The sequence below is a fragment of the Lynx rufus genome, unplaced genomic scaffold (genome assembly GCF_022079265.1).
Source record: "Lynx rufus isolate CCGP_SWC_20201006 ecotype Redwood Valley unplaced genomic scaffold, mLynRuf1.p SCAF_7, whole genome shotgun sequence".
NCBI lineage: Eukaryota > Metazoa > Chordata > Mammalia > Carnivora > Felidae > Lynx > Lynx rufus.
This window is the reverse complement of record NW_025814889.1, coordinates 100280915-100405582: the sequence shown is the minus strand read 5'-3', so window position 1 is coordinate 100405582 and position 124668 is coordinate 100280915. Positions and strand designations below refer to the sequence as shown.

The window sequence follows — 124668 nt, the reverse complement described above, 5'->3', positions numbered from 1 at the left end:
GGGAGAGGGGAAGGCCTCTTTGTTAAGCAGGCTGGGGAAGCTAATCAACCATAAATGAAGATAGGCTGAATTGAAGAACAGTTATGGAATAACTTCTAAATCTGTATGTAGTAGTTTTAGAACTTGCCCACAGATTCTTTGACATTCCCAACAAAACACGGAGACTAATTCCCCTCCCTCTGAATAAAGGCCAACCTAGTGACTCATTTTTAGCACAATATGATGGACAAGGCGAGGTTAGAAAAGGCAATGGTTTTTGCCTGCCTCTTTCCCTTTGGAAGTTTAATCTTGGAACTCAGCTGCCATGTTCTGAGGAAGTCCAAACCACATGGAGGTATTACAGCCATAGCCTCCACTGAGAGATCTCGACCATCAGCCAGTATTAACTGACATGAGTGAGCCTTCAGATTATTCCAGTCCCCGGTTTTTGAACATCCCAGCCCACACCAAGTGGAACAAGGTGAGCTATTCCTGTTGAGTCCTGAGCAAACTAGAGATCTGTGAACAAAAACACCATTTTAAGCCACTAAATTTTTGAGAGGTTGGTTAGGTAGCTACAGGTAACCCAAATGTAAATATTAAACCATTCCCCACACAGAACCAACATTTCCCATACCTACTAAGGTTCCCAAATTATATTGGAGATATTAGTAGATATCTGAAAGGAAATTACTCTAAACAAAGCTGCCAGGTGCCTACTAATTTGAGGTTTCTACCCAATAAACAACCTACTCAAAATTATTCTTAAATTGGGAGCCATAACAAACAGCTCCCCCCAAAATGTAAAATTAGCTACCAGTGGTTCTAGGAGTGGAAGAAGAAATTTGGCTTTGTTTAGGCTCTGTTCTGGGAGGAATCACTTTCATCATTTGGAATAAGTCAACAGGGTAGCCCAAAAGTAATCCAAATGTGTTATTAAAGTGCTGAATGGTAAATAAATACTTTTATTTTTAAAGTGACCCAACTGGGATATTTTCAGTCCCTTGTGGTGGTTTGGTATATTTGAGGAGGGCTGGGAACTCTAGTTCCCAAAAATCTTCAGGATCAGTTAAGTTTAGCAAGTGTTGCTGCTACCAATCTGTATCAATACACACACAGCTGTAGATTCACAGGACACACTAGCGTAATGAAGGCCTTGAGAGCATGTGGTTGAGAAGTCTGTTTTAACTCGAGAGCCTTTAGTTGCACATGGAACCATTAACATTAAAAGAAGCACTGGGAATCTGGTCCACTGGTTCTCAAACTTTTTTTTTTTTTTTTTTTTTTTTTTAAATCTCAGGACCCCTTTACATTCTTAAATTGTTGAGGAACCCAAGGAGCTATTGTTTATGATCAATTACATCTACCAATATTTTCTGTATCAGAAATTAAAACAAAATTTTTAAAAATGTGTTAACTCAGACTTCCACTTAAAGCAAAATGAAAATAACAGGCCAGATTTACCCTCTCACTTGAAACACCAAAACCACAAATTACATCGGAAAAAAAAAAAAAAGTTTTCAGGCCTTGGACAACAGGCAACAAAGAACAGTGATGGGGAAATGAGATCAGTCTTAGGCTTAGCAGTCTCACTAGTTTTGAGAGTTTCCAAGCTACAGCTGTAGTGCAAGGAGGGAAAACACAGGTGGGGTTGGGAGGCACCCCAAGTTGAGACTGAGTGGAGTCCAGAAGGGCCAACGCAGCTAGATTTCAAAGGACCTGAGAGAGCCGTACAGAAAAATAACTCCACAGACATGAAGAGGACAACCCACCCCCCACCTTGCAAGTCTTCAGCCGTGTGCTGATAGCGCCTGTGAGGTAACTGTCCAAGACCAGAGAAAAAAAGCAACTGAAAGACTTAGAACAAAGTCTGGTGCTCACATGGAGCTGGGAATAGTTCCTGTACATTGCCACCAGTGACACGGGGAAACACAATTCTTGGGGCTTTTGATGGAGTACATTGCTCTTGCTCATCTCAACAATGGGGAATAATTAATCCTAAATTGAACATTGCTCGGTCCTGCCTAACCAATCTTGCTAACAACAAAATCTGAAATAACTGAAGCTTCCAAATAACTGCATCCCAGAACAAAGCTCTGCAATTTTTGTAGGAATACAAAAATATCCAGTACTCAATTTATAGTGTCTGGCACCAAATCAAAAATTACTAGTCATCTTAAATAAAAATTTGAAAAGAAAAAAAAAATTACTAGTCATGCCAAGAAGTAGGAAAATACAACCTGTAACAATGAGGAAAAATCAAAACCAACCCAACCTGACATAGATGTGAAAATGAGCAGGTAAGGATATTAAAAGTTAATTATGGGGCACCTGGTTGGCTCAGTTGGTTGAGGGTGACTCTTGACTTTGGCTCAGATCATGATCTCACAGTTTGTGACACTGATCCCCGTGCTGGGCTCTATGCTGAGAGCAGAGCCTACTTGGGATTCTCTCTCCCTCTCTCTCTGTTCCTCCCCTGCTTACTCACTCTCACTTTTAAAAATATAAAAAAAATAAAAAGTTAATTATAAGTGTACTCCATCCATATCTTCAAAACAGTAGAGACAGAAGATATAAAAAATGGTCTAAATCAAACACTGTAGGTGAAAACTATGTCAGAGATGAAAAATCCCCTAAATGCCTAAACAGTATTGACAATAGACTAAACTAGACAGAAAAAGATTTAAGTGAACTTAAAGACCTGAAGACAATCCAAACTAAATACTGGGGAAAAAGAGAATTTAAAAAGTGAACTGACTGGGTCACCTGGGTGGCTCAGAGTTAAGTGTCCAACTCTTGATTTCAGCTCAGGTCATGATCTCAGATCATGATCTCAGCGTTGGGCTCCGCACTGGGCACGGAGTCTAAGATTCTCTCTCCCTCCCCTTCTGGCCTTCCCCGTGCTCTCTCAAAAATAAAAAATGAACTGATCGTGAGCTGTAGGACAATCTCAAGTTGCCTAATCAATGTGTACCTAGAGTTTCCTGAGGGTGGGGGAGGGAAAAGGAAAAATATTTGAAGACATAATAACTGAAAATTTCCAAATTTGATGAAAACTGTAAACCTACAGATGCAAGCCAGCAACAATGAGGCTTTCTGATGCTTTGAATGGAAACAGTCCCTCTTTTGGAGTACTAGAAACACTGCTATTAAAACGTATTGTTCAGGGGCGCCTAGGTGGCGCAGTCGGTTAAGCGTCCGACTTCAGCCAGGTCACGATCTCGCGGTCCGTGAGTTCGAGCCCCGCGTCGGGCTCTGGGCTGATGGCTCAGAGCCTGGAGCCTGTTTCCGATTCTGTGTCTCCCTCTCTCTCTGCCCCTCCCCCGTTCATGCTCTGCCTCTCTCTGTCCCAAAAATAAATAAACGTTGAAAAAAAAAAAATTTAAAACGTATTGTTCAATCGAAGTAAATGTCTGATGACAGATGTTCAGGTAAAATTTATCCAAGCAAAAAATTCATACTCCAAAGGCAAAAAGTTTTCTAAAAGGCACATCTGGTTTCCTGGAGTTTGTGACTTAGCTGACCCCGATAAAGGAACATTCTGAATATCCCACTTGGAATTACAGACTTTCCATTTTGTAAAGTCACAAAAAGATATTTAATAAGTAACTCTTAATACCAACAACTTTATGAAACTGAAGATTTACTTTTTGACAAGAAGCTAAGATTTCTTGTCCTGATAGATACCACTTGTTTCCAGTTATCTCTATAAACTCTTAGAATCTGGTATCCTTATCTTGGTACAACCTACCAATCTTGGGAAGGGCTGGGAGATCCATGTAAGTCAACAATGAAGGGGAGAAATATACCCGGAATGAAAATTAATGGCTTGTTGCAGAATTTGCTTTATTTTTATACTTGTTCAAAATATTGTTCCTTGAGCTCTACACAGCTCTGGAAGCATTACTTTAAACATCATAAAATAATTATGAAATGAGTATTAATTATTCCAGTCTGAAAACACTTAATACCACTGGGTTCTCAACCCATAAACAATCATGTGGACATGCACATGCAGGAAAAGGCACCTTCACAATTTCTCCTTTTTAAATTCCCCAAAAAAGAAGTTATGATGCATAGCTTTTCAAGTGACTGAGATCAATGTTTGGTAGGTTTCCTTTTCCAAAATTTTACCACAGTGTCTCTAGATAATACTTAGATTTAAAACTTGGAGATTCATACAGTCCTTGAGGATCCTAATTACTCTATGGAATCCAAAATTCTTAAAGAAAAGTTTCCTTTTACTTAAAAAGTATTAATTACATACATATACATAGACATGGGATTAGAGTTTTTTAAAATACTACCACCACCTTTTACTTTTGCTAATTTCTAGTCCTCCCACTTGAATCCTAGTGGTTCCAGATACAAATATACATAATAATCTTTTCAATATAATAGGTTACCACTACCCAGTGTCTCGTCAATTTCTTGAAGTGAACTGAACGAAATAACAAACAAACACACGCTTAAGAGTCAATATTTATTCTGATTAATATTTTACAAAATTTTAACAGATTTAATTTATGTAAGGAGAGCTAATTTATTAAACACTTTACAGGTTTTTCTTTCCACAGAGTAACACGGTAAGTAGCAAAATAATACTTGGCACAGTTATAAATAAAGAAAATATAAAATAAAAATATCCATAGCTTAAGTATAATGATACTGCTTTATGCCTATTAATATTTCAAATAAATTCCTGGGAACAAAAATGTGAAGGAAAAAAACTCCAAAGAAGTAATTCATGTTCCGGGCTGAGAAGTAAGTTCCTATTTGCTATAAGTATCCAATTAAGCTGATATGAACTATTCCCCAAAGGGTCTCCTTCATACACAACTTTAGAACTGGGTTAAGCTGGTTCCACACACACGACTTATAAAGTAAGTAAACGGACGGTACAGTACACTGCTGCATAGCTGGCTCCTGGCTATCTGACCACCTGACCATCTCTAAACTATAGATCTTACCGGCACTGCGAGATGGTTAGTACGAAAGCATTAACATTGCTAGTATTTTCCACGTACTTCTGTATCTAGAGTATCTTTTCTATTGAACTGAAAGACATCTCTTTTGCACTGAAAAGAATATTGTACCACAAAGAAAGAACATGGTAACAACACTCTTATCCAAACTCTTGAGAATACCACCATTATATTCGACTGTTAATAAAAATGTATCCAATAAAAATTGCAACCGAGTCTTCACGTGAAGTGGCTCAAAATACAAAAAATTAAAACAAATTCTAGCCTTTTATAAATAACTTTGAATTTAAAAATTATCTAAAATTTCCCCCAATTAGTAGTCAAAACTAGCAGAGACATTTGTAAAGTTAACCAATTTTTTACATTCTATGACAAAATGGCACAATGCTATTGCCACCCCACACCCATCTTTTCCCTTTTCAAAAATAAAGTACGTATGCCAATTTTCTAATATTAAAACACTCAAATACACTAAAGGTAATCTTTCTGATGTGTGACTTATGGTCAAAGAAACTACTATATAAAAATGGTACTTGGAAATACTGAACATCAACTATATACATTTTCACTGCTCCTCTTACTAAGGCAAGGGGCGGGTATACCACTAGATTGCTTTAATACCTGTAATCTGCATTTTACAGAGAATACTAATTTTACCAAGCTTCAGACATGCAGTGGAACTTGCAGGGTATAATGCCTATTAACAGCAATATTGAACATCACTAGAAGCTCATTAGGTTATCTCCCTTTTCTTTTTGGTTGGATAAAATGAAATGAGCAGCTTTGAATACACTAACACATACAGACACAAAGAGAAAACTATTTGATAAATTATTTATATACAGATACACAATCTTTACACTGGTCTAGGATCTGTCATCAGTCTGACCACCCTTTCCCCACCCTCCCCCAAGCCCATTCCCTCTCACAGGTTTCCCACAGGTTGCTCGAACCACAGTTTGCTACAGCACTTAAGAGGACTAAACCAAGTCTCACTCTGTAAACAATATTTATGGAAGCAGTGACTAATAGTTCACCGTGAGAGTATGGAAATGCTGCAACAAAAATTGATCAGTGCATCACATTTAACAAAGAAGATCTTTCTGAAATGGTTTCAGACAGCATTAACAAACCTCAAAACATTCAATATTGGGGAAATTGAAATAATCTTGAGGATTAAATTCTTTCTGATAGGTCATTTTTTAAAAACCAGAATATACCATTAGCTTTTCTTTTATTCACATGTGCTATATGTACAGAGATCATGCTCCATTTTTAGCTAAACTCCATTATTTTGTTTACAATTTATTTCGCAGCTCAGAATTCTAGAAGTATATCCATTTATCTCTATTACTGAGAATTTTGCATGAACTTATTTGTTCTGCTTTGAAATTACCTCAACTCTTAAAAATTGGACTGTTTGCACATCAAATTAAATTCTAATTTATGCTTTACTGGATAGTATGTGCTAGTATTCTATGAGGTGTATCATGCACTTAGTAGGGCTTTTAAGTTTGAACAAAATAACATGACTTACTATACTCATGCAAGTGCTTTATTAATCAGACCATAAAACCTCAGAGCAAGGTTACTACAAATTATTTCACTGAACTAGAAATATATCAGCATTGCAACAGCTGATGGCAATAAAATAGTGTTAGCACATATTCTTGTGAACATTATTTTCTCGTGCCCTTGAAGACACATTACAGTAGATCCCTAATAAAACCACATGATTTTGATCACAGTATTTACATGTACATTCTAAAATGTACATAATACTAGTCTGAATCAATTTGAGACCATTCTCCTGGAATTAAATGCAATAGTCATAGTAGAGTGCATCATAAAATTTAGCCATAAAACATAAATTTAGTTTTAGCTAGAATTGAACATTTCTGATCAGTATACCATGTCTATCAACAGAATAAGTTCAGAATAAGTTCACTCTTTCTTCGTGAAAAATGTTATGAGAACAAAACCAAAAAGTTGAGTATGTTGTGAATTCCCACATTACGAACCATTAAAATTCCTTTTTATGATCTTTATTCTTCCCAGAAGTGGCAGTGTGCTCTGTCCATGTTTACTTTTGTTAATAAAGTGTTGAAAAAAAGACTGTAAAATCCACTGTTAGCCCTACGTATAGCATGCTATTGTTCAAAAATGTGGATTCGAGTGTGAGAGAGACACGGACAGACACAATTTTCAGGCACCACTCAGCAATATGCTTCATAGGATAAAGATGTTGCTACACGAGCTGGTACCCAGATCCTGATATTTGGTCATATTCTATTGTATACTGCCTGGTCCAGTCCACGATAACAGGACGAAAGAGGCCACAGCATCGAAATTCAAAGAAGTCTATAATGTTCCTTACACATCCATGGCTAAAATATCCCCCCAACAAAAAGAAAAAGAAAAAGCCTATTAGTACAATAATTTGATATATGAGTTTAATTTAATTTTGGTGTTAAATATATATTTTTCTAAACTTAAAAACTCAGGTTACTTTCCAGAAAGAACCTGTTTGTTTATAACTCTACCAAATATATATGCATTAATGTTTCTTCATAGTTCTGCCAACACTGATTTTTCTTCTCTCTTTTGTTAATTTAATGGGTTACACAATTATATTTTAAAGTTATTCAAATCTGCATTTCTTTCATTCCTGTGTCCTATGTAATTTTTTTTTTATAAAACTCTTCCTTGATGGGCAGCTCTTTGGCAAGGAGACAAACTCTATCCAAAATTGAGAAAGTAAAAGGCAAAATGATTACAAACAGCATGAATCTGGCAATGTACCTAAAAGTAACAATTTAAGAAAAGAAATGTCAAGGGTAAGTTCAGGGAATTTTAGGACTTGAAGAATACCTCTGGAAAAGCAGTCACAGTTTTCCATTTTAGATAATAATCGTGCCTATGGGAGAATTCTCAAAACTACCCAACTCCCTTATTTTTGCTTTCATTTAACGGTTTGTATGCTTTCCAGAAGCATGCAATAATTAATAGCATCACAAAAAACTGAAGGCCAAGTAGCTTGAGTAAAAATCAAAAGTTTTAAATACTTCATATAATTAGGAAACTACTACTTTTCAGCATCAAACTAAATGTAAAATTAAATATATACATATATATTTGAACTATATATTGAACTATTTGAGCTATATATCTGAACTACTGAACAGCATAGTCTCTTCAATAAATGATGTTGGGAAAACTGGACAGCTACACACAAAAGAATGAAACAGGTCCATTATATTATGCCGCACACAAAAATTAATTCAAACTGGATTAAAGGCTTAAATGCAAGATATGAAACCACAGAATTGCTAGAAGAAAACATAGGTGGTCAGCTCCTTGACATGGATCTTGGCAATGAATTTTTTAATATAAACCAAAGCAAAGTAAACAAGTGAGACTACATCAAAGTAGAAAGCTTCTGTACAAGAAAAGAAACCCTCGACAAAATGAGAAGGCAACCTACTGAATGGGAAAAAGTATGTGCAGATCATATACAATAAGGGATTAATATCCAAAATATATAAAAAACTCCTACAACTCAAGAGCAAAGAGAACTCATACAACTCAAAAGAAAAAAACAATTCAATTAGAAAACGGGCAGAAGATCTGAACAGACATTTTTCCAAAAACACAGAGATGACGAACAGATACATGAAAAGATGCTCACTAATCTTCAAAGAAATGCAAATCAAAATCACAATGAGATAGCACTTCACATCTGCTAGGATGGCTAGTATCAAAAAGACAAGAACTAACAAGTTTGGTGAGTATGTGGAGAATAGGGATGTCTTATGCACTATTGGTGGGAAGGTTAAATTGTTGCAGCTACTAGGAAAACAGTAGAGTCCTCAAAAAAACTAAAGCTAGAACTACCATATGATCCAGCAATTCCAATTCTGAGTATTTGGGAAAAAAAAAAAAACAAAACACCTCAAAAAACAAAAAACAAGAAACTAACAAAAAAAACCCCACTAATTTGAAAAGATATATGTACCCTCAAGTTCACTGCAGCATTATTTACAACAGTCATGACATAGAAACAACGTAAGTGTTCACTGATGGATGAATGAAGAAAATGTGGTATGTGTATGTACATACAACACACACGCACGCGTGCAATATTATTCAGCCATAAAAAATAAGGAAATCTTGCCATTTGTGACAACATGAATGGACTTTGAGGGCTTCAGACTAAGTGAAATTAATTAGAAAGATAAAGACAGAAACCATATAATCTCACTTATATATGGAATCTAAACAAACAATACCAAGCTCACAAGGAATAGACTGGTGATTCTCAGAGGGCTGCAGGTGTGGTGTGGGCAAAATAAGTGAGAGGAGTCAAAAGGTACACACTTAGTTATAAAATTAATAAGTCATGGGGATATAATGCACAGCATTGTGACTACAGTTAGTAGTTCTATGTTCCATATTTGAAAGTTGCCAAGACACATCTTAAAAAGTTCTTATCACAAGAAAAAAAATTCTGTAACTATGTATGGTGACAAATGTTAGCTAGACTTACGGTGTTGGTCATTTTTCAAGATACACAAATATCATTATGTTGTACATTTGAAATGTTATATATTACACCTCAATTAAAAAAAGGAAATATAAAATAAAACTATGTCTATGGAAATTTTTCTGTCATTCAAAGGACAAATAAAATAATTCACACTGAAAAGCAGCTGCCCTAGAGTCTAGAAAATTTCCCTATATACAAATTTCAATTGATTATATTTTAAAAATCATATTTCAATTCTCTGGATACATTCATTTATCAGTGAAAACTTGTAAAAACTTATGGCAATGTTAAAGCTGAATGTTAATGTATAAAGATTTCTGTTTATACCAAATGTTAGTAGATCAATAGAGTTAGAATTGTGCAAATAAGAAAAAAAATGTTACAAATTCACATGCAGTTAATGTGATGAATTCTAAAGTTATGGTAAACTAACCAATGCTATATCTGGCAGAAATCTTAGAATTCAGTAGGATTTCTAAGGTATTTTACATATTGCTAACCAAAAGAAAAATTCCCTGTTTCATATCCTATTGACATACCTAAAAAAAATATTTCTCTTTGATGTATTCACTAGATATTTGCTAAGTTTGGTTAGTAAGGAATTTTATATGCCAAAATAAAATATTAAATTTATAAACATGTACGTACTTGAATGGGCTTTCAATAGATGTTGTTGTGACTTTAAAGTGCTTATATCTTCTGGCATTCATTCTTTCATTTGTAGTGATACCTAAACATGATATCTAGGACGTAAGAGAAAGCAAACCATTAACTCCCTCTGATGGAAAATAAGTTTTAATGTAAAAGAAGTTAATTCTCAAGGGGGAAAAAGTGGTGAAATTTGTTTCTGTTTTTCCATTAGGAGATTATCAAGCTTGTTTACATGGTATCACTTTGACTCTGGTGAAAAGTAGCCAGTTAAACAGGAAAAATGTTTAAAGCACAGGTTATTTGGCATTGGGCTTGGGGAGAGATGGACACTATGTACACAGACCACCTCTCCATGAGCCCCTTTAAAAAAGAGCTTTCAAAAAAATCCTTAATTTAAAAAAAGACTCTTGAATAAATACTGATATTTGTAGGTAATAAAACATTATGAATAAACACAAAACTAATGGCATCATCGATCTGAACTCATACCTATATCCAAATGGATATAGCTGAATCAGGAACAACAGAAACACATTTTGTCACAAGTAGTATTGAAAATTCATAATATAAAAAAATTCATACTATAAGGAGAGGAGGAGGGAGAGTGGGAGCTAGAAAGGAAAAGTAAAGAGTAAAGGAAGAGGAAGGAAACTAAGTGGAAAATTTTAATCCTTGAAAAGCTGGATTGGTTGGAAACAGAATGCATTATTATCTTTCAACAAGGAATGGAGTTTTAAGAGTTGTCAGCACACTAAAGAAGCAGCCATGTACTTGCACATACCTGGTACATCTGACACATGAGTAATACAGCCACCCACATGAAATGAAAAATACTGTTCAGAAACATCCAAAACATCCAAGGTGAACATGTAGCAATTTGAGTAATATATGTCCAAAATCCATCCTTGGTGTAAGTGGTCTCACAGTGGAGTCCCCAGTCTAAAATGAGAACAGAAGTTTCACATTTACTCAGTAATCATCCAACCACCTCACGAAGACAACTGCAAGAGGCACCACTTAGAAAACATGATCCAAAAGTCTAGATTTAACCAATAACTTTCGATACAAATTGTTTATACTTTTATACTTCTAAATAATCCCTTTCTACATCAGTGAAAAAATCAGAGCAAAGATAGAAATGGACAAAGCAGCAATCTTAAAAAACAAAAAAACTACTGTACTTAAATAGTATAGTTTTTATTTGATTGGCATTGCCTACATATAATGATTAACATCTTTATACAGAGATAAGGTGACATGCATATAAGTAAAAAAAATTTTTTGGGGGGGAACATATAATAAATACAATGAGATCACCTCCGTGAGAGGGGCTTTTTCCAAAACAAAAGTCTCCTCTTTGAGAGCTGCTGCCATAAAAACTACTGCTGCTTTAGGCCGTATTCTCTCTCTAGTGTGTTGGGCCAGAAGTTAGGTCAAGATCTTTTATCAAATATTTCTCTCCATTAATCTCTATTTGAGGAAGTAGCCTCCTTTTTCATCAGGGCAATAACAGACATTATTCTTAATATCTGTGGGAGAAGAGGACTAGGAAATCATCCTTCCAAGTCCTATTTTTAAGCCAGGCTATAATATATATTATGGTAAGTACCACCAAGCCCTGAAGCATAGCAACTAACATCTTCATTTAAACCCTTCTCAAACCATGTTCTCAATGTAAAAAACAAAACAAAACAAAAACATCATTTCCTCTATACCCATATGATCAGTGAATGGCAATTTATTCTTAAAAGAGTAACTTTTAATATTCTCCAGTAGGCAATAATTACACCTTACTTTTCAAAATATTTCAAGTTCTGTGTGAAGTTCACTATACTTTCCCAACTGTCTGGTAAGGAAGAGCAACTAGCACAGTCACAAAATCTGTAAGCTACTAGAGTAAGGCAAGCACGTGATGTGAAAAATGTTGATGTATTTTACCCAGAAGCTTTGCAAAGCCTATTAGGCTAACATGTTTTTCAGAATTAACTATAATTCTGTTGCTTATGCTATATGTTGAGTATGTTTATAGTTCTATATCTGTTTTTTCCTTATGCTTCAGTGCAGTAAGGTGTCCAAAGCCGTTAATTTTTAGTTAAAAGACTTATCACCATTATATTTTGCTAACATGGTAATACGCAAAAGTATACAATTGTCTTAAGAAGGTAAAAAGCTAATTGTACTCACAAGAAATACAACCATAAATCATCCAGCAGATCATAAAAAGCAAGAAGAATAGGTAGCCCATAAAGTATCTATGGTTGCCTGCACCTAAAGAACAACACAGAAGCAATTTTTTTCAGCTAAGAAAAAACAACTAGAAATACACCTTTTGGGGATGGGGATGGACAAATGCCATGAAAGGTGTGATACAATTTGGACAATAAACACATACATTACCTGCTTGATTAAATGCTCCTCAGGAAAATAAATGTTTTAATAAAAGTCTTAAAATAAGAATGCTTGTAACTACACGCAAAGATATAAGGACTGCAATGACATTCATTCTGAAGTCAAGAGTCCCAACGAGCCAAATGAATCTCAATTCTGAGTTTTAATGTATTTTGTTTTGTGAGGTTTAAAATAACTCTATTTTATCTTTATTTGTATAAACCTTATAATCCAACTTTTTAAAGGCTTCTTCTCAACGGTTATGCAATCTCTGTAATGTTTCCCTGCTGTCACCTCATAAAATCCTTAGGGTTATCTCTCAGACCACTTAGTTCACCTCCTTGGACCACACCATTCTTGAGTACTGAGGTATACAGAATTCCATCGGTCATCCCTCTCTGCTTCTGTACACAACATCCTTCCAGATATTTTTGTTGCCTTACTTTCTTCAGCTTAACTAAAACACAATACTATTCTGCCTCCTTATCGATTTCACTATTACCCAATAAAGAAAACAGGAAAGAGGCGGCACCAGAAAGAACTGATAGAGAAATATCAATCATTCCTAGACACTGGTTTTATAACTTTGTCACAGCTGAATTGCTGTTTTATCAACCAGAAGATAACTGGGAGGAATGGGGCGGTAGTAAGGTGTAGGAATGAAGTTTCTAACATCTAATTTAATACTGTAATTCATTAGTTACCTAGAATAACTTAAATGAACAACATACCTAGAAATCATTAATAAAACTTACCTACACAGTTACCCACCCATGGGCAATGATGATCGAATTTTGCTATACAGCGGTTGCATACACCACAGTGTTTGGACCTCACTGGTTTCCGTATCTGTTAACAAGCATGTTAAAAGATTATGAAAGGCATTATACCAAAGAAAGGAAAGCTGAACATTTATTTTCTCAAAATACAATTAAGAAGAAAACAAAACTCTATTTCCAAAGGAACAAAATAAAACAAAAACCACTATTGTTTTCTTCAATGGAATTTCAACTGCAACAACAAAGAAAAGACAGGATAGGGCTAGTGTGGAATATAAACTCCTAAGAATGGGGCAGAACCATAACTTTACAAAAGTAATTAAGAATCACAGACCTATTTGCTATTGTAATGAATGGTACTATATTTAATTCACATCCCTCACATTTCTGATTAAAAAAAATCACTCTCCAGGCTTCCAAATGAAAATTTATTGTGATTAATGGTCATGATACTGGTTCTTGTTTAATAAAAGGAAATCGTTCCTTAGTAAAAGGAAGGTCAAGTTCGAAGTGAATAAAAGAACCTCTTAAAATTCAAAGTCATTAGGGGTGCCTGGGTGGCTCAGTCAGTTGGGTGTCGAACTTCAGCTCAGGTCATGATCTCATGATCCATGAGTTCAAGCCCCGCATCCGGCTCTGTGCTGACAACTCAGAGCCTGGAGCCTGCTTCCAATTCTGTGTCCCTCTTTCTCTGCCCCTCTCCCACTCATGCTCTGTTTCTTTCTCTCAAAAATAAATAAATGTTTAAAATTTTTTTAAAAATAAAATTCAAAGTCATTAATAAAATGTCTTCCCAAAGTTAACAAATCTAGCAAAAAGCAATAAGTGTACATATCTTTCTCTTTCAGTGGCTCCTGAGATCTCGGAGATTAAGGTACAGCATCTTTTCTGCTGAACTGCATGACCCATCTGAGAAAGTACACCATGCTTAACAAGTTTAGGTAGTCCCTATTACTTGCAAAAACATAAAATACATTATTCAGCTCTTGACAAGTAATAAAAAAATTCATGTTTATGATGCCATACTATTTTAAGTATTGCGAAAAGTTTCTCTATATTACTCTGAATCAGTCAAGTGACTAAAAGAACTCATTAGTGACCTCCGTAGGGCTACCCAGACCTAATGCTGGATACGTGACAAGAGCTAGTTATCAACCCATGCCAGAAACAAAATCTATAATATCCTTTACTGGTGTTTCAAAAAAACCACTGCCATTTCTCTACTAGTTTGCAATAGGTTAGATACCATTCTGAGGTACTAGGAAAAAAGCATAGGTGGACTATGTGGTCCTTACATGTACTAAAGTGATCTGTGAACCCTTAAAAAAAAGCGCCACTTATTCTTTACCACAGATATGAAATTAAAGCTATTTAGGAGAAAGAAGAAGGATGTATTAAACAAACTCTACCCCCACCTCCAACCCTCAGCTACATTTCCCCTTTGGGCAATACTTGTCAATGAATTCTGAACAAACACTGACACAAGGTTCCTAAACATGATAGGCTCCTCAGTTCACTTACAGAGTAATTAATTCATTTTTAGGAAATTCTGATTTATATATGTCTTCTTAGGGACTTGTCTATTCATCAAAGTGAAGGACACCGATATTATGACAGCTACCTCTGTCAGTTTGAATTATCTATCCAGAAGTACACAGCTTACAATAACACAACATATAACAAAACATTTATACTATGATAATAAAATAGTCTTGTTCTTGCCATCAGATATTTATTTAACAATGAAATATACTGAGTGACTCTATAAAGAATCTGTTTGCCATATGGCAAACATATCAGTCAATTCATTCTTGGCTTTGTAGAACAAAATAGTATTTCCAAAGAACAGCGGAATATAAAAATGTTCTGAACATTAAGGTGCCAATTCTGTAAATTAACCATTGTAAAGCATAGGAACAAAAACCTTTTTATAAAAAGAATGATTGAAAGTGCAAGAGAATCTAGTCAGCACCCTAAAGTTGTTACCAAAAGTAAAGCAGTATACATTCTGAATACTGAAAATCATAACTGTTTGGTCAAAGAATGTTAGGTGAAACAACTTAAAGGATCTGTAGAGTTACAGCTCCATTCAAAGACCCACTCCATAATCCTGAATTATGTCAATTCTCTTGTTATTATTCACATGTTAAGACATTAGTTCAGTTGTAATGTATATCTTAAAAGTATAAAAGAGCATTTAGTTTCAGGTATGATTTAGGGATTATTTCTATTTTTACAAAGGAAAACACGGTTTAACCACTGTGGCAGTCTATAGATTTTTCACAAGAACTAATCATAAATATTAAGAAAATAATTAAAACACAAAACAGTATTATGCTATAGAAATCTGGGATGTCTATGAAAATAAACAATGTCAGTATTACTATACCTGATTCCACAAATAAATACTATTTAGTTTCATTTATATCTTTCTTTATGACCTGGTTTAAGATGACAACTTTTTTTTTTTTTTTTTTAATTTTTTTTTCTTCAGCGTTTATTTATTTTTGGGACAGAGAGAGACAGAGCATGAACGGGGGAGGGGCAGAGAGAGAGGGAGACACAGAACCGGAAACAGGCTCCAGGCTCTGAGCCATCAGCCCAGAGCCTGACGCGGGGCTCGAACTCACGGACCGCGAGATCGTGACCTGGCTGAAGTCGGACGCTTAACCGACTGCGCCACCCAGGCGCCCCAAGATGACAACTTTTAATATCAATGACAAAACAGTGCTCAAAGCTGCAAAAACACTCTACTACAAAGAGAGAACTACTGAAACGGAACCATTTTATAGGCCTTGTTGTCTTAAAAGTTATCTAACGGATTTTCCCACTGTGACCTTTAAATAGAATAAATTTTTTCTTAAAAATACCTGGGAAAACAATATTAGAGAATCATAGTAAACCTTGTTAGTACTTTATTGCTTAGTTTCTTTGTTGAGTTACATATTAAGAAAGAAAAAGAGATTAAGGATGAATATGAATGAATGGCACCTCGAATCAGAAGTATAGTCCAGGTCTACCACCAGGGTGAATAAGCAGATTGGGAGGAGACATCTTTTTACCATCTTTCTTCTTGTACTACGGTCTAAAAGGCACTTGTTGGGGAATGTGGAGGGCCTGAAATGTGCTCAGCAGAAGAAACTGTTCTCCTTGTTCCCCACCCCTTCTATGCTATGCCACTGCCATGGGAAGAGAAAGGAAAGAATAAAGAAAAAAAAAAATACTACCAAACAGGTACTGCAGAATATACTGAGGTCCAGACTTCCTGTCTCTGCAAGTTCAACTATTGTCTGTGAATTAAAAAATATATATATTTTATTCAAACTGAACAATGTTCACCAACTATATAGTGCCATCAATATGAATCACTAAACATGATGTTCATTTTTAATTAACCAATGTTTTCAGTTCAAAATAATAAAATCTTTCATTCATTTACTTCTGCTATTTCATTGTAATGTGAACACAGGAATTTCATTTCTTGGATATATGAAAACAACTCTAAACTTAGGGGGATACTCCCCTGAGAATACAACTAAGTTACCTACCCTAAGAACAGGACTATATAGGCTGTGATGACTAAGACATGAAAATAAACTTAAGTTCAATAAAGAACTGAAATCTTCAGAACTGGATTATGACTAAGAAAACCTAGCAAATCAATTAGCAGTAATGTCTAAAGAAAACTAAATATAAGGGTAGCAACCTCTCTGCAGCCTAGAGAAGGGGGGATTAGTCCCTAGGAACTTGCTAGTGCTCTAGTCTTTCATAGACAGAAATAATTCATTAGGATTTGTTTTGTTTTCAGAGACTGGATAAAATAGCCCTTAAGATAATTTAACTGCCTCCAGTCTAATTTTCTTATGTGACACCTTCAGACTGTCAATTTGGTTTCCTAAGTACCTGAGCTTTAGGTGAGAGGTGCTGTGGATTAGATATAGATATAGATATACACACACACACATATATACATGCATATATAATGTGTGTGTGTGGTGTATAAAAATATTATTAAAACAAAATATGTGCACTATCAACCACTTTTTTGGTCTTCCAGTTACACATTTAACAAACATTTACTGAATTCATTATTATTTGCTGAGGGTTTACAGAGATGTTTAAAATATTGTACTCATCCCTCAAAGCAATCACAATTCTTATAAAGGACAGAAACATGAAATTTAAAAATGTCATGGAAGTGTAAGGACAGGCATTCAGGAGTACCGAGGGTGAGCAATAATTACGCACAATCTCTGGTTTGAAACTTCTTTTTTATGTTCTAAAAGACAGTTTCTTTCTTTGTACTCTAATAACTGGTATAAATACTGATAATTTCACAAACACATGTGACTAGTTAGATTCTATCTTGCTACCTTTTTCTTTTGTTCTTCTGTAGCTTTAATAATCCCTGGATCTGATTTCCAAGATTTTCCAAAATTGTAGAAAAGTGCAACACTATTGGCAAGGAATGGAAGATGGATAAATAAAAAATTGAGATGTGACTAAAGTTAAGGAATCTAAAGCAATGATAAATGAATTACTATTATAGGTAAACTTATAATCTGTAAAATTTTACCATACATGCTCACATGCACGCACACACACACAAAACACCTACCAATAAAAAAAAATACAAGCTGATTTATCTATTATTACATCAAAATAAATATACTTTTAAGTTATGTTCATAACTGAATGGAAAAAGTAAAAATGTGATTTCTTTATAAACTTTAAGTCATGTAGGATTGGCTTATCTGACCCTTTAAAAAAGTCAGTGATGCATTAAAAATTCAGTGAATCATTATTTTTAAATGACCATTACTCCTTTTGATCAAAAATGAAGGGAATTCTCATCTTCAAAGTTATATTAATATATTGCTTTATCTCTTTGCATTAAAATCTTTATATATCTACTACTTAAGATATCACACCCATGCATTTAAAAGGCTGCTTTTAAATTCTTTCCATTGCTTTTTTGAACACAAATTGACCTTAATTTTAGAAAACTATTTAGAAACTTTCTTAAAACAGAAGTTTCCATGTTCACATTTTTCTACCTAATGAAAATGTAAGAAATGTACTAACCTTTATAAATATAAATGAGGAATCAAAAACTATTTTAAATAACACTAAGAAAAATAATGTTGCTAGAGCAACAATTTTCTGAGACACAAATATCTGAAATACTCAAATACCATTTTCAAGATTTTATGTTGGCACAAGTATCAACAACTAAGAATCTCGAGAATAAAGCTGGGTAAATGTATATGCAAAGAATACGAAGTCTGGTACTATTCAGGAGCAGGACCTTTATTCACTATAACAATTTCAAAAGGTGCTAAATGTAACTAAATAGCTCAGCTTCTTACAGCCTGGACTAAATTTGTGAGGGGGCTAAACAGCAGCTCAATAAATGTCTACAGTTTTGAAAGGGATATTCAAGAATTAAATATCAGATGAACTTAAACAATTTCTTTGCTTGGTCTTTAAAAGTGTGGAGATTAGATATCTTCAAATGGTAGTTTGAACTTAGCTTTAATAATAGGTCACACCAGTTAATTTTTAAACTTAAAAACAAAAATTTACAAACTCTCCACAAATGGCCTGGTTGTTCTTTGTAAAGGATAAAAACAACTTTTTTTTTTCCTGATTAAAAGAAAAAAAAAAACACACTAAAAAGTATAAAGGCAAAAATACCTCCACAATCCAGAGATAATTCCTTTTATATTCGGTATTCTGCATTTTTAATCAAAATTGAGACCATGGTGTTTTATGAACACTAGTAAAACAAATAACACTTATTAATTGACTATCTGCCATTTAATCTGCATGAAAACTACGATATATACTACAGTTATCCCCACGTTAACAGGTGACAAACCTGAGGCAGAGGTTAACTAAACAGTCCAAAGCTGCAGAGTAAATTAGAGGTGGAGGAAATATTAAAATCTGGGCTCTTTTTACCTGTGCTATTCTGCTTCTCCAAAGCACTCAGCAGAATATCCTAGGCCCTTAAATATTATGGAGACAATATCTTTGGGTATGAACATATTTAAGGCTTGATGTATATTCTTTATACTGTCAGATTATTTCCAGAAAGATATACCAATTTATAATCACGCTAACAATATATATTGCTTGACTACCACATTTTCATCAAAGAAAAAAGTTGTCAATTTTAGAAGTAAAAGAAGCTCTATTTGACTTAACTTGTACTTTTGCTTTTACATTTAGTCTTCTAATTAAAAAAAGAAGTACGTGTCGTCAATATTGTCATTTAAATGTTTATGGAATACTGTTTTACATTTAACTCTTTAATCCACTTGGATGTTACTTTGATGCCTGCTGTGAACTGCAGCTCTGATTTACCATAATACCCAACAAAATAAAATAAAAACAGCAAATCAAATTAATCAACTATCTACAAAATACCAGAGACAGCTTCAAAAAGGGGAAATGCCACACTATACCATAAAGTTCAACCTGAGGTCAAGAAAAGACAACAACTCTGGTGAGGCAAGCTGTTTGGGGTTGTTCTTAATTTGTATTAAGTGGTATGGAACATGTGGATAAGAATAAAAAGGCAGAATTCCCATTAGTCCCACCCTGGCCCTCTGCTATGGACTGAATCATGTCCCCCCCCCCCCCGCTCCCCCTACCCCCCAAGTTCATATGAAGCCCTAGCCTCTAATGCAACTGTTTCTGGAAATAGGGTCTCTAGGAGGTAATTAAACAAGTTACTAAGGGTGCGACCCTAATCTAATAGGACTGAAGCTATGTAAGATTTAAAAGGAAGAAAGAAACCTCACTCTCTCCCCCTGCTCTATGGGACATAGGGAGGAGGTGCCTACCTGTAAGACAGGAAGAGCATCCTCACCTGAATATAATCATGCTGGCATCCTGATACAGAAGTGTGAGGAAATTAATTTCTGTTGTTTAAGCTAGCCAGTCTATGTTACTTTGTAATGGCAAAGATCTAAACATCAAAAGAATTCACTTTTCTTTAAATTATTCTATAGCTTAAATAGAATTTCAATCAAAATTGCATTAGGCTTTTCACAGAACTTAAACAGCTAATCCTAAAAAATTTAATCAGAAGCACAAAGGGCCAAAAAACTAAAACATTCCTGAGAAACAAAAACGCTGGGAAACTTGGCCTAACAGATATCATGATTTAAGAAAAAAGCTTTAGTGGGGAGGTGGTGGGAGGGGGTGAAACAGGAGAAGGGGATCAAGAATACACTTACAATGGTGAGCACTGAGTAACGTATAGAATTGCTTAATCACGATTATTGTACACCTAAAACCGATATAACTGCGTGTATTGGAAGGAAGAAAGGGAAGAGAGGGAAGGAGGGAGGGGGGAATGAAGGAAGAAAAGGAGAGAAAGAGAGGAAAAAGGAAGGAAGGAAGGAAGGAAGGAAGGAAGGAAGGAAGGAAGGAAGGAAAGATATAGTAGTAAGATAATACAGTACTGGCACAAGAGATCAATAAACTGAACAGAGTAGAGAAAAACTGATAAATATCAAGGTTGATACTGCAACTGAGTGAGGAAAGGGTATGTTGGAGCAATGAGTTCCCGAATAAGCAGAAAGGAAGACACACACACGCTCCCCTCACATCATTCATTATACAGAGTAGTCAAATACATACGAATTAAGAAATAAATTAGAGATTATCTTTAATAACTTCAGAGATGGGGCGCCTGGGTGGCACAGTCGGTTAAGCGTCCGACTTCAGCCAGGTCACGATCTCGCGGTCCGGGAGTTCGAGCCCCGCGTCAGGCTCTGGGCTGATGGCTCAGAGCCTGGAGCCTGTTTCCGATTCTGTGTCTCCCTCTCTCTCTGCCCCTCCCCCGTTCATGCTCTGTCTCTCTCTGTCTTAAAAATAAATAAACGTTGGAAAAAAAAAAATTAAAAAAAAAAATAACTTCAGAGACACCTGCATGCACACGCGTGCGCGCGCGCGCACACACACACACACACACACACAAATGATATACAAGAATATTTATAGTAATATTGTCAGAATTCACCATTGGTGGTGATTGGATACCTGAAGACAGGCATTAAAAAGCTTAGACAATATTACAAGTAAACTAGAAAAGATACACACAAAAAAACTAAAGAAGTCCTCTAACAGTAAACTACAGGAAAAAATGCTTAAGAGAAAAATGCATAGGAGAGGATGGTGAAAACAAGAATTCTTCAATGTCTTCATTTTTATATATGTAGTCATCCCAGTTCCAGAAGAGCTTCGTATCTATCTTCAGTTTATGCTTAAAATCTGACTGAAAACTAATTTATTTTTAGACATAAAATTTCTAATAACCTATCATCAATATTTCACAAGTGGTGCCAACACAATAAACAACTGATTGTACTGGCTATGACTGAATTTCGGAGTTGTCTGATTTTAAGAGAAAAATGGTCAATGAACAACATTTTCAAATAAAAGGACAAGAAACAAAATAAAATCAGTCATGAATCTAACACAGAGATAACAACTGTTAACATTACATGTACTCACTTTTCAACTCTTATCCTTTACACATTTTAAAATTAGAATCACTCTGTAAATATAATTTAATATATTTTTTCACTTATTACATCCTAAGTATAAGCCCACATCAAGTCTTAGAAAAGCATTGTTAATGGCGATTTTATCCCATACTATACATAGCTAATTGATAAAAACTATTTCCCATTCAGGATGGATACTCAGGTTGTTTCCATTTTTTTTTCCTATTAGTACTATGATAAACAGCTTTGTAAATACATTTTTGATCTTGTCTCTTATGATTTACTTATGAATGTTTAAGGGTTTTTTGTTTGGAGAGAGAGAGAGAGAGAGACAGAGAGAGGGAGAGAGGGAGGGAAGGAGGGAGGGAGGGAGGGAGGGGGAAAGAGAGAGAGAAAGAGAGAGAGAGAGAGAGAGAGAGAGAGCATGAGCATGCACATGAAGTGGGGGGGGGGGGCGGGCCGGAGGAGGGGGACTGAGGGGGTGGAGAGAGAGAGAGAATCTCAAGCATGCTCCAAGCCTAGCACAGAGCCTGACAAGGGCCTTGATCTCAGGACCATGAGATCATAAACTGGGCCGAAATCAAGAGCTGAACACTCAACTGAGCCACCCAGGTACCCCAGTTAAGGATATGTTTAAAGCTCTTTCTACATGTTGCTTTCCAGCAAGGTTTAAAAACTTAAAATTATGTTCACATTTGAAGATACACTGTTATCACATCAAAAAGGTGGGTGCTATACTAGACTCTTGATAACCTATCCATATGACTTTGAGCAAGACATACAACTTCTCTGAACCTCAAGGGTTCCTTCCATCAGCTGGAAAACAGGATTAGGATTTGTGTGGTTTTTCTAATCTCAAAGAATTGCTCTGAGAACCAGGTCACATAATAGATCTGAAAGAACTATAAACCAAAAAGCGCTGAATAAATATAAGGTACATAGGAGATGATAATTACTATTTTTTTAATGTTTATTTTTGAGAGAGAGACAGAGTGTGAGTGGGGGAGGGGCAGAGAGAAACGGAGACACAGAATCTGAAGCAGGATCCAGGCTCTGAGCTGTCAGCATAGAGACCGACATGGGGCTCGAACTCACGATCCGTGAGATCATGATCTGAGCTGAAGTCTGATGCTTAATCGACTGAGCCACCCAGGCGACCCTGAGATGATAATTATTTAATGAATAATAGAAAACACTAAGAACTCACTTGTAAGAATAGTTTATATCAATATAAAATTCATTATCACCACAATAACACTTAAGTTGGGTATGAGAAACTAAAGTTTATACAGTTGATCCTCATGCCTACTTCCTATCAAATTTATTTGTAACCCTAAAATCAATATTCACGGTACTTTTTAGTCATCATGGGTATGTGCAAAGTAGCAAAAAATATGTATCTCCCTATGCACGTAATGCCAGCTGAGTTGAAAGGTCTATTCTGTGCCACACTTTTGCCTTTTTGTGTTTTTTGTTGGTGATTTTACTGTTTAAAATGGCCTCCTAGTGAAGTGCTGAGGTGTTATCTCACGTTCCTAAACACATGAGGGCTGTGATGTGCCTTACAGAGAAAATATCAGATATAAGCTTTGTTCAGGCATGGGTTATACTGCGGCTGGCTGTGAGTCCGATGTTAATCAATCAACGATAAGTCTTAAATTTGGTACTGAAACAGAACACATAAAACCAAGGTTATGTACTGACTGATGGACAAAAATGTGACTAGAGCCTGACATTTTCTTCTTCTCCAGGAGCAATAGGTTTAGTATTTGCTAATTCAGTGTTTGCAGCAACTTTATAGAACATAATTACCACAAATAATAAAAATTGACTGTAATTCTTATTTTCCACAACTAGTCTAATCAGTTTTAATTACATACGCAGTCATGAGTTGCATGAGGAAAGTGGTACAAGCAACAACAGAGAGGCTGAGGTCAAAAAGAGAGGCAGTCCCTGATAACAGCTGCTATTTTAACTCTATATCTTAATCATTATTTTATATCATGAACCTCATGACTCTTTCCTGTCTAACACCCCTTGTGCTTCCATTATAAATTATTCTGGGTTCTTTCTGTTTCCTTCCTATAGGTTTCTTGAGTTCCTATCTCTGGTCTCAGAAGTTTAATACTTAAAAACAAAAAAATATAGCTCTAATATCATATAAGGTCTAGAGATATGGTTCTTTTATAACATAGATAAGTACAAAACAATTTTTTATAATCAGAATTTAAAGTTATTTGTGATTTCATTCTACATTCCATGAGTAGCATATACACATATACAAACATCTGAATAAAAGAAACCATAAATGCACAGTTAAAACTGATGTAGACAGACACAATGATCCAAAAAGTCATGCAGAAGATAATAACACATACTTATTTACATTTGTTACATGTCAGGTATCCTAAGCTTTATTACATTCATGCTCAAGACTTCTGTGAGACAGTACTATGATCATCACTCCTGTGCAGACAAGTATGAAACTTGGTATTTTCATACTATAATTTTTATTTGAAAAAGATATGCAATTTGTTCAGTGCACCTAAAAAATGAACTATATGCCAATCTGTTCTAAAGACACAATTATTCAAATAGAACAAGTTAAATAGATTTGATTGTGCTGACCTTCCTCTCAAAATCTACCTCTCACATTCTCAACTCCCTAGCTTAGAAACTTGCATAGCTATTTATTGTCTCCAAAAAAGGAACAAAAAACTCAAATCAGACTACATAAAACTCTCTGGCATGAAGTTTTCAATATTTATAATTTACTAATTTTCCAGCTTTTCTCCACTTATATGCACAACAGATTAAGAGAACAGCAACAGTCTAAAATTATTCTGAAATGTCAATCTGACTTTTTTCGGGATGTAAAATTTACTGGCCAATTTAGGAAACAAAGTTAGAAAGTATGTCTGGAATACTAAAGTCATTTCAGAGGTCAGTGCTTTTTATAAATTTAAAATAGATGAGGTAATGAAAATAAGAAGATCTATTTTACTTATACTAAATGTTTCAATAACATAATTCTAATGGTTAATAAATCCTTAAATAATGTTTATGTCAAAGTTTAGTACAATGCAGAATGAGCTAGTGAAAACTGTCACATGGCAACATTTCAAAAGATACTTATGCTAAAAAAATATTTAAAAAGCACTCCACTTTCTGAAAGTAATCACATAACGCTGTAAAAACGTAAGACTGTGCCTCAGTCTCAAAATAAGCATTTTTTTTTCAGTATTTTGTTTTTGTTTAAAACACAGACAACAAAAAGAACACAATGTTATAACATGCACGACTGTGAAGTGAAACTAGATAGTAATTAAAATCGTTCAGAATAGCTATAAGTCACCAAAAACTGCATGTTACTTAAAATCTACTTTATATATTTTTATAGTAATGTTTTAAAAAATGATTTTAGTAGACATTTGTGAAACATGTGCCTTTATTTTAATAAAACAGACTGTCTTACTGATTGAGCTTTTTCTATGTAAAAATATCAAAAGGTGACCCTGTCCTTATTTCTTTGATACACACACATGCACACACACATTTACAATTTCAGATTATATTACTTTTGTAAAAGTATACTACATTGAAATAATTAGCAAATATTTGAAGATAACAGCACTGCGTGCTTTTTCATAAAGCAAAAGGAAATTAACTGTTATCCTCCACAACAAAATAAAAAGTTGTGATATTAAGAAAATATTTAGAGTACATAGTCTGGTACTAAAACACGAAAATCACAGTTTAGTAAAAAGGTTTTGAATAGGTGTTATAGAAGCAGACAAGTATGTGTTTCTATCCCAGCCTTACCAGAGACTAGCTGTGTAGCCTTGGGCAAGGATAACAGCTTAACCTATTTAAGCCTAAATTTTCTCATGTATAAAATGGAGATAACAATATTAACATATAGAATGTGTACTAAACGAGTACAAAGTATTTAAGAAAATACCCTTTAAACACTCAAATACTAAATAGTAGCTACTATTATTATTTCTGATATTGTTATTAAAAGCGGCTGTCAAAAGCAATCTATTAAATATGAAACATTTAAGAGCAATATTTACATTGGTTCACACGTTATTTTTCTAGAAATATTGTTCTACTGCAACAAATCATGGATAGTTCAGTCCCAAATGTTAAATTATTATAAAACACTTGTTTAAATAACAACATTTGCTTTAGATAAGACCTTTATAACCAAAGGATATCATTCCAAAACCAGAAGAACCATGTTACATACATCCAAAATTTGGTTGCCAAATATATTCCAAGAGGCAATGCACTATGCATTGAATGATCAAAAAAGGATCTGCAAAACACAAGTTTTATAAAATTTGAGCTCTAGATTTCCTTGTAAAAAGGAATTATTTATTTAAATGAAAATTACACATGTTCCACATAGTAAACTCTGGTTTAACCAAAATCCAGACATCCAGAATGCTTAAATACCAAGACCATTTTTCATGGTAATCAATAATAAATGAGTTTACAGCTGAATGAGTGAGCAAGATTCTGAGGATCCTAATTTACCAACAGAATTATATTCTATTCTAGATATTTTTCAGCCTCAGAATTTCAGTCTACTTCTATTCTCTTAAGTCAATAATTCACTTCAGTATAGTTAGTAACTCTATCATTTAGCATATTATTCATCAAAGACATATTATAATTTTGACAAATGAGTACAAAGCAATCCTCAAGTTTTTCTGTTTCATTATTTCTCCTTACCTACACACTCCTATTAAGCTTTTAGTACAGCTTTTCAAAAAGAATGAACTGGCCAATTTGATGGATTTGAAGGTCATTATTTACAGAATTTAGAATTTGGGAAAAGTATTAATGAATTTTATTAAACATAGGCAGGATCAACTATCCATGTAGGCTATGTGTGAAGTCTTCCTATTTATAGGACCCCTTGGAGCCCCCAGAAACACTAAAACGAGATTAATTACCTAGAATTAAGCCTATTCCTGAGAGTTAACATACTCTATGTGAATTATTTTCAGAACTTTTTTTCTTTTTTGTTGGAAATTCAGGTGAAAACAAAGTACTAAAGGAATGGAGATTAGGTAGGAAGTTCTAGATCATAGACAACTGCCTAGCTTTGCTGAATAGGCAATTTTAGAAAATGAGATCTAAGGAGAAAAAAAAGGGAAAGATCACAATGTTTTAAAGAAAAAAGAGGGAGGAGAAAATAAAAAGGCTGAGCGTACTTCATATGCTCAGACTGTACCTTACTACTAAAATCAAACCTCCTTCTTGCATATTGCTTATGACCAAAGAAAATATAACTCCTATGAAAAGGTAAGCTAAAGCTATAATTACCTAGAAATAAGCAATATGTATATCAGTTAGAGGTCAACAAACTCAATCTACTTCTACTGAAATGTTTTTAAATTGTATCTTAGACTTAAAAATTATATGTTAGAGTTTGTCATTGAATATACCTCTAGAATTTCAACATTTCAACATTAAAAATTTAAAAGATTTCAGATATAAATCTGCCAAAATTCTTTAACACTAAATTAAGATGAAATATATTACATAAAGGTAGTATTCTAAACATACAAAACATTAATTTTACAAAGCAGCGTCCAAATTATATCTTTTCATGTACAGATAAAAACATAGCTAAAAACAACACACTTACTTTGAAAGAAATTGTACTGTAGCCCAAACGCCACCATACATTAGCCCTTTAATGAGCCAAGAATCAATATTTAGGTCTGCTATAAACCCAACCAGCCAAATAACTAGGAAAGGAGTTCCTAGCATTACTTTCTGCCGAAATTCCTGCACAGAAAAAAAAAAAACCAAAACAATTAGTCAGAAAGTTTGCATGTTTCAGGTTATCTGAATGTGAATCACTGTTATCTTCATGGAAACATGCATCAGAAAGTGAAATTCATTCATTCAAATATGTTTACTATGCGCAGGCACTATTCAAGATGCTAGTCTCAGTCTTCTATAGACAATTTAAAAGCAGTTAAAATTGTGGAAAATGAGAGTATAAATTATAGGAGTGGGTCTAGATATCAGATAATAGAAGACAGCAGTATTTGCTGCTTGCCAATACGTGGATAAACTAGAAAACAGTTCTTGATGACACCACCCCATTAACAGGCCACTGATAACTAGAGATAAGACCAACTAGAATAACTTGATGTTCTAAGAGCTACAGCAGATAAAGAATCCTGCCGATGCTTAGCCTGAAGAAGATACTTTCAATGACCTAAAAATGAAAAACCTTAAAATGAAATAGAAAACAAAATCAGTCTACAGAGTCCCAGAGTCCATAGAAGGAAGAGTATGTGCCCCTGAACACAGATCAAAGCAGAGCACTTAATACTTTGGAGGTTTTGTACCATTTCATTTTTGTACTAGTCTAATTGCTACAAAGTCCCTACTTCTAAGTATAAAACCTATTTCCTTGTAACACATATCACAGTTGATAGGCAGCTATCAAGTCTCTGGAGTAACCATAAGTGACGAAACAATTTAAGATATTCCAGCTGTGATTTAATAAAGGTCAAAGTACAAACATTACTTTCCTCACTATTTACCTTTTTGAAAGCTAAGATATTACATTTTTTGTAGCACCCTATTTATACTGTTGGCCTCTAATGAAATAAATACTTTTTCATATAAATAAATGGCCATATCTTTCCCAATTTAGCCACTGTAATTCATTTTCTAAATAGTGTGTGCAATTTTAGCTTGAATAACAAACTTAACTTCAGAGTTTTAATTTTATGCTGTAGTAAAATAACCCTTCTGATTTGTTATTTCATCTCTAACACAGATGGATTTTATATGAGGACATTAGAGAAGGGGTGCCTGGGTGGCTTAGTCGGTTGAGCGTCTGACTCTTGATACCGGCTCAGGTCATGATCCCAAGGTCGTGGGATCTAGCCCTGTGTCAGACTCCATGCTGCATGTGGAGCCTGCTTAAGATTCTCTCTCTCCTTCTATCCCCTTCCCCATTCACACTTTCACTCTCTCTCAAAAAAAAAAAAAAAAAAAGACATTAGGGAATATTTATAACTAGGGAGGACAGGGTGTATGGTTAAGTGTGGGTGGGTGTTGGTGGCAGAGAAAGTAGATGTGTTATTTAAAGAAGTATTTTCTAAAATTATCTGTAACTTGCCTTGATTTAAGGTACTCATTCTCCCTCAGCAATAGCTACATTTTTTTCATTAAAAATAAAGATACAATTTACATACAGTAAAATTCACCCTCTCTTGGGTACTCTGAAGTTAGATTAATATACACAGTTATGTCAGCATGAAAATTAAGACACAGAATAGTTCTATCAAGTCCTGAAATACCTATGGCCCCCAGACCCAGCCCCTAACAAACACTAATCTGATTTCTACCCCTATAGTTTTTCCTTTGCAGGAATGTTGTATACATGGAATCATACTGATGCACTCTTTTAAGTCTGGCTTCCTTCACTTCAACAATTCATTTGACACTCCCCCATGTTGTTGTGTGTATCAGCAGTTTGTTCCTTATTAATGCTGAGTAGTATTCCATTATAGGATGTATTACAGTTTACTTATCCATCTCCAGCTCAAGGATAAAGGCTGTTTCCAAATTTGAGGACTATGAATAAAGCCATTATAAACATTTAAGTACAGATTTCTGCATGAATGTAAATTCATTTCACTTGGATAAATATCCATGTGTGGGGTTTCCAGAGTTGTCTTTTTCTTTTCCAAAATGTTACTTACCATGTTATTTATGATACTGTAAAGATATTAAAAAAAAAAAAGATGTAATGGTGATGTGCTGCTTTTGTAGATATGAAAAATCTATTTTCTCTTGAATTTTATTATGGAAACTTTCAAATATATAGTAAGTTTGAAAGAATTTTATGGTGAATACCTGTGTATCTACCCTCTACAGTCTGTAATTCAGTAAGCTATTTTTGTATTAAACTTAATTTTGAAACAACTATAGGTTCACATGCAGTTGTAATAAATAATACAGAGCCCAAGTACCCTTTACCCAGGTTCTCCCAAAGACTAACATTTTGCAAAATATAGTACAATATTTTGTACAATATCATAATCATGATGTTGACATTGATGCAGTTAAGATGCAGAATATTTCCATCACTACAAGGACTGCTCATGTTGTCCTTTTAGAGCAACTTCCCTCCTACTCTACCTTCACCTGTATATTAACCTCTGGCAACCACTAATCTATTCTACATTTCTATAATTTTGTCATTTCAAGAATTTTATATAATTGGAATGATATAGTATGTAACCTTATGGGATTGGCTTTTTTATTCAACATAATTGTCTAGACATTGATCCATGTTATTGCATATATCCTTAGTTCACTTCTTTTTATTATTAAAGAACATTCCATGGTATGAATGTATCACAGTTTAACCATTCATCCACTGAAGGACTCTGGGGTTGTTTCCAGTTTGGGGCTATTATGAATAGAACTGCGATAAACATTTATGTACAGGATTTTGTGTACATAACGGTACAGCTTCTGGGTTGTATGGTAAATGCATATTAAGTTTTTAAAAAAGAAACTCTCAAACTGTTCTCCAGAGTACTGTATTGTTTTACATTCCCACCAGCAATGTAGGAATCATGTGGAGTAATCTCTCTGTACCCTCACCAGCATTTGGTGTTGCTGCAACTTCTTTAGTTATTCTGATAGGTATATGATAGTAAGTCATTGTGGTTTTAATTTGCATTTCCCTAATGACTAATGATACTGAACATCTTTTCATGTGTTTATCTGCCATTTTTATATCTTCTTTGGTGAAATATCTTTTTGCCTTTAATCCACTTTCTAATTGGATTGATTTCTTCATTGTTGTGAAAATTCTTTATAGATTCTGCAAACTAGTCCTTTGTTGGATATATGGCTAGCAAATATTTTCTCCTAGTCTGTAGTCTGTCTTTTCATCCTAATTAACAGGGTCTTTCATAGGACAAAAGCTTTTCATTTTAATTAAGTCTAATTGATCAATTTTTACTTTCATGGATCATACTTCTCATGTGAAGTCTAACTCCTTGCATAGCCCTAAAGTTTTATAGGTTTGCATTTTACATTTAAGTCTGTGAACCATTTTGAGTTAACTTTTTTTTTGAAAAAAAAATTTTTTTAATCTTTGTTTTTGAGAGAGACAGAGCATGAGCAGGGGAGGGGCAGAGAAAAAGGGAGACACAGAATCTGAAGCAGGCTCCAGGCTCTGAGCTGTCAACACAGAGCCCAACGTGGGGCTCGAACTCATGGACCGTGAGATCATGACCTGAACCGAAGGCGGACGCTTAACTGAATGAGCCACCCAGGAGCCCCTTGAGTTAACTTTTTTATACAATGTGAAGTCTGAGTAGAGGTTTATTTTATTTTTTGTTTATACAGGTCCAAATGCTCTAGCATCATTTGTTGGAAAGGTTTTATTTTCTCCACTGAATTGTTTTTGCACTTCTATCAAGTCGATGGGCATATATATCTCTGTGGTTCTATTTCTGGGATCTCTATTCTCTTTCACTGATCTAGGAATTTGCTCCTCTAAGCATACCACACAGTCCTGATTACTATAGATATATAGCAGGTCTTAAAATTGCACGGAATGATTCTTTTTGTTCAAAATTGTCTTAGCTATCCTAGATCTATTGCCTTTCTGTATAGAATAATCTTGGCCATACAGAAAAAAAATCTTGCTGGAATTTTTTAATTACTTGAAATTTGTATAACAATTTGGGCACAACTGACATATTTACTATTTAAAAATTTACATATATTTTTTTTAAATAGGTTTCCCATCTAGCACAAAGCGCAACAACACAGGGCTTGAACTCATGACCCCTGAGATCAAGACCTGAGCTGAGGTCAAGAGTCAGACACTTAACCAACTCAGCTACCCAGACACCCCCCATTTTAAGAACACAGTATATCTCTCCATTTATTTAGATCACCTTTGATTTCTTTCATTGGCATTTAAAAAAACTTTCAGTATATAGTTATTTTACGTGTGTGGTTAGATTTACACTTAAGTACCCAATTGTTTTGTGCAATTCTAAGTAATACTGTATTAATGTTGGTGTCTGCATGTTTATTACAGTATATAGAATAAAATAGGGGGCACGTGGATGGCTCAGTTGGTTAAGCATCCGACTTCAGCTCAGGTCATGATCTCAGTCCATGAGTTCGAGCCCCGCGTTGGGCTCTGTACTGACAGCTCAGAGCCTAGAGCCTGCTTCGGATTCTGTGTCCCCCTCTCTCTGACCCTCCCTCGTTTATGCTCTGTCTTTCTCTCTCAAAAACAAATAAACATTAAAAAAGTTTTTAGAAATAAAATAGATATATCCTGTGACTCACTAAATTCATTTATTAGTTCTAGGGGTTTACTTTACAGATTCCTTGGGATTTTCTATACTGACAGTCATGTCAACCACAAATAGGGCAATTTTTTTTTCCTTTTTCTGAACTATATGCCTTTTAATTTCCTTTTCTTGCTTTATTTCACTAGCTAGAATTTCCAGCCCTAAGTTGAATAAAAACAGTAAGAGGGATATCCTTGCCTTGTCCTTGATCTTACTGGGAAATCAGTCTTTCACAATTAAGTATGATATTAGCTGAAGGTTTTAGAAATGTCCTTTATGAAGTTCAGGAAATTTTCCTCTATTTGTAGTTCTCTTGAGAGTGTTACCATAAACAGACATTGACTTTATCAAATGCTTTTTCTGCATGGATATAATTATGAGATTTTTCTTCTTTGTTAATATGGTATACTACACTGAATAATTTTGAATATTAAATGAGCCTTGCAGGGACACCTGGGTGCTTCAGTCAGTTAAGTGTCCGACTTTAGCTTAAATCATGATCTCGCGGTCCATGAGTTCAAGCCCCACGTTGGGCTCTGTGCTGACTGCTCAGAGCCTGGAGCCTGCTTTGGATTCTGTGTCTCCCTCCCTCTCTGCCCCTTCCCTGCTCTCACTCTGTCTCTCTCTCTCTCTCTCAAAAATAAATAAACATTGAAAAAATTGTTTTAAATAAATAAATGAGCCTTGCATTCCTATAATACACCCAATTTGGTCATGGTACATAAGTCCTCTTATGTAATGATGACTTCTATTTGTCAACATTTTATTAAAAATTTTTGAGTATACTGTTAAACCCTGAATAATGGAGGGGTTAGGGGTACCAAACCCCATGCAATAAAAAATCTGCATATAACATCTGACTCCCCCAAAACTTAACAACAGCCTTTTATTTTGACCAGAAGTCTTACCAAGTAACATAAACAGTTGGCTGAACATATTTTGTATGTTATATGTATTATATATACACTGTATTCTTACAGTAAAGTAGGGAAAAGGAAGTATCACTAAGAAAATCATTAGGGAAGAGAAAATACATTACAGTACTATATCAAAAAAAAAAAAAATCTAAGTGGACCTACACAGTTAAACCCATGTTGTTCAAGGGTCAACTGTATATTCATCAGGGATATTGGTTTATAGTTTTTTTTTTTTTTTTTTTTTTGTAGTGCCATTGTGTGATTTTGATATCAGGGTAACATATATCATTTCCATTCTGCCTATATAAACAATTTGCCAATATTGTTACATGTGAAGTGAGTTTCTTATAGACAGTACATAGTTGGGTCATGTTTTATAATACAGAAAGCCAATATGTGTCTTTTACTTGGTATATTAGAATATTTTAATGTAATGAGATTACTGATATGCTAGAGTTTAAGTCTATAATTTCATTTTTTGTTTTCTACTTCTTCTCTATGGTTTCTCTGTTTTCTTTTTCCTGCCTTCTTGTGGGTTACTGGAAAGCTTTTTAGAATTCTATTTTGATTCATCTATAGTGTTTTTCAGTTTATCTCTTTGTATAGCTTTTTTAGTAGTTACTCTAAGTATTATATAAACATAACTTATCCTAGTATATACTGGTGTCATCATTTTACCAGTTCAAGAGAAGTGTGGAAACTTTACTTGCCTTTATGCCTCTCTACCCACCCCTGATTACATTATAAATTGTCTCACATTGGGGCGCCTGGGTGGCTCAGTCGGTGAAGCGGCCGACTTCGGCTCAGGTCATGATCTCACGGTCCGTGAGTTCGAGCCCCGCGTCGGGCTCTGTGCTGACAGCTCGGAGTCTGGAGCCTGTTTCGGATTCTGTGTCTCCCTCTCTCTGACCCTCCCCCGTTCATGCTCTGTCTCTCTCTGTCTCAAAAATAAACGTTAAAAATAACTAACTAAATAAATAGTCTCACATATGTTCTTTACCCACATTTAGAGACACATCAAGCAGTATTATAATTTTTGCTCCATCATCAAACATAATTTAGAAGGTATAAGATGAGAAGTCCATGGTATTTACCCATAATTTGGCTTATCATGATCTTATGTTGCAAGATCTTTTATCATTTCCTTTTTTTTTTTCTAATTTTTTTTTCATTTCCTTTCTGTTTAAAGAACTTCTCTTAGCCATTCTTCCTGAAAGATATTTTTACTGGATACTGGATTCTGGGTTGACAGTTCTTTCCATTCAGCACATGAAAAATGTGTGCCAGTTTCTTCTGGCCTCTATGGTTTCTGATAAGAATTCCAGGGTCGTCTGAACTGTTTCACCTCTGCTGGTAAGGGGATTTCAAGAATTTTATTTTTTGGTCTTTTGTTTCCAGAATTTTGACTATGATGTGTTCAGGCAGGATTTCTTTGAGTTTATTCTGTTTAGGGTATGTTCCAGTTCTTATTCTGTAGGTCTGTCTTTTGAGAAATTTGGAGGTTTTATGGGCCATCATATCTTTTGAGTACTTTTTTAGTTCCACCCTCCTGCTCTTCTTCTTCTGGGACACCAAACATATCAATATCAGATACTCTGTTATAACCACAGGTTCCTTAGGCTCTGTTCATTTTTTTCAATTTATTCCCTTTTGTCATTCAGAATGTGTAATTTTTATTGTTCTATCTTCAAGGTCACAGATTCTTTCCTCTGTCCCCTCTATTCTGCTGTTGAGCCCATTCACTGAGTTTTGTACATTTGGTTATTGCAATTTTCAGTTTTAAAATTTCCATTTGGTTCTTCTGTATATTCTATTTCTATATTTCTATTTCTTTGCTGAGATTATTTTTCCTTTGTTTCAAGCATGTTCATAATTATTCACTGAAGTCTTTTTTAATGGCTGTTTTAAAATATTGTGTCAGATAATTCTAACATCTCTGTCATCATGTTGTTGGTACCTACTTGATTCTCTTTTTATCAGTTTCAGATCTTCTTGGTTATTGGTATGATGAATGATTTTCCTTTGAAACCTGGACATTTTGGATTTTGGGTATTATCAGACACTGGATCTTATTAAACCTTTTCTTTTAGATGGATTCCTCTGATGCAGCATGGCAGAAGGAGGGAGTGATGCACCTTCCCAATACTGCCAGGTGATGTGAATGAAGCTCAGATCTCAACCTGGACTCCACTGACACCCGAGAAGGGGGGGGGGGGGGCTCCTAATTACTGTTGGGCAAAGGTGGAACTTCCAACTCTCACTATACCTCTACTTATACCTCCCTGGCTAGGAGGGTTAGAAGTGCCTCATTATTGTTTCCTCTGTGGTCTTCCCTGATAGAGCAGGGGATGGGACCTCATTAACGACCAGTGGGGATGAAAGTGCCAAATCTTTATTTAGCCTTCTCTGACACCATCCCAGGAGATAAGATGGGACACCTCATTACAGCCTGGTAAGGGTGGAAGTCTGATGGCCTTTGCTGGTATGATTTGGGATGGAGCCACAGTTTTTTTGCAATATTTAGCTGTGGCAGAAATTTATTTTCTAAAAATCTCTATCTTGTTAAGCTGCCTCTTTTGTGGTTCTTTGGCTAAACAGGAGGATTTTGCTAGAGACTTTGTCTGTATTCATTTGTGATTCTAGGTTGTTGGCTTTGTCAGCTCCACTTTTGGGATATTGAGGAAAAAAAAAATGAAACAAAATAAAACAAAACACAGGAAACTAACCACTATGTCATTCTTCAGGTCCTGAGCTCCCTAACCACTCTGCCTTTTTCTCTCCATCTCCCAGAATCTTCCTACATTTAAATATTTTGTACATAATGTCCAGGTTTTGCAGTTATACTTAGTGGGGAGGTATGAGAAAAGAATATCTACTCCATCTTCCCAGATTTATTTTCATATATATCAATAAACAATATTAAAGAGGACAATATGTGAGATTACCATTGTTAACAAAAGGGATCATGGGTTTTTAAGTGTTGAGAAATAATAGAGATTTCCCTCTAACTTATTGTTAAGCATTTATTTAGCCATAAATCTGCCTAACTAAAACTTTCTAACCTTAAAAATCCAAGAACTCTTGGGGTACCTGGGTGGCTCAGTTGGTTAAATGGCCAACTTTGGCTCAGGTCATGATCTCACAGTCTGTGGGTTCAAGCCCTATGTCAGGCTCTGTGCTGACAGCTCAGAACCTGGAGCTGCTTTGGATTCTATGTCTCCCTCTCTCTCTCTCTCTCTGCCCCTTCCCCACTCATGCATGCACGCGCTCTTTCTCTCTCTCAAAAAAAATAAACATTAAAAAATATATAAAAAATCCAACAACTTTTAAAACAGTTTTCTGAAATCAAGGTTTTCTCTGCATCTATCTAATCTACTAGCAGTGTCCAAAAATATTTTTCCCCCTTTGGGATGACTTATTTTTAGAAAAATACTACTGGATCCTACATGCCACTGTTTCTTGTTTAAATACAGAACATACTGTACAGAACAGCAAATCAAGTCATGTTTATGACTTAAATATTTCTGATAGGAGGAAAAGACAACAATCTACATAATTACAAATACTTCGTTTCACAAAGCCCTCAACCATCATATATTTTTATTGAGTAATCTTTTTTAAAAATGTAGTGTATTTACAAATACTAATGCAAAAAAAAAAACCAACAAAAACAAAAACAGGAATATTCAATTTCTGAACTGATCCCAGTAATATACAAACATTAATAAAACTGTGCTAAACTGTTCTCTCTTTTTTGAAAGAAATTAGGGGCGCCTGGGTGGCTGAGAAGGTTAAGTGTCTCACTTCAGCTCAGGTTATGATCTTGCGATCGGTGGGTTCAAGCCCTGCATCATGCTCTGTGCTGACATCTCAGAGCCTGGAGCCTGCTCCAGATTCTGTGTCTCCCCTCTCTCTGCCCCTTCCCCGCTTGCACTCTGTCTCTCTCTCTCTTAAAAATAAATAAACATTGAAAAAAATTTACACAAAAATAAACTCAAAATGGATGAAAAACCTAAATGTAAGACAGGAAGCCATCAAAATCCTTGAGGAGAAAGCAGGCAAAAATCTCTCTGACGTTGGCCACAGTAACTTCTTACTCAACATATCTCCAGAAGCAAGGGAAACAAAAGCAAAAAGGAACTATTGGGAAGGACCTCATCAAAATAAAAAGCTTCTGCACTGGGAAGGAAACAATCAGCAAAACTAAAAGGCAACCGACAGAATGGGAGCAGATATATGCAAACAACATATCAGATAAAGGGTTAGTATCTAAAATCTACAAAAAACTTTTCAAACTCAACACCCCAAACAAATAACCAGTGAAGAAATGGGCAAAAGACATGAATAGACACTTCTCCAAAGAAGACATCCAGATGGCCAACTGACACACGAAAAAATGCTCAACATCACTCATCATCAGGGAAATACAAATCAAAACTACAATGAGATACCACCTCACACTTGTCAGAATGGCTAACATTAACAACTCAGGCAACGACAGATGTTGGTGAGGATGCAGAGAAAGAGGATCTCTTTTGCATTGCTGGTGGGAATGCAAACTGGTGCAGCCACTCTGGAAAACAGGATGGAGGTTCCTCAAAAAATTAAAAATAGAACTACTCTACAACCCAGCAATTGCACTACTGAGGTATTTATCTAAAGGATACAGGTGTGCTGTTTCGAAGGAGCACATGCACCCCAACGTTTATAACAGCTCTATCAACAATAGCCAAAGTATGGAAAGAGCCCAAATGTCCATCAATGGATGAATGGATAAAGATGTGGTATGTGTGTATGTATATGTGTATGTGTATGTGTATATGTATATGTATATGTATATGTATATTATATGTATATGTATATGTGTATGTGTATATATATATATATATATATATACGCACACATACACACACACACACACACACACACACACACACACAAATGGAGTATTACTTGGCAATCAAAAGAGAAGGAAATTTTGCCATTTACAACTACATGGATGGAACTAGAGGGTATTATGCTAAGCAAAATTAGAGAAAAACATATATATGACTTCACTCATATGAGGACTTTAAGATACAAAATAGATGAACATAAGGGAAGGGAAGCAAAAATAATATAAAAACGGAGGGGGGAACAAAACATATAAGAGACTCTTAAATATAGAGAAAAAACAAAGAGTTGCTGGAGGGGTTATGGGAGGGGGTATGGGCTATATGGGTAAGGAGCATTAAGGAATCTACTCCTGAAATCATTGTTGCACTATATGCTAACTTGGATGTAAATTAAAAAAATAAATTAAAAATAAATAAATAAGTAAATACATCTTTTTAATAAAATTAAAAAATAAAAGAAATCACATCCAAACACATAAACCTGGCATCTAGTTCATTATTGCTATAATAAGTAACTATATATTAATAAACATCTAGAATTTACAAAGTCATTTTCATCTGACAATGTATTTTTTAAAAATCCTTTATAATATTTACACTAAACAAATGAAAGCATAAAGATTATGGGACTTTCCAAAGTAATATAAGACTCTTTTGTTACAAGCTTAGTTATTATGAGACATCAGCCTTTGTTTGCTATGTTGAGAAAAACTGCTCTAAATCCTAGAGGACAGAGCAAAATCAAAGAAAATAAAAAAATAACCATTCTCTATATCATATCTAGTAGTAAAATGAAAGAGGTAATACAACATGCAAAAATTGCTCATTATTCTCAACTGTGGGGTTGAAAAAAGGCAAGTTTATAAACTATAAATCTAACTCTTCCCATGTCTAAGTAATGGACCAATGAATTTTCAATGCATTAAGGAAGTCTGAACTATAAATAAATGAGGCATGCTTTTACATTTCCCTTTGTCCAAAACTTGTCATTCTGTTGTGATAACACATAGATCAACATTAACTTTAAGTAAATAGTATTACCACCAGAACAGCCTAAAATAAAATGGTACTCAAGGCTTAATGCTATTCACCTTTGATGACTGACAAATTAGCCACACTGGTCAATGGCAAAATTAAAAACTATAAATGCTCAGGTAAGAAGGCATGCCTATGAATTTTACTTAAAAAGATTATATACTGAAAAACTTCAGTCATGAATTTACCTTATCAGCTTTGAGCTTTCTAAGGAAGGACGGATTGTCATATCCTTTTGCCTGTCTCGCCTCTTGCAAATGGTTGATCATCCACACGTTCTTTCTCTGCTTTGCCAAATCAAGTGCTGATTCACCCTGATAAGTAAAAGAAATTCATATTTAAAAAACTTTTAAAGCACTCCCATAAAAATAAACTGACTGAACAATTAGTTCACTAACACTGTTTTGACATCAGGCAAAGTCAAATACTAAAAGAATCTAAATCATTACATATTACTTATGCTCTCCCATTCAAGGTACAATCAGTAAGAGTATTTACTCATCTTATTCTATAAATTCTATTTTTGCTTGCATTTTGGCTTATATTAAAGTACATCAAAAAGTAGGTATTTCAGCACCTGCTGGATCAGAGGCTATCAAGTTTATCGGTTATTTCATATCTTTGTTTTATTAGTAATACTTATTACTACAAAACATCCTACTAGAATACTAAATTGCCAGAAACCTCTCAGTTTAATTTCAATAATGACAAAGGTCTGAAGAGAATAGGGAAGAAGAAGAAAAGTCAACTTCTATTTCTCCTACTGTTGTACTATCATCTTAAATTCATTCACACATCCAGAAATTTCCAAAGAGAATGACAACAGTAACAAAAAATAGTGAAACTCAAGTTATGGACCTGTAGCTTCTAATCTCAAGAAGAAGAATGCCAAAGAGTAGAAGTGAATGAAACTAGTATGTTTTAAAGGAAGAAAGAAGATATAAGCGCCCCCAATTCTAGATCTATGCTTCTTTTTGCCCTTGTTAATTTCAAATCTTCTTTCTCATTAGTGAGACACCTACATTTCTATTCTTGTTAATATTCTACACTATTTATCTACTTTAAATATAAAAGTAAAGTGAAAAATTGTGTCTGACAAAATTTTAAGAATGTATAGATGAATATTCAAAATTACTTAAAAAAGGAAAATACTGAAATTTTATTGTGAAAAACTAGATGAAAACAAAAGAATAAGGAGCCTTGGAGAGCTTTACTTATGAGGGATGATTATTTATCAAGTATAAAGTACACTCTATGAAACAAAAAAACACTAAAAAATAAAAAGCAAACAACAAAACAAACACAGCACTACCACCAGTAGCAACAACTGTAACAATACAACAATAACAACAAAATGCCCAACCAATCCTTTAATAACAGATCAATAGTATTTAATAAGGCACGGGCTTAAGCTAGGTGAGTCTTCCACAAATAGGAATATTTACTGTAAAATACCTCCTTACCTATTCAAAACTTCTATCACCTAAGTTGTAAGAACCAGCTAATTAATCCAAACTATAAAGATTACCTGAATAAAAGCAATCCCTTGGGTAACAATTCCCAGAGAATATCCTGCTGTTGCCTCGGTCCAGCTGAGCATCCCTTCCACTAGAGGGCCATGTGACACCTAAGGATTGCCTAGATAAAAAGATGGAGGGAGCTTTAAGAAATCTTTCAACTATTCCTCTAGTCTTCTGACTGCTTTTGTATAGTTTTTATTCAGCTGGTAAAATAAACAAGCAATTAATTTAAAGAATGATACTAAAACCAGGGTTCTAAGTCAAGTCTATATTTGATTACTCCATGTGTCAGCCCAAACAGTAAATGATAATAACAAGAGCAATAACAACAAGAGTCATGGAGTGTTTATAGACTATGTAACTGGTAATAAAAGAAGTATTTCAAAGGTTTTGGTGAGATAAACACTATGGAAGGTGGAGAGGAGAAAATCACTTTTTGCCTGAGGTTGAATTTCATTGTTAAAACTAGGAAAATTCTTGTTTGGAGACCATCTAGGGCAGTTACTTAAGAGGTAATAAAAACTATTTTTAGAAAAAAGTATCTTATCTCATGTCAAGAAACCATATAAGATTTTTTCCATATATTAACAAAGCTCAGTAATCTTATAGCCCACACAAGGTAAAAATTATGCTATTTGATAATTTTAGAAAGAAAAATGATAAATGCTTGGGCAGCACTTGGAGGTTAATTGTCCTCCCAAAACTCAACTCATCTAAATTTATCTGTATAACCAAAACATGTGGGAGAGGGTAAAATATTATTTTTTAAAAATTCAAAAATGAGATGCTGTAATAAAAAGGGATTACTGCATAGGTCACTTTAAAAAAATCCTTAGTATCCCAAATCATTTTTCCCTTCCTTATTGTTATCATTTAACAAGGCTGGATTTATTCCATGTAACTATTATGTGGGGTCACGGTTCTTAAATTCTTTTGAGTCATATTTCATGAAAACCATTGACCTTCTCTCCCAAAAGCACTGATGCAAGTAATTTTTTGGTAACGATTTCAGGGGTTCATGGGCTCACCCTCTAACCAAAATTCACTAGTAAGTCCCAGATTAAGAATTTCTAATCTAGAGTATATGACCATTCCTGATCCTTCTAAGGATCAAAATAGTCATTTTAAAGTTACCTTATTTTGAAAAAAAAAAATCATTTATTTACATATTAAAAGAATTGAATTTTTTATTCAAATAACTAATTTATAAGGGTAAATAATATAAAGACAGATTTCTAAGAAACTTTAATTTTAATTAGAAAAGCTATTTTAGAAGAAAAAGGATCAATATTTTTATAACTATAACACAAAGTATAATTTTTCATATTCTTTGAAAAGTACAACTTTTATTAGCTATTACAGCCAGATTTGCAGACTGTATCTTTTTTGTTATAATTCATGATTATCAATTAGTCTCTTTCTTAGCTCTCGAAATGAAAACTGGAAAAATATACAGGTATAAATCAACTTTGTCAAATTCCTGGACAAAGAATCTATGCTGTTTTCAATTAATTAATTTTTCCCCTGTTGACATTCATATCAACTTAAGTTTACTTAATTAGCTTGCTATTCCACATAGCTAAAAGGCACCACACCTCAAATTATATTCTTACCACCCTCACCCCAAGAAAAGTCTTCCTCCTTCAGTCTTCACAACCTCAATATATCACAAGACATTCAGTTATTCAAACCAAAATCTAAGTCATCAATATTTCTTTTCACCCTCATATCTAATCTACTCTAAACTATCATTTTCATTTCTACTCTAAACTATCATTTCCAAATCCATTCATTGCTCTCCATCGCTATTCCTACAATTGTACGCTAAACAAACATCACCTGCCTGGTTTATTACAATAGTCTAACTGATCTTTACCCATCCCCTCCATTTTTTTTAATTCTTCAATGCATTCTCCATCAGCAACCAAAGTAGTCTTTTAAAAATATTTAAAACACAAAGATTATAAAGCCAGCCTATGTAAATCCTCCCAAACTGCTTCTCATGACTGAGAACACAAAGTACCTTATCACGGCCTTGCACTATCTGGCAACTGCCTTCCTTAGTGACTGCACTCCCGTGCTCACTGCACTCAGTCCAGGCTGTCATTTGCTGCACCTCTAACAGGGCAAGCTTACTCCTGACCTTGGGACTTGCACTTGCAGGCTCATCTACGTGCGAAGTTTCTTTCTCACATGTCTTTGCATAATTGATCCCTTTATCAGACAAGTCTGAAAGCAATGTCATCTCCTCAGAGGTATTCACAAGTCATTCTCACCTCATGTGGCCCCTTCATCCCTCATCACTGTACCACATTTGCCTATGAGGATGCATATGCATGTGTTTTTACTTATTGTCTATTTTCTTAATACAATGTAAATTCTGAGAGAATACAGACTTCATCTATCTTAAACGCCTGGACTCCCAAGCACTGATATTTGTTAAATGAATGAATGAGTGAATGAATGAATGAATGGTTTCCATTAGAAGGTGGTGACTAGACTTCAGCATATGGAATCTGGAATGCCAGATTCCAGCAGAAAAAGCATCTGATACTTCATCTTTTTAATTCCACAAAAAGTGCATTTTAAAACAAAAATCTACTTTTCCACCAGTGTGGATAAAAAGATTAGTTTTCCTCTGAAAGTGTAAGTGTTCCCTGAGCAACTGAAGCAACTCCTTAAACTTTATTTCATTTAAAAATAATGTCACTCCAAATAAGTCAGAGAAAGATAAATACTGTATGATCTCACTTATATCTGTAATCTAAAAAATAAAACAAATAAAACGAAACCAAGTTAACTGATACAGAGAACAGACCAGTGGTTCCCAGAAGCAGGGGTTGGGGGTGGGTGAAATAGGTGAAGGGAGCTGAAAGTTAACAATAACTTCCAGTTTTAAAATAAGTCCTGAGGATGTAATGTACAGCATGGCGACTACAGTTAATGCTCCTGTATTGTAGGGGTGTCTGGGTGGCCCAGTCGGTTAAGCGTCTGACTTCAGCTCAGGTCATGATCTCACAGCTCGTGAGTTCGAGCTCTGCCTCAGGCTCTGCGCTGACAGCTGAGAGCCTGGAACCTGCTTCAGATTCTGTGTCTCTTTCTCTCTCTCTTCCCCTCCTCCACTCATGCTCTGTCTCTCTCTGTCTCAAAAATAAATACTACTGTATTGTATATCTGAAAGTTGCTAAGACTGCAAATCTTCAGAGTTCCAATCACAAGAGAAAACAAAGTTTTGTGACAGATGCTGATTGGACCTGTTGTGGTCATCTCATGACAGGTTCAGGTTACACTGTACACCTGAAACTAGTAAAATGCTGCATGCCAACTATACCTTAATTTAGAAAAATTTTAAATAATAATAACAATGATAATGATGATGATGATGATGATGTAACTCCAGAAGCTATCAGGGAACTACATTTCAAACTAACTTCTTTTTGTCAATAGCCAATCCTGCTTATGCATGTCAGATAAAATTAAAACATTAATAAAAATAAAAAAAACAAACATGAATTTAAATAAAAGTTCTACAGGCACGATAATTATTTTACACTGTAGACACTGGACTGCACTAGTTAAGAAAGCTACATTCAAGCTTTATCCCATCTTGGTACCAAATAATTCACATGCCTGAACCTACAAACCATTAAAATTATAAGGTTCAAATTATTTACATCATTTCAAATATCTCTCTTACCATTACCTTTCTGTTGAAATTCATTACAGATTATTTCTTTTACTAAGTCTAATAAAAGTTTATGCAATGGTTGAGGTGCCTGGGTGGCTTAGTCAGTTAATTGTCTGACTCTTGATTTGGGTCAGGTTACAATCTCACAGTCACAAGATCAAGTCCTGCATGGGGCTCCACGCTGGCAGTGTGGAGCCTGCTTGGAATTCATTCTGTCTGTCTGTCTGTCTGTCTTTCTGCCCCTCCCATGCTTGCGCATGCTCTCTTTAAAAAAAAAAAAAAAAAAAAAAAAGCTTATGGGGCACCTGGGTGGCTCAGTCGGTTAAGCATCTGATTTCAGCTCAGGTCATGATCTCATGGCTTGGGAGTTCAATCAAGTGAGCTTGAGCCCCGCTTCAGGTGAGCTCAAGCCCTGCTTCAGGCTCCACACTCTCCCTCTCTCTCTGCCCCTTGTGGGATTCTCTCTCTCTCTCTCTGTCCCTCGCTCACTTACACTTGCTCTCTCAAAAATATACATACATACGTACATACATAAATAATCTCATCTTTATGCAATGGTTAATGCAAAGTGCAAGGGCTCACTATTTATTTGAAAAGACATTAAATTTACAATCTACACTTCAAAGACTTAAAGATCTTGATCCAAGTGAAGTTATCCAAAAGTCTATATGTATAAAAAATATACTCTTAAATGGTCTAAAAATACATACTACTAGTTTCAAATTCCAGAACTGTTCAGTCATGTTATCACAATTTTTAGTATTATTGTAATTTCAACAGGCTCTTGGTAGAGTCTCTGGAGACTCAGTATTTGACACAGTAAAATTGGTTCTATCTTTTTAATAATGTAACATGTAATATTTTGAAATATATTCCTGGGGCATGATCACTTTAAGAATGGCTGTCCAGGAGGCGGGCACCTGCCTGGGTGTCTCAGTCGGTTAAGCATCTGAGTTTTGATTTTGGCTCAGGTCATAATCTCGCAGTTCGTGAGCCCCACATCAGGCTCTGCACTGACAGCACGGAGCCTGGCTTGGGATTCTCTCGCCTTTCTTCTCCTTCTGCCCCTCCCCTGTGCCTCTCTCTCTCAAAATAAATAAACATTAAAAAAGAAAGAAAGAAAGAATGGCTGTCCAGTACCAAACAGAAGAGAAACAATGCTCTAAAGCAATACAGATATAAACATAAGGTAAACTCACTAATTTTTTCATATGGGGATATTAGTCAGCCTTAGTCAAACTCTTCCTTTCCTGTCCTTTAGACCTTGAGGTTAGCCCAATTTACTAATCATAGTGTTAAAAACGTTTCTGAGCTTCCTATTTAAGAACATTTGGGGGACACCTGGGTAGCTCAGTAGGTTAAGTGTTGACTCTTGGTTTCAGCTCAGGTCTGATATCATGGTTTGTGAGATCAAGCCCCATTTTGGGCTCTGTGCTCACAGCACAGAGACTGCTTGAGATTCTCTCTCATCTCTTTCTCTCTGCCCCTATCCCACTGGTGCTCTCTCTCTTTTACAAAATAAATAAGTAAACTTTTTTTAAAAATTAAATTAAAAAAAAACATTTCAAAAAGCAAACTTTTCTCTCTATAATTTCAGAAGTGGCAGAGAGGTATAATAGCAGAGTGTCAGAAAAACTAGCTTAGAGGTAAAGCTCAAGACTACATAAATCTTCAGTCTGTCAAAAAATATTTAGAGTGCCCATCATGTGTCAGGCCCTATAATATGCTGACTTTCCTCTTTCAATATTTTATTGTCAGATATTCAGCCATTCTGATCACTTTGGGGAAAGACAGAAAGACCTGAAATTTAAAAAAGAAAGAAAGAAACTTTTTCTCAATTTCTTATAGTTTCCAACAAGATATTTGATATCTACTTTTAACTAAGTACTTTTAATTAAACTCATTTTTAAAAATTGGTTAAAATTTTAAGTAAATTAGGCTCCATACAGCTAGTCTAAGCTATATTATTTTAGCAGTTTAACCTCAGAGTAATTGAATACAGAAAGAACTATTCACTGGAACATAATTAGATGCCCTGATCCAGCAGGAGATAACCTACTTTTTGATTGCCATTTCAGAATATTGTGTGGCAAAAATGTCTTTCAAATTTAATTAGCACATATCCCTTAGAAATTTAAGAGATCTGACTCCAAAAGTATTATGGTTTATAGTCAAAATTAAAGAACACTTGTCAAAGGGCACAAAATTATTTATGAATTCACATTATTGAAAGATGATGTTTCAAAGTTTAAAGTCATTTCACAGAAAGAATGGTGCCAAACAACATGGTGGATCCTGAAGCTTTAAAAATAAAAATGGTTAACCAAAATTTAAGACTACCAACAGAACTGTCTTTCAACTACTCATGAAATGTCTGCAAATTTCTAAATGTTCAGAATGCAAATTTTAATTAATTGTGCTTTGCTCTTAGATACTCTTGTATACTTTTCCTGGATCAGGCCAAACATCCGCGGGAGAGGTATTTACATTTAATAAATCTGTAAAGGTCCTGATCTTTAAAACAAGACAATTACAAGGCAAAGAATCACTGAAAGTTATTATGCATAATGTGGTTTAACTACAAACATGTGATTCTTTGTACTGGTCTTCTTAAAGAAACCAGAAAATTATTCCCTTCACCTATGAAGATATGGGTTATGTAATTTAATTTTCAAAAGAAAGAATTCACTAATGAAAAGGCCATCAAAATCTGACAATTACTTCAATACTACAAGACAAAAGTAAATAAATCAATCTTTCAAAACAAATTCTTGCATGGAAGCAAAGGGTGTGAGCTTAAATAAGACGTTTCTTCCATCTTTGACAGTCTGTGAAAAAATCTAGTTTTTTATTGAGGAACTGAGATCTTAACAACATTTCACATAACATAATCAATACAGGGTATTTTTACCTTGATATTCTGGGCATCAACATTAGCCCCAGCTTCCAGAAGAAGACTAATGACTGTGGTATTCCCTGCTAGTACTGCCCAATGCAGAGCAGTGTTTTTGTGATACTTGTCACCAAGGTTAACTGAAACATTGAATGTTAAAAGCAATCTAGTTGGATCCACACTGAAAAGGAAAAAAAAAAAAAACAACAACAACAACCCTAATTTCAATTATAGAAATCATTACAGATACTAAACTGATCGTGGTTGCATTTGCATCCCATTTTGGAACACTTCCATTCTAACCTATACTCAACCTTATAATCAGTAATGAGACAATATTCTAATCTGAAGGATTAAATATGTGCAACACCTATACAAAGTTCCAAGAGAAGGCATATGTGGTCCTGACATTTTCTGTTTTTCATTAGGGATTGAGGTCTTAATACCTATATAATTAAACAATTAAATTTTTTAATTAAAATCTGGATTGTTCCAAAAATATTTTCAGGCTACTTACTAATTAATATATCAACCCTGTCGATATACAAATAATGTGAAAAAAATCATTTTTAAAAATAAGATAACATCTTTCATTCTTAAAAACTGCTAAAAGAGGAATAGATTAAGAATACCGTAACTACCAAGGTGAAGGTAAGCACAAAGATTCAAACATTCAAAAAAGTAATTGTCATACACTATGTACTCATAATAAGAATTTTAAATATTAGCAAATAGAACATTAACTGCCTTTTCCCATCATTTATTTTACATTTTATTATGCTGACAATGATCTGAATAAATATTTTACGATGGTTACATACCTATGTGTTCTATAAGCTGCCCACATTAAAGGTGTCATTCCATTCTGATCCATCATATCTACATCCTAATAAATAAAAAGAAAAAAGTAAGACAGTAAAAATTTCTAAGTTCCTACAAAACTTACTTGAAAAATCTAATTTGCATGTCACAGGAAAAGCCAATATAACACTCTTCAATCAGGGTCATTTATGAAACTTTTTCTAACTTTAAAATAAAACCACCTATTGTTACTAAATATTTTAATTAATGGACATATATTTAATTGACAAAACATTAAATATGTATTTAATTATCATATATTTATAGATTTCCCTTTTCAGATGCTATAATCAGCCTTTCAATGTTTTGCATTTAAAGATCCTGACCTACTCTTCATCTTTCATCCACAAATAAGAAGTTAAATGATTTAAGTGTCCAAAAAACTTATTTATACAAATTCGTGATAAGAAGGAATAACAAAACTGTTTACTTCTAGCCATTTCAAAACAAAGAATAAAAAGACCTATCTTTTCAATAAACTCAAAAAAAGTCCGCTTTCTTTTTATTTTATTGGTATGCACGTACATTTTTAGAGTCAAATAACTTTGCAAAATTTGTGGTGATAAAGCTGTTCTCTGCCTTTCTCTCCACTATTTTCACCTCTTTTAGCTCATTGCTTTGGTATTTACCCTCCACATCTGAAAGTAAAATGCATGAATTACTACTTTTTCATTTTTCAGTTTTAGGCATTATCTTCTGAGACTCTTCGGTATGCAAAATGAGAATTTTTTACTCTTCCTGCCCCATAACAAATATGCACCTTTCTATTCTTTCAAGAGATCTACTGTATTTTTGGTTCTATAAATATTTGATATTTACATTATTACAAATGTATATGAATACTATTCCCAGCAAAATAGTGATTATTTTATTTCTCCTACCCAACTTTTTGCTTTCCTAATGGTACTTCCCCCCCGCTTTTGCTTAGTTTTTTGACAAATTAGAATTAAAACTACCATTTCTTTAACCAAAACTCTTCCCTAGTTACCTAAATCTCCTTTCAAGACATCCTGATGTATCAGGGATTCTATCAGTTTCACTTCTCTAAAATTATCTCTCCTAACTCCAACCTGGACTAATTATCCTCTATGCCTGAGGTATTTAGTCCCATTAGCTAAAGAGAAGTTCTTTGAGGATTAAAATTGTTATAAAATTCATCTTTGTATTCTCAGTGCCCAGTAGAGTGAAACCATTTGTGAAGTGATCAAAAACCATTTGTGAAGTGAAAAGACATGTTTATCTACCTATTTGTTTGGGAAAGGCATAGGCTTTTAGACAGACATGGTTTTGAATTCTTAGCTCTACCACTTACTAGCTAGAAGACTGGCAAAATCACTTTAATTCTCTGAGCTTCAGCTTCCTCATTTAAAAACGTGAATATATAATGGCTTCCTAAGAACCCTGTGATGATTAAATGGAACAATGTGTGTAAAGCACCTATAGCCTAGAATATAACAGGCTATGTGTTATACATATAACACCTATGTGTGTAAAGCACTCTATAGCCTAGAATATAACAGACATTCAACAGATACTAAGTTTCCTCTTCTTCCCTTCCCCATCGCCCAATTCTGGATTATATAAAAGTAGCAGCTGTAATCCAAGTTGTGTTATCTAGTATACCAGTCATGCAGAGAGGACAGAGTCATAGTCGAGTATACTGCAAAACACTTTAAAACTCTATGCAGCAATTCTCTTGAGCCACTGATACCGAGGGAATATGCCTCAAATGTGAACATTTTCAAGGGTATGGAGGCAGAAAAAATGTTGAGGAAACAGTACATTAGACAAACTAGACGCATCCTTGGATATCATCAGTTTTGTCCCTCGTAGTAAATACTGTAATCAAATGGCATGCCTTATCCATTATAAATCCATTTCTGGATTCATGTTAAATGTGGGTGGGAATGTCCTATGTAACCTCATTCGATACTTCCAATATACACATCAATTTTTTTTTCAATTAAAATCTTTACGAAAATCTTCTCAGAAATGACAAGTTTCCTTGTTTCTTATATGAGTCAAGCACTGTAACTTATTTTACTTCTTTCACTGTCCTAATTTCAAGATAGCTCAACTAAATTTGATGTCCAAGTAAGACAGACATGTAAATTCTTTAGTTTCTTCTTCCTTCTTAGTTGTCTTTTCCTATCCTTTTAAAGTGACAGTATTAAAAAATATAAGTGAAATTAAAAATGTAAAATAATGCCACATCTCTAGAGTACTAAAAGAAAAATGAAATTCAACCTTTTCTTTCTTTGGCTCAGGATTTAAAACTTGGTACTTCTTTTCCAAGTTCAGCCTGGACGTATGGGTATTCTCTATTAGGAAGAATTAACAAGCCCAGACCAAAAGCTTATGGGGATTCCATGATCAACAGGGCTCCATAACTTAGCATTTTCCCTTTTCTCCTGAAAATCATCCAAAAGAATTGGTAGTGAACACTAAATATATTTTAACAATAGAGCTAAAATGAAACAAATGTGAGGAACAGAATGACAAACTAAATGGAAATGCTATATGCCCTAAGAATGTAAAACTGATACAATGAACAAAAAAATGGAGAAAAAAATGAAGACAAAAATGGAAAAAGAAGGTTGGAAAGAAAGTGTGAAGAGTGCCTAATCTGTAATAGCTATGAGTCAAAGGATATTAATTATAGTTAAAAAAATCTAGTAATGGAAATGTACTTATATCTACCAGAAAGAAGTTAACACTAAGAAAAACAGTATTATAGACTAAAGTCAGTGAAAGGGAAGAAAAAGAAAAAATGAAAATATAGTAATTTTATTATTACTTATAATTGGGAACTAATCAGAACTAATAAAATTTGAGCAAACATCTGACTGAAATAAAACAGAGAACTGTGTGACTATCTGAGGGAAGGATTTACCAAGCAGAAGGTAAGATCAATCACAAAGGCCCTAAAGCAGCAGCGTAGCAGAGCTGCTCAAGGAACAGGAGGAAGACTGGTGTGTCAAAGCAGAGTGAGTGAGGGGAAATGACAAAAGATGGGCTGGAGAATCCATGGTTCTGTAGGCCAAAGAACCCATGGTTCTGTAGGCCAAAGAAGGACTTTGGACCCCAAAGTATGATGTAATGAACACTACAGAAGTTTACTTTTATAATTAGTGTATAGATGGAAAAAAATTCTGGAAAAATATACTAAACAATTAAAAGAAAGTGATCTCAGTTTGGGATGCGGGTAAGGGAAGACATGGGGTTTCATTTTCTAAGTCATACTCTGCTCTTATGTTTGAATATTTTACAGTAAGTGTGTTACTTTTGTAGCAAAAAAATTACTCATGAAAAAGAAAACAAACTGCCATTTGTTATCATCACGCATTTATTATATACAAAAGGTACTGTAACAGGTAGAAATCCCTGCCCCGAGAATTTTATAGCCAATATCCTATGCCAAAATTAAAAAGATTATTAAAACATCCAAAACCCAAAATCAATATGCTAACAAAAAGACTAAAAAAAATTTATACCACTTTTCTTACCCAGTTAAAAAAACAAAAGGAAAAAAAGCGAATATAAATTTATACCTGCAAAATAAAAAGCCACTAACAACACTATCATGGGTTACAGCACCATTTGTTGCTCCAAACCCCAGCCTAGAAGGAACTCTGGGAGAACAAAAGTAATCTCCTGTGGCAGCTGGTATCCAAAGATGGCCCCCAATAAACTTCACCTGCTGGTATTCACATCCACGTGTCCCCCCAATGAACATGGACTGGCCCTGTTACTTGCATTAACCGACAGAATGGAGCACAAATGTTGCTGTGCCAGTTCAAGACTTAAGACTTAAAAGAGGCAGAGCTGCTTCTGTTCTTTTGGGAGCTCCCAACACACAAGAAGTCTAGTTGCCCTGCTACAAAGACTACGTGGAGGGTGCTATGGAGAGAGAATTCTGAGACTGCATGGAGAAAAAGAGAGATAACTAGTCATCTCAGCATTCCACCTGGACCCAGCCTTTTAGCCATTCCTATTAAGATACAAGGTATGTGAATGAGCCATCCTCCATCTCAGTTAAGCCCCCAGACGACTGTAGCCCCAGCCATTATCACAAGGCAAAGAACGACCAGGCCAAGACCAGTCAACCCAAGGAATAGCTGATATTGTTCTAAAGCTGTCAGAACCGCTTTTGTGGGTAGTCTGTCAATACCATAACAGAAACCCTTCCCCTACTAGCAAGTAGCCGGTCTACGCCTCTTTCCTTAAGCTATAAGCACAACACACAAGGGTCAGTGTTTGGCACTGCCAACAACAAATATCTTAAAAGAATTCATAAGATAAATGCTATTCAAATTGCGAATCTGCATAAAAATTTTAATCTAAAATAAATGTTAATAGCATTGAAGTAAAATCATTTGTCTTACTCTTATGATGAGATCCTTAGCTATAAAACTAATATTTAAGTATGACCAGAGAAAACACATGAAACAAAAACTGAGAAACATTAATTTTAATGAAATACATTTATCACAAAAACATGGTATATATAAACTGGTACCTATTTAATGCGATTATAGTCAGTACACACTCAAAAAGTCAGGAAGAACCCCTTAAACATGAGAAGTTTTCTGACATGTATGAAGCAGCATTATTTTACACAGCAGAAACCAAGAAACTGATCCTAAACAATTTATCCCCTTCTCCAAGAGGTACCTAATAGAGAAAATAACCAGTAAAATATGTTCAAAAAAGTTTAAATGAATTCAGAGGATATATTCAAAAGATGTAATTAAGGGAAAAAATAGATACTTAAATTTTCTTACTTTCCAGGATTCATCTCTATCATTCTCAGAAATAAAAAATGCAATTTAATAGATCATTATCTGGTTCTTGATTATCTTTCTTATTTTCAACTTAACTACATTTACTACCTCAATATGAAACTATTTATTCACTGTCATCCATCAGAGAGTACTATTCAAAATAAACCATGAAGAACATCTGATTAAAATCCACACCACTGTAATTTTTTTACCTGTCCTTTTGCTATGAGATAAGCAACAATTGAGGTATGTCCAAACTGAGCAGCCAGATGAATACAGCTACATCCTTCTCCATCAATTAGTGAAGGATCTGCACCATATTTCATTAGTTGCACAACCATAGATAGATGGCCTTGTCTAAAACATAAAAGAATAAACACTTAAATATATAAAGTTATTTCAAACAGGATCTCCGGGAAGATCTTTTTTTAAATAGGGTAATGGTGGAAAAGATTATACAAATGTTTAAAAAGTTTTTTAAAATAGGCATATGTCAAGACATACTTAGGATTTTAAGGTTTTTAAGTCTCAACTGAAATAAGTCTTTTAAATTTTAGAGATACTTATAACTTCTTTAAATATGTAATAAATAGTTACTATATTCTATTAATCCTATTCAAATATTATCTTAATTATCTCAGAAACTGGGCAACTTCTTTAATTGTAAATATACAGAGGCTGCACAATATTACATTTACAAACTCAGTCTTAACCTAACTGGATTAACATCAGCATGGTGAATTCCCTAAAGATATTCTGGCACAATAAACTGCTGCCAATGCACGTAACACTATACAGCAATACGTTAGTACACTGTTGGTATTAACTATTACTTTAAGTTCTCCCATTCATTTTAGCATATCATTAAAAAAAGAAAATTGTTTAGTTATAGACTAACAAAGAAACCAAAGGAAAAAAATAATCCAGAAGCAAATTTAAACCTTGTGGCCCAGTGCAATGGAGTTGAATTTAGGTCTCCTCCAAGTTGATCCACAATAGCACCTTTCGAAATATAGTATCTATAAGACAAAATTTTAAATAATTTAGACAACTTGCATTTTCAATTTTATGAAATTATGTAAAAAATAAAGAAAAAAACGTTTTCCATTTTTTCCATTGTAGATCTCATGCTAGTTTATGTCTCTATGATAAACAATCTTTTGTGAACTTTAAAAAATATACTTAGTAGAATTTATATCAAACACATCACTCTCTTTTGTTCTAGAAGCAAAAGGAAAATAATTTTTTCAAAGTTACAAAAAAGAACAGCAATACCAAATAACAATTCTATAAAAAAAGAAGGTGGTGAGAGAACCATTAAGACTTGGATCAAAGAGCAACAGCACAGAAAAGTTGTAGAACAGGCCACTTAGTCTACCATTGGTAGAGGCTCAGCTTTTAGAGCTTTACTTTCCTCACAAAATTACTGTAGATTAAATCAAACAATTTACGTGCAAGAATTTTATAAATTGTAAGTATAACATAGAGGTTCTTTAGAATGCCTTGTTATGCCTTTAAAGGTATGTTGCTTTAAAAAAAAAAAGCAACCTCACTGCTTAATATATTAACATTATAACATCTTGATATCTTCTGAAATGAACAGGACTTAGCTGCTTATCATAATGCTTACTTTGAGCTGATCAATATAATGAATCTTGAATATAAGTGATTTCACACCTCTGATGTCAAATACTTGATGTGTGTATATTACTGAGATTCTTAAACTGTTCTAAGTGATTACTGCTTTAGATCACTAACACATTCACTTTTAATGTACACAGTTTTAAACATTTAATATACTCATATGTTTGATTCAGAAATTTATTGCTTTATGTATTTGTTAAACTGGTGTTTTTAAAACATTACACAATAAAGGGCCCAACTCTACCGTATCTTCTTAAATAGTTTAAGTAACTTAACCAAATATTTCCAGACTAAAATATTTCCAGTCCAAAATATCAGACATTAGTCTGAATACAAACATTTAACTATTCCTAAACTGTTTCTTAAGTTTAAACTATATAATAGCTGAAAATGATTTTCTGAGCCCAAAGAGAAATATAGCTTGGCCAAAGAACAACTTTGATAAGAGCTGGGATTTTTTTAAGGCAATTTTATATTATGTTCTCTATAGTCAATATATTTGTTCATGAGAGTTATTTTTACTCACATTTCAAATCCTTGCTAGGGCTATGGCAATGAGTGATTTCCAGACTGGTTCTAAAGTACAACTTTTTTTTTTCTGTATGCTACAGAAGAATAACTTTTATTGCCTTTTCATTGTAAACTACTGGAAAAGAAGTACCAAATTTTTATAACATGTTATTCTTTATAGCTATTAGACCCTAGTTCAAAACTACAAAATTCTGAGAAGATCATTTAATTCTTACTTTTAAACTTAAGCCTCCTGTATACTACAAGAAGGTTACCAAGGAATGTTCCTGCAGGTATTAACTAATGATCCCTAGGTTTTGAGATAGGACCATCAATGAACAAGAGATATTAACAAGTATTTGAAAGATGAAAAGTAAAGAGCTAAAACTCAAATGTCTCCAGAGGGAACACCAATGAGAAGCAATCCAGAGTTTATAAAACCCTGGAAAGGCTAAGGGATGAAAGGTAACTGTTACCTCTGTAGAATGTAAAGAAGCTAGACTATAAACAAAAACACTGGCTGTAAGTTAATAAAAGTTACTGAAAAAATTGTTTTGTAACTTACATTCTTGCCAAAAGTTAAGTATTTAGCACCACAAACAGGCATTTTAGTGACATGGATGGAAACAAGCAGCTGACAGTGCTAGGTAAGTACTTCTTTGTGCACTGTAATGTTGAATTTCAAAATGTGACTCCTCAAAATTTCAAAATTACTGTAATACCTCAAACTCTTAAAAGTTCAGATTCATTCTTACATCTCTAAATTTCATTGTATGATGATGACTTCTGGCTTCAGCCTCAGGCTCATACTGATTTTAACACTCAACCACTCAGCATTTGCTGAAAAGTACATTCAGAGCACCTTCATCAGAGAAATTTGAGACTCAGGGAATTAAATCAGAGAACCATATGAGACACTATACTGAAAACATAGCAATTCAATGAAAGTTTACATGCTAAACAACAACTACAACCCCAAACCCCTTTCCTTGCTCAGTTCAGCTGGCAGACAGAGATAGATACTCAGCTCCTCCTACAAAGAGATTAGAAGATTCTTCTCTAAGAGACACTGAACAATGCCAGAGAAAAACTTCTAGAAGTAGACATTTGAGAGGTTCCTGTTGTGATCTAAGTTCTACAATTTCCAATCAGCTTTGTTATGTCTCTCCTAAATATGATTAGATAATTGAGGAAAGTTGCAAATATGGAAGGAGACCAAATAAATAGAAGCCTAAAATAAACAGATAACATAAAGCAAAACTTAAAAAACAAAAAATTACAATTAACATCCTCCAAAAATAAGAGAAGATGATATACTCATGATATGAAGAACAAAATATTTTTTTAAAAGGGGAGGAGGAGACAGAGATCAAAAAAAAAAACAAAACACTTGCAAATTGAAAATGCAATTGGTAAAATTACAAATTCAAAGAAAGGATTAGAAGATAAATTATATAAATTAAGAAAATCTCCCCAAAGTACAATGGCTATACTGGGAGATAAAAAGTATTTGGGATAAATGGTAAAAAGAAATCAATCTGGTTGGTTCCATTATCTGACAATAAAAGTTCCTGGGGGCCGGGGGGGGGGGGGGGGGACAGAGAAAATGAAAGGCACTCTTGAGGGCACCATGCAAGAATACCTCCCTAAACCAAAAAGGCAAGTTTCCAGATTAAAAGTGGCCACTTAATGGCCATAAATTAGATATAGAGTAAGTAAATGCGTAAATAAATAAATAAAATGCACAATAATGTGAATTTTCACAAAGCCAAGGATAAAGAAAAAAAAGTACATGTTCCCAGGGAAGAAGAATAAGCCACACATACAATGTATTCTCAAAAAGTTGTGAACCCTATATTTTTTAATAAAGCCCCATGTTCTTTAATAAAGCTTTGACTTGAACTCAAGTATTACTTGACTATTTATAATAATCAAGTATTATTTACAAGTATTATTATTACTCTTAACGAAGAATCTTAAGGTAACAAGAGACTGTTGAACACAAGAGCTTGAGCTAATCCTTTCTATTTTATTACATTAGGGTAAAGCTGAGAAATAAAGACTTTCGCTTGAAAACATTGGAACTATAGACAATCCAGGCTAAGGTGAAGGTCTCCTCCTTTCCACATTATACTTATTTTATTTCTTATTATCATGAAAGTGTCCTGACTACTTTGTAGTTAAATACATGCTAATGAAACATAACTGTTCAGAGAGACATTTCTCCATGGGTCTCTCATGTTTCCATATGCCTTGCTAGGTATAAACGAAGAATACAAGGCCCTGACCACTTCTACATAGGTCATTTCTCAGAGTTGTGTTTGTATCCAGCAACCTTGAGAGATGAGGTAATGTCTCCCTCTGGAACAAAGAGCAAGCCTGCTCTTATTATAAAAGCAATGAATTCCCCAAGATGCAATACAAATCCACTATGTGTGCTGTATACATCTGAACAACCGCAAGCCACTCCCATAAGACCTATGTGTACAAGGACCCTAGGCAAATATGATGCTCATGCTATTTGTTGTGGTAGGAATAGGCTGTAGTTTTTAAGTGGGGGTATAATTCCAGATCAGTAGTAAAAAGTAATTTTGAGGCTATAAATACCAGTTGTTATCGAAAACTGCCTTTACTCACCATGTTTGTTTTAGGAAAGTAACTTGCTAGATTATGCACTATAAAAAATTAAGTTTACCCATCTGAAGATATAATACGCACAGATACTAATTATTAACCCACTCTACAACTACTGACTACTCTATAACCTCACTATTCCACAAGTGGCTTGGAACACTTGTAAGGCAGGCAGCATCAAGACTTTTTGTCTATATTTCTCACTTCAGACTTTATTTTTACACGTAAGACAACTGTGAATTTTTTGACCAACAGAATCTCAATTGTAACATATGAATTAAGAAAATGATGAAGTAATGCTTCAAAATTCTAAGAAAACTACTTTTAATCTGTAAGTCTATGCTCAGCCGAACAACCAATAAGGTGTAAGGACAGAAATAATTGTAACTTCAAATCATTTACCTCCCAAGTGCTGTCTCTCTCAGAAAGCTATCAGAAATTGTGCTCTACAAAAATCAGGGAGCAACCCAAAAGAGACAAAAAACAGGAGATCCAGGAAACTGAAACCAACATTGGAGCAAATGGATTTCCCAGAATAATGGCAAAGCAAAGTCTTAAGATAATGGCTGTATGTTAGTTCTAAAGAGCAAATAATCTGGGTTGGAGCAAAAAAGTGGAGAATTCCAGGAATGATTTCCTCTCCCTCCCAACTCCAAAAATGGAACAGATAAATTAGGTGATGCTGTTGGCAGATAGAGGGGTTTTATGGTTGTAATAGTATGGGATACGGGAAGGATTACTTACAATATAGAGAAAATTAAACAAGTGAAGAAAATAAAATGAAGTAACTGCTGCTTCAGACAAAAATCAAAATTCTGCAAGGAAAGAACAAATAATCATAGAACACTTCTGAGCTTAGCAGTGAGAATTTACATTCTCACAACTTACACTATGCACAGTGACTTAACTAATACTAAAATAGAGGATGGAAGAATGATTAGTGGTGAGGAGCTCTAGGACATCTAGTTATCTTAAAATAGAAAGTCAAAATATATAATAATTGATAAATCAAGAAATAACAGCATAAAAGTGGGCAATATTTATTAAAATTCAAAATCTGAGGCACCTGAGTGTCTCAGTCAGTTAAGCGTCTGACCCTTTATTTCAGCTCAGGTCATGATCTCAGGGTCATGAGATCAACCCCCGTGTCAGCCTTTGCACTGACAGTGCACAGCCTACTTGGGATTCTCTCTCTCTCTCTCTCTCTCTCTTTCTTTCTCTCTCTCGTTCTCTGCTCCTCCCCTGCATGCAGTCTCTCCCTGTCTATCTCAAATAAATAAACATAAAAAAAAAATCAAAATTCTTCTTTTTTTTCTCCTATAAATATTACAGGTATATATAAAAATAAACAAAATGCTATATGACCAAGATTAGCAATCAGAACACTGGCTGTAATGGTAGAAACATCAAAATCAATCCAACCATCCATCAACAGGAAAACCATGAAATACATTAAATCCATATAAATGAACACTGTACAGCCGTTTAAAAAGAATGATGCAGCTCTATTTGTACTGACAACGAGAAATCTTGAAGACATATATATTAAATGAAAAAGCAGAAAAAGTACTGTCATTTTTGTAAAGAAAATAGATTTCTAGATAAAAGTAGCAACATAAATATATAAAATAAAGCGTATATACTGAAAGAAACAGCTCAAGTACAGAAAATAGTTATTTCTGGGCTATAGGACCCAGGTGGTGGGGAGTGACTGCTATTTCCTACTGTAAGACTTTAAGTACTATTTGAGTTTTCAAATTGTTTATACACTACTTTGACTTAAATAACATTAACCAAAAAAACAAACAGAGGCTTAGAAGGCTAGATAATTTGAATCAACCCTCCCATTAAACTAAAAAAGTTCAATGAAATGTAAGAAACATTTCCTAAAGAGTAAAACCTAACAAGATTAAGAGCATTAACCAGGCCAAAAGTCAGGAGACGTTAAAATTCGAAGTTAGAAAACTACTTGGGCACCATCTGCCCTGGAGACAATTTGCTGATGCAGAAGAGCTGGCCAAGAAGCAAGCTAAGCAGACAAAACCAAAACAAAACAAGGGCTGGGACCCCAAAAAGCTGCACTGTAGCAGTAACTATGAACCAGAAATAAACCTGGCTCTAGCCTGTGTTTAGCCACGTGGGTGATCCAGAAAATCTAAAGCCTTGAAATTAAATTAAAGGTGTGCCTAGCAGAAACAAATGGAAACCTCATTTTAGGCCTCAAATTATTCAACAAATAATTTTTCAAACACATTGTGTGGTACATATTTAAAGACAATCAGCACATGAAGAAACAACATTAACAGATACAGACCCACAGAAACTACAAATGCTATCTTCTCACAGATTATAAAATAATTATTTACGATGTTCAAGAATACAAGATTGAAAATTTCAGCCACAAATGATTTCAGTAATACAGGCTTAAAAAATAAAATGACGAAAATGCTAGAACTGAAAAATAAAATTAAGAACACACTGAATAGATTTAACAGCAAATTACACACAGAGAATAAATGAACTGGAAGGTAAGTAAGAAGTTTCCAGAATGAAGAACACCGGAGGACAGTACACACAGAAAAGAGGGTAAAAGACACAGAGCATACAATGAAAAGGTCACACATATGTTTAACTGGAGTTCCAGAAGGAGAGCAAAAAAAGAATGGGATGGAAGCAATATTTGAAGATATAATAGCTGGGATTTTTCTAGAACTGATGAAAACGTCAATCTGAAGTATCAAGAATTCATTGCAATTTCATTCAGGGTAAATAAAAAGAAATCCACACTTAGTTAGATCATCATGAAACTGCAGAATACCAGAAACAAAGAGAAAAAACTTAAAAGCAGCCAAGGGAAGAAAAGGGAAAAAAAAAAAAAAAAAAAGCCCACAAAAGCACAATAGTTAGCCTGATTTCTCAATAGTAACAGAAGCCAGAAAATAGTGGAATGATATTTTCAATGAGTAAAACACAAAAATAAAACAAAAACTGCCAACCTAGATTTCTATACATATGGAAAATTTCCTTCAAAAATAAAGATGCAATAAAAACATTTTGTGGCAAACAAAAACAGAATTAGGTATCAGGAGACCCATATCGAAGGCAGAGGCAAGATGAGATATACAAGAATACAAAAGGAACAAATAAAATAGAGATATGCTGTCTGGAAGAAAGTGATTCAAGTTCAATGCTTTCGTTATTACTTGCTTATCCTTTCTTTCATACTCAAAATGGAAAATTCTTTTACCTGGCATTAATATCCTATTTGTCTCTGGACTCTTTGTGCTGTACATAACTGCACATCTGCAACTGGTTTACTTCAGATTCATATCTTTATCTAAAGAACTTATGTCCAAATTGTCAGAGACTACTAAACTAGATTCACTAAAAAGACTTTCTATTAACCTCTTGCTTATCTAACTGCCTCTTATTAAAACTAAAAAAGCAGATTAGCAGTAAGTAATAAAAATCATTTATACTTAGTAAATATTCATTATTTATGCTGGCATGAATAGTTAGATTATTATTACCTACTATCTGTGTGACTGCTCCCTTTTCTTTTGTAGCTTTTTCCTAAAGAATTCACATTTAGAACGTGAGCTGCAAGTTAGATTGTTGATTTCCTGTTGATTTCCAACTTATTAGCTGCATGTCATTAGTAACCTATTTAACCTATTTATATGCTCCAGTTTCCACATCAAGACAACAGTGAAAGTTGTTAGTTTTCACATAGGGTTATTTCAAGAATTAAGATTAAAGGAAATATACATGGAAAAACACTCAGCACAGCACCTTGTACAAATAAGTGTTTGATGTATGTTAAAAACTATTTTTTTTCAGGAAAAAAAGGTACATAGAATCTACATTTTAAAAACAAGGGGGGGGGGTGCCTGGGTGGCTCAGTTGATTAAACATCCGACTCTTGATTTCGGCTCAGGTCATGATCTCACAATTCAGGAGTTCGAGCCCTGTGCCGGGCTCCATGCTGACATCAGAGGAGCCTGCTTGGGATTCTCTCTCTGTCCCTCTCTCTCACTGCCCCTCCCACGCTTGCACTCACACTCTCTCTCTCTCTCAAAATAAATAAGCATTAAAAAAATAAAAAGTAAAAGCAATGAATTTTAGAAATTACTAATTTTTATAATTTAGAATAATTTTATAATAAATAATTACTTTAAAATACAAAAAATACATACTTGACTAAATCTATTCTGTTATTGATGGCAGCCCAATGGAGGAGTGTAACATTTTCTTTGTCTGGTTGCCGTACATCATAACCTGCTTCCACCAATTCTCGGCAGCGTTCATATATTCCATATCTTGAAAAGAAAAAAATATAAGATTGTTATTACTATTTCGCAACAAATGTAAAGCTGAAAGTAACATTTCCAGAAGAAAATAATGCTCTATTATGATACCTGAAAATTAAAATGGATTTCTCAATGTAAAATGTTACTTTAAAAATATCAATATTCCAACAGTTTTTCCTAATCCAGTTAGCAACATTTTCAGTTTTAAATGTCTTATCTATAAGAATGCAATATCTCATCAATTGGAAGAGAAAAGGATACCAGAAATAAAATGTCTAGTGATTGCTTGTTTTTATCAATATCACCTCTTAGTCTATAAAACACTTAAGGATGCTTATAAAAATACAGACAATTATATTAAAAAATACAGGGGCGCCTGGGTGGCTCAGTCGGTTAAGCGTCTGACTTCGGCTCAGGTCATCATCTCACAGTCCGTGAGTTCGAGCCCCGCGTCGGGCTCTGTGCTGACTGCTCGGAGCCTGGAGCCTGCTTCGGATTCTGGGTCTCCCTCTCTCTCTGACCCTCCCCTGTTCATGCTCTGTCTCTCTCTGTCTCAAAAATAAATAAATGTTAAAAAATTTTTTTTTAAATAAAAAAAATATTAAATCACAAAAAAGCAGTAACAAAAAGCATCAATGATTTAAAAGAACAAAAAGAAGAAAGGATATTTCACAAGCCTCAGGATTCTTTGTTTACAAATTTAGCTCTGATATTCCTTAGGGCAAATAAAAGAGGACAGAGGACATGTGGGGACAGGAAGTAGGGTGGGTAGGGAAAGAGTCCTGTTAGTTCAAGCCACTGAGACATAAGACAAAGTACACTGGGAGAGATCTAGGAAAGATGTTTTTATTTGATAAAGAAGATAGGCACTTGCAGAGAGCCTGATCCTACCCCACCTTTCAGCTTTTGAATACTGTTTGGCTACACAGTTTTTAAACTTTTTATTATGGAAAATTTTAAGCATAAGCATAAGCAAAAATGGAGAGCACAGTACAATAAACTACCAAGAATCCACAATGGAGCCTCAAGAACCACCAGCTTTATTCTAAACAAAATATCACGTCCTTGGAAATATGAGACACAAAAACAAATTTAAATGAGCTTTGACTATAGTTGTATTTCTTAGAGCCATCTCCAAAATGGGGAAGGCACACCACAGGGTGAGGTTGGGGGAGGGGTAGCGCAATAATGGGGCACTAGAAACAAACACTAAAATGTCTAACTATATTAATGCCATAGGTAATTAATCAAGCTTCACTAATATTTAACAGAGCCTTCACATTGCTGCCCTCACTGGCTCTGTACCGTATATGTACATGTGCACACACACGTGCACAACGTAATCAACCAAAGGGAAGAGCAAGAGTTTCACAATTCAGAGATGATAGTGGTATCTTAAGCTCTTTGTTCTTTTTCAGAAAACTGCCTACAAGTGCTTAGTTAAGTAAACTAGACACATTACCTTGAAGAGCAGAATCTACCTCACATTTTAAATGAGATAAGTGACCACGAAAATCTTTGTTTTTCTAGTGTATGTATGTATGTAAGTAATTGCTACACCCAATGTGGGGCTCAAACTCATGACTCGGAGATCATGAGTCGCACATTTCTCCAACTGAGCCAACCAGATGACCCGAAAATCTTCTTAACCATACAAAGAAGTGAACTGCATTTTCCCTCTAACAAAAAAGAAAAGTATTTCAAATGTACTGGCTTGGGGGGGCGGGGGGCGCTGAGAGGGGTAGTGACAGCAAATGAATGCACAGTATACTATCAACCATATATGCTTAAAATGGATAAAGATATTTAGTCTGTTCCTCTTCAAGGCAAAAGGGTATTTTAGACACAGTGAGAAAATAACTACTTCTACTTTAGAAGAAAACTTGCTATAAAGAGAACAGTTTTTAAAAACTGTATAGTTGAAAATGTTTGCATCATTACATAATATAGTTTCTGAAAGATCTAAATATATCACCTATGAAAACTTCCTCATGTGGATATGCTAAAATTTTTGACACAATTCTCTAACATATACGTATAAACCCATTTATTGTCATTGTAAAAATGCCAGAACCTGGATAGGTTGCAAGAACTGTCATTAAAAATGGGTATTTCAGGTTAAAAGTCAGTAAAATATTTGCTTAGTGAATAATACTGAAAAAGTAATTACTGTGACTTAGTCAATGTAGCATAGACTATAATTCTTCCATCAGGAAATTATGTATCTTTGTGAGGTTATCTTTTTTCAGAAAAAAAAAATTCATTAAAACAAAGTATCCAAGTAAAATATATTTAGGATCAGATTCCAATATCATTATAATATGAAATGTTAAATCATCTAAAATAATGAGAAAGCACATTTAATTACACTGCTCTCACTATAAATAACACTTATGACAAATATATACACCAATTTCCCCCATATTAATCTACAAATTCAATGAAATTCTAATTAAAATCCCAAATAAATATCTCATGAATTTCTCAAGTAGAACCTAAATTTCATTTGTGGGGGTGCCTGGGTGGCTCAGTCAGTTAAAGTATCTAACTTCAGCTCAGGTCATGATCTCGCGGTCCGTAAATTCAGGCCCCACATTGGGCTCTGTGCTGGACAGCTCAGAGTTTAAAGCCTGCTTCAGATTGTGTCTCCCCCTCTCTCTGCCCCTTCCCTACTTGCACGCTATGTCTGTTTGCTTGTCTCTCTCTCTCAAAAATAAACATTAAAATAAACAAAATAAATAAAATTCATTTGTGAGAGTAAAAGGCCAAAATAGCTAGGTCAGTTGTGAAGACTAAGAAATGATTAAAACAATATATATTATACAAGATGAAACGGACCAGACTGATGTCAGCATCAGGGTAGTATAAGACATCCATCATTTTGTCCCCCTTCCAACAATAATTTGGCATCTACTCATGGACAAAAGTGCCTCTGCGGCAGTTATGGGATCCAGTACCACACTAAAAGGGAGATGAGAAGTCTCATCCATCCATGTGCTGGGTAATAGGCATACAGATCTCAGTGCCCCAGCCACGGATCCTGCAGTGGCCCATGACCTGGTTACAGTCCTTCTTGGCAATGGTCTGGGAACCCTGGACAACACTGTCTTAGACAACCTCCTACAGATGAGAGAGCCTTGTGGAAATCCAGGTTTCCAGAGGAGAACTTCTACCACATTGTTGCAGAAAAAAAACTGAAGTTTGTACACACTGGAGAGGAGTACTGAATGGTGAGCTGCATGTCTGGGAGGTGTGAAGGGGCTAGCACAGCAGCAAAATAGGACTTTGAAGGGCACTAAGGGGACACATATTCCACTAACTTCTTGTGGACTCCCATCAAAATACATACAGAACTTTTACAAATCAATTACAAAAAAGACATAAGAACTCAAAATGGGTAAAAGATTTAACATGTGTTTGCACAGGAAGAAATCCAAACGGCTAATAAACATAGGAAATATATTCAACACTATTTGTTATCAGAGAAAGGCCAATCAAAACAGAAAACCAGGGCACCTAGGTGGCTCAGTCAGTTGAGCGTCTGACTTCGGCTCAGGTCATGATCTCACAGCTCGTGAGTTTGAGCCCTGTCAGGCTCTGTGCTGACAGCTCGGAGCCTGCTTCGGATTCTGTGCCTCCCTCTCTCTCTGCCCCAACCCACTGGCATTCTGCCTCTCTCTCTCTCTCTCAAAAATAAATAAACATTAAAAAAAATTTTTCTTTAAATAAAAAAAAAAAAAAACCAGAAAACCATTTCACAACCATTAAACTGACAACAATTATTCGTGTGACAAAACTAGGATTTGGCAAGAAGTAGTCAAAGAAGAACGCATTTGCTGCAGGTTAAAAGTACAAATTGGCACAGCCACTTTGGAAATCAATTTGGCAATAGTTGGTAAGGTTGAAGGAACATACTGAAGAAGCCAGAAATTCCACTTGATTTTTCTACCCTAGAACTCTTATTTATGTATTCAGGAAAACAGGAAGAAGGATATTCATTGATGCAATGTTTGTAATACTAACAAAGTACTGTAGAAGCAGTTGTAAGTATCCTTCAGTAAGTAGAATGATAGAATAAGACAAAGCAGTTAAACAATAAATTAGGTCCTTGGGGCACCTGGGTGGCTCAGTTGGTTAAGCGGCCATCTCTTGATTTCAGCTCAGGTCATGATCTCTTGGCCAGGAGATCGAGACCCAGACCAGGTTCTGCACTCAGCACAGAGCCTTGCTTAAGATTCCCTCTCTCCCTCTGTCCCTCTCTTGCTCTCTCTCTCTCTCAAAAAACAACAAAACAAAATAAATTAGGTCTTTATCAATACTGATAAATCGCTAAAGGTATATAGCTTTTTTAATTAAAAAAAAGCTGCAAAATGATATGTAAAATAGAATACAATTAGGGGCACCTGGGTGGCTCAGTCGGTTAAGCAACTGACTCTTGGTTTTGGCTCAGGTCATGATCTCACGGTTCGTGGGTTTGAGCCCTCCATCAGCCTCTGTGCCAACAGCATGGAGCCTGTTTGGGTTTCTCTCTCTCCCTCTCTCTCTGCCCCTCCCCTCCCAAAATATATAAATAAGCTTAAAAAAAAAAAAGAATAGCATACAATTTATATAAATTTTAGGTATATATTACAACAGCATATTTTTTATAGATGTTTGTAGAAATAAATGTACAAGAATGTTCGTGAGAATAATTCACAGCACTTTCAAGAGAGGTTCCCTTGAGAAGGAAGAGAGTAGTACACTGAGCAACCTGTAGCAATTACAGCAAAATGTTAGTAGCATCTGATTAATCTGACAGTTATATTCTTCTCTACACTTTACACTGTAGGATTGAAATGTTTCACAATTTAAACGTTTTTAAAGATAGAAATTACAGACAGATACTTTTCAAGAAATTGAATAGTTAGAAGAGTATGTAAGGGATAAAAAAGGGTGGTTGTTTTCTTCTTAAGATCAAAGATACTGGAGTATATTTGCTGATGGAAATGATACATTTGGGTGAGACAGATTAATCACGAATGAGAGAAAGGAGATATCAAAAGAAGGAGTCTCAAAAGGAAAGATGAATGTAAAACAGTGTAATCGGTTTGCTAAATACAGGGGGCACAATGTGCTTTGATATTTGACTATATGTAACATTCAAGAAGGCAGAGTGACATCAGTGAACTAAGGACCTTTGAAAGTTTGTCTCTCCACAAAAAAAAAACGAAAAAAATGGCAAAAACTGTCAAAATTAACGCTTTCAGAACTATGGAAATTAACAAAAGGCTTTCAACAATCCAAAGAGCATTCAGTCAAAAAAACAGCTGAATTTCGGTAAGAAGAGAGAATTTTGTGGTATTTTAACACAGAGTCCCAGACTCCCAGAGTCCCTGAGTCCCAGTCCCAGACTCTCTGCTCCCAGCAGCCTTGAAAAATGTTTGTATTCCTGGTACCAACATCACCAGCTAGACTCCAAGACCTGACCTTTATTGCTTGAACTCACCAACCTTCATCCCACATTTTTCCTTAAGCTCTTCTTTCCAGCTTATCTCTTAACTCAGAAATGGAAACCAAAACCACCCCTCAAGCAATAGCAACTGCCCAGACAGGACCTCCAGCCAGTCCAGACCATCCAGACCAGTTTGAGCATAACCTCTGAATCGCACCTGCACAGACTGTGGCATAACCTCTAGAGTGACTGACAACTACCTTTACTCATTATAAGACCAAAATCTCCGCCCAAGGAGGAGCACATGACTCTTTTTTTTTTTTTTAACGTTTATTTATTTTTGAGAGAGAGACAGAGACAGAGTGGGGAAGGGGCAGAGAGAGAGGGAGACACAGAATCCAAAGCAGGCTCCAGGCTCTGAGATGTCAGCACAGAGCCCTAGGTGGGGCTTGAACTCACGAGTCGTGAGATCATGACGTGAGGCGAAGTTGGATGCCCAACCAAGCCACCAAGGCACCCCAAGCACATGCCTCTTTTACATAACATACAATGTGTATACAGGCAGGTTTCCTTTTCCTTAAGGTGTGTGTGCAACCGTATGCCCATCTCTACATATGATGACAAGGATCTCCTTTTTAAATATTCATCTTAACACTAAATAAAAGGAATCCATCCACCCTTGCTCAGGGAGTCACAGCTTTGCAAGTTATTTCCCATGATCTCATTTGCTGCAAATAAAGTTTAACTAATGTGACAGCTCCACCTGGTGTATCTGTGACTCACCAAGGAGCAAACTCATACTGGTTCCCTTACACTAGTACCAGAGTAAGCAGAACAGGGATGGAGTTCTTGCAAAGCCTTCTTCCAAAAGAGAGGTCATTGTTTGACCTGTTTGGTGGTTCCCTAGAAGAGTCCACTTGAAAGGCTTATCTACTGAACCTAACTTAAACTGATTAAAAGCTTCTGTCTGGGGACTGCCAATGTTTTAACATCACAGTTGCTTGAGAGGATGTGTAACAGCTGGGGCAAACAGACAAATCTGAGGAAAGAAACAAAGGCTGAGGAATGAGATATCCATAGGGGCTTTGAAAAGCTCAGACATATTCCTGGGAATCTAGAAAGCCATGCACAAGCATAAGGTTATGTGCATATATTCAACAGAAACCTAAGAAAACCCTAAGCTCTCACATCAGATTGACTTTGAGGTTCCAGGCAAGCAAACAATGAAGGCTAAGGCATTGGAAAACTGCCTGGAAGAGTACTGAGTGTCCAAACCATACAGAAAGTCCCTCAACAAAGACCAGGATTTACTGGTTCTAGGGATTTAAGAAGTTTCTGGGGCACCTGGGTGGCTCAGTCGGTTGAGCAGCCAACTCTCAGTTTTGACTCAGGTCATGATCTCACAATTTTGTGAGTTTGAGCCCCACATGGGACTCTGTGCTAACAGTGAGGAGCCTACTTGGGTCTCTCTCTCTCTCTCTCTCTCTCTCTCTCTCTCTCTCTCTCTCTCCTGCTCTCTCTCTCTCTGCACCTCCCCCATTCACACTGTCTCTGACTCTCAAAATAAATACATAAAGGTGAAAGAAAAAAAGAAAAAAAAGAAAAAAAGTTTCTGTCCAATCATTTACTTACCACTAACTGAGCTGACACTTCAGTGGCCACACATGACAAAGACAGTTTACAGAATTAATTTAGAAATGGCACAAATAACAACAACAAACCCCAGGAGAATCTGATATTAGAACTGTGACCTCATATAATTTTAACAGTCTAGTTTTCAACAAAAAAAAATTAAAAGACATGCAAAGGAACAAGAAAGTATAATCCACTGAGGGGAACAGAAAGCAATTAACAGAAACTGTCACTGAGGAATCCCAGACATTGGACTGACTAGACAAAATCTTTAAATCAGCCATGGTAAATCTGTACAAAGAGCTAAAGTATGAGAACAATATCTCACCAAATAGAGAATTATCAATAAGGAGAAATACATGTGCTCATATTTTACTTAAAATATAGGTATCAAAGAAGAAAACAACTATAACAAAAAACTTACTGTGTAGCCTTCACTATGTCCCATGTGCTGTAATCATCAATATGAGTTTTCCGTCCAAGAGATTCACCATATCCATGGTTATAATGGCTTTGGGATTTGATTTCCTGTTAAAGAGTAAATTACACAAAGGCAAAAGTTCAGAAAAGAGATACAGAGAACATTTCAATATTTTACTACCAGTTTTGCACTGTTTGAAGAAGGTTCATTATTGAAATGGTTGTTACCTTATTCTGAAATATGTCCTCTTCAGAGAAAAAGCATGTTCAAATAGATCTACCCCTGCACATACTCTCAAAACACAAAAGCTGCCAGACTAGAGATGAGTGACAAATTTGTAACTGAAATTCATCTTTAGCTCCACAGAACTCTGAACTTCAACTCTCATTCTCTCAGACCAATTTGTCTTTTATTCCAGCAAAACCTCTACCTTGAGCATTCTATTTTTTATTTCTGAATTTGGTTGAGTATAGTGAACATGCAATATTACAGTACCTTCAGGTGTACAACATAGTGATTCAACAAGTTTGTACATATCTAACACTCTAAAACCCTCATCACATGCCACAGGACACCTGGGTGGCTCAGTCAGTTAAGTGTCCAACTTGTGATTTCCGCTCAGGTCATGATTTCACTGTTCCATGAATTCAAGCCTCGCATCAGGCTCTGTGCAGAGCCTGCTTGAGATTCTCCCTCTTTCTCCGCCCCTTCCCTGCTCACACTTTCTCACTCTCAAAATAAATAAACTTAAAAAAAAAATTTAGGGGTGGCTGGGTGGCACAGTCTGTGGCTCAGTCAGTTGAGCATCTGACTTTAGGTCAGGTCATGATCTTGCAATTTGTGCATTCGAGCCCCCGATGGGGTTCTGTGCTGACAGTTCAGAGCCTGGAGCCTGCTTTGGATTCTGTGTCTCCCTCTCTCTCTCTGCCCCTCCCCCACTTGTGCTCCCGTGCCCGCGCTCTCTCTCCCTCTCTCAAAAACAAACATTTAAATTTTTTAGTTTTCAAACTTTCATCACATGCCAAATAAACTCTAAGGTGGTAAAGAAACAAACCAACAGAGATTACTCTTCTATTATTTTCAGATACTATCTTTTCTTACACTCCTTCATGCTGAGGGCTTGTTAAGCATCTATGTTGAGATGAGTAAGGAACAATGGGGCAGCTCTGATAAAATGTAAATCTACTTAAATAGTTCTAAAAAGGTCAACACTCCTAATTTTAAACAGTTTTACAGAATATTACATCCCATTCAAAGCTAGTATGTTGTAATTTTGTATTTAACAAAACTTGTTATGCATAGTCAGCTTCCTCAATATAACACAGCACCAAGATACAATTATGTTTATTTTATATGACAACAAAACACAGAGCATGTTTGGCCTGCTGTACATAAAGCACTATACAATGTACTGCAACCTCAGGCCAGAACATGGTAAGGGCAGTGCAAAGTTTAAGAGGGTGCCAAAAAATTCAGTCACCAAGAATAAAAGTGCCCAAGTGTCCACTGATAGATGAATAAAGATGTGGTATATATGTACAGTGAAATATTAGCCATAAAAAAGAATGAAATCTTCCCATTTGCAGCAACATGGATGGAGAGAGGGTATAATGCTAAGTGAAATAAGTCAGAGAAAGATAAATATCATGTGATTTCACTCATATGTAGTATTTAAGAAACAAAGAAAGAGACAAACCAAAAAACAGACTCTTAAGAACAAACTGATGGTTACAGAGGGGAGGTGGGTGAGGGGATGGGTGAAATGGGTCAAGGGGATTAAGAATACAATTATCATGAGCACTGAGAAATGCAGTAATTCCATTAGCAACAGCTTGGTGTAACAGAAAAAGTCCTTAACTGAGAGGCTACTGAATCCAAAGTCTGTCATTTTCTTATCTAGGCTACACCCAGTGAGGCAATTCACTACTGTAGGATTCAGGTCCCTTATTTGTAAAAAGAGAAGGATGAATACTCACTCTCCCTCTCCAGCTCTCCTACCTGAGCGCTTTCTCTCTCTCACTCTCTCTCAAAACAAAACAAACAACAAAAAAAAGAGAAGGATGAATAAAATGAGGTCAGAGTTTCTCTGAGGTGCCTCAAGGACCAACAACAAGGTGTTAAAGAGCTTCATTACTCTCAATTCTTTAAACACAGCATTTTGTTATCTACCCTGCCTTTTAGATACTGAGGTTTTATATAAGATTTCTTTAATTGAAAAAACATTAGCAGCTTTTTTAAAAAAAGTTTAAAAACTACTAGATTACAAGTCCTCCAGGATCCCTTCTAAGGCTAACACAGTGATTTTCTGTATTGGAGTAAAGAAATTATGCCATATGAAGATCCTTAAAGTACCTAGTTCGCAGCCAAAGGTTTTTACAACCCTGGTGTTGTTGAAGAGAACTGGAATGAGAAAGCACCTCCCCAATCTAATGCTGACATAGTAGACAAGAATGAGAGGAGCTGGGAGAGCTCAGCTGCTGCACACTGCTGCAAAAAGAAATCAACATGACAGAACTGAAACTCACACAGCAGGTACAGGCAAATGCTGGCTTGTGTATCAAGATGATAGATGCCACAATACACGTTTATTCACATGTCCAGATGGAATATAACCAACTAACTAGTTACCAACTGTCTGTGTGCAATCTAGTTAACTTTTTTTAAATGCCAGACTTATTAAACCTTTAGGTTACATTCATTTTTAAAAGCGGCAGTGGGAGGGGGGACATCTGTGGGGGACATGAGGGTATGTGAGATCAAGCCCCACGCCTGGCTCCATGCTGAAAGTGTGGAGCCTGCTTGGGATTCTCTCACCTCCTCTCTCTCTGCCCCTTCCCTGTTCATGTGCACATGCACACTCTCTCAAAATAATCTTTTTTTCTTAAAAAAAAAAAAAACTTAAAAAAAATTAGCAGTCTCCAACATAAAGGCTAATATGCTAGATATAAAGATGCTAAAAAATACAGCCAAGGATATAGTTTCCTTAATGGCAGATGATACTGAAATGTGTCTGAAAATAATAGGGCCACACAGAGAATTCAGGGCAGCATGAATGAAGGCCTCCCAGGTCAGCCACACTCCCCATAAAAACATACATATACCAATGTGAAAGAATGATCGTTCACCTGGTGAGAGAAGGATGCATCTTCCTGTTCTTGGGGAGTGTGTGCACTCCCTGGACTCTTCTGACTGTTCTGGACTCTCTGGCCATATACCAAGCTCTGAGAAAAGCATGAATAACATCACATTTGACAAAATAGGCAAAGGATATGAAGAGAATTCAAAAGGGGTAAAATACAATTGCTGGAGAGAGAGAAAGGGAGCAAGAGAGATGAAAAGATGCCATAATTCCAACCCCCCCCCCCAAAAGAGGGAGAAATCAATTTAACAGCATTCTAGGGCATCTATGTTAACTACAAGGCACATGTTACCTGCCTATCTTTGGTGCACAGCCCACATACACAGTGAATTAGCAAGCCAGCAGGGATTAAGTATATGCCTGTGACTTGCACTGTGTAAATGTCTGCTGTCAGGTATCATTCTAATAGGATAGACTCTGAATCAAGAAGTGAAATGTACTTAATTATATAATATTGAGTCGCTCACATTTAATCCCATTAAATGTAGAGAGATAAAATTAGAGCACTATAAAGGGTTTCTGACAAGAACAAATAAAAGGAAAAAAGGTCCACGCACACTTGACTTACTTTTAAGTTCCAGCTAAAATTGACAACCCAAACGTGAGAACTTCTTAAAACCTGAGGTAGTGATGAATTAAATTCTATGGATACCATAAGGATTTTTTAAAAAGGAGTATCAATTATATATAACAAAAAGACAGCACAAGAACAAAACAAATATAACCAAGGGAATAATGAATAAGGAAAACCAGTAAACATTACAAGATTATAAAATGATTTTTAAATGTATTTAGGTAATAGTGCCAGCAGATGGCACTACACTCAAGACAATTCTTCCTAACTTTTTTTGCTGCACTCTTAACAGATTAGACAAAAATGATTTGATTATACAATGGAAAGATTTCGAATCAAGTTTTTTCAGTAAGCAACAGGTCCCATTTATTACATATTCTACTGTGGTCCTGGATCCCTGGCTAACACTACATGATAGTTGATTCTTTCTCTTTCTTCTTCTTTTTTTTTTTTTTTTTTTACAATTGTTGCTTCTAATAAAGAATCCAATTTGACCCACAGGTTCTCTCATACTGTAGTATTGCCACCATCACCTCAATCCAACTATCAAATTAATCTTGCTTGCTTCCAACAAACTTTAGAGTGGGAAAATGTTCATCACCTAGCTTCTTTAAAAACTGGTTTTCAGGGGCGCCTGGGTGGCGCAGTCGGTTAAGCATCCGACTTCAGCCAGGTCATGATCTCGCGGTCCGTGAGTTCGAGCCCCGCGTCGGGCTCTGGGCTGATGGCTCAGAGCCTGGAGCCTGTTTCCGATTCTGTGTCTCCCTCTCTCTCTGCCCCTCCCCCGTTCATGCTCTGTCTCTCTCTGTCCCAAAAATAAATAAACGTTGAAAAAAAAAAAATTAAAAAAAAAAAAAAACAAAAACTGGTTTTCAGGGGCAGCGAGGTGGCTCAGTCAGTTAAAGCGTCCAACTTCAGCTCAAGGTCATGATCTCACAGATTGTGGGTTCGAGCCCCTCACTGGGCTCAGGCTCTGTGCCGACAGCTCAGAGCCTGGAGCCTGCTTTGGATTCTGTGTCTCCCTCTCTCTCTGCCCTTTCCCCCCTCATGCTCTCTCTCTCTCAATAATAAAACTAAATAAATAAATAAACAACTGGTTTTCACTTTATTTCCCTCTGGAATCCATATGTATACAAATATTTGTAACTATATACATATGTATATGGCATACTGTTTTTTTCTATCCACAGGCATTTGATGAATAGATGCCTTCATGTGTATTTTTCTCCCTTTCCTACCTTCTTAGGAATAAGCTTTATTTTTAGGATTTTTATTCAGAATAGTTTCAGATTTACAAATAATGCAAAGTTCTCATATTCTACACACCCAGTTTCCTCTAATATGAATACCTAGCATTAGTATGCCATATTTGCTACAATTAATGAACCAATATTAATATATTATTATTATTATTATTACTATTATTATTAACTGAAGTCTATATTTTAGTCAGATTTCCTTAGTTTTTACATAATATCCTTTTTCTCTTCCAGGATCCCATCTAAGATATCACATTACATTTAAGTTGTCATGGCTCCCTAGGCTTCTCTTGGCTTTAATAATTTCTCAGACTTTCCTTGTTTTTGATGATCTTGACAGTTTTGAGTAGTCAGGTATTTTACAGAATGATCCTCGACTGGGATTTGTCTGGATTTCTTTTCATTGTCAGACTAGAGTTATGTGTTTTTAGGAGAAAATGTTTTCTAATTTAACCTAATTTTTAAATTTTCTTTCAATACTACTATACAATCCTTATTTGTCCAAATACTTTTATGTAGTCTGTAATTATAGTACTCATATTTTATATTCTTCCATTTTACATTTCTTCATACCATTACAGGTAGTTTTTATAAGTAATGCTTTTTACCACTACAAAATACTTAAACTGATATACTGAAACATTTCCTAGTCACTTGAACATTCAGGTTAATCTTACATTTCCTAACTAAACTCAGATGTTTTTTTCTTAGGCATTCCCTTCTTAGTCCTCCCCTAACATTCTCTTGACCATTGGACTGTAAACTATAACAAATCAAATTTCATATTTCACTAGAGATTCTCAATTTTATCTTCCAACTACAGGATTCGGACCAGCATTCTTTTAATATATCTCCTAGTTGGCCTGAAAATCTTATGGAAGTCACCTCTCCTTCCTGCCTTTCACACCCACAGCCAACTCTTCTCACCAGTAGTCCAAGCTCAAGTGCTGGTCACACTTCCAATTTGGCTCCAGAAAACTACAGGGCAAACACAAAATGTCCTATCTGTGGCAAATTCTGAGGAAGTACCTTTTAAGCACTGTAAGCTGTTTTGTTTGTTTTTTAAATGTGTCAGTCAAGTGCACGTGTACATTAGGTTTCAAATTTAATTACCAAATTGCAAATATCATGGCAAAGAAACACTGAAAAGCCTAAAAGAAGAAATTCACAAATCACATCTTCAATTGCGAACAAAGGCACTCAGGTACCTAGCTCAGTAGTTAACAATCAGGAAGTTCTGAGCAAAATTACAGATTACACGTACAATTTATTTTTTAATTTTATTTTTTTAATTTACATCCAAATAATTTAGCATATAGTGCAACAATGATTTCAGGAGTAGATTCCTTAATGTCCCGTACCCATTTAGCCCATCCCTCCTCTCACAACCCCTACAGTAACCCTGTTTGTTCTCCATATTTAAGAGTCTTTTATGGTTTGTCCCCCTCCCTGTTTTTATATTATTTTTGCTTCCTTCCCTTATGTTCATCTGTTCTGTGTCTTAAAGTCCTCATATGAGTGAAGTCATATATTTTTCCTTCTCTGACTCACTAATGTTGCTTAGCATAATACCCTCTAGTTCCATCCATGTAGTTGCAAATGGCAAGATTTCACTCTTTTTGATTGCCGAGTAATACTCCATTGTATATATATACCACATCTTCTTTATCCATTCATCCATTGATGGATATTTGGGCTCTTTCCATACATTGGCTACTGTTGATGTGTTGAATAAGAAGGTGCTGTGGCCAAGATCAAAGAGGTTTTTGCCTGCTTTCTCCTCGAGGATTTTGATGGCTTCCTGTCTTACACTTAGGTCTTTCATCCATTTTGAGTTTATTTTTGTGTATGGTGTAAGAAAGTGGTCCAGGTTCATTCTTCTGCAGGTCGCTGTCCAGTTTTCCCAGCACCACTTGCTGAAGAGACTGTCTTTATTCCATTGGATATTCTTTCCTGCTTTGTCAAAGATTAGTTGGCCATACGTTTGTGGGTTCATTTCTGGGTTCTCTATTCTGTTACATTGATCTGAGTGTCTGTTTTCGTGCCAATCAGATGTACAATTTTAAAAGATCATCTAATCATTTTTTTTTCCTCCTCACCACCTCCACAATACATTTTTCCTCCTTCCTGTATGATTTACTAAAAGGCATTTCCAACTACCAAAATGTTCATATTAAATCTCATTCAATCTTGATTTAGTCTCCCAAAATTTCAGGTGTAATTATTTTTTTTAATGTTTATTTATTTTTGAGAGAGAGAGACAGACAGAATGTGAGCAGGAGAGGGGCAGAGAGAAAGGGAGACATAGAATCTGAAGCAGGCTCCAGGCTCTGAGCTGTCAGCACAGAGCCTGATGCAGGGTTCAAACCCACAAACTGTAAGATCATGACCTGAGCCAAAGTCAGACGCTTAACCAACTGAGCCACCTAGGTGCACTTCAGGTGTAATTAATTAGCTACCAAGTCTTACTATTTTTCTCCAAACAAATTCATCAGTTCTTTTCTGTTATTGCCTCTATAATACCTTCTCAAATAGTCTGTCTACCTTGCTGTTCCAATCACTCCCCTGCTTAAAATCTATAATCATGTATATAGGTTAAAACGGTAACATTTCAGTAATCATGCAAAATTGCATGAATTGGCTCCAACTTCTTCCAGCTTTGGTATCCACCATTTCCTTCCAAGCATCCTACATGTTTTTGTTTGTTTAAATGTTTATTTATTTTTGAGAGAGAGAGCAGAGCAGGGGAGGGGCAGAGACAGGGAGACACAGGATCCCAAGCGGGCTCTGAGCTGACAGCAGAGAGCCTGTGAGATCATGACCTGAGCAGAAGTCTGACACTCAACCAACTGAGCCACCCAGGCGCCCCAACATCCTGTATGTTTAACAGCCATTGCAAGGTTTTGTATATTGAAAACCTCAGTGTCCTTTTGCTCATGTTAGCTATTCCACTTAGAAGACACACCCCATCTCAGGTCTGGCAAACTTTTACAAATCCTTCAATTCACAATTCAAATGTCATTACAACATTCCTTGTTTCCCTCAGGCAGAGTTAGTGATCCCGTTTTCTGTGTTCTGCAAACAATAATTACAGTACTGTGTGATGGTGTGTTAGTTTCCCATTGCAGGTGTAATAGGTTACCACAAACTTAGTGGCTTAAACCAACACAAATATATGATCTTATAGTTCTGGAGATCAGAAGTCCAAAATCAAACATCAGTATCACAGGTGTCAACAGAGCCATGCTCCCTGAAGAGGTACTAAGGTAGAAGCCATTCTTTGCCTCTTCCAGCTCTGGTGGCTTCTGGCATTCCCTGGGTTGTAGCGATATCACTCCAATTTCAGGCCAGCATCTCCGAATCTCTCCAGTCTGCTTCATATAGCCTTCTGCATGTGTGTGTGTTCAAATCTCCTTCTGCCTCCCTTTTATAAGGATACATGTGATTATAATCAGAGTCTGCCTGGATATCTAAGATAACTTCCCCATCTCAAGACCCTTTATTTAATTATCCCTAGAGGCTCTTTTCCCTTCATAAAGTAACAGAGGTTCCAGGGATTAAGACTTGATATCTTTGGGGGGCCATCATTCTGCTTACCATAGGACAGAGGCAAGTTCATATTACATAAACTGGTGCTATCTGTAGTTTTCTCTTGGCTATCAAATACCCTCAATCATTGGTGATAATGTGGCTCTCTCCTGTGGAGCATTTTGAGATTTCTGAAATTCACCCCATGAGGACAAACAGTAACTCTTAACCAAACTTTGGTCAGAGTCCTCTGAGCCCTCTTCTCAACTAGGCCTCGCCCTTATTCCCCATAACTTTACTAGGACTGCACAGTTTAGCTTTCAGAAAGAATTCTGTTGAGTTAGTTTAGCAAGAATCCCCCTACCCTTGATGTCTCCTTTTAGTATTCCCATCCACTGAGCCCCTCATTCTGTTATAAATCCCCAGTTGTCCCTGCTGTATTCAGAACTGAGCCCAGTTCTATACTGAGGGGCTTCTTTCCTCCCTATTGTAATAGTTCCTGAATGAAATTCATTTTTCCCATTCTAACTATTGTCCAGCTCTGGTTTTCTCTGACAGAACCTCCCTCTGTAACATTTTCTGGTATAAAATAGGCATTCTCTAGCTCATTTCTAAAACTCCTCCTCAGCTCTTATGCTAGTGGTATAACCCTGGGGTTGCTTATGCCAAGCAGAAAACTTTCTTTTGGTAAGTTTATTTCATGATGGCTCTAGCCTATCTAGCCTCTAAAGTGTTTGCCTGGTCCAAAGGAAATACTCTTAACATCACTGCACACACAGAGGAAGCCCTCTCTCTGGCTCTTCCACTGCAAGGCTATTTTATGTATCCCTTACCTTTATACTTCACCAGGAAAGCAGCAGCAGCCCCCCATCTCTGGGCCTTCAAAAACTCCAGGGGACCCAAATCACACTTTTCCATGAATTCTTTAACAAGACAGCATCCCAAGAGAAGCCTAACTATTTTTTGCAACCCAGCAGACATCCAGCTATAGACACATTTTCCCTCCTGAAAAGTGCCCATCTTTCAAAGAAATTGTTTGCAACCCACAAAGGACAATAAAAACACTACATCACTCCATTTTGCCTTGATAACTCTTCAAAGAGCCCTTCTTCCCAGTAAAGTCTCTATTTTGTATAAGCTGGAGGTAATAGAGTTCCAGGACAAATCATGGCCACTTCCCATCAAGTTCAGCATCTCTGTTTACACTACAGGGATCTTTTGTCAGCTACTGTCCTCAGCTTTGAGCTCCAAGAAACATGCTTAGATGACAAGAAGAGTTTCACTTAATATCTTATTATATACAAATACATCATAAAGTATTTGTCCTTTCATACCTAGTACTTTTCACTTAACATCACGTTTCTTAGATTTTTCTGTGCTGATAGATGTTGTTCTAGTTTATTCAATGCAACTGCTACATGGAACTTGATTAGATGAATAAATACCATACATTTCCCTGAGACTTTTTGCCATTATAAACCATGAACAATCTTACACAGAGCTTACCAGTAAAAGTTTCTCTGTGGTAAACACCTAGTAGTAGAACTTCTGGATAAAAGGACTTTGAGTATCTTCAACTTCATTAAATTGCTTTCTAAGGTGGTAATACCAGTTTATACTCTCACTAGCAATGCAGTTTTCCTTTCACTATACTTGGATTTACCAAACTTAATTTTTAGGAAATCCGATGGGTACCAAACTTATACCTTGTTTTGATCTGCATTTCCCTGAATCAAAGTGAAGAAAGTTTATCCAGGAGAAATCAACTGTATCAATGGAAATTAAAAGTCAAGAAGGATAAGGGCCTCATGCTGACCAGTGGATTTAGCAACATAGATGCTGCTTTACTTTGACAAGGTAGGGCATATGCCAGGCTGGACTGATTAAAGATAAGACGGGAAGGAAAGGAACTGGGAACAGCAAATATAAGCAACTTTTCTGAGGAGTTTTGCTATAAATAAGAGCAAAGAAATAGGGCAGAAGACAGAAGGTAAGTGGGATAAAAAGAAAATATGGTTTGGTTTGGGGATTTTTTTAGGATGGGAGAAATTATCACTAGTACATATAATCTGATAAAGCTAAAAACTGATGAAGTAGGAGTATGAGAACTGCTGGAGAGATGCCATAAGTCAGCCTGAGAGGATAGAAATCAGTGTAACTAAACATATACAGTACTTTTATGCTGAAAACCACAAAACACTGATGAAAGAAATCAAAGATCTAAATAAACAGACATACCATATTCATGGATTGGAAGACTTAACATGGTAAAGATGCCAATTCTCCCCACATTGATACATGGGTTTAACGCAATTCCTATCAAAATCCTAGCAAAAATTTTTGTAGATGTAGACAAGGTTATTCTAAAATTTATATAGGAAGGCAAAATAGCTAAAATAATTCTGAAAAAAGATTAACAAAGTAAGAAAGCAGTGACTCAATTTCAAGACCTATTATATAGCTGCAGTAATCAAGATGGTATAGTGTTGGCTGAGGGATAGATACATAGATCAATAAAGCTGAACACAGAACCCAGAAATAAACACACACAAATATGTTCAACTGATTTCTGACAACAATGTAAAAGTAATTCAGTGGAAGAAAGGTAAGCTTTTCAACAACGGGTATTGAAGCAGCTGGACCTTTACAGGCAAAAAAAAAACAAAAAAACAAAAAAAAAAACCCAAAAAACAAAAACCCTCAACCTAATTGTCACACTTTATGCAAAAAAACCCTCAAAACTGATCCTGAACTTCAATATTTTAACGACACTATAAACTGTAAACAAGAAAAAGAAAGTCTTTGAGATCTATGGCTAGGCAAGGAGAATCTTAGACTTGACAGAAAAAAATACAGCCCATAAAAGTAAAAATGTATAAACTGGGTCTCATCAAAATTTGAACTTATCCTCTAATAAAGACCCTGTTGAGGTTGAAAAGACAAGCTATTGACTGGGAGAAAATATCTGCAAACTAAGACAAAGAACTAGTGTCTAATATACATACTAAAAACTCTCAAAACTCACCAGTAAAATAAAGAATCAATTGAAAAAAAAACTGGCACAAGACATTGTTATGGGCTGAACTGTGTCACCCCAAAATCAATTTGTTGAAGCCTAGCTGCCAGTACCTCAGAATGTTACTGTATTTGGAGCAGGCCCTTTAAAGAAGGAATTAAGTTTAAATGAGGTCATGAGGGTGGACCCTAATCCAATCTAACTGGTGTCCTTAAAGGAAGAGGATATCTGGACACAGACACCAGGGGCACTGTGAGCACAGAGGAAAAACCATGTGAGGACACAGCAAGAGAGCAGTCATCTATAAGCTAAAGAGTGGGACCTCAGAAAAAACCAAACCTACTAATACCTTGATGTTGGACTTCCAGTCTCAAGAACTATGAGAAAATAAATTTCCATTATTTAAGCTATCTTGTGTGTGGTGTTTGTACGCCCTAGCAAACAAAAAGGATATAAAGATTTCACCCAAGAGGATATAAAGTCATATTTCACCCAAGAGGATATAAAGATGGCAAATAAGCACATGTAAGCATAGCTGGCATCATCTGCCATTAGGGAAATGCAAATTAACACCACAATGACTTATAATCATATACGTATTAAAATGGGCTACAATCATTAAGTGTCAACACCAAATGCTGGTGAGGATACAGAGATCAGATCACTCACACACTGCTGGTTGTGTACAGTCACTATGGAAACCAGCTTGACAGTTTCCTAAAAACACTGACATAAAACTACCATATAACCCAGTAATTGCACTTCCAGGCATTTATCCCAGAGAAATGACAACTTATGTTTACAACTTATGAAATGCACACAAATGGTTAAAGTAGCTTCATTTATAATAACCAAAAGCTGTAAACAACCCAGATATCTTTCAATAGGTAAATGATTACACAAACTGTAGTATATCCATATACTACCCAGTAATAACAAGGAACAAACTGATGATGTCCGCTACAACCAGATCAATCTCCAGAGTATTATGCTGATTGAAAAAAGCCACACCCATAAGGTTACAAACAATTATGATTCCATTTAAATAACATTCTTAAAATTACAAAAACTACAGAAATGGATACTAGATTAGCATGATATACAAAGGCAATACAAAGGATCTTTCTGGTGATGCAAATGTTCTATATCTTCAGTGATTCAATATCAATCTCCCAGTTGTGATATTACTCTATAATTCTACAAGGTGTTGCCATTGGGAGAACCTGAGTAATGGGTACACAAGATCTCTGTGCACTTTTTCTTACAACTGCATGTGAATCTAAATGATCTCAAAATAAAAAGTTAAGTTAAAGAAAAACTATCAACTTAAAAATTTTTAATTTATGCAATTTATCATAAATAAAATATACCTCAACAAAAATGGCTCTGCAGTAAAAAAAAATATTTTTAAAAAACATACACATGATTAAAAAATCATCCAGGGGCACCCAGGTGGCTCAGTCGGTTAACTGTTTGACTCTTGATTTCAGCTCAGGTCACAGTTCATGGGTTCAAACCCCGCATCAGGCTCTGCACTGACAGTGTAGAGCCTGCTCAGGATTCTCTTTCTCTCCCTGTCTTTCTGCCCCTCCCTTGCTCTCTCTCTCTCTCTCTCTCTCTCTCTCAAAATAAATAAATAAACTTTTAAAAAATTTTAAAGAAAGAAGATTTTCAGGGCACCTGGGTGGCTCAGTCAGTTTAGCCTCCGACTCTGGCTCAGGTCACAATCTCGCAGTTTGTGGGTTTGAGCCCCTGTCCAGCTCTATCCTGACAACTCAGAGCCTGGAGCCTGCTTCGGATGCTATGTCTCCCTCTCCGTCTGCCCCTCTTCCACTCATGCTTGTCTCTCTCTCTCTCTCTCTCAAAAATAAATATAAAAAAATTTTTTTAATTGAAAATGATTCTCTCTCCCTCGCTTTTTGCCCCTACCCCACTTGTGCACCCGTCTCTCTCAAAAAAACAAAAAGCAAACAAACAAAAAACCCATCCAGACCAGTGTTGTGCAATAGAGCTTTCTGCAATTATGGACGTATGCTACATTTCTGTGCTATCTCAAACAGTAGCTGCTAGCCACACATAGCTAATAAACACTTGGAACCTGACTAATGTGACTGAAAAGCTGAACTTTTTATTATATTCATTCTAATTAGTTTAAATTTAAATTGCCACATGTCATTGGTGGTAGCTACCACATTAACAAGGCAGGTCTAGGAGAAACCAAGATGACAGAACAGCATGGAAGTTTTTTTTTGTGTATCACATCCATGAAATACAGCCAGATCAACACTAAACCATCCTGCACACCTAGAAAACTGATTTGAGGATTAACATAATAATCTGCACAACCTGAACCACAGAACTCAGCAGGCTGTGTCTGTGTTTATTAATATACACTTTAACTTATCTGTTTATAGTCAAATAATATTATAAAACTGCATTAAATATAAGAACTTTAAAAAAAAAAGGCAGGTCTAGATATTACAAAGAATGGTAAAAATAATTATATGCTAAGATGGAACTATGTCCTAAATGTATTAAGAAAAAATGCATCAGTTATATACTTTACCTTCTACTATACACCTTCTGTACTCCTTAAATTTTTAACAATAATCATGTGCCATGTTTCTTAAAAGCCAAAAACCCATACTGGAATTTAAATTTCTGATACCTTGAAAATTCACATGTATTATTCAACAATATAGAATAAATCAGATGTTAGGATGATAGTTCAGTTTAAGTTTTTATTTGGTCTGCTATCTTATAGTGCTAGATTCTAGTTTGTCAATTTTTTTTTCCCCCAAGTGTGACTTTTTTTGGATTTGGTTACATTCAACTATCCACAGAAAAAAAGAAGACAAATAAGGAAAAAACAAGTTTAGAAAATGGAAACTTATGAAATCAACTTAACTTCTTACACAAAGAGTTGAAAGATCTTGGATATTCATAATGAGTGTTCAATCAGAAAGGAAAATTCCCTTAGAAAGAATGTCTACAGTTTATTCATGACCACAGTCACAGAATTGCAAATGGAGAGTAGTGAATATTTATAATTACAGTGAAGGGTGATAACACAAATGATAGTGTGACTCTTCAAAAAGTTTTACACTGGAGGTGCCTAGACTCAAGCCAGCACTTGTCCTCTCATCAGCTACTACCACAGATTTAATGCTAAGAATACTTATCTCCAACCCCTCCAAAGCCTTCCCTGATCCATACCTAGGGTTATTTCATTTCCTTTCAAGGGATTTTATTAATGAAAACATATTTTCCCTTATGAGTTTAGACTAAGCAGAAGAAAGAAAAAAAATCAATTGAATTAACAAAAATTTTGAAGCAGTGTTTTTACAAAAATCTAGTTTTAGGATTTCAAGTCAATTATTCAAAAAAGTAGCCTTACCGCAACTGCCAAAACGGGAGTCCTCCCCTAACTTCTTTAATAACAAAAGCTGATAGTAACTCTGATAGTTTTTCTATTATATAATCAAAACTAATTTGTGTTTTGGCCTATTAAATTATATGGCAGAGTATATACAAGGATTATGAATTTGGAGTCAGAGTTTAGATTCTAATATAAACTCTGCCAACTGCTAATGATGTGAACTTGAATAAATTACCTCACATCTCTGACTCTGCTTCCTAATCTATAAACAGTTCAATAATACCTACTTTTCAGAACTGTAAAAAGTAAATGAGCAGTACACAGAAATAACCAAAATGTCCTTCAGTAGGTGAATAAACAAACTATGGTATATCCAGAAAATGAAACAGTATTCAGCATTAAAAAAGAAATGAGTTGTCAAGTCATGAAAAAACATGGAAGAAACTAAAATGCTATTACTAAGTAAAGAAGCCAGCCTGAAAAGGCTACATACTGCATGATTCCAACTACGTGGCTTTACAGTAACAGCAAAACTATGAAAACAGTAAAAATATCAGTGATTGCCAGTTAGCAGGAAGGGAGGGATGAACAGGTGGAGCACAGAGGATTTTTAGGGCAGTGCAACTATTCCATATACTACTGTAATAGTGGATGCATTATACATTTGTCAAAACCCATAGAATTTACGCCACAAGTGAACCCTATGGTAAACTATGGCCTTTCAGTGATGATGATGTATCAATGTAGGCTCATAAAATGTAACAAATGTAACTCTGATGCAGGATATTGATGGGGAGGGTGGTACAGGTGTGTGGGCAGCCAGTATATGGGAAATCTCTGTACTTCCTGCTCAATTTTGCCGTGAACTCAAAACTAGTCTAAAAAATAAAGTCTATTAAAAAAAACTTTTAAGAATTTTTGAAAAGTAAATGAAGGCATCTGTAATCCCTGGGCATTGCTAACCAGTGCCTTGGCAAATAATACTATTCAATCAACTCTATGACTGTATTATCACTATCACACTGTGCTGCACTTTTAAAAAGGAGCAACTAAATTCAAACAGTAAGCCTAGATTCAAATTCAGTACTGCCACTTACCAGCAAGTTACTTACCCTCTCTCTGCCTCTATTTCCTCATTTATAAAATAGGTATGAAAAAATGTACGAATTAAATGAATGAATATATATGCAGAACTGTTTCAGGATAGTGACTAGTTCATGGTTATAATTTGATAAATGTTAGCAATTACCATTACTGTGATCTATCAAACCAAAGAGATAACATGAATAGCAATAAGTACAATGCTTCATATATTAAATGTCAAGTTACCTTCCTTCCTCCTCCTGGAGTAAAAGTTTTCCCACATATCAAGTATGTATCACTGAACGGGGTACAAAATATGAGAGTTTATAAGATAAGAATCATCTCTGGAGCTTTTTCAAAATATGCATACCACAAACCCACATACTAAATTGGAAACTGTGAGAGGTGTGCATGGAAATAAGTGTATTCTAACAAAATTCTCAGTAACATTCTAATACACACACACACACACACACTCATATTCTTACTTCACCTAACCCATCTCCCACACAAACCCAGTTGTGATAAAGTTACTGAATACCAGTGATTAATGGGATTCAATGCACTGAAATCTATATTTTAATATAAGTTTCTTGGAGTACCTATGTATTGCCCAGATAAGGGACAAATATAGCCCTGGCAAATTTAGCCCACAGGTCAAATCTGGCCCATCACCTGATTTTATATATAAAGTTTTATTGGAACACAGCACATCCAATCATTTCCATATTGTCTTTGGCTGCTCTCATATGACCACCACAGAACTGAGTAGTTGCCAAAGAGACTCATATGGCCCACAAACTTGAAAACATTTACTATCTGGAAACTTTACAGAAAGTTTCCCAACCCCTGGTCTAGGTTATTTGTTATTCAGTAACCCAACTAGAACATTTGGCATTAAGAATGAGTTCAATGTTATTACAACACCTCTTAAAGCATAACAACAACAACAACAACAACAACAACAACAACAACAACAACAACAAAACTGGATGGCTGGAAACAAAGCAAACAAAAAGTTCTTTAAATTAAGAGTATAGAGGACAGAAACAATTTCACATGCTAGCATTCCTTAAGGAAACTGTTCTTCCCCCAAATCCAACCAAGAGATCTTAGCAAATAACAGGCCCTATCTCATGGCTGTAAGAATGGAAAAAAACCTAAATCAGGAAAACCCAATTCCAATGTGGAAAAGGGAAAACATGCAGTCCCCCTCTAATGGTTAGCTGGTATTTGAGACATATGGCAAAAAAAAAAAAAAATCCACATCCAAATCGCCACTACAGAGAAGCAGCTGTCCTACATTAGGAGAAAATAGAGCTGAAAGGCAGAGATGAGGATAGAGGAAAAACAGTCTTGTTGACATTCTTGGCTCCGATTCCAGGGATCCTTGAGTCTCTTGCTATCCTAAGTTAGAATTATAGGAATCAGTAACTTCCTTTTTGCCCAAGTTAGTTTTAAAAGGATTGAAGACATGGGGCTCCTGGATGGCTCAGTCAGTTAAGCTTCTAACATCAGCCAGGTCATGATCTCATGATTTATGAGTTCGAGCCCCATGTCGGGCTCTGTGCTGACAGCTCCGAGCCTAGAGCCTACTTCAGATTCTGTGTCTCCCTCTCTCTCTCTCTACCCCTCCCCCACTCACACTTGGTGTCTCTCTCTCTCTCTCTCTCTCTCAAAAAATGAATAAACACTTTTAAAAAGAATTTTTAAAGGGTTGGAGACATTTGCAACTCAAGGATTCTTACACAACAAATAACTTCTCTTTTCAGTGAAGGACTTACTTATTTGTTTATCAATCATAAGAACAGGGATAGGTTCGTTCATCCCTCATTAAATCCTTCATAAATTAACAAATGTTGGTAATCCAAAAAGTCATTTTTAAAAATTCACAATGGTAAGGGTGCCTGCGTGGCTCAGTCGGTTGAGCGTCCAACTTTGGCTCAGGTCATGACCTCACAGCTCTTGAGTTTGAGCCCCACGTCGGGCTCTGTGCTGACAGCTCAGAGCCTGGAGCCTGCTTCGGATTCTGTGTGTGTCTCTCTCTCTGCCCCTAACCCACTCACATTCTGTCTCTGTCTCTCTCAAAACTAAATAAATGTTAAAAAAAAATTTTTTTTTTTTAATTCACAAGGGTACAGTACAGTAAATTCTCAATCAGTGGTTACTATTTTTTCACTTGATTTTTCCTAGTATTAAATAACCAATTGAAAAACACAAGCTATTTAGGGTCACCCAGGTGGCTCAGTCAGTTAAGTGTCCGACTCTTTCAGTTCAGGTCATAATCTCACGGGCTCGTGAATTGAAGCCCCATGTCATGCTCTGCACTTACAGCACTGAGCCTACTTGGGATTCTCTCTCTCCCTCTCTCCCACTCGTGTGTGCACACAGGCTCTCTCTCACTCTCTCAAAATAAAATAAGCATTAAAAAAAGATACAGGGGCGCCTGGGTGGCGCAGTCGGTTAAGCGTCCGACTTCAGCCAGGTCACGATCTCGCGGTCTGTGAGTTCGAGCCCCGCGTCAGGCTCTGGGCTGATGGCTCAGAGCCTGGAGCCTGTTTCCGATTCTGTGTCTCCCTCTCTCTCTGCCCCTCCCCCGTTCATGCTCTGTCTCTCTCTGTCCCAAAAATAAATAAACGTTAAAAAAAAATTAAAAAAAAAAAAAAGATACAAGCTATCTAACATATATACAAAAAAAAACCCTTCAGATACATTTAACCCCCTCATCTCCATCTCCTCAATAATCATTGATAATCACAAAGACAAGCTTAAGACACTATAATATTGCAATTTATCTGAGATTCTATCATATTTAGTATGTATCAACCCTAGAAAATGGAATAATATGGCAAATTTTCACCGATTAAAACAGAAGACAAAAATATTCTGTTTATCCCTCTATAATTCAGGAAATTAAGTTCTTTGCAATATTTCCTTCACAGAAAGCTAAATTTCACTGTACTTTCAAATTAGTTGCCTGTAGCTCTATTCTAAGGATATTTTAATAGAAAATATTATCCTACAATTAGAAAATTATTACATTGTGTGAGAATTTTACTTTCATTTTCTATAAATACAATATTGCCTTGAATCAATTCTTCTAATTCCAAAGTTTAAAGTATTTGATATTTGGGGCGCCTAGGTGGCTCAGTCAGTTAAGCATCCGGCTTCAGCTCAGGTCATGATGTTGCTGTTCCCGAGTTTGAGCCCCGCGTCGGGCTCTGTGCTGACAGCTCGGAGCCTGGAGCCTGCTTTGGATTCTGTGTCTCCCTCTCTCTCTCTGCCTCTCCCCCTCAAAAATAAACATTAAAAAAAAAAATTTAAGTATTTGATATTTTATTCTTAAATTACCTATCGGTGACAGAATCTAATTACAAATAATATTAGAGTTAGATGATGCTGTGAAAGAGAATTTCATGTAACCTTGTATTGAAATAATGTTTTTTGGACTGTGTGATTGTAGGAGGTTCCATTAAAAAAGTACACTATATCAAGATGCCTTAACTAACTAATCCTAATTACCCTAACATAACCTTAGGATACTTTCTAGAGGAAAAGAGGTTTGCCATGGGTTTTTAACTTTTAACAAAATTTTAACATGCTCACTTTCATCTAGTGTGAGGGATCTGGAGGCCTACAGTTAATCTTTTGTTATTCTGCAATGCCTTATTTTATATTCCCCATTACTCTGTGGACTATCAAAGCATCAAGATCATACTTAGATGCTCAACAAACACTCCTCATATCAAAGCACACATTTAAAAATAAATAAATAATATAAAAAAGGCTTAAAATAGAGTCCTCTGCCTATCCTCTCCTCAATCCCCAATTTTAATTTTCTTACCTACTTAGTTGCCTCCATACCCAATAATAATGTATACTACTGTTGCTTGAGAATTACTAATTTCTTACCACAACATTAACAGCTAACATGTATCGTGTTATTAAGCACCAGACTCAGAACTTTACATATATTATCTCATTTAACTTTCACAACAACTTCATGAGGTAGGTGCTATTATACTCTCATTTAAATCTGGAAAATTAGGACACAATTCAATAACTTGCCCAGGGTCACATAGCTAGTAAGTGGCAACACTAGAATTTAAACTCAAGCAGCCATACACTAGTACTCACACTTTTAACCTCTATCTTATATCTATCCACTCCACAGTCCGTTCTTAAATATTTTTAGAATGATTCTCTCAAACTAAATAAAAATAATGAGCAAAATAAAACAAAGAAGTCAAAACTGTAAAATGGCATTTCTCACAGCTTAATTTCTCACAGCTAAATTATAGGTCAGTAGTTTGCAACTTTGGCTTTGCCACAATCTATGAGGTCACCAATCAGTTGCATTTGTATTTTATATACATTGATTCAGTGATTACTATGCTTGAGGTACAGTGTTCTTAAATCTAAATTACAACTACATGACCTATAGCGTTCCTCCCGAATAAAAAAAGGCATCAGATTCTAAAGACGGCCAGAAAGACATACTTTAAAGGGAAAGCGTGTGCCGGTAACCCAACAGAAGAAGAAAAGCAATTTTCAAAGAAATTTTCTATCTACTTTCTGAAAGCAAATGAATTAATTTACTTATGTGTACACATGTATCTCTAACTACATGATAGGGCAAAAAAATAGTAACGGAAAAAGGCAAAATCACTTTCACTAAAGAGAACTTCAAAAAAGAGATTTTTTTTTTTTTAAATCTGAAGGCAGGAGACGTAGTAATATTTTGCCTTAAAATTTTAAACAAAAAAATGAGACATGAATATGGACAAAATTAATGTAAAGCAAAAAAAAAACCATATATATATACCATTTAAAAAAGAGAAACTAAAGAAAAGGCAGTGACAGAAGTTCTTAAATTGAGAAAAAAAGAAAACAAGAGATGAAAGCCCTAGATAATCTAGGCAATCCAGTTCAAAGCTCTGAGTCAGATCTTGCTGAAACAGAGAGTCCCTATAATAATACTCTGGCAAAGGGGGGTATTGTGGCCTCATTCTATGAAAGAGTTAGGAAGGCTTACTGAGGATATACTAGCGGGTGAAACGGAAGAGTGATGATAGCAAGTCAGCTGGATTGTAGACCAACATATGGTCTCTATGTCCCTGCTAAAGTCTTTCTTCTAACCATTCTAGATGACAGAAATCTGACACTGCTTGCAGGCTACACTACTCAATTCAGCACTTATTTGCCTTCTGTTAAGTGTTTCACACTTAACAGCGTATATATTCCCAATTAGATCACCAACTCTGGAGAGCAGGAGCTATCCTATTTATTTTATTTTCACCCATATAACCTAGCACAGTGCTATGCACGTAGTAGATGCTCAAACCTACTGATTCTGAAAACTCACAACATACAATCACAACATTAGAGTTTAAAGAAATCTTAAGAGATCATCTAGTCTAACTCTTTCATCTTCAAAGCAAAAAAACTAAGAGTAGTTAAAGGTACAACAGCCTAAAGTCAAGAGTTAGGATTAGCACCCTAATCCCATGACAATCAGTTCATCTTTTCCCAAATAACCTCTAATTTCTTCCATTATGATAAAATGAATAATCACCTATTTCATCAGAAAACAAAGTAATAGCACCAGTATTCGCTACATGCCAGGACTTTCAGAAGGTTAGATTTGTTTGGCAGCCTCAGTCTGGGATGACTGCTTTATAAACATTATATAAACACTTAAAAACATTATTATACTACTTAATACTCACAATAAATACTCTAAGAGATACTGACCCAATTTTACAAATGTAAATGAACCACGATAATAGCAAGTGGCAAAACCCAAATTCTGCTTATCACCAGTGGCTCTTAACCCTATCCTGTCTCTCACTGAATTTAACACAAAAATCCCAAAGTCTTAAGAGTCCAGCACAGTACCTGACCCAAACAAAATAAACAAATGTTTAAAAGACTGACTAAATGAATGGATCACTTAATTAAAAAGGTTCTCTCACAGGAAATATCTCTAAAAAGGTTTCACTGTTTATCTAATTACGTAATCCCTTGAGAATGGTTTTAAGAGTGCACAGTTTGCATACTAACAGAAGGTTTATGAAATGGCTTATTTCTTTATCCTACAAATAATAATTCGTCTGTTCAACAAATATTAAGTGAGAAACTATTTTTGTGACACAGTGTTAAATTAAGATAAAAAGTAAAATAAAACTTGTCCCTACAAGATTCTATTCCATAAATTAAAGTCCACACAAGTCTCCAAACCATTTAACAAAACCAAAATGTGTAACATCTCCCTCCTTCTTCTGGTAGAGGAAAAAGAAGTAACATTAACTGAGCACCTACAATGTGCCAATTCTTAATCCTCAACACCTACAGCTTCACCTAATCCCTTACAGCTAAGTGAACTAGCCCACATCTCCATTTCTGATGAACAAATTGGGACCTAAAGAGATTAAGTGCTTGTCTCAGGTCCCTCGGCTAATTACTACAAATACGGATTGGAACCTAAGTCTGTCTGACCAAAGGTCTATGTTCTCTTCTAAAAGAAGTTAAAAGCATTTTTATTTGCTTACCAAGGCAGAGAATGGGTTTCTTTCCAAAAGAAGGTGAAAACACTGCTTATTTTAACAAAAAAAGAATACATCGTCTCAATCCTCACAATAGCCTATCAGTTATTATTCCAAACCAGTATTATAAACGATGAAGCTAGAACTCAGAAGTAGCTTGCCCGAGCACATACTGCAAGGAAGCAGAACTTTACCAGGTATGCACGCAACACTAACCACAGGAAAAATGCAGAAAGACCTTAGCTCTTGTAATTCTAAGCTTAAGACTCATAACATCTAATCAGACTTTGTGTTTGCTAGGTGAAAAGGAATGGTAGATATCGATATCAACTTCCACTTTCAATCGATTTTCTAATAGCATTCTATTACATGGCACCCGGAAGACTGGTCTGTAAATTTCAAGCCTACAGGCCATTTCATTATACCAAGCAATCTCTCTCTGGATTGTTACCAAAGTACCAAACAATGTACTATTTTACAAAGCAAAGGTTTACCAAGAGAACAGTATGTTAAAATACATAAAATCAATATTTAAGTATTTGAAACTTTCACAGGAATAGACGAATAATAAATATTCCTTAGCACTATTTTCAATGCATCATCTGAAAACTACTTTGTTTCTTGGTAGATTTTTCAGGCCTAAGCTCCAATGACAGTTCTAAAAACCTTACTACCTTGGTCACAAAAATATTTAGTTTTACTGGACAGCTCTGTTTCTCAGAAATCCAGAGAAGCCTTTTCTATGGACAGTGGCTCAGGCATATTCCTAAGGAACGGTCCCATCTGTTTGTGGTAAAGCAAAGTGATGAGTAAGAGGGTGATTGAGTATTAATACAGAACATGTTTAAGTGTGTACCTTTATTTACATTTTACTAAATAATAAAAGCATGCAATATAGCCCAAAGTTCAGAAACAAGTAGAATCATTCTACTGTAAAGTAACCAGATAGACACTTCCATGTTGGTTCCCCTCACTACAACACAAAGGTTGTCTTCATCCCTTAACCTCATAAAAACTACAGTTCTTCAGTAAGCTTTGCCGCTACCTGACCCACACCTAACTGTGAATCATTGAAAACTGGAATGCATCACGAATTGCTTCCAGGACTGAACTAGCACTAGCTCAGCTATAAACTAGAAGTAAACAAGTACAGAATATGACAGATCCTGGAGCGGGACACTGTTTACTTACATGGGAAGATACTCCTGTTGTGATGGGAAACGTGTTGCACTGTCTTCCCCTGGCTCCAAAAAACAAACAAAACCAAAAAAACAAAACAAAACAACCCATACTTTGACAAGCTAGTGTAAGCGTGGCTCTATTCCCAAAAGTTTTGACCTCTCTCGTTAATCGCATAAGGACAAACGCTCATATAAGGACATCCGACACAAGGCGCCCGAGGTGCTGCCTATGGCATAACCTGGAAGGACATCACTTTATACAGAAACTGTGTTCTTACCCTGCACTACCCACAGTGATGAGCTAAATGGGAGGAAGAGCTACCACCATTCACCACAGCGAAGCAAAGGAGAAGAAATCAAAACCAGACGCGCTCTGTCCTCGCCCCCGAGAAGCTTGGAGCGGGACTAGGGGCGTAAGCTGCGGTTCCAAGCCAGCACTAGGCCCCCGTCACCTGTGCACCCGCGAGCAGCGTGGCGACAGAGCAGAACCATCAACATCTCCACCTCTGTCCTCTAGGCACAGCCAGGGACTGCGTCCCAGAGCCCGCCCCGACCAGGCCCGCCCCGCTATCTCCACCCCGTTATCCGCTCGCAGCCGCGCTCGGGCCTGGATTTGCCTCCCCGCCCTCCCCAACTTCGGCACGTTCCACTACCCCCACACGGTTAGGCCATAGCCCTCCGCAAGTTCGGGGGAGAACGGTCGGGGCCCGAAGGGCGAGGAATGCGCTCGGCGCGGTTCCTCACCTCTGGATGGAGAAGGGGCACACAGCCCGCTTCGGTATCGTACTCATCCGGGCCGTCCGCCATCTTGGTGTTAAATCCCTCCTCCCGCTGCATGCCGGGAGAAAGCGTTTCACCCTCGCGGGGCTCGGGCGAGGCGGAGGGCACGCGCGAGGGCGAGCTCGAGCCCCGCCGGAGGCGATGCGGCCACCGCCTCCTCCTTCTCCTTCCCCTCCCCCGTTACCGCCCCCTCTGCCCCCACTCCCCTCTGAGGGCGGGGGTCCCAGCGCGCGTGCGCGCGAGCCGGGCCGGCCCCGAGCGGGAGCGCGCTCTGCTGCACTGCGCCGGACCAGACGGGCGGAAGGCTCTGGGCGTGGGCAGCATAGCCCGGGGGCGGGCCCCCGGCACGAGGCAGATGTGCGCCACAGTCCGCTCGAGGGAGGCTGCCAAGGGGGGGACTGAGTCAATAACGCGGGAAACCTGGAGGCGGCGCGGGAGCAAGACACAGTTCCGGCGCCGCGCAGCGGAGAACTGGGGGCTTGGGCAGCCGAGGCGGCCCACGCCCAAGAGCACCCTGTCCAGAGACCCTCGGGACTCCTTCCCAGAGACCCGGGGTGGAACCATCACCCGGCTCCAGGTACAAGGTTTTGGGCTGTCAGGCTTGAATCCAAATGTGCATCGTTCCCGAAGAAGACAGACGCACCCCTTTCCTCTATATTCAAAAAGGTCATTCGGCAATTTGTGCCTCCGGGGTCGCCCGGAAAAACACGGGTGAAGCTTGGGGCTTCCTCTTCCAGAAGCCTTTTTTAAATGATCCAGCCCGTCCTCATTGAGCTAACAGTAACTACATAAAAAATTTACACCCTCAAAGCCCAACAACCCCCATCTGCTACCTTTTAATGTAACCCAGGAATTCAGAACCGAAGTCACTTAAACTGAAATCGCCGAAATTTGAACCGGATAAAATGACTAAAGCCATTTTTAAACAGATATTAGAGGACTGTATGATGGGGATAGGGGAAATTCCTTCCTAGAAATGTGCTTATGGAACCATTAGAGAAAGCATGTATCTTTGTTTGTAGCTATTAAAAAGTATAAACCTTAACTGCTGAGATGAAAATTTAGCAAAAATCATAAAACATGATCCTGATACTAACTTGCTTCCTGTTAAAGCCAAATCAGCCAAAGAACCACCGGGAAGAAGACTGCCATCTGATTAACATCAGATTTATTTGTAAATCAGGAGTAAGGGCACTCCAGAGGAAGCTTGGAAACCAGGAAATTGGAGGATGAAGTGTCTTTTGTAAGTTTTAGGTTCCCGCCAAAGGGAGTCAGGAGGGTCTGGGGAGAGCGGGAATCAGTTCTGGATTGGACGCTATTTGTGAGGTGGGATTTGGAAAAGTGGGGATTAACCAGGGATTGGATGCTGTCATGAGGAGAGGGCTGTTCACTAATTGGGTGCACCCAGTAATAAATAAAATAAAAATAGCTAATAATAGCTATTAGATAGCTAAGATAGCCTGGGCATCATTGGTAAAAGAGCAGTATGAGAGGTGGACAGAGCATTTTACAGCTGCTGAATGGCTGTGGGAAGAACAAGGTTCTCTGTTAATTTTGCAGCTGGCTTGTGTGTCCTCCAGGCACTGCCTGCTGCTTTTTCTCATTTCAGTCTGAGCTGATTTTTATTCTTTTTGGTCCTAACCCAAACCAAGATTTTTAGTTTGATCATTTTACCCAGCATGCCTAACTAGACAGAATTAGGGTTCTCCCTTTGGACCTCCAAACTGCTTTTAGATGCATTTTAACATGGACAGAAGTAATTTTTACTTCAGCAGTTCAGTTTTCATCTTGCTCCTCCTTTTCCTGGATTTACTGGAAATAGAAGATAGGAGTAAAAAGAAATCGTGAAAAAGTTGGAAGATGGAATAAAGAAGATATTGAATTGGGGAGAGTGACATAGAGACAAGGCATAGATAACAGGAAAGAATGTGTCATGGGTGCCCAGCTATGTGGAATGTTGGGGCATATGAGTTTTAAAAAAAATGAAGATATTTGGCCTTGCTAGTGATCTTAGGCTCACAGAGGTCCTAAATGGAAAGATCAATGGCCAAATTCAGCCAGCAAAAATGTTTCATTTGGTCCACGTGGTAGTTTTCCAAATGTCTTTTAAGTAGATCCCAAAATTCAGTAAAGCAGGAGATTTACTTTAAAATCTAGATTTCAGGGTACCTGGGTGGTTCAGTTGGTTAAGTGTCCAACTCTGGATTTTGGCACAGGTCATGATCTCATGGTTTTGTGAGATCAAGCCCCGCATGGGGCTCCGTGCTGCCAGCGTGGAACCTGCTTGAGATTGTTTCTCTCCTCTCTCTCTGCTTTTTCCCTGCTCGTGCTCTCTCTCTCTCCAAGTAAGTAAATTAAAACTTGAAATAAAATCTAGATTTCTAATTTATCTGGAAAACATGAGAGATCTGGGCCTCTTTGTTTGGTCTCTCCTGGACTAATGGCTCTCCTGCCTCACTCATTTTCATTGCCTGGCTGCTGTAGACACTTTTATTTGTGACTTCTGGGAATTCTACAACTTTTTTTTTTTAATGTTTTATTTATTTTTGTGAGAGAGAGTGCAAGCAGGGGAGGGGCAGAGAGAGAGTGGGGGACAGAGGATCCAAGGCAGGCTCTGTGCTGACAGCAACGAGTCAGATGTGGGGCTTAAATTCACAAACGGTGAGATCATGACCTGAGCCAAAGTCGGATGCTCAACCAACTGAGCCACCCAGGTGCCCCACGGGAATTCTACAACTTAAACATAGACAGAATACTAAAAGTGGGTGAAAAGAAGTTGAAACTATACAACCGGACTCCATGTTTGCCTTGCTCATTGCTGTATGACTGAGAACAATAGTTACTGAAGTAAAAAAGAAATCAGGATTAAGAGCAGCCATTCTTAGGAAAATATATTGAATATGCTTGGGTGAGGTTCAATATGGACCAAAACGAACCCTATAGATAAAATCAGAGTCCATCGTCGTAATTGCAGAGTTCTTATCTACATGCAGTTTTGAGACAATATATTCAGGGTGCTATTAAGGACAGCCAAGAAATTGCAGAGTTCTTATCTACATGCAGTTTTGAGACAATATATTCAGGGTGCTATTAAGGACAGCCAAGAAAGTAGACATGTCAATGGATAAATTGGCAAAGGATAGCGTAGGATTATGGAGGAATGCAGAATAATTGCTGGAAGAATAAAATACAAAGAGAAAATGGACCTTGTTAGAGAAGAACTGTGAAATGGATTTAGAAGCAGAGAAGAATGGGGAATAATTACACAGATGTGGCTTCATAGGTAATTTCAGAGACTACTGGAGCTAAAGTCGTAATTAGAGATCATCCAGTTCTAGTCTAACTCCAGAATTTCACAAATAGGAAAATTTAAGAAACCTGCTTAAAGTAACAAAACTAGGGAGTAGCAGAACTACATCTAAAAAACCTCCTGACTCTTCCCCATCTACTGTTCTTGGTTCTACCCCACATTTTTTCTGTTGTAATTATCCTCAGTGAATTATTATGTGTTCCATTTAATACTGTATTAAACATTTGTTCAGTGAAATGCTATAATTAGTAACCACAACAAAGAGATAACTTAAGATAACCATACAGATTATGTGACTTAGCTAAATGAGGTTCAGTAGTTCTAGTCCTTTGAATTCTAGTGAGATCATTGATTGTCAGATTTTCCTATAAGCCATTTCATAAATTTCTATATCTCACTAGAATTGTGGACTCTAGAACCAAATAAGATACCACCTACTTAAAACTGGGATGGGATGGGGTGCCTGGGGGGCTCAGTGGTTAAGCATCTGACTTTGGCACAGGTCATGATCTCATGGTTCCTGAGTTTGAGCAGCTGTCAGCACAGAGTCTGCTTTGGATCTTGTGTTCTCCCCCTCCCTGTCCTCCAAAGGAGCACACACCCTCTCACTCTCAAAAATAAATAAAACATTAAAAAAAAAAACAACTAGGATGGGGCGAGATATTGCTTTTTAACACAGAAAAGAAGCACATATAGCAATACTCTATAATCTTATTTTAAATGAAATGAGACTAATATTTTTGCACTCATTCTGTATGAATCATTGATGTAGATAAAATGAAGCTGGGGAATTAAAGGAAATATGTAGAATTTGACATATGCAATAGTCAACTTCTAAGCCAACAATTCTCATCTTCTGGTGTTCACACTTTTGGTTAGTGCCCTCCCACACTAAATAGGGCTGATGTGCATAACCAGTAAGATAGTACGGAAAAACTATGTATGACTTTTGAGGCTGCATCCTGAAAGGCATTGCGGAATCTGCCTTATTCTCGCTTGGATTACCAATTCTGGAGGATCCAGCTGCCGTGTCATGAAGACACTCATGCAGCCCTGTGGAAAGATCCACATGGCAAGGAAGTGAAGCCTCCTGCCAACAGCCAGCATTGACTTGCCAGGCACATGAATAAGCCACCTTAATAGCAGATCTTCAAGCCTTCAGATGATTGCAACTGCAGCTGACATCTTCACTACAAGCTCATGAGAGACCCTGAGCCAGAACCACCCACCTAAACTGCACCTGGACTCCTGAACCACTAAAATTATGTGAAATATAAGTGTGTATTTTTCTGAGCTAAGTTCGGGGATAATTTATTATACGGCAATAGTTAATACAGTGTGTAAAGACTGAAACCCCTGAAATCATTTACAAAGCTATACGTTTACAAGAATACAGCAGGATCAAAACATCCAGTTTGATTTCATAGAACAGTTTTTTTTCCGCTAAGTTTTACTCCCTTAAAAGGAATGTGTAACAAACCCCCCAATGTTTGTTATTGGGGGGAAGGAGGGAGGTGTGGTGTGCAAATTCTTCCTTTCCAGGGAATGTTTAAAAACTGAGCTGGTCACATCCCTAAAGAGAAGGGAATCAGTACTAGTCACTTGGGTCGGCCCTCAAGAGCCATCAACGAGAAAGACAATGGAACTTTGTGTTTAAAAATAATGAGGATTTGAAACAACAATGTGTATAATGAAGGGGGGCGGGGGAGAGAAGGAGAAAGGATTGTCCAGGGAGCAAGAGTATAGATTGCTGGATCTGAACTTAGAAAGTGTCCTGCTGCCAGGAAATGGGAGATTGTGGGGAGTGAGTGCACTCGTTGAAGACAAGATTCCCTTGTGAAGGCGCGTTGTGTACCCAGGAGCCTCACAGATCAGAGCCCTTGCAATACCCAGGGTCTCTCATTCAGTACCTGGAAAAAAATTTTTCTTGTTAGGCACCAAGACTCCCATCATTTTACTATTCCTCTGGAAATAACAAGGTATGACCATGCAAGGCGGTGCCACTAAGTTTTACTCTTTGTCTTTTGACCCTCCACCCTCTGCAATGTTCTAGGGCCCCTCTAAGCCCAAAAAGATCCTATAAGCACCTGCAAATGGGGAGATAGGAAGAGTATCTGAGAAAGGCTCAAGTGAACAAACTTGAGACTAAGACAGTGATCAATAAAAGCCTTTTTTATACGCATATGAACTTTTTTTTTCTGAAGAGAGAATCTATAGCTTTCATCAGATTTTCAAATGGGTATATAACCCAAAAAATGTTGCTCAATCTAGGAACATTTAAAATGTAAAATCTATTTCTTTAGAAGTATTTCTCCCTTTTACATAAATGAAAAGTTATAATGGGGATTTTTACTGTATTACTTACATGATATTAAATTATTTGACTTGTAAATGACAATCTCCATAAGGACAAGAATACCAATCCTATACATAATACTTAGCATACTGCTTTCTCAAGGTAGTTATTCCATAATTATTTGTTAAATGAATAAATAACAAATGAAGAAGATAAGAAAAAAGGAAAGCATATATGAACCTTTATATGAACAAAATTTCACATAATTTATTTCTCATAGTAGGGAAAAGATGCAGTTATACCAACTTGGTTAGGATTCAGATTGTTTGTTTTGGTTTAAAATAGAAAATGAATCAGAGTACATTGGCTAATCTGCATTCCCCCTTCTCCCCGTTACCTCACCCCCCAAATCCATTATTTGCTCTTTTCTGCCTTATGCTCTAGCAAACTGATCACCAAGGACTGCATGTCCTGCGCTATCTGGCCAAGTTGGCTGCTGTTTAAGTTTGGCTGATGGGAGGCACTGGCACAAGAAATAGGTCAGAGTATTTCTTCCCAATCCCCCTCTGCTTTGACAAAGCATCTCTGTCAGCAGTTTCATCCCTCTTAGATTACAATGCCTACCGGGTGGTCCCTCTGCTACAGTTCCAGCTAACAGCTGGCTCTCTTTCCTGTGTCCCTTCAGCCTGAGGAGTATTGCTTGTCTCCAGGTGCCTACCAGCCCTTGCTTGTTCCCTTCCCCCTACCCTCATGTATGCAGTACTTTCACTAACACTTATTCCTTTGGGTCATACGGAGAGAATTCTACTTCCTGGAAGGGCCCCTGACTTATGATACACATTCTAGGTACCAAGCACTATTCTAAATCCTTCATGCACATGTCCCATTTAATCCTCATATGATGCCTAAGAATTATGTACTGTAAATATCTCCCTTTTACAGGTAAGTTTACCCTTTACAGTGAGTTAATATGATGGCTACATGGGATTCTCTAGGACATTTACATACTAGGCAGTTTGCAAACAACTAAGGATGCATCAACAGGCCCTGAAATCAAATACGTAGACAAGAGCTAATAAGCCATCAGGTTGATATATGCTAGTTGATTATGTTATCATGACTAGATAGAAAAGTACACTTCTGTTGCCATAAAATTACCTCTTTGATCCAATGTCAAATACACTATTAGCTTTTCTATGAGAATTCAACAGTCCCAGACGATTTTTTGTTATTGACTATCTACATAGTACTTACAATTAGTCACAACTTGAAGAGGAGATGAAGTTAATTCTTATTGGAAATACATCTTTTACATTGCTACCGTAAGGCAATGAGAGCAGTTGAGAGAAGCCTTGTGCCACAGCCCTCTGTCTAAATTAGGGGAAATATGGAAAAGTCAATACATGGTTTCAGTAATCTTCCACGTCTTTTCTACATCTCTACCTACCCTCTGCTTGCCCCCTGTATGCTGCCATTATGTTCATGTCATTTATGTTTTTCAGAATGACTGCTGGACTACAAGACTAGAGATCAAACCCATGCTAGGAACAGATTGGGTGCTCTTTACACTTTGTCTTAAAAAAAGAATAGGGCTTTTGTTGTTGTGGTGCGTGAAGGAAATGGTCCCAACTATGACCTCCACTCTCTTGTCACCCAGATTCTAGGACAGGATTCTCATATTTTAGGCATGTTTAACTTAGTAATGGAAAGGGCAACAGTTGTGCTAATAGTGTCTTGACTCACTATGCTGGACCCCTGCCAAGGTTCCTGTTCAAGAAGATATTAAAAGAAGTAATCTTTGGGGCGCCTGGGTGGCGCAGTCAGTTAAGCGTCTGACTTCAGCCAGGTCACGATCTCGCGGTCCGTGAGTTCGAGCCCCGCGTCAGGCTCTGGGCTGATGGCTCGGAGCCTGGAGCCTGTTTCCGATTCTGTGTCTCCCTCTCTCTCTGCCCCTCCCCCGTTCATGCTCTGTCTCTCTCTGTCCCAAAATAAATAAAAAACGTAAAAAAAAAAAAAAAAAAAAAAAAAGAAGTAATCTTTTACAGCAGGACTTCATTAGGACAGTATGCATGTGTGGTAGCTATTGTAGGACTAGACTGTGACCAGGCCGTGTCAATAATGTTCCTCAGCACTGCTATCCCTGACTCTTCCCCAAGCTCTGGTCCATCATTGTAGAAGAGATCCTCATTGATTCATGTCCCCTAAGGTTATGAGATCAGACATAGGGGCTTTTCTCTCATTGGCTTATTTACACCGAAGAATCAAACAGAGTTGGAAATCTAACTATAGCTGGCTCAATGGCTTTATCTCATTTAGGAAAACAGTTTAGTAAATCAAACATTCTTCTATCCAGATTTTTCCAGGCTAGTCAGACCACCTGGGTTTGAATTCCAATTCTACAATCTTAATTCTGTGACCTGATGAAAGTTACATACTATAACATGCTTACGTGGTAGCCATGCCATTTCTTTTCATTTTTCTTTTTCTTGATTAGAAAAAAACTATTGCTAAAAAATGCTAACTATCATCCGAGCTTTCAAGCAGACATAATCTTTTGTTTTGGTGGAGGGTCTTGCTTTGATTCTGATGGCTGCTGAATGATCTTGGGTGGTGGCTGCTGAAGGCTGGGGTGGCTGTGGCAACTTCTTAAAATAAGACAACAGTGAAGTTTGCTGCATTCATTTCATGAATGATTTCTCTGTCACACACAGTGCTGTTTGATACCATTTTACCCACAGTAGAACTCCTTTCCTTCCCCCATTTTTAATTTTTTTTCTTTTCCTAAATGTAATTTATTGTCAAGTTAGTTAACATACAGTGTATACAGTGTGCTCTTGGTTTTGGGAATAGATTCCCATGATTCATCACTTACATACAACACCCAGTGCTCATCCCAACAAGTGCCCTCCTCAATGCCCATCACCCATTTTCCCCATCAACCCTCAGTCTGTTCTCTACTTAAGAGTCTCTTATGATTTGCATGCCATTTCTTTTCCTCTCGCTCAGGCTTGGATAGCTCTGACAGACCTTCTATTTGCTGTGATACAGTGTGGATGACGTTTTTACTTCCTTTCCTCCATATCTGAATCCAGTTTGGTTTCCAGTCAGTTTCTGTTTGAGAGCAGAGTATTTCATCTTCTGTTCACTTTTCTGTACCTTGAGGAAATGGCAGGAAGGAGAGAGAAGCTCTGGTGAGGAAAGGTAGAACTTGTGTTGTGGGATTTTCTTTTACCTCAATACCCGGGATTCCTTGTCTTGCCACATCAAAGAATGAAGAGGTGGACACAAAATGAGCAGCAGGAAAAAGTTATTAAAGTATAAGGTTAGAAAGGAAGAATAGTATGAAATCTCTCTTTACAGAGAGGTGACATTCGTAAGTGAATGCCGGAGGACTATAGGCAAGGGTCCTTGTTTTGTAAGGTTCTGGTCACCCCTCCCCCTCCCCTTCCCTTCCCCTTTGTTCCTTCTCAGGTTCTAACCTTATTTACTGGGTATATAACTCTGGATGCTGAGTTGTCCATTCCTGGTTGGTTCATTTTCATTGTATGAGGGGTGGTCTATGGCCATAACATTCCTTGTGGGTCATAGGTTTTATGGTCTACTTATTTTTAGTGAGGTCTTTTGTCAACTTCCTAAGGGAACCTGAGGGGAAGTAGGTGGTGTCTGTTACATTCTTAGGAAATTTTAGGGAGAGAGAGAGAGAATCCCAAGCAGGCTCTGAACTGTCAGCACAGAGCCCGATACAGGGCTTGAACCCACAAAACCATGAGATCATGACCTGAGTTGAAACCAAGAGTTGGACACTTAACCCAGTGGGCCACCCAGGTGCCTCGATAGCTCCCCATTTTACTGAGTAGCCCTGGAGCTCTCTCTTTAGAGTTAGGTCCATAGTTCACTTTCCCCATTTCACCAGCCTTTCTTGCAGCTCTTTCTAGAAATGTACAGTGAGAAAATGAGAAATGTAAGGAGGTGCATTAGGTTTATTTCTATACAAATTTGGGGATATTTGTGTTAATTTCATAATTTGGCATTTGTTTCAGAATTGTTACATTTCTTTGTGTGTCTGCAACTTTTTCATTTTCTTTTTACAACTTTAGGGTATGCCCCTTTCATTTTCTGTTTGCCGAACTGGTAAATTTTCTAGACCTTTTGTCGGGGGGCAGGCATTAAGGAGAAAAAGTCTGTTGTACATTTTTAGTTAGTCACCTGGACTTTCAAAAATTCCCAGCACATGAAAGTTTTTCTCCATAACCCAGTCAGCTTTTGATATGCTGATATAGTCAGATGCTCTTGAGAATATTCCCCCATCACTGAACCTGGAGGGTCCCCTTAACTTCTCCACTTCTTGTTTCTGAGGTTGGATTCGAACTGGTTACCTCATTGATTGCATGATTTTTTCCACTTTCATTCTCTGGAATTAATCCCAAATTCAGCTTTGGGGAGACTTACTATTAGATTAATCCGTCATAAAGAGGCACTGGAAACCACAGCTTTCCAAGCATACATAGACATAATTTTGCATAAATATCAAAGGGTTCATGACTCCCCAAGCAAGGACCCAAGGTGGAAAAAAAAATTCGCTGGTTGTGATAAATCATAGCTTTAGTTCTTGAGTAATGTTTTTAAGCTATAAAGGACTTTTAGAAGTCATCCAGTTATTCTACTGCCTTCAGACAAAATAATCCTCAGGAAATGTGGTATAGAAGAGTCTATTTTAAGAAACTAAACACTGGTTCTGGCTTTATAGCTAATTAAGTGTATGATCTTTGTCAGTTTAATTTCTCAGCCTCAGTTTTGTCATCTGTAAAATGAAAGGGCTTGGAATAGGTTATCTCCAAAGTCTCTTTCATCTTTATGGTTCTAATGATAATACCATCCTACACAGCTGATAATTTCCTTTTATACTATCATAGTGAAAAGTCTACAATGTGTGTAACTAACCTCATTCTCTTCTGTTTGCAATAGTTTTTACTATCAGGCATGTCTTCTTGATTGCTATCCTAAATCCCTCATGCTTCTCTTTATTTTATCTTCTTCTCAGTCTTCTTAGCATTCTCTTTTGGGGCACCTGGGTGGTTCAGTCGGTTAAGCCTCTGACTTGGGCTCAGGTCATGGTCTCATGATTCCTGAGTTTGAGCCCCTCATCGAGCTCTGTGCTGACAGCTCAGAGCCTGGAGCCCACTTCGAATTCTGTGTCTCCCTCTCTCTCTTCCCCTTCCCCACTCACACTCTGTTTCTCTGTTTCATAAATAAATAAACATTAAAAAATTTAAAACAAAACAAAACACATTCTCTTTTATCTCCCTCACCCAAATCATTCCCACACAGTTAAGTCTCACTAATGAAATGTAAGGAAGGACTTCCATTACTAAATGCCCTTTTTCCCACTTCTAAATCATTAATGCACGTGATAATTGAGACAAGACACAGTCCTAACACCCAAGGGCAATGCATTTGATATTCTGTCTATCAGAAAGATAAGAAGAGCTAAACAGTTGTAGTTGCAGTATCTGGTATTCTCTGCTCTTCTCTTCTAGATTATACTTTTCTAAGCTCCACTCAGAGAGAAGGTGGCATAAATAAAGATACCACATTAAGAGAATAAAATAGAACTGAAATCGTGTATCTGAATCTAAGCTTTACTACATTTTAGGCCTTAGCATTGAGTTGTTACATCCCCAGACTCCTGCAGAATCCTATTCACAATACTTGCCTATCTAGGCATTAACAATTTTCTTTTCATTTTTTTTAAACCAGGTTTTTCAATCTTAAAAGTAATAATTTTACATCCTTTATAATTTACAAATAATAAAGTAATAGCTACAATTAGAATTAAGTCTCTTTTCCTCCCCATTCATCCCAATAACACTTCCCAGAGTTAATCATAATTAATCAAAGTCTTCCCCCAATTTTAAGATATATACCTATATATCCTTAAGATTACATTCTAACTGTGAAAACTGTTCCACACCCTGTTGTTGTTTTTTTCCACTTAAAAATTTGTCTTGGATATCCTTCCACTGCAGCATATATAGTTTTAGTTTGTTCTATTTCATGGCTTAAGTAGTATTTTCCTGGGTCCTTGAATATCAGAATATTTTTGGCTTCAAGTAACAGAAAAATTGACTAAAAATGGCTTATATGATAAGGACCTTTATTGTTTCTTACAACAAGGAGTTTAGAGTCAAGTTAAGTCAACACTTTAGTAATTTCATGAAGATTCAAGTATTTTCCAGATTAATTCCACAGCTCATTAATATGATGAAGATTCAATCAGATTATTTCTACTCTTCCATTTTCAGTAAAAAAGCAAGAAGCCTCTTGGTCACCACATTGTTGTAGCAACTACAGGCATTATTCATCACATAGCCACATAGCCATATTCATCACATATCCACAGGAAATAAAATGACTGTTCTTTCTCATGAGCCTCTTTTTTAAATCAAGGAAAGCTTGCAGAATACCATCCTTCATGTTGCATTGGTCAAGGTTCAACTACCTGTCCACAGAGAATCCAATCTTTGGCAAAGGAAATTAGACCAACCTGATTAGCTTACACAAGGGGTTGGCAAACTATGGCTTATAAGCAAATCTGGCTCATTGCCTGTTTTTGTATAGTCCATGAACTATGGGTTTTATATTCTTAAATAGTTGCAAAAAATCAAAAGAAAATCATATATTGTGATACAGAAAAGTTAGGTGACTTCTGGGGAAGATGGCAGAGTAGGAAGTTCCTAGGCTCACATTGTCCTATGGATACAGCTAGATATTATCCACATCAGCATAAATAACCCAGAAAATGACCTGAAGACTAGCAGAACAGACTCTCCACAGCTAAACATAGAGAAGAGGCCACATCAAAGAGGATAGGAAGGGCAGAGACATGATCGGCAGCCAAACAGATTCACAGGACTGCCCACAGGAGCGAGGGATGCTGAAGGCATGGAGAAGGGAGAGGAACGGATCTCACACCAGGCACCCCAGCCATGGGGGACCCACCCTGGGAAGATAAATTGAATTCCCATAATATTTGGCATTGAAAACCAGAGGGTCTAACTTTGCATGCTCTTATAATCAGTGGGGCTTAACACCTGAAACTTTAAAACTCAGCCTTCTCAGCTCAGGGAGAGATGAGAGGGTGGTAGAAAACTGAGTCCCTGCCCTTAAAGGGACAACACAACAATACAACAAACTGCACCATAAAAATAGAGCATAGAAGCAGCAGTTTGAAAAATGCCTGGGGTATATGGGAGGGAGATACATTTACTAATCTTGGAGCATGTGCTGGAGGGGCAGGGATATTTGGGAGACTTCTCCAAGAACAAAAGAGCCAGTAGGTGCCATGCACCTCCTCTACTCCTCAGCCTAGATACACAGATACTTGTGGGAAATAGCACAGCTCAAACACTCTCCACCTAGCTTGCTAACAGTGTGCCTTGCTCCCACACTCTTATCCGGGTCTGCCCCCTCCAGCCTTGGCAGTTTTCCTAGACCATTACAGGTCCCCTCCAGCACTGGACCAGCACACTCCACCCCCGAGTTTTCCTGCAGACCCATCCCCTTCAACACACATGGCAGGTGTCCATCCAAAGCAGCACCCCAAGCATGGCAGTGTGTAAGCAGCCACAACAGGGGCCAGCACCACCCCAAAGTGACTCCAGTCCCAGGGAGAGTGGAAAAAAAACATACACAGTAGTTCAACCGGGGCCCTAACAGTGGGCAGTGGGCAGTGGGCAGACATCTAGTCTGACTCCAACTCTATCCACCAACAAAAGCTTCTTGGGGACAACATAGGGAAAGCACTCTGCAGATTGATTCTATCATAGCTTTGGCAAATCCCTGATCTGATTCAGCCCAAGGTGGCCCCAGACTGGCCCACTAACACTATAGGGAACAAATCCTGCCCAAGACAGGCAAAAAGAGCCATTGCAGATGACTGAACTAAAGGCAAACGTGGCTCAGCTACAATACAGTGCACACAACACACAGAGGAAATGCTCCTGAAATGCCAAGTTCTGGTGAACAGAGGACATTGCACTGCAAGACACCACAGGACCTCTTCTTCATAAGGCCACTACTTTCAAAATCAGGAGACATAGCTGATATTCCTAACACATAAAAAACAGACACAGAGAGTTAGACAAAATGAGGACACAGAGGAATATGTCCCAAATGAAAGAACAAGACAAAAATAACAGCAAGAAAGCCAAATGAAAAAAAGATAAATAATATGCCTGATAGAGAATTTAAAGTAATGGTCGTAAAGATACTCACAGGCCTGGAGAAAAGAATGGAGAACCTCAGTGAGACCCTCAAGAAAGAGACAGAAAACATAAAAAAGAACCAATCAGAGATGAAGAACTCAATAACTGAAATTAAAAATACACTAGAGGAATCAAGAGTAGACTAGAGGAAGCAGAAGAATGGATCACCAAACTGGAGGACAGAGTAATGGAAAGCAATCAAGCTGAAGAGGAGTAAAAAAAAACAAAACAAAAAACAAAACAAAATTAAAATAGACTTAGGGAACTCAGTGACACCAGCAAACATAATAACATTCGTGTCATAGAGATCCCAGAAGGACAAGAAAGAGAAAATGGGTCAGAAAATTTATTTCAAGAAGCAAGAGCTGTAAACTTTCCAAATCTGGGGAAGGAACAGAAATCCAGATCAAGGAGGCACAGAGAACCCCCCCACACACACACAAAACATCAACCCAAGGAGGTCCACACTAAGATAAATAGCAATTAAAATGGCAGAAAAGTGATAGAGATTTTTTTAAAGCAGCAAGAGAAAACAGTTACACACAAGGAAAACCCTGGGTCTATCAGCTGATTTTTCAGCAGGCACTTTGCAGACCAGAAAGGAGTGGCATGATATACTGAAAGTGTTGAAAGAAGATAACCTGAAACCAAGAATACTCTATCCTGCAAGGCTACCATTCAAATATAAAAAGAAATAGTTTCCCAAACAAACAAAAGTTAAAGGAATTTATCACCACTAAACCAGCCTCGCAAGAAATGTTACAGGGGACTCTTTCAATGGAAAGGATAGAACATAAGTAGGAGTAAAAAAGTAGGAAGCACAAAACCAGTAAACATCTGCCAAGGGATTCACAATATAAAAAGATGTGAAGTATGACACCATATACCTAAAACGTGCAGGGGAAGAGGAGTAAAAATTTAGTGTTTTTAGAATGGGTTCAAACTTGTGACCATAAACTTAATACAGACTGCTACATCTTCAGATGTTATATATAAACCTACCGGTAACCACAAATCAGAAACTTTTTTTTTATGAAAATGCAAAAAATAAAGGGAGAGGACTCCAAGTACGTCACCACAAAAAGTCAGAAAACCATGAGATAAGAGAAAAAAGGAAAGGAGCAGAAAAGAACTACAAAAACAACCATACAAAATGGCAACGAGTACATACTTATCAATAATTACTTTGAATGTAAATGGACTAAATGCTCTAATCAAAAGGCATAGGGTGATAGAATAGATAAAAAAGCAAGACCCATCTATATACTGCCTACAGGAGACTCATTTCAGACCTAAAAACACATGCAGATTGAAAGTGAAGGGATGGAGAAGCATGAATCATGCAAATGGAAGTGAAATGAAAGCCAAAGTAGCAATACTTATAGCAGACAAAATAGACTTTAAAACAAAGTCTATAACAAGAGACAAAGAAGGATACTACATAATCACAAAAGGAACAATTCAGCAAGAAGATACAATTATAAATATTTATGCATCCAAAATAGGAACACCCAAATACATAAAGCAGCTTATAACCAACATAAAGGAAATAAGTGATAGTAATACAATAATAGTAGGTAAAACTTTAACACTCCAGTCACTACAATGGGTGGACCTTCCAAACAGAAAATCAACAAGGAAACAATGGCTTGGAATGACACACTGGACCACATGGATCTAACAGATATATTCAGAACATTCTATCCTAAAACAGCAGAATACACATTCTTTTCAAGTGTACATGGAATATTCTACAGAAGAGATCACATGTTAGGCCACAGAGCAAGTCTCAACAAATTCAGAGATCGAAGTCATACCATGCATCTTTTCTGACCACAAAACTATGAAACTAAAAATCAACCACAAGAAAAAATCTGGAAAGAACACAAATACATAGAGATTAGATAACATGCTACTAAACAATGAATGGGTCAACCAAGAAATCAAAAAGGAAATTAAAAAATATATGGACACAAATGAAAATGAAAACACAACAGTCCAAAATCTTTGAGATGCAGCAAAAGCTGTTCTAAGAGGGAAGTTTATAGCAATTCAGGACTACCTTCAGAAGCAAGAAAAATCTCAAATAAACAACCTAACCTTATGCCTAATGGAGCGGAAAAAAAAGAACAAACAAAACCCAAGGAAAAGGAAGGAAAAAATAAAGATTAGAGCAAGAAATAAATGAAATAGAAACTATAAAAACAATAGAACAGATAATGAAATCAGAGCTGGTTCATTGAAAGAATCAGCAAATTCATAAACCTTTAGTCACACTCATCAAAAAGAGAAAAAAGAGAGAAAGGACTCACATAAACAAAATCAGAAATAAAAGAGGAGAAATAACAACTGACACCATAGAAATACAAAGGATGACAAGAGAATGTTATGAAAATTTATATGGCAAAAAATTGGACAACCTAGAAGAAGTAAATTCCTAGAAACACCTCCCAAACACCTAGAAATAACCTCCCAAAATTGAATTAGGAAGAAATAGAAAATGTGAACAGACTCCCAACAAACAGAAGTCCAGGACCAGATGGCTTCACAAGTGAAATCTGCCAAACATTTAAAGAAGAGTTAATACCTATTCTTCTCGAACTGTTCCAAAAATGGAGAAGAAAAGCTTCCAAATTCATTCTGAGACCAGCATTACCCTGATACCAAAACCAGATAAAGACCCTACAAAAAAGAGAGAGACAGAGAGGGAGAGAGAATGAACTACAGGCCAATACCTCTGATGAACATAGAGGCAAAAATCCTTAACAAATTATTAGGAAACCAAATCCAACAACACACTAAAAAAAAATCATTCACCACGATCAAGTGGGATTTATTCCTGGGTTACAAAGGTGGTTCAATATTGGCAAATCAATCAATGTGACATATCACATCAACAAGAGAAAAGATAAAAACCATATCATCATTTCAATAGATGCAGAAAAAGTACTTGACAAAGTACAAAATCCATTCATGATAAAACACCCCAAAGAACAAGATTTAGAGGGAACATACCTCAATACAATAAAGGCCATATCTGAAAAACCCACAGCTACCATCATACTCAATGGTGAAAAACTGAGAAATTTTCCCTTAAGGTTAAGAACAATACAAGGATATCCACTTTCACCACTTTTATTCAACATAGTACTGGAACTCCTAGCCACAGAAATCAGACAGGAAAAAGAAAAAAAAGACATCCAATTTGGTAAGGAGGAAGTAAAACTTTCATTATTTGCAGGTGACATGATACTATATATAGAAAACCTAAAAGACTCTGCCAAAAAATGACTAGAACTGATAAATGAATTCGGTAAGGTCACAGGAATACAAAATCAATATACAGAAATCTACTGCCGTTCTATACACTGATAATGAAGCAACATAAAGAGAAATTAAGAAAACAGTCTCATTTACAATTGCATCAAAAATAATAAAATACCTAGGAATAAACTTAACCAAGAAGATAAGAGACCTATACTCTGAAAACTATAAAATGCTGATGAAAGAAATTGAAGATGACACAAAGAAATAGAAAGATATTCTATTCTCATGGATTGGGAGAATAATATTGTTAAAATGCTCATACTGCCCAAAACATTGATATAATCTGTATCAAAATACCACAGCATTTTTCACAGAACTGGAACAAATAATCCTAAAATCTGTATGGAACCACAAAAGACCCTGAATAGCCTAAGCAATCTTGAAAGAGAAGAACAAGGAGCGCCTGGGTGGCTCAGTCGGCTAAGCATCGGACTTCAGCTCAGGTCATGATTTTACGGTTTGTGAGTTTGAGGCCCATGCCAGGCTCTGTGCTGACAGCTCATAGCCTGGAGCCTGCTTTGGATTTTGTGTCTCCTTCTCTCTCTGCCCCTCCCTGACTCACATGATCTTGCTCTCTCTCTCTCTCTCAAAAATAAATAAACATTAAAAAAAAAAGAGAAGAACAAAACTGGAGGTATCACAATTCCGGATTTCAAGATCTACTACAAAGCTGAAGTAATTAAAACAGTATGGTACTGGCACAAAAATAGACACATAGATCAGTTCAACAAAACAGAAGAACCAGAAATAAACTCACATTTATATGGTCAATTAATCTACAACAAAAGAGGCAAAACTATGCAATGGGAAAAAGACAGTCTCTTCAACAAATGGTGTTGGGAAAACTAGACAGCTACATGTAAAAGAATGAAACTGGACCACTTTCTGACACCATACATAAAAATAAATCCAAAATGGATTAAAGAATTAAATGTAAGACCTGAAACCATAAAAATCCTAGAAGAGAGCACAGGCAGTAATTTCTCTGACATCGGCCATAGTAGCTTTTTCTAGATATGTCTCCTGAGGCAAGAGAAATAAAAGCAAAAATAAGCTATTAGGACTACATCAAAATAAAAAGCTCTGCACCATAAAGGAAACAGTCAACAAAACAAAAAGACAACCTACTTATGGGAGAAAATATTTGAAAATTACATATCAGATAAAGGATTAGTATACAAAGTATATAAGAATTTATACAACTCAACACGAATAAAAACAATAATCCAATCAAGAAATGGGCAGAAGACATGAACCCACATTTCTCCAAAGAAGACATGCAAATAGTTAACAGACACAGGGAAAGATGCTCAACATCACTAATAATCAAGGAAATGCAAATCAAAACCACAATGAGCTATCATCTCACACTTGTCAGAATGGCTAAAATCAAAAACACAAGAAGTAGCAAGCACTGTGAGGATGTGGGGAAAAAGGAACCCTCATGCACGGTTGGCGAGAATGCAAAGTGATGTAGCCACTGTGAAAAACAGTATGGAAGTTCCTTAAAAAATTAAAAATAGAATTACCAGATGGTTTGGTAATTCCACTACTTAGTATTTACCCAAAGAATATGAAAACACTAATTCGGAAAGATATATACACCCCTATGTTATTGCAGCATTATTTACTATAGCCAAATTATGGAAGGAGCCAAAGTGCCGTCGATAGATGAATGAATAAAAAAGTGGTATATATAGGGGTGCCTGGGTGGCTCAGTTGGTTAAGAATCCGACTGTTGATTTCAGCTCAGGTCATGATCTCATGGTTGTGGGATCGAGCCCCAGGTTAGGCTCCACACGGCACAGAGCCTGCTTTAGATTTTCTCTCTTCCTCCCCGTCTTCCTCTGGTGCTCTCCTGCTCGTACTCACTCAAATAAATAAATACATAAACACATAAATACATAAATAAATTAGAATTGTTGAATCACTATATTGTATACCTGAAACTAATATACCACTGTATGTTAATTATACTGGAATTACAATTTTTAAAAATTGTTTTTAATTAGGTGAATTCAAGGTTCAATATCATAAATAAAGTTTAGTATTCTTTTTTTTAATTTTTATTTTAGAGAGAGAACACATGAGTGGGGGAAGGGGCAGAGGGAGAGAGAGAGAATCTTAAGCAGGCTCCACACTCAGAAAGAAGCCCTATGCAGGGCTCAATCTCATGACTCTGGGATCATGACCACAACTGAAATCAAGAGTCAGACACTCTGACTGAGCCACCCAGGCACCCCTGAAGTTCAGTATTCTTAAAGACTGCCCTTCACACTACAAAAGAATTGTTGAATAGTTGGAATAAAGTCCACGTTGCTCATAAGACCTAAAATATTTACTATTTGGTCCTTTTTAGGAAAAGTTTGCTAACTTCTAGCTTAGACTATCACCTGGAGTTAGGAAGCCTTTCTCTTGTTCAGACTATACAGTCAGAATGCACAGACAAAATTGGGGATCTTTTGTTTGGGAGGGAGAGGGGGGAAAAATGAATTTGGATAGGTAGTCAACAGTGTCTGTTTTATGTTACCACATATTTTCTCTGGAATTTTCAATGAGCTTTCTCAGAATAGCTTCATCTTTAAATATTCATAGGTAATGGCAACTCATGTTTCAGCTGGAAATTGGAAAGTAAGCTGGTTTTCACAATCCTTCAGGCTAGGCAGAAAGTTTGGTATGAGTTAACGTAATTGTTTCTTCATTGTTTGCAAAAAGAAGTCCCAACGAGAATGGCACATAAAATCTTCTGTATCAGAGTCCTGTTCCCTCTCCAGCATCCCCTGCCACCTCAAGCACATGACTCCATTGCTCCTACCATTGTGAAACACTTAAAATTTCCTGAATTTACCAACCCCTTTCCTACCTCTTTGCTTTTGTCCATGCTTTTACTTCTATCTGGACTATTCTTTTCCTCTTATCCACATGGAAAATTTTTAAGGTGAGACTTTAGGGCATAACTCAGTTTTAATTTTTCTCTGAAAAACCTTACAGCACTACATCTGGGGCTCTACCTTATTTTGGTGTCTTTGCTGTGGTTTTCTAAAAAGAAGAACCTCAGACAAGGTTCACATTCACATTCCCTTAGTTTGGGACATGATTCCAGGGAACAAAAATTGGGGGTAGAGAACTAGGAGTAAAACAGGATAACAAAAAATTAGTATAGAGGTACATTATTGATCTGATTACCTTTATAGGCAGTAGGGGTTCTGCCTTGCTGGAGAACTTCTGAGGGGGCAGAATTAGGAATTGTTTGCTGAGACACAGATAGAAGGAAGCATCTTGTCCCCTACTGATATAGTTGCCTTAAGGAGTGTTCACACTCTCATGTTTGCAGAGCAGAGAAGCCCCAGAGTAGAAAGTACGAGATTGCAGCTACCAGCTATCAGGTGTCACCTTGGCTCAACTGGATAGGAAATGGGCATAAGAGATGTCTGATATACTCCACAATGTGTATTACTCAGATTTGCTAGTACCCTGCTTTTTATGTGGTCTATCATACAGGTGGTAGCTGACAGCAATGCCCACAAAAGATTTGATGCAGGAGTGTCAGAGAGACAAGCAACATTCCCTTACAAGCTGTAATTGGACTCAAGGCCATAATTAATATCCATCCTCTCTCTTTTCCTCCACCCTGGTTTAACTAGGTTGTTGGCCTGGTGAGCTACCCATTTCTTCATCTTGGAGGGGCTGAAGCCCTTATTGCTTCAGCCTGATTGGGTAAGGGCTGTTGCATTTATCCATTTATGGTTATCATTGGGTGTGGAAGCACCTTGCTACTCACCTTATCAGTGTAGCATGATAGTCTATAGAGTATCCATTTGATCAACATCCTTGTGGACATTGTGATCAATGTCCTTGTGACAAGAGAGCAAGAAAGTTAACATAGCTCTGGGGCAAGACAGTGAATGTGTGTGTACTCCTCTCTTTTCTACATAAATGGTAACTGCTTTTGCTCTTTTTTACTGACAGGGATTGAGAAGAACCTACTTACTGGAGTGATAACCATGTACCAGATGTCAAAGGCTGCATGGTAATATTCTATCAAATATACCATACCTGGCACAGCAGCTGTATTGGGGCTATTCTTAGGTTAACTGAACAGGGATATGATGGGCACTGAAACCTATGCATCTCTCTCTTTTTTTTTTTTAATGTTTATTTATTTTTGAGAGACAAAGTGTGAGTGGGGGAGGGGCAGAGAGAGAGAGAAGGACACAGAATCCAAAGAGGCTCCAGGCTCTGAGCTGTCAACACAGAGCCTGACACGGGGCTCGAACTCACAGACCGAGAGATCATGACCTGAGCCGAAGTCGGACGCTTAACTGACTGAGCCACCCAGGCGCCCCAAAACCTATGCATCTCTTAAGTCTTCAATGGTGACACTGGTCTCTGTATTTCCTCTCAGGATGCTATATTCCTTCTGAATCGCTATCTTAGCCAGTGAGAATGTTCAGTTTCAGGGGCTTCCACTGGTCCTTCCTCTTATAATAATTTTTACTGCATAGAACAAGAAACCAAAGTAAGATTCTGCTGGCTTCTGAGTGCATCCATTCCAATCATTCACTTGGAAACCAGGGATATAAGCAAAACTGGGTCTGTGACTCCAGGGGACCACCGTAAGAGGAACCTGAGCCATCTGGTTTCCATGAACTACCACTTTACACAGAAGCTATGATAGTGCTTCTAGCTTTATGGTATTAGTGTCAGCTCAGAACCTGTATCCAACAAGCCTTGAAATGCTTTTACACTTCTCCTTTCTCAATGTGCAATTTCCCCTTAAATGGGCATATGCCCTTCTGGAGAATAATTGGGAGAATATGTAGTATACATACTTATTCTAGTATTGCTGGGTCGTTACTCACCCCCCCCCTTCAAATGATGGACTTCAGGTCTGAGAACTTGCTTAATCTGTAAAGTGGTTAAGAGGCTGCATTTTTTCATTGAGACAGCTGGCATCAGCCTTCTGCTCACCAGCTGCTGAATGTTTCTGGTTATATGTATAGGTTAAGTAACACCCTAGTGTATGCTCATTTAACTTGCCCTGAGGAACACCACGGTCTATTAATCATTATCACAGAGCCCTATGGGTGAAGACATTCTGGTTGCCACTCTGGCCTTGCAGCCCATTATCATAATTATGTACACTTTCCTTCTGTCAGTCAAGTGCTCCATCTGGCCTCTTCTATTTTAGGTTTTTATCAGTCCAATTGATACTGGGGAGTCCAGTTCTACAGTACCATCTCTTAATGTCAACTACAGTGAATAGTTATAACTGAGCTTTTCAAAGATGTCAATGGTGCTCTCATAACTGTATTTCTTAGGGTACGTCTTCTGGGCCCTTACAAGGAGCATAGTCAGATGGTAGGTTTTCAGGTCTCATATTTTAAATTTATTCTAACCTCCCTGAGCCTTCTGACACCTTCCTTAAGGCAGTCAAGGCTCTTCTAGAATCCCTCCTTCATTCCTTACAGGACTTCATCCTATCTAAAATTTAGAGAGCCATCCCAGCAATATATTAGGACTACCTCCATGTATTCTGGCTATGTCATGAAACTCCAAGTATTTTTAAGAGTCAATAAATAATCTCCTGTCCACCTTTATATTTGGCCTTCCCCAGCCCAACACTTTAAAAATTCATTCCTATACCTGTATCCTCAGTCCTTTTAGGTAAAATATTAACCAAATCTTAACATTCTTTGTTTCATTACATGCTATTGCCTCATCTGAGGCTTTTGTAGGGTCTCCAGAAAATGGGAGTCTATTCTTCTCAAGTAAAGTAGAGGGAGGCACCTATGCCAACATAGAGGTCAAAAGAATCTGGGGGTTCAAATTTCTCAGGCTTGTCCACCTACATGATACAGTTGCAAGTCTCAGGGTTCCTTTCTTTCCCTACCAGGACCCTGCCTTTGGCACAGAGGACTTGTCAAGGCAGTGTATTCAGTATCCTTGTAGCTATACTACCTTATTGGTCAGTCCTGGATCTGATTATCAGCACAGTTGGCTCTATGGGTGCAAAAGATAAGCATGTCTTTGAATACTGCTTTGGATGATTTCTAATTTTCACAGCTGTCTTGAATTGAGAGTTGGTAACTTGAGCCTATTTTTTTCTTTTTAAAAAAAGTCTTCAAAAGCCCTTAACAAAAGTGAGCCAATCCACAGGTCTTATACATATCATCGTCTTTTGAAAAGATGCTCAACATCACTAATCATCAGGGAAATACTGCAATGAGATCTCACCAAAACTGCAATGAGATCTCACCTCACACCTGTCAGAATGGCCAAAATCTGCAATGAGATCTCACTCACACCTGTCAGAATGGCCAAAATCAAAAACAGAAGAAATAGCAAGTGTGGACAAAGACATAGAGAAAATGGAATCCTCATGCACTGTTGGTGGGAATGCAAATTGGCGTGGCCACTATGGAAGACAGTATAGGGGTTCCTCAAAAAATTAAAAACAGAATTACCATGTGATCCAGTAATTCCACTGCTAAGTATTTACCTCCCAAAAATGAAAACACCAATTTGAAGAGATATATACAACATGGATGGACCTAGAAGGTATAATATTAAATGAAATTAGTCAGGCAGAGAAAGACAAATACCATATGATTTCACTCATATGTGGAATTTGAGAAACAAAACAAACAAAAAAAGAAACAAAAAACCAGATTCTTAAATATAGAAAACAAATGGGTGGTTGTCAGAAGGGAGGTGGATAGGGGGTTGAGAAAGGCAGATAAAGGGGATTAAGAGTACAGGTACCGTGATGAGTACTGAGAAATGTATATAATTGTTGAACCATTATATTGTATACCTGAAACTAATACAACACTGTTCATTAATTATACTTGAATGAAAAAAAGTACTATCATCTTTCAATTGTTCAAGGCCCTTCCCAGTCCATAAGCAAATGCTTGACTGTTCATCTATACCTCATTCCAAACATCCACCAGTGAAAGTCTTAGTGATGTTGATTCAGGCTAGGGGTTATCAGTACCCACACTTTCTACCAGCAGAGGAGGCGTCTGACCAGCAAGGGGTTCAATTCCAGAATCCCCTCTTGGTGGCCTGCTTTCTAAGTCTACTCCCGATATCAAATGTCTTGTCTTGAATTCTCTCAAAAGGCAGAGTCTGAGACAAGGACTTGGATGTAGTTGGTTTACTTTGAGAAGTCATTCCAGAGGGCAGGTGTGAGTGGTGGGGGGGGGGGGGAGAGGGGGAGTGTTCCGGAGAAGAAAATAAATGGAAGGAAAGAAAACCAATCCAAGGATACATTATTGAGCTGCTCACCATTGTGGGCACCTGGAGCTTGGTCTTGCTGAGAGGTCTTTGAGAGCTGTGAGAATTGTGTCTCAGAATAATCAGAATTTTCTGACACAAAAGAGAAGACGATGGATTCACTGGCTCTACTCCTCAGTGGTAGTGCCACTCCCTCATGCTCCTCAGTCTGTGCCTATGCCAAAACACCTGGATGGGCTTCTGCAGGGATTCCACATGGTGGTAGCAAAGAAGCCCCTACTGCAAAAAAGGGAGAGATGATCCATGCATTTGAGGCAAGGCCATAGCAGAGTATAGTTGGCTGCGGCAGCAATGACTGGAGCAAAAAGGGAAGCCAAGTGAATGTAAGGAAGGAATAAAAAATGACTGACACATACACATGAATGCCTCTCTTATTGTGCTAATCAGACTATATCACAGTTATTTCTCTGTTTGCCTGTCACCAATCCTAGATGCCAAATACTTTTAAAAGAGGGACATGGGATAAATTGGTAATATATGCCTCTTGAAGTCACACATTGAAAAGAAATATCACTTCTGTGATACTCAGACCAAATGTCAAATCCTAAATCTAATCATTAAGAAACATCTGATAAACCTAAATTGAGGGATATTCTGCAAAATTTATTGCCTGTATTCAAAAAAAACGTCAATGTTATGGAAGACATACTGTGGAATTATTTCAAATTAAATAAAAACTGACTGCAACATATCACCCAGACTTTTGTTTTGCTATAGCAGACATTAAGACAAATGGCACATTTTGAATATGATCCATATATCAGACAACACTTTTGCATCAGTGTTAATTTCCTGATTTTAATCATTGTACTCTGGTTATATAAAAGAATGTTCCTGTTTTTAGGAAATATATGCTGAAGTATTTAAGAATAATGGAACATCATGTCTGAAAGTCTCACAGAGAAAATGATAATAAAATATTAATTTATTTTATATCTAGGAATCTAGGTGAAGGATATGTAGAAATTTTCTGTACAGTTATTGCAACAAAGGTCTGAAATTATGTCAAAATTAAAATTTTTAATTTTAAACAAAAGAAATGGATATATATTTATTTATCCATTTAGGTGTGTGTATGTGTGTGTGCGTGTGTGTGTGCGTGTGTGTGTGTGTTCACCAAATACCTAACACAATCCGTAGGGCAGGTTTCTAGGTGATCTAGCACTTCATTTTCCTGTGATGATTATTCAGAAAACCTGCTTAGGATTTGAGCTCTTTTTACCCTACACTACTATATTCTTTCCAAATGAAAACTGCTTTAAAATTTTACCTTGATCAAATATTTAAGGAAGAAGCTATACCAAGTCTCTAAAATCTCTTCAGAGGGCAGAGGGGATATTTCCTAACTCATTCTGTAAGGCCAGCATTACCCTAATATCAAAACCAGACAAAGATTTACAAGAAATGAAAACATAAACCAATGTCTCTCATGAACATCGATGCAAAAATTCTCAACAAAATATTAGCAAATTAAATCCAACAGTGTATAAAAATAATGATATGCCACAACCAACTGGAATTTATCACAAGTATTCAAGACTGGTTCAACATTAGAAAGTCACTTAATGTGATACAACATGTCAACAAGCTAAAAAAGAAAAATTACATGATAATATCAACAGATTCAGAAAAAGCATTTGACAAAACCCAAAACCCATTCATCATAAAAACTCTCAGTAAACTAGGAGTAAAGGGGAAATTCCTCAATTTGATTTAAAAAAAATACAAAACATCTACAGCTAACATAATACTTCATGATGAGAAACTAAAAGCTTTCCTTCTAAGATCAGGGATAAGGCAAGGATATTCTCTTTCACCATTCCTTTTTAACATTATACTGGAAATACTAGGTAATACCATAAGACAAGAAAAGGAAATAAAAGGTACAAAGATTGAGATGGAAAAAATAAAACTGTTCTTTGCAGATGACATGATCATCTATGCAGGAAATCCAAAAGAATCAACAATAACAACAACAACAACAAAACCCTTGTGATTAACAATTTATCATAATAAATTTCTCAGATACAAGATTAATATACATAAGTCAATCATTTTTGTATGTACCAGTAATGAACAAAGGTAATTTGAAATTAAAACATAATACAGTTTACATTAGCATCCCCCCACAGTAAAATTCTTCAGTATAAATCTAAAAAAATATGTACAAGATCTATATGAGAAAAACTACAAAACTCTGAAGAACACATCAAAGAACCAACTAAGTGGAGAGATATTCCATGTTCAGAGATAGGAAGACTCAATATTGTCAAGATGTCAGTTCTTCCCAACTTGATATATAAATCCAATGCAATCCCAATAAAATTCCTAGCAATTTATTTTGTGGACATTGACAAACCGATTCTAAGGTTTATATGCAGAGGCAAATGACCAACTGATACTGAAAGGAAAGAACAAAATTGGAGAACTGATGCTATCCAACTTCAAGACTTACTATAAAGCTACAGTAATTAAGAATGTGATATTGGGGAAAGATTAGACAAATACAGCAATGGAACAAAACAGCCCAGAAATAAACCCAAATATATATAATCAACCGACCTTTGACAAAGGAGCAATGGCAATACAATGGAGCAAAAATAGTCTTTTCAATAACTGGTGCTGAAACAACTAGACATCCACATGCAAAAAAGTGAATGTAGACTCAGACCTTACACCCTTCACAAAAATTAACTCTAAATGGATCACAGATCTAAATGGAAAATGCAGAATTATAAAACTCCTAGATTTTAGGAGTTAGGTGAAAACCTAAATGACCTTGAGTATGGTGTTGACTTTTTAGATACAATGGTATAGTCCATAAAGGAAACAATGGATAAGTTGGACTTCATTAAAATTAAAGACTTCTACTCTGTGAAAAACAATTGTCAAGGCAATGAGTCGAAAAGGCACAGACTAAGAGACAATATTTAGAATATATATACATCTATTAAAGGACTGTTATCCACAATTAACAAAAAATTCTTAAAATTCAACCAAAGAAAGCAAACAACCTGATTAAAAAATAGGCCAAGGAGGGGCGCCTGGGTGGCGCAGTCGGTTAAGCGTCCGACTTCAGCCAGGTCACGATCTCGCGGTCCGGGAGTTCGAGCCCCGCGTCGGGCCCTGGGCTGATGGCTCAGAGCCTGGAGCCTGTTTCCGATTCTGTGTCTCCCTCTCTCTCTGCCCCTCCCCCGTTCATGCTCTGTCTCTCTCTGTCCCAAAAATAAATAAACGTTGGAAAAAAAAAAAAATAGGCCAAAGATCTTAACAGACACTTCACCAAAGAATATATACAGATGGAAAATAAGCATAAGATGCTTCACATCATATGTCATCAGCAAAACGCAAATTAAACCAACAGTGAAATACCACTACACACCTATTAGAATAGTCAATATCTAGAACACTGACACCACCAAATACTGGCAAGGATGTGGAACAGCAAAAACCCCCATTCACTGCTGGTAGGAATGCAAACTGGTACCTCTACTTTGAAAAACAGTCTGTTGATTTCTTATAAAACTAAACATATTCTTACCATTAGCAATTGTGCTCTTTGGTATTTATCCAAAGGAGTTGAAAATTTATGTCCACACAAAAACCTGCACATGCATATTCATAGCAGCTTTAATCATAATGGCCAAAGTTTGAATCGACCAAGACATCCTTCAGTAGGTGAATGAATAAATAAACTGTGGTATATCCAGACAATTGAATCTATTCAGAGCTATAAAGAAATGAGCTATCAAGCCATGAAAAGAACACAAAGAATCTTAAAGGCATATTACTAAGTGAAAGAAGCCAATCTGAAAAGGCTACATATTGTATGATTCCAATGATATGACATTCTGGAAAAGGCAAAACTATGGAGAGAATAAAAAGATCAGTGGTTGTCAGGGATTGTGGGGGTTGGGGTGGTGGACATGGGTAAGGTCTGAATAGGCAAAGCACAGAGAATTTTGGGGGGCATTGAAAATACTCTGTGTGGTATTATAATGATGGATATATGTCGTTATATATTTGTAATAACCTATAGCATGTATAACACCAAGAGTGAAACTTAATGTAAGACTTTGGGTGATAATGATAGGTCAGTGTAGGTTCATCAACTGAAATGTACCTACTCTAGTGCCAGATATTGATAATTCAGGAGCTATGCATGTGTTGGGGCAGAGAGTCTATGGGAAATCTCTGTACCTTCCCCTCAATTTTGCTGCAAACCTAAAACTGCTCTAAAAGAAACCCTAAGGTGTTTGAATACAAAAAATATTGAATCAATGGACAAATAGGCTGCCATCAATAAAAATATAGACTATATTCTTGGGTAAGTTCAAATGAAATATCCAAGGAAAAGGTAAAAAGCTGTATATACTTTGGAATTTACTGAAGAGGTTATAGGTGGAAAAAGAACAAAAATAGTCCAAGAAAAGAAGGAATTACCTGTTTTAAGTAAAGGGAATAGAGATGACATCTCTAAAAATGGAATTAATAATAAATTTTTATTAAATATAAAAAAAAAAGAACAGGGATGAGGTCTTCTCACTCATGATTCCCAGCACTTACGAAGTCACCTGGCATTTGTTAGGTAAAACCTTAATGCTGCCAGTGACCACAGGGAGAGCCCACTGGATAAGTAGCCCATGTGGAGAAAAGCAGGCCAGAGCCGGAGAATTAAGAGTCAGCCCTCAAGAGCCAGCCCTGAACTCATTGATGCATGAACGTAGTTAATCCTCAACTTGCTTTTACATAAACCAGGGAATTCTTTTTTAGCCTGAAATAGTTTGAGTCAGGCACCTGAGCTTTCGACTGAAAACCACCAGTACCAATCAACAAACTAACTAAAACAGCTGGCTTGTTCTGCTCAGGGGTGTCCTCATGCTGGCGAGCTACTTACATTGAATGCAAACAAAGATAAATAGTTCCTTTGCTTTATCTTTGTGCGCTTTTCCAGAATCAGACTCTGCCCGGTACTAGCGATCTTCTCCCTTGCACTCGACTGCTGTCTCCTGTTTCTTTCACAGCTGCACTTGAGAGCAGCGCTAATCCCAGCTTTTTAGTCTCACACATGGCGTAATCATGCTGTTTCTTACCTCCTTTTTACATAATCTCTGAAACGCTTTCTGCACTGTTAGCACTGAGCCAACCCAATCTCTACAATTTTTATATTTCTGAGCTACAATTTTTGAGGCTACAATAAAGCATGCTGCACAGCTTTTTTTTTTTTTTTAATGTTTATTTATTTACTTAGAGCATGCCCACGAGTAGGGAAGAGGGGCAGAGAGAGGAGGAAATCCAAGCAGGCTCCGTGCTCTGGGCGGAGCCAGAGGCAGGGCTCCATCTCACCAACCCTGAGATCATGATCTGAGCCAAAATCAATAGCTCAACCAACGGAGCCACCTAGGCGCCCCCATGCTGTGCAGCTTTTTAAAGAAGATGTGAATATCTGAGACTACCATTCATGGGCATTAAAAAACGACGGTGCAAATTCAAGCACACTGTACCGTACATGGCAGGAGGAGGCTCCCAGGAACCGAGATGGGCTGGGCATCTTTTCCTCATATCAAGGATCATTGTTTCATCATATATGACCCTGGCACCGATCTAAGTCTAATTTTAAAGGTATGCTTAAAAAAATCTCAACCATTTAATGTGAAATTCAAAAATATGTACATAATATACATTCTTAGAAACTACATGCAATATAAAAAATCCAGCCCCCAAAAGAATATAGATCAGAGAAATAGAAATACAAATGGCTAACAAATATGTGATAAGGTGCTAGATAGATCTCAGTCATGGTGAAAGAGATGCATGTTAAAATAACAATGCTATACCATGTTTACTACCAGGTGGGCCAAGCTCACAGACAGGCATCCTCACATACATGCTGCTGGTAAGAGCACAGGCTGACACAACCTTTTTGGACAGCATTTTCATCGTATCTATCTGAATTTCAAATATATTTACTTGTTGACCCAGCAATTCCATCTCTAGAAATCTGCCTTATAGATACATAAGCATACAAGGTTATTATTACAAAGTTATTTATGATAGCAGTGTTTATAATACTGAAAAAGCTAAAATTATTGTAATCATAATTCAATAAATGGTTAAAGATACCACATAGAACATTCATACCGTGACATAGTTCTATGACGTGGACAGATTGTTTAGTGGAGAAAGCTGATTATAAGATTGTGCGTATATGTGTGTGTAAGCTCATTTGTGGGATTTGTGAGAAAAAACTGTAATGCGCAAACAAATTGATGTGGCTTCTGGGAAGT

The 124668-nt window shown here is 36.6% G+C and overlaps 1 protein-coding gene across 1 annotated transcript; it reads right to left on the bottom strand.

Annotated features, from left to right (window-relative positions):
* Positions 1–4448: 4448 nt before the first annotated feature.
* On the bottom strand, positions 4449–94033 carry ZDHHC17 (zinc finger DHHC-type palmitoyltransferase 17). The gene is made up of 17 exons (XM_047065789.1): positions 93847–94033; positions 69402–69505; positions 61801–61923; positions 53758–53835; positions 53029–53173; positions 47993–48057; positions 47190–47352; positions 39259–39384; positions 27513–27655; positions 26071–26171; positions 17702–17826; positions 16556–16618; positions 13305–13398; positions 12346–12429; positions 10943–11100; positions 10159–10253; positions 4449–7351 (listed from the first exon to the last, which is right to left on the bottom strand). Exons 1-17 carry the CDS (start codon positions 93937–93939, stop codon positions 7213–7215), a joined length of 1899 nt encoding a protein of 632 aa, XP_046921745.1. The 5' UTR covers positions 93940–94033; the 3' UTR covers positions 4449–7212.
* Between the last annotated feature and the right edge of the window lie 30635 nt (positions 94034–124668).

Coding starts and splice junctions, on each gene's coding strand:
- ZDHHC17 (XM_047065789.1), bottom strand. CDS start 93,939: ATGCAGCGGGAGGAGGGATTTAACACCAAGATGGCGGACGGCCCGGAT. Junction 12,430..13,304: donor ATGGGTGGGTAACTGTGTAG/GTAAGTTTTATT, acceptor GTTGTTCTTTAG/GTGCAGGCAACCATAGATAC. Junction 10,254..10,942: donor TCATGTGTCAGATGTACCAG/GTATGTGCAAGT, acceptor CTTACGTCCTAG/ATATCATGTTTAGGTATCAC.